Genomic DNA, 134,322 nt, shown 5'->3' on the forward strand with positions numbered 1-134,322 from the left:
TGGTCTGGCTCAGTTAGCCCAGGCAGCTGTGGGGAGCTGCAGACACTCTACCTGCCCAGTATATAACTGGGCATTATATTTCACACAGGGTGGCTACGTCTACACTGGCACCCTTTTCCGGAAATGCTTAAAACAGAACAGTTTTCCATTATAAGTATTTCCGGAAAAAGCGCGTCTACATTGGCAGGATGCTTTTCTGGAAAAGCACTTTTTCTGGAAAAGCGTCCATGCCAATGTAGACGCACTTTTCCGCAAAAAAGCCCCGATTGTCATTTTCGCAATCGGGGCTTTTTTGCGGAAAAGACTACTGGGCTGTCTACACTGGCCCTTTTCCGGAACAGTTTTTCTGGAAAAGGACTTTTGCCCAAATGGAAGCAGCATAGTTTTTCCGGAAAAACAATGACGATTTTACATTAGATCGTCATTGCTTTTCAGGAAAAGCAAGCGGCCAGTGTAGACAGCTTTCAAGTTATTCCGGAAAAGCGGCTGCTTTTCCAGAATAAGTGGCCAGTGTAGACACAGCCGGTATGTCTATACTGCAGGGATTTTTTTTGGAAAAAACAGTCATTTTTCCAAAAATACTTCACTTACATCCACACTGCAATCGTGTTCTTTCATAAAAAAAATCGAAAGAACAGAGGGGTTTTTCTGACATTGGTAAACCTCTTTCTATGAAGAAGAAGCCTTTTTCCAAAAGAACTATTTCAGAAAAAGGTGTGTGTAGACGGGGAAAAGGGAGTTCTTTTGAAAGAAGAGGAAAGAGAAAAAAGCACAGGTGCCATAGCGGCCACTCCATCCCTAGTAATCACAGCTTAAATGTGAGATAGCATCCATTCAGTGTGGACGTTATCTTTTGAAAAAGCTGATTGCTTTTTTGATGCACTTTTGCTGTGTAGACGCTCTCTTTCGGAAGAAGTTCTTTTGGAAGATCTCTTCCGGAAAAGCTTCTTCCAAAAGAAGCCTGCAGTCTAGATGTAGCTTCAATTACCCTGTACTCATGGCAGCAACTTATATTTGGCTTAGCATACTGTCCAGTCTTGATTTGAAGACCTTTTGGGTGTAGGAAGCCCAAGAGCAGCTCCTGACCTGTATTCCCACTTCAAGGTCCACCGCCCAGGGCAGATATACGGTCTGTGATTCGCCACAGCTGCCCAGATGGCTCTACCATAGCCTCACTATAAGAACATAAGAACAGCTATGCTGGGTCAGGCCAAAGGTCCATCTAGCCCAGTATTCTGTCTTCTGACAGTGGCCAATGCCAGCTGCTTCAGAGGGAATAAACGGAAGAGACATCCCTTGTCACCCATTCACAGCTTCTGACAAATGAAGGGTAGGGACATTATCACTGCCTAGTATGGCTAATAGCTATTCTATGGACCTATCCTCCGTGAGTTTTTCTACATGAGTGGACTATTGCTGTTTGACCCCAAGATCCCACCTCCAGGCCAGGCTAAGATGGGAGAAGAGCTGAGTGGGCTGGTTTGGGAGCTGCAGACCTTCCATCTGCCCTGGGTGGAAGGCTTGGGGACAGCAAAATGGGCCACGGGCTGCTCTTGGCTTCTCCCGCAGTGTAGGTGGAGAGGCCTGCGCTCTCTAGTCTGACCTAGCTTGACTCCACTGAAGGGTGAGGTCTCAGGGGAAGTGGAGTCACAGTCACGGTTAGGGACACTGTAATTCCTGGTCAAAGAATCAGTTTGATATTGGATGCTTGCTTGAAGCTTTTCCCCTTGGCTGTGTCTATACTGGTGCGATCTTGCGCCAGAGCTATGCAAATGAGGCTCAGCGTGGAATATCGCTGAGCCTCATTTGCATAACAATGAGCTGCCATTTTTGTGGAAGAGGCTCTTGCGCAAAGCCGTTATGCCTGAAAATAATCAGCATAATGGCTTTGCGCAAGGGGGTTTTTCTTGCGCAAGACAGGGCAGTGTAGACAGCCCCGTCTTGTGCAAGAGCCTCTTCCGCAAAATGGCGGCTCATTAATTACGCAAATGAGACTCGGCGATATTCCACACTGAGCCACATTTGCATAGCTCTGGTGCAAGATTGCGCCAGTATAGACACAGCCCTTAAGTTTCATTCTTGGATATATTCCTGATACCGAGTGACAACCTAGTACCAAAGTGATATTCCTTAAATAAATGTGCTGCTCTTGTCATTAAAAATGTAAACTTGCAAACACTGAAAAGTTGATCCTTACCAAATATTGATGTCTGGGTTATGCTCAGTGATATGGCTGATCTCATAGCTAATGAACAACTGGCATTCACTGAAAGGGAATGCCCAAAAATTCAGAGCAATTTGGGCTGACATTTTAGAGGTCTATGATTAAAATCCCAATAACCTATGTTGACTTAGCATACTGTCCGGACAAGCGCTTGGTATTGATCTGAAGATGTCAAGAGAAGGCACCACCTCCCTGGGAAGTTTGTTCCCATGTTTAAACACACATTGTTAAAAATATGTGCCTTATGTCTAACTTGGGCTTGCTTTAGCTTCCCGCTGTTGGTTCTTGATGTGCCTTTCTGTGTTAGATTAAAGAGGCTGATATTTTCTACCCATGAAAGTTCTTATACACGGTAATCAAGTCACCTTTCAGTCTTCTTTTTGATAAGCTAAACATATTTAGCTCTTGATATCTCTCACTATAAGGTGTTTCCCAATACTTAAGTCATTTTTATGGCTCGTCTGCATCCTCTTCAACTTTTCAAAATCCTTATTAAAATGAGGACAACAGCACTGGACACAGTATTCCAGTATTGATCTCATCAGTGGTGTATACACAGGCAAAATCTCCTCCATTCTCCTACTGCTCTGCTTACACACTGAGGGATTGTATTAACCCTTTTTCCACAGTATCACATGGGAGTGCGGGTTTGAGTTATTTGTCCACTATGACTCCTAAATCCTTTTCAGAGTTACTACTTTGCACTTCTTTCCACTCTCAGGCTATGTCTACACTATGGCTACGTCTACATTGGCACCCCTTTCCAGAAAAGGGATGCTAATGAGACGAGTCGGAATTGCAAATCCACGGGGGAATTTAAATATCCCCCGCGGCATTTGCATTTACATGGCTGCTGCTTTTTTCCGGCTTGGGGATAAGCCGGAGAAAAGCGCCAGTCTAGATGCGATTCTCCGGAAAATAAGCCCTTTTCCGGAGGATTTCCGGAGGATTTCTTATTCCTGCAGGGCTTATTTTCCGGAGAATCGCGTCTAAACTGGCGCTTTTCTCCGGCTTATCCCCAAGCCGGAAAAAAGGAGCAGCCATGTAAATGCAAATGCCGCAGGGGATATTTAAATCCCCCGCAGATTTGCAATTCCGAAGTGTCTAATCTGCATCCCTTTTCTGGAAAAGGGGTGCAGTGTAGACACAGCCTATGAGTTTTGCTGGAAGAGGCAATGCAAATGAAGCACGGATTAGCATTTTCTCATGCTTAATTTGCATAATCTCGTCCGGTCCGTTTTTGCGCAAGATCCTTATGCCTCCCCCGCCCCGGACATAAGGATCTTGCACAAAAAGGGGGTTTTGCACAAAATGGACCCATCCACACTGCTTGTTTTTGCGCAAAAAACCCTTGCACAAAAACGGACCGGAAGAGCTTGTGTAAATAAAGTGCGAGAAAATGCTAATCTGCACTTCACTTGCATTGCCTCTTCCAGCAAAACTTGTAGGCTGTGTCTACATTGGCATCCCTTTCTGGAAAAGGGATGCTAATGAGACACTTCGGAATTGCAAATCCGCGGGGGATTTAAATATCCCCTGCGGCATTTGCATTTACATGGCTGCCGCTTTTTTCTGGCGCGGGGTTTTTGCCGGAGAAAAGCGCCAGTCTAGACGCGATTTTCCGGAAAATAAGCCCTTTTCCGGAAGATCCCTTATTCATAGTAGGAATAGTGTCTCACTAGCATCCCTTTTCCGGAAAGGGATGCCAATGTAGACACAGCTGTAGTGTAGACATAGCCTCATTGTTTAGGATAAACCTCCAACTCTTGTTCCTATATGTATAACTTTGCAATTACTTGGCTGTAATAAAATGTATTTTGTTTGTATGGTCCCAGATTACCAAGTGATTTAGATTGCTTGGCTGGCTGCCCTGTACTCCTTATTTACCATTAAGACTACCTTTTTGTCTGTGATGGCTCCCAGCCCCCATGCTTAGCAAAATTGGTTTGTGAATATGTACATGCACAACTCAAAGATGCATTAAACAAAATATATCATTTGACCTATCAGTTTTAATATTATAATCTGATGGATCTGTATATCCTATTTTTGTGCATGCATCATTCTTATATGTGAAGCTAGAAATAGGAAGTGTGAATCTGTTTATAGTTTTAAATGTGCTAATAAGAGCCATTACTGGTGCCCCCGGAGCCTAATGTCTTGGTGATCAACTCAAGGGCCCATAAACTGCATTCTTGGTCTTGCAAAATAGACCTTGTAAACTGGTTGGTCTAAAAAGACATGTAACTATGCCACCCGGTACTGGAATCTATTTTGCACCTGATATTTTCCATAGGAAACAAAACAAAGGGAAGCGACCCAGCAGGACAGAGTGATTGAGAGCCCCAGAAAACAAGGTGGGCATCAGAGGCATGATCAGCACACTTCAGAACAATCCTAAAGGAACTTCTGTGATTGCATCATCACAGTATTACCAATAATTTTATATTTGCTTCCAGGTCATTAGTGAAAGTTTTGAATAGTGTAATAGGGCCAGTCTCTGTGGAATCCCACTAAGAAATACACTAGGGCTACGTCTACACTGGCCCCTTTTCCGAAAGGGGCATGCTAATTTTACAGGTCGTAATAGGGAAATCCGCGGGGGATTTAAATATCCCCCGCGGCATTTAAATAAAAATGTCCGCCGCTTTTTTCCGGCTTTTAGAAAAGCCGGAAAAGAGCGTCTACACTGGCCCCGATCCTCCGGAAAAAAGCCCTTTTCCGGAGGATCTCTTATTCCTACTTTGAAGTAAGAGAATAAGAGATCCTCCGGAAAAGGGCTTTTTTCCGGAGGATCGGGGCCAGTGTAGACGCTCTTTTCCGGCTTTTCTAAAAGCCGGAAAAAAGCGGTGGACATTTTTATTTAAATGCCGCGGGGGATATTTAAATCCCCCGCGGATTTCCCTATTACGACCTGTAAAATTAGCATGCCCCTTTCGGAAAAGGGGCCAGTGTAGACGTACCCTAGTTGCCAGTGATTCTCCATTGACTACTATGTTTCCAAAATCTGTTACTTGGCCAATTCTTAATCCATTTATTATGTGGTTTACTGATATTCTACTAAGTTAATTTTTAAATCAGAATATTTTGCGGGTATTAAGTCAAATGACTTATAAAAATCTAAGTGTATTATATCCATTCAATTGCTTTTACCAAGCAAACTCATCCAAGAATGAATTCAGGTTAGTTGATGAGACCTATTTTCCATAAAATTGTATTGACTTGCATTAATTATATTTCTGCCCTTTAATCCCTTAGGGTGCATCAACACTGCACTTTTACCTTGTAATAAGATATACAATTTGCGCCATACAAATTGCGTAGCTTATTTTGAGATAAATTTGGCGCTGTCTACACAGCATCAAATTTCAAAATAAAGCCGTATTCCGAAACGTCCCTTAACCCTTGTGGAACAAAGCTTACAGCAGAAGTGGGGAATCTCTTTTGGGTCAGGTACCACTGACTCACCGAAAAATTAGTCAGGGGCCAAAAACAAATGAGAAGTCAAGTGAGAAGTCCCTGACTGAGAAGGAAAAGAACACTCCTCACATGCCCTCGCACACCAGAGCCTAGGGGGGCCCAGGCTATTAGATTTTGTATACTCCAGCCCTGTGGGGCAGTGACAGGGGGGCTAGAGTGCCAGTGCAGACTCCCCAGTGTGGGGGAATCCCTGAGGTTTGGAGACTGAATCAAGCCCCCAAGCTTGAGGTTCTTCACTCCTGGTTTACAGGGATGCCATAATAGCGAGCCCGTTATATTTCAAAATAATGGGTGTGCTCAAAAGACACTAGCTATTCCTTTTGAGAATATCGATATACCTTTATTGATTTAATCTTATATCAGCTTTTCCATTATTTTGCCTAGGATTGATGTCAGTCAAGTAATCCCATTTGCTCTGTTTTGATTATTGGCACATTAGCACTCTTCTAGTCATAGGTATGGAAGTGCTACAACACCTGTAGATATAAGGCATCTCAGCTCCATGCCCTTAGTACCCAAAGTTGTTGCTGCTGTGCTCCTGCAGCCTGGGGGCTCTACTACTGGCCCCCTGCTTGGTTCCAATCAGCACTGCCACTGGCCCTCCACTTGACCCTGCTGCTGGACCCCAGACCTTCATGTCCCACTAGGCTGACAGACCCCCATGCACCACTCAGCCCTGGGGTCCTAGGTGGCTGCCGCTTCCATGTCTGGGGGCTCCACCTTTGGGTCCTGCATGCGGGGTCCTGGCTGTTGGCCTCAGCTCTCATGGGCTATATCTATACTAGCAGGTTCTTGCGCAATAACATCTTGCACAAGAACACATCCATACTGCCATGTGCTTTTGCACAAGAGCATCCATGACAGTGCAGACACTCTCTTGTGCAAGCAAGCTCGGATGGCCATTTTAGCCATAGGGGTTTCTTGTGCAAGAAATCCCTGCCACGTGTTCACACTGCCCTCTTGCACAAGAGAGCTTATACTTGTTAGAAAAGAGCATAGCTCTTGTGCAAGAAGCCCTCTCTTACCATGCTTTACTGTAAATCTTCTTGCGCAAGAGTGGGTGGGCAGTGTGGACGCTCTGTGAAAGAACAGCTGTTCTTGTGCAAGAACCCACCAGTGTAGACATAGCCATGGTAGGTGAGGGGCATAGACACCAGTAAGATGTGTGTGAAGCTCAGTACCCCACTCCAAAGACTGTTCCAGTGTCACTGCTTCCAGTCTTCTTGAATTTCACCAGTATTCCAAGATTTATTAAAAATTAACAACAGTGGGCTAGAGATCTCCTCAGACAGCTATTTTAGGACTATTATGTGAAAGGTATGTAAAATACTAGGCTAGGTATGTAAAATTTCAATTATTTGGCTAATCAAATAGTGGATACAATTTGCTGTTGCTACACTTCAAAGGAGAAAGCACTGCCATGGAGCATGGGGCCAGGGTCCTGTGCTCCCCCCAGTATTTGAAAGCGGCAGTGCTTCATGGAGCTTGGGATCAGCTTGGGACTGCCCTGCTGATCCTGGGCTCCACACGGTGCTGCCACTTTGAAATGCCATGTGCAGCCTGGATCAGCTGGGTACTCCCAGTTGGCCCCAGGCTGCACGCAGCATTTCAAAGTGGCAGTGCCACATGGAGCCTGGGATCTGGCTCCAGGTGGCGTTGCTGCTTTGAAGCACCCCTTTCTCTTCGCTCCTCTCCCCCCCCGCCTCTTTCTGATAGAAGCAGCAAGCAGGGGTGGGGATGAGGGGGGAAGTGACTAGTCATTCACATCCCTAATCTGGGCTTGCTGATTTTAAAAATGTGTATCCATGGTAGGTATTGTTTAACATCCTTCTTACCTTACTAAAGGATAGGAAAGTAATTCATTATCCTCATGAGATATAAATACATCATCCGATTTACTTTCAAATACACAACAGAAATATTTATTGAACAATTCTGCCTTTTCTGCATCATCAACATTTTTTTACTATCCACACCTAGTAATGGGCCTATGGCAGTGTAAAGGTTTCTTTTGTTCCTAATACAGTTAAACTCCTTATTGTCCTTATCCCTGCCAGCCATGGGTTTTTCCTAGATGTCTTCAGCTTCCCTTTTCAATTTTCTGCACTTTATGACTTCTTATTAATATTACAATCTGTTTCCTCTTTTTTCCATGTTACAAATTACTTTATTATTTCTAATTGTTACTTTCTCTTTGCTGCTGAGATACAATATGCTTTTAACCATCTTTATTGTGGAATTGTGACTCTTGGCCATTTAATAAACTCGTTTAAAAATTGTCTTTCAGACATTTCTACCTACATTTTTTCCTCCCTGTTATGTTCACTCATAATTTTCCTCAGCTTTGGAAATTAATTCTTTTGAAGCAGCAAGTACCTATATTACCAGTTGGAAATTACTCTGTTTGCCTAATTAAGTGTACTCAGATCATGATCACTGCTCCCTAAGCAATCACTTGCTGCCAGTCCTCAGATTAATTCCACATAGTGAGGTCCAAAATAGTTATCTTGTGGTGTATACCTTTCATTTTAGAACATTATCAATAATTTAAAAACTTTAATGACATTTTATTATTGGCTACACAGAAGTTAGCCACTCCCTCCTCCCAAGCAACAAGAATTGTGGGATTCACATTTGGAGATCTAAAGAGCTTCTGAAAAATCTCCACCAAAGTTTAATTCGTCCTGAATTTTAGTGAAAAAAAAATCAGCTGGCAAGGGATTTACCAGTCTGGATACCATTCCTGCTCCTTACTATTGAAGTTCTAATAAACTGTTCCCCAGACATAGCTTGTTTTTTTTTTTTTTTTTTTTTGGAAAGGAGGCAACTTTTATGGAATTAAAAGGATAAGTTTAGGTCTTAGAGCTGAGAATTCACATGTAAGGAAGAATGGGATCAGTGGCCTGAAAGGAACTAGAGTAATGAGGTCAAATACAATTCACTCAGTGAGGGCCTTAAAATAGTCTTAATGGCTGGACAGAGTATGCCATGGCTTTTTTTAGTCTGCTGTCCCCTGAACATATTGGAATTTATCTCATTCCACTACAGCTTCATGCAGTAGTAGTGGCTTCATCTTTCCAGAAAGTCACAAGAGGGAATCACTGCCCAATGCCACATTACCACCTAATCTTCACTCATTTAAAAGAAAAATCATTTTTTGTATCAATGCTTAAAGCATTTTAAAAAGTTGCTATTATGAGACAAGATTTTGCTTGGAGCATGTGTGCATATTAGACACCCCACACCTTCCTCCAATTTTTTTTTTTTTGTAATCTCCTTGATGCACACTGTCACAGTTAGGGATAATACCCTAATTGCCAGATTCCCAATTTTCCACCCGATCTTGTGCCGGTTATTTATATCCACAAAGTCTGATTCTTTTGTCACATATCATGCCATGATTTAAGTGGAGTAACTCCATCCCTCTCATAGTGCAGCTCGCTGCAGCAGCTGACCCTATAGAGGCCAACTTACCCAAGCCTCTTTATATTTTCCTTTCTTCCTACAAACGTAGTGGTTATTGCCTTCATTTCAAAGAGGGAGCACGGCTCCTTTTGTCAAATTATTTAGGTGGCTCGAGAACCACACACAACACAACCCACACAAAACAACCCTCCCTCCACCCCTTAGGGGGGAAGGGATTGTGCAGCAGCCCGTCCCTGAGGCCGTTCCAACTCTCCAGGAGGCAGCTCCTCTCCCCGGGGATTAATTTAAAGCCCATTTCCAGGGAGGAAATTGCAGTCTCACTCCGTTTGTTTTCGAACTTCAATGGTCCCCCCCACCCCCCAAATGTGCTCAGCCACGGAGCTGCAAGGCCAAGGCCGGGCATGGAAACGAGCGAGGGCGCGGGAGAGGGACCCCACCAAAGCCTGGCAATTCAGTCACGCGTCTGGCGGGGGACCCCCGCCCCGCAAAGCACTGGAGGCGGGACGCGAACGGCCCCGGGCGGTCGCACCACGCGGGTTGCCCCCAGGGGAGCCTGCCCCGCTGCTGCCTACGTGCCCCGCAGCTCCGCGGGGGCGGGCTGGGCGCCAGCCGAGCCGCAGTTCTTAATAAGGGGCCGCGCGGCGGCGGCGGCGGCTGAGGGGCGGCGGCAGCTGCTGCCGGAGGGGCAGGGCAGGGCTCCGGGCGCTGGGCGGAGACTGCGCGTCGCTCTCCTCGCTCCCCGCCACCTGCGGCCATTTGCCAAGGGCGGGCTCCGGCGAGACACACCTGAGCGGCCGCCGCCTGGACAGCGCCTGGGTCGCGCTCAGCACGGGCGGCTCCATGACCAGCAGCGCCGACCGCGGAGGCGAGATGGAGGGTAAAGGCGGCCCGGGCAGCGCCTTGGTTCTGTCTCTGCCCTTCTGCGGGAGCGGGGGGCGGCGGGTCCTGGCTGGTGGGCTCCGCTCGCTGCCCGCCCCTCGCCCCTCTTCCGCTCCGGTCCTCGGCTCTGCAGGGCCGGCTCTCCCGGGGTGGGAAACCTGGGGGAGGAGGGAGGGAGGGATATTTGCGGGGGGGGCTGGTGGTCTCGGGTTTGCTGCTTGCTCTGCGGACGGCTTCTTGGGGGGCTTGCCTCTGCTTTCAGCGGCCTTGGCCTGCCCTAAGTGCTGGGCTTGCTGACCCGTGGGGCTTGCTCTGGAGTGTCTGAATGAAACACTAGTGCAGAGGTGGCACTGGGCTCAGTTTGTAAGGAGAGAGGTGAGTGGGGGTGGGAGGTGAAGAAACTTTTTTTTTTTTAATCTTTCATAACTGATGCACAAGCGGAGAGGTGCCCCTGCTGGGGCTCTGAACTGCCCAGTCCAGAGGCTAGAGGCTCAGCTCTCCCAGAAATTAATCTCTTGGTGACCCAGGAAGAGAGGCTGAGGGAAAGGTTATTGAAAGGTTCTGCAGGGGTATGGGCCAGTGTTCCCTGTAAGGTGAGCACTTGGGCAGCCACCCAGGAGAGACTCAAATGCCCCAGGGCTGATTAGCAGAGCGCTCACAGCTGGCAGCATGTGCGTCTGGTGGTGGTGCCCACTCACATATGCTTTGGTGCACATAACAAAATGTATTCTGCACATGGATGGAAAAAATATTAGAAGACTGGACTCATGGCCCCTGTTGCCTCTGTCTCTGCACCATGAAACTTAACATGTAGGTCAACAACATCTAGTAACAACACATCCTACTCACTGTCCTGTGTCTGCCCAGCCCCTTCCAGAGTTTGCAGGCATCCCTCCCCTCCTCAACTATTCTCTCTGTCAGTTTAGCAAGTGTTTAAAACAAAACCAAGGAAAGGGGCAACGTAATTGGGATGCACAGTCCCCATGTGCCATTGAAGTGCTTGGGACTTGATCGTCTCAGCTAGCAAGACATTGGGGCACTATCGGTCACTTTTTTTTTCTGAGGGGGAAATATGACCCTCCTGTAATTGCCATTTCCTTGATAGGCATATTGGAGGCTGCAGAGTCCACATCCCCTCTCCCCCCCCCCCCCCGCCTTTCCTACTCCTCGCCCTCTCCCACCTGCTCTCCTCACTCATACATGGGGCTCTCCAGGCTGGATGGGGCTGCAACTGAGCCCCTGATCTAAAAGATGCTCCCCTGCCACACCTCAGCAGATGGTCTGCAAAGCAGGTAGTGGGAAACACTGGGACTCCAGCTGCAGGGAAGGAGAAGCAGCCCCATGTAGCAGGGGGAGTTCAGCCTGCAGCCAGCTGCTGTACTGCTTCCTTCCAGTGTGGTGAGTGCTGTGTCTCAGGGAGCTGCTGCCTCCTTGCTGCTGGGCATCCCAGTGAGAGGTGTCCTGTATCCCTAGCCTCTTGCATAACCTTTCATTAAGGATTCCACAGGTAATGTCATGTGATGAAACCTCCAGGAATTGGCAACCCTACTTAGTGCACCTGCTTCTGAGTGTAAGTGCACCTTTCCCTGCCTGCTTACACAAAGTTATCATCTGTGTTTGGAACTGGAGGGGGGGGGGCAGTATCTGGAGTGAAGGTGCCTTTCACCCACCCTTTGCAATCCCAAACTGGTAGAGTTCTGAGGAATTTCTTTGGGATAATGGTGCAGAAGATGGTTTGCTGGTCTCCTTGATGTATTCCTCCTAAAGCAGAAACTTTCATATCAATTTATGGAGCAATATTCCCAAAACCCTTCGAGATGCTGTAGTATTTCAGCCACATACTATAGAATAGTGTAATACTTTATTGTTAAAAGAAGTACTTTAAAGACCAATACTGACACCTTCCACCCACCCTTTGCTCTGGTGAGAACAAGAAATCTAATGATGCTCTTTGAAGCAAGCATCTTAGGGAAAAAAATGCATCTATTTTATAAATGCATTAATTACACCAGAAAGTTATTACAATAGCACACTGAGCATAAAAGGAAGAAAGCTGTTAAATGCACAGGTGAAGGACTAAAATGTTTAAAATATAAGCTTTTAGACATTAAGTATGTGAAAGACCTATTTTTCATATAACTATGATGCTGTTAATGAGATATGAAAGGAGAACTGTCAAGGTCATGTAGTTTGATGCATTTATATATTTAGGATATTTGTTATACTGTTAACGTGCAAAAATTAGCAATGTGCAACTTACTGGTTTCTTACCTGGAAAAAACTATTCATCATCATCCTCTCTTTTTTCCAGTGCTGAGATTGGGTAGGGTCCAGGTTATGAACAGACTCCATTACCATCTGTTTTGAACTGTTGTGGGGGCTGCCTGGATAGTTTTGAATACCATGTTCTACTGCTGTCTTCTTGAACACCTAGCAACATAGCCAAAAGATTGTAGTCGATGCCTTTTGATGACTGTAATCATGTACTGTACTTTCACTCTTCTATGGATGTAATTTCTTAGGCCATCTAGCTATATAGCATCTTTGATACAGTGCAGACACTTCATTTTAAATGTTTTCAGCTTTTGCTCCAGATGCTTTTGTCAATACCTGTTTCTCACAACCATAAAGTAATGTGGGTACAATGACCATTATGCGTAATCTGTTCTATATGTTGTGCACACTGATTTTAGTTTTGAAACTTTTTTATTCAGATGCTTGAATGAACTGCTCACCATAGCTGTCTGCTTGTTCATGTCTTCTTCATAGCAGTTGTCATGTGTTACGATGGGGGAACCCATGTAGCAGAAGCTATCTCCTTGTTTGAGTCTACAACATTAATTATTACTCTAGCCTGTTTCTTGATTTTTGACATCACTATTCATTTGGGGTTTTTTGTTCATTCATTTTTAATCCCTATTGGCCCCGATTCTATTCTGTTCTATTCAGAGAGCTATGTTTGCAAGAAATCAGATAATGTAGAATAAATTGGTTGTACACTGTGTACATTCTTTATTAAAACTGTAACAGAATAAAAAAAGGGGGGGGGCTATTGCTAGTCTGAATTTAAAAAAATATGCTTTGGGATGAGCATTCCATCTCCCTCCCATAAGATCAAGAAGAATATTCTAGATCACTGGTTTTCAATTTTTTCCATCTCATGACCCTGTTGTAACAGAAAAAAGATTTGGGAGCCCCCTTACTTCTAGTCATAAAGGAAGGGTGGCTGGAACCCTAGAGGCTTGGTTGTAGCCCCCAAATTGAGTTTTTGTCCTAGATTCCCGCTTCCCGGGAGCCCAACTTTTTTACATTGTTTTGGGTTTAAATCTTGAGTATTTTATTTGTGGGGGAAAAACTGTAAACCATCAATAAAATACACTTTTAAATGAAAACTCTGGATTCTTATTATTTAAGAATCTTTTTCTGTTTGTCATAAATGGAATAATCTTTATAAAGTAACATTATATTTCTGGTATATTGTAAAATATACTTAGGCGTACATTGTGTCTCAAGACATCTCTGTGTGAGAACCACATGAGACTGAGCATCCTTGAAAATTACTGATCTCAAATAGTTAATGTTCTTTTTCTGAGACAAAACTGAAAGTAAACTTATGGTGTCCACTCATGTGTGTCAGACTTGCTCAGCTAGAGGGTCTTGTGCTCCCTTCTGCTGTGACGTAATGTTTAAAGGTGATGGGTAACTGTTAATAGTGAGAGGAGGAGGAAACAATTTAAAGGTTCTAGTAGTATACAGTGGGGTTCAGGACAGGTCCTCAAGAGACAAAGGAGTTTTGATTTCTGAGAAACTTTTGAAGTTATGTTATATGATACTATATAATAGTAGATGAAGACTCCTGTAAAAGCAAGAAGTTTTTACATGTGAAGAAGCTCTGGATTGCACTGATGTGTTATCAGTCCTTTTGTTATGATGATTTATAACTCTTATGTCAGGGATCAGTTCTAATTTAACCTTATAAAATTATTTTCTCCTCTCCACTTGATTCAGTTATCTTTTCTGGGTTACAAGGAGACATTGGGTCTCTTGGGCATCACAAGCATCATTTGGATAGTCAGGTCAGGAGAATGGATCGTCTTCTGTTCTTGAGGTGGGTTCTCCCCTGACTCTCTGGTCTCCTGTAACACATGAGTTTTGGGAGCTGTTCTTGGGTTAATCAGTGGGACTGACAGCCTTGCTGGGCCCTTGGGCAAGGTGTGTGTTAGGGAGGTTAGATTAATTGGCTCATCGAATAGTCGATGCAATTTGCATCAACTATTCCATTAGTCAATAAGGGCTCCTCCTCCCCACAATCCGCTGCGGGGAGCATGGGGCCAGCGGCGGACTCAAGTAGTCTCCTGTTCCTCGTGGCATTTCAAAGCGGCAGTTCCGCATGGAGCCCAGGTCAGAGTCCTCAGCTGACCCCGGGCTCCAAGCAGTGTTGCCGCTTTGAAACGCTGCCTGCAGCCCACCCCCGTCCAACCCTCACAGCCACACAGAACAGTGCTCCGGCGTTCTTGCAGCAATTTTATAGGGGCTTGGAGTTCCGATGGCTACCGCAGTAGCCGTGGCTGGGAGTTACAGGGATGGGGCAATTGCCTCTTTAACTCCCCCTATCAGCAGGCCTGGGGTTAATGCATGGGTAGTTCTAGAGGGTGGGGAAAAGGCTCCATGTCCCCACTCACAATACTCCTAGTGAGGTATATGCAGAAATGAGTGGGAGGAGAGGTGGAGAGCAGTGATTATAGGGCTCCCACACGTACAGCAGTAGCATGGCTCTCATTCCACACTACTGTAGGGGTAAGAAAAGTGTAAAGAATTGCAGGGGTGACACTCGTTCATCCCTGGTACATAACTAGAGCTTTCGCAGCAGCTACTCCAGTCACAGCAACAGTGGAAGCATTCAGAAGGGGCCGAAAATGTTAACAAGAAGAGCCAGCATTGAGATTTTTTGGGACAGGTTGTGAAACAGGTTCAAACTACCTTCTGGCAGTTGGAGTCCATTTTTTTTCTCTGTAAATTAGACCCTATTATGAGTAGGCCCAACTTAATGATTGTAGGGAGGATCAGCAAGATGATTCCTTGGGATACAACCCTAATTGAGCTAACACACATGTAGGTAAAAACTGTGTGCACACATCAGCTATCTTTTTCCAGCCTACCTTGTGCAGGAAAAGCCCCAGAAATGTACATATTTTTTAAGAGCATGAAAGCTGAGATCCTCCTTGGTGGACTCTAAAGGCTGAGAATATTCATTGAGAAGATTCTCATATATATCCCCCTTGCCCCATCAAATAGAGCAGAAGAGAATTAAAAAAAGCACTGAATAGGGAGCACAGCTTATGTAACAAACTCCCTTTTCTTTCTGAACTTCTGGCTGAATAGTGCATGTTTGGGGAGCTACACCATCTCAGCTGCTGCTGGCAGAATGGAGATGGGAGCCAGAGAGCATCTATTTAATGCAGGATGAATCCACCTGACATTGTGTAATGTACAGCCTAGCAAATGCAGCAGAAGTTAAGCCTGTCTGGTAGTTTGACAGGAATAAGGATTGCAGGGTAAAACTCTTTGTATCTTAAAGTCTCATTTGACAAGAAAGACATGACCTCAAATGTTAATCTCAATTATAAGAAAGGAAACAGGTTTGCAAGAAATCAAGATGGCACAGAATAAAGCTGTTATACAGAAGAATGTTCATATTATATTAAAGTTATAAAGCTTTTTCTAGACATTTAGAGACTGTTGAATAAGATGTAACTTGACATTTGAGAAGCATGATAGATAATGTCTCTTATTTGATTAAGATATCTTGTCAATTATGTAGCTAGAAATTGTCCAATTATAATGCATTGGGAATCTTATTGCACATTAACTCTGTTCTTATTGCTTATTTGACAATTTATATTTCATATGCCTGAGTTTCTTCCTGCTTAATGTAAGCTGTCTTCTTATTTGACGAGCATTTAGACTTTCGTCAATAGTGACAGTATGTTTAAACATGAAGCATGGAAAAATTGAAATATATAGATTTTTATTTCTGCATTCCTTTTAAAGACTCAAACTTAGGACAGTACCTTTTCAACATTTATCTAAAATATACACACAACATTTTTTTGCTTACAACTTTGCAATAACAGAAAAAGTTAACTTTCTGGCAACTTTAAAAAAAAGTCATTTGTAGTCACATATCACAGAAGTTGTTGGAGGCAATTGCTTGTAAAGCATCAGAATTGGTGATATAAGAATTGCCTGGAGACAATCAAGTTGCACCAATATTTCTGTATTTTTTTTTTTTTACCTCTGCACCCAGATATCTCTTATTCGCAATAATGGGGTTTATGTGCATACAAGGAGGGATTTTTATGTCTATACACTAATGCAAGGAGAATGGGGAATAAACAGGAAGAATTGGAAGTATTAGTACATAAGCTAAATTATGACTTAATTAAATGGGATCCCACAGGCAGGTGACTATTCCAGCTGTGCAATGGGCTGCTCCAGCCAAGTCAGGCCCACTCTGGGCAGGGGCTGCTTGGCTGAGCCAGGCAGGCTGGGGCTGCTGTGGGCAGAGGTTGCTCTGCCTGGGCCCACTGTACCCCAGATGAGAAGCAAACTGCTCTAGCTGGGTGAGGCCCACCATGCTGTGGGCACAGAGCTGATCCAGTCTGGCTGGGCTGGAGTGCCTCTTGCCCACGTAGCCAGCAGGCTGCTTCAGCCCGGCCAGGCTGCCAGTTAACTAGTAAGCATCACCTGGTGAGGGTGATACTTACCAGTTAACCAGTGACATCCCTAATTGGTGTGTCAGAGATTTGGGACAAGTCTCATTACTGGAATATTGGTATAGAAAGGTGCAGCTTTTTCGGGAAGAACAGGCAAGATAAAAAGGTTGGAGCTGTTGGATTATGCATCAAGATCATACACGCTTGTTATCAGATCCAGTAGGAGGTGAGAAGCAGACCAGATAAAAGTCTCTGCATAAGGATAAAAGGAAGAGAAAAATAAGGATGACATCATGGACCACTACATTCTGAAGATGAGGCAGATAAGGCATTTCTGGAACAAATAGTACAAATATTCAAAGCACAGGTTCTGCTAAGAGTGGGCGACTTTAGCTACCCAGACAGATGCTGGAAAAGTAATATGGCATAACAACATTTCCAATAAGTTTGTGGAATATATTGGAGACAACTTTCTGTTTCAGAAGGTGGAAGTAACCAGAGTGACAGACATTTTAGACTTGATTCTGAACAGAATAGAGGAATTGGTAGTGAATGTGAAGGTGGAAGGCAGTTGAAGTGAACGTGATATAAAATTTTAGGTTTTGTGATTCTAAAGAATCAAAGGGGTCTAATTCTGCTTTGAATGCACATGCATCACTGAGTTAAGTGCATGGGTGAAGAGAGGAATACAGTTCAAACTGTATGAGATCGAAAAAAACAAGAAGTAAATAGATACTTAAAGACAGAGATGATTTTAGAATTCCAGCATTTAAAAATATGCTTTTAGGAAATCTTTTTTAGTAGGAATCCAGCTTAAATTTAAAGTAGGCACCTTTTAAGATAGATTGATGTTTTCCAGAAAAAATGTTTTAGATTATTATTATGAAAAAAATATAAAATGTGGGCAAGCAACAGTAAAATGATTTATGAAAAAAATCAAAGGAGCATTAAGTTTATTTTGAAAACTATCAAAATTACTAGGTTGGTAGTCCTTGCTGAGCAAAAATATACTTGTTCATTGTGGTAGCAATAACTCTACAGAGGGATTACCTGAGTGCTAGTCTGTTAATGACTCGGCTAGCTCAGAATATCTGTTTGCCCTAGGTTTGTGTGCTCTACCCTTTATCTTAGTAGCCCAATCTTATGCAAAACTGGGGTTCCTCATAGGCATGATCCCCTTTACTGTAAAATGGCAGGGTCTTCTTGAAGGCTGCTGCATGCTTACTAGGCATGACAGTATCAAGCAGGACATTTTAAAAATGAAATAAAAACAACCACCCAAAATAACCAAAAGCAAAGTAGCAGGGTTCTTGAGTAGATGTTAATATTTAAGATTGACATTTTGATGTCCCAGCCAAGTAACTGAAAGAATGATTCATGCTGTAATGTTTCCAATTAGGAAAAGAGGCTGAAGAAAATTGGAATTAATCTTAATATGAAGCTAAGACATGGCAGATGCAGAGTATGAAATAGAAATCCTAACTCCTTGACCTCCTTGGGATGTAGCCTGCTTGTATTTCTAACTTTTATGATCTGCAAATGGTTTAATGAGGGTATCGAACATGGAATGGTTCTTATTTAAATTAAAATTGTCACATTAATAACAAAGCATATATTTACATAAATTTACAACATATGAGTCAAAGAAAAGTATTGCATATGCTATTTTCAGGTCTGTAACGTGCAATTCCATGCATTTAGGTATTTTTTTTGTCATTTAAAAACATATTTAAACACCAATCTTTGCACATTCAGTTGAGGAAGCACTCATTTAGTCATGAATCAATACAAGTTAAAATGTAGAAGTATATAATTAAAAAAAGGAAACCAAATGTACCAAATTTCTTCTCTAATGGTTATTTTTTATGAATTCAGTTGCAGCCAAAATAGCCATCTTTTGTTTCTTAACTGTTCTATTTAATTCATACTGTACATTTTTACAACATTTCTGCTTCAACAAAGCACATATAAACAGGGGTGCTCTTTGTCCTTATGCTAACTACATTCAGTACATTATCTGCACAAAACTGCTGTTACTTATTTTTTTATGTCAGCTCTACCACAGATTTTCTCTCTGAGCTAGGGCAAATCACTTAATCTCTCCACTTAAATACCCCACCATCATAATAATATATTAGATCCTTTTTACCTTTACCTGTAATATCTACATGGATCGTAGGTCCCTTACTGCGTATATGGGTAGTACCCAATCCACCATGGCCTCAGATCTCAGTTGTGGCCACTACATGCAAATAATCATAGTGTAGCTGTTCCTATTTCTGGAAATGAGAAGAGATTCACAGAGAGGCAGTGTCACACAAGCAAATCAGTGGCAGTTGCAGGATTAGAATTCACAACTTCACTATTCCAGTCTCACTACAGACTTTTGTTAAATAAGGCTTTTGGCAGATCTAAGGGAATCCCTATTTCCATGCACCATTAATAACACTGTTGGTCTGACAAAGCAGGGCACAATCATGGGTTGGGAGTGGAAGCCCAGTTGGCTGGGTGCCCAGTTCAGAAGGCATCATCGTGCCAACAGCAGTGCAGAAGTAAGTTTGATAATGCCATAGCCATATTACACTTACTTTTGTACTGCTTTCTGCAGAGCTGGGCCCTTAGGGTGCGCTCACACAGCACCCTAAATTCGAAATAAGATATGCAATTTGCGCCACGCAAAATGCATATCTTATTTCGATTTTATTTCGAAATAGCTTATTTTGAAATTTGGCGTGTCTACACTGTGTCAGATTTCGAAATAACATGCTATTTCGGGCCATCCCTTATTCCTTGTGGACCAAGGTTTACCGGGATGGCGAAATAGCATGTCCATTATTTCGAAAAATGTTTTGAAATAACGGGCAGCTTGTGTAGATGCAGGGGAGCTCTTTCGGTATCCCGAAATAGCCTTGCAGTGTATCCTAAGTCAGCAGCAGTACAGAAGTAAGGGTAACACAGGTATAGTATTACTGCACTTCTACACTGCTGCTGGTAGGGGATACCTTCAGAGTTGGGCACCTGACCAGCATTACAAACACTGCTCTCCAGTTGCCCAGCTCTGATGGCATGCAGAAATAAGGGTGGCAATACTTTGACCCTCCTAAAATAGCCTCCTGATTTCCCTGCAAGTCACCTTTTGGTCTCCCCTGTGAAATCTGTGTAGTATAGGATGAAAACACAAAAAGCCAGATTTCGCAGACCGTGACATGTTTTGCATGGCTGTGAATTTGGTAGGGCTCTAACCATAAGGTTGACCTTTGCATTCTTAAAATTCTGAGACTGCTGTGTGCAGTCTCTGGATATAAGTTAGAGCATTCCAAAGAGAAGCATTCTGTCCATGCCCCCTTTCTTCAGGCCATTGCCAGTACATTAGCTGCGGGGATGAGATGTGATACTGGAGCCACAGTCCAAACTCTACAACACTTAAGGATTCTCTTTGCACTTGGGTGATCCACCCAGGCCACCAAGGCAGTTATATCACATCATTCTGGCCACATAACATTGCCATTTTAAGCATCATATGAAGAATTCTAACAAACCATCTGTTGTCTTTAGCTGTTCCTTAGTAGCAGGCCTGAGAAAAGGGTTTACTGCAAAACTATCAATATATTTTGTCATATAACCAGATCAGCTTTATTTTAATCATGTATGTTTACAAAGCAATTATTATTTAAAAAAAAATCTAAATCGTGACTGAATTCCCTGGCATATACAACACTGGTTGCAGCGCATAGCACAGCACAGATTAGGTTTTAATATAATGTGCGCAGCATGACGATAGCAAACCATTGTACCCTGTGGGTTGGACAGTTTAAAATTGAATTTCTCTATTTGTTTTTAATTCACTTGATACAAAAGATGCAGATATCTTTGGAGGGAGTAGCAACTAGAATTCAATACATGAAAGAATTTTTACAAATTTGAGTGGTTGCATTCATGGTTTAAAATTAAAATCTATGTAGGATGAATGCAGATGAAATTATTGAAACAAATTTGTTACAATCTGTGAGTTACTCTGTGAGTCAAATCCCACTCGCTTTACTCACTTTATCAACAGGACTATTTCCTAAGAAAACTGAGCAGGATTTAGTGCTTTGTATTCAGACACAAGCTGTGTCCCTTACAGTGCAACCTCTCACCCATCCCCCTCTGCTTCTGTGCCTCCTGTAAGTAGTAAATCTCCCCATGACATTTCATTCTACTCAGATGAATGCTGTTAGAATGTGCCAAGCACAAGTCTCCAGTTTCGCTTAGCAGAGTGTGAGCGTTGCAGCAAAGGTTTTTCTATTTTATGCAAACACAGAATCACATATTTAGCTGTCAGTATGGCTTGCACAGAAAAAGGTGGTAACAAAGTATTTTGTTTGCGTTTGTGTGTGGTGTTTCAACTTCAGGCACTCAAATGTTATGTTTTCTTTTGAAGAAAATAATATTGATCATAACAGTGGAATGCAGCTTTGAAAATATTAAGCTTTTGAGCTAGAATATTGTACTCTCAGAATGAAATGTCAGAATTGTGCTTGATCCTGCTGCCACTGAAGTCAATGACTAAACCCCTACTTGACTTGGATGAGAGCAGGATCAGGCCCTCCGTGTGTCACAGGCCATCTTGAGCAGCCAGTAATCCTTAATCTCAGATTTACAGCACTTCTATTCGCTAATGTTTTAGCGGTGCTTCTAGCCTTGAGCCACTTGCCTGAAATTACACTTGCTGTTGATGCACTTTCTGTATTTGCCTTCTCTCTCATGCTGCCTAGAATGCTCCTTCCATATTTTTAAATGCAAAACAATGAAGTTTGTCACTATCACAGCATTGTAGTTCATAGGTCTGTTAGGGATGTTAAAATGTGTTTATTTTTGTAAATTTGTAACTGCTGAAATTTTCAACGGTTACACGTTTATATATGGGGCAAGAGGGGGGGGGGAAAGGGGGAGCATCAGCTCCTGCCTCCTCCCTGGCCCCCCTGCCTCTGTGGGAGGCAGCAGCATGGTGGGGGGAAGAGCACGTAACTGTGTACATGGGTACATGTTCACATCCCTAATGCCTATTACACAAGACGCACACATTGGAAGATGCTATCTTCCCATTTGGGCTACTTGTGACACACACAGGGCTCTCTTAGACCCACTGTGTGTGTTTTTAAAACCTTCATTTGTTTAGAAGGAGTTTTGAAAGCCCATTAGAAATAGATAATAAAGTAATGCTATTTTGGCCATGATGATTGGAATAGCCCCTAAAAGGAAAAGTAGCATTAAAATCTTTGGGTCTTCATACAGATTAAAATGACATTGTTGGCTCTGAGGCTTGGAAAAAGGGCATTAAAAGCATACAATTTAAACCATCTATCATGTTACTTAAAAGTGAAAGCTAGAGGTTATTGCAAGTCCAGTATTGCCAAGAGTGAACATTAAAAAAACAACAACTTGGGTGCCCCAAAGTCATAAGTTTTTCTGATTAAAAATGGTGAGATTTAAAAAAACCCTCTATTTTGGGACTTTCTTTGCTTCTTTTCTTTTGAACTTTAAAGGTACATTCTGGTCATGTTTTTAAGCTTTGCTCTGCAACCATGAGGGATACAATTTACTGTAAAAAATATTAAAAATTCAAATTTCAGATTCTTACAAGTGCTAGCTGGTGCTTGAAGTAAAACATCAAATATCGCAAGACTTGCTATAAAATTATAAGAGTCACAACACTTTAGATCCATATCTTGGTCTGCAAAACTCAAACCCACCCATTGCAGAAAATGTGTATATATTTAGGGCCAACTTCTGATTTTGGATGCAAAAATTTGTGGTTCCTATTAATTTCCATTGATGCCGCATCCATATGGTATTTTCCATATATAGAATAGAAAGATAGAAAGTATGGCAAAAGACCACCGTGGCTTAACCAGGAGATCTTGCATGATCTAAAAATAAAAAAGGAGTCATATGAAAAGTGGAAACTAGGTCAAATGATAAAGGACGAATATAAGAAAACAGCACAGGTATGCGGGGTAAGATTAAAAAGGCAAAGACACAAAACGAGCTCAGTCTAGCTAGAGATGTAAAGGGTAACAAGAAGATATTCTATACATATATTAGAACCAAGAGGAAGACTAGGGACAGGGTAGGCCCATTGCTCAATGAGGAGGGAGAAGCGATAACAGGAAACTTGGAAATGGCAGAGGTACTTAATGATTTCTTTGTTTCAGTCGTCACTAAGAAGTTTGATGATGAAGGGATGACTAAGATAGTGAATGCTAGTGTATATGGGGTAGGTTTTAGAAGTTAAATAAAAAAAAAGTTAAAAATTACTTAGAAAAGTTACATATCTGCAAGTCACCAGAGCCTGATGAAATGCATCCTGGAATACTCAAGTAGCTGATAGAGGAGATATCTGAGCCGTTAGCTATCATCTTTGGAAAAATCATGGCAGAAGACTGGAAAAGGGCAAATATAGTGCCCATCTATAAAAAGGGAAATAAGAACAACCCAGGAAACTACAGACCAGTCAGTTTAACTTCTGTGCCAGGAAAGATAATGGAGCAATTAATTAACGAATCTGTCTGCAAATATCTGGAAGAAAGTAAAGTGATAGGTAACACCCAGCATGGATTTGTAAAGAACAAATCATGTCATACCAATATGATAACTTTCTTTGATAGGATAACAAGTTTTGTGGATTAGGAAGAAGCAGTTGACTGGTAAATCTAGACTTTAGTGAGGCATTTGATATGGCCTCTCATGACCTTCTTATCAATAAACTAGGCAAATACAATGTAGATGGGACTACTATAAGGTGGGCGAATAACTGGGTGGATAACCATTCTCAGAGAGTAGTTATTAACAGTTCATTGTTATGCTGGAAGGGCATAACAAGTGGGGTTCTGCAGGGGTCTGTTTTGGACCAGTTCTGTTCAATATCTTCATCAATGATTTAGATGGTGGCATAGAAAGTATGCTTATTAAGTTTGGAAATGATACCAAACTGGGCGGGGTTGTAAGTGCTTTGGAGGATAGGGTCATAATTCAAAATGATCGGAACAAACTGGAGATCTCTTCCATATGTGGAAGAGGGCTGTGTTCTGAAAAGTGAAGACACTATATTTTGCCTGTCTCTGACTACATTCTCCCCCATCCTTTCTTCCCTTTCACCCTCAACCTCATAGAATGTGCCCCCCCTACAGTCTTTATTCTGAATCTTCCCCCCAACTTCATATTGGATCCCCCTCATACCAGATTTCTGTCTACTCCAGTTGACCAAACCCTTTTTTTAAAAAGATTTCTCTATGACCTCTCCCTACTCTCAACTCAGGGCCTCCATTTCATTCCCATTTTCCTTGACTTCCCTGCTGCAATTTGATATAGCTGACCACTCCCTCTTGCTTGAGACATTGTCTTCTCTGGCCCTATTAAAGTACCAGATCACCTGCCACATCTCTGGCTGCACTTTTATGTCTAGGTTGGTAGTCTTCCCTCTGTCACTTTCCAGTGGGAAGTCCCACAGAGCTCTCATTTTCATTCTGTTTTCCCTGTTTCTGGGTAACCTTATCCACGGCTTTAACTACTACTTCCGCACCCTTGAGTAGCCACAGAATTGCCTCTCTTCTTCTGGTCTGTCTTTGTCTTCCAATCTCACATTTCATCCTATTTCTCTGATAACATCTCCTCTAGAATATCTCACCCTCCATTTTATACTCAGCTCAGCTAAAATTGGACACCTGGTCTTCTCTCATGAGATAAATAAGTGAAATAGGTAAGTGGATGCCTTAGTCAGCTAGTTTCCTAGTGATATAAAAGCAGTGTGGCTTCAGGAAAAAAAATCTTTGAGGGGATAATGAAATGGGCTTTGTGGTTTACCTCGGGAAGTGCATAGTCTGGTAGGGATGGTTCTGAGAGAAGTGGACAAGTAGTAGTATCATTGGAGAGCAGATGGGGTATGGAGGGATATGATGAGAGAAGGGCAGAAGATAGGGAGGAGTAGAGTTGGGTGGAGGTTTTGACAGCAGTTGCAAGAAGCCGAAGAGGGATCCAGCGGAAGGGATGAAGGAGAGGGTCAGAGGTGGTGTGGTCAGAACACTCAGACCAGATGTTGGGAGGGGGTTGGGAGATAAGAATGGTGAAATAATGCCGGGGATTGTTCCACGGGGAAATAAAAACGGCTGAATGGTGGAGGAAGGGTCAGAGAAGGAAGGAATCTAGTGTGTTTAGTATGGAGCTAACAACCCAGGAGCTTGTCACTGCCCATATCTTTTTTTTTTTTCTTTCTTTCTGGCTAGAGTGCTCTTCAGGGCAGGGCACTTAGGGTACGTCTAGACTACATGCCTCTGGCGACAGAGGCATGTAGATTAGGCTACCAGACATAGGAAAATGAAGCGGCGATTTAAATAATCACCGCTTCATTTAAATTTACATGGCTCAGCGTGATAGTCTAGACGCGCGGGTGGCGACATCAAAGGTATTTGTCGACCACCCAGGTATGCCTCCTGGGATGAGGTTTACCTGGGTGGTCGACAAATACCTTTGTCACCACCCGCGCGTCCAGACTATCGCGCTGAGCCGACAAACAGCTGACCAGCTGTTTGTCGGCTCAGCACGGCAGCCATGTAAATTTAAATGAAGCGACGATTATTTAAATCGCTGCTTCATTTTCCTATGTCTGGTAGCCTAATCTACATGCCTCTGGCGACAGAGGCATGTAGTCTAGACGTACCCTATGTCTTCCTCTATTTTTGGAAGGTGCCTATCATGTTTAGGATACTACTACTATATACATATGGGCTGTGTCTACATTGGCATCCCTTTCCGGAAAAGGGATGCTAATGAGACACTTCGGAATTGCAAATCCGCGGGGGATTTAAATATCCCCCGCGGCATTTGCATTTACATGGCTGCCGCTTTTTTCTGGCTCGGGGGTTTTTGCCGGAGAAAAGCGCCAGTCTAGATGTGATTCTCCGGAAAATAAGCCCTTTTCCGGAAGATCCCTTATTCTGGAAGATCCCTTGAAAGTAGGAATAAGGGATCCTCCGGAAAAGGGCTTATTTTCCGGAGAATCGCGTCTAGACTGGCGCTTTTCTCCGGCAAAAACCCCGAGCCGGAAAAAAGCGGCAGCCATGTAAATGCAAATGCCGCGGGGGATATTTAAATCCCCCACGGATTTGCAATTCCGAAGTGTCTCATTAGCATCCCTTTTCCGGAAAGGGATGCCAATGTAGACACAGCCATGTTGGAAAAAGATTTAGGTGTTGTGATTGATAATCAATTGAAGGTGAACTTCCAGCAGGACGCCGTGGCCAAAAGAGCCAATTGTTTCCTCACATGCAAAATGGGGGTATCTTGAGTAGGAAGATTATTTGCTTCTAGTGTGATCACTGTTGGAAAACTGTGACCAGCTCCGGTACCCACAATTCAAGAAGGATGTTGATTATTTGGAAAGAGTTCAGAGAAAAGCTGTGAAAACTATTAAAAGATTAGAAAACCTGCCTTACAGTGACACACACACAATCAGTTGGATCTATTTAGTTTTACAAAGAAAAGGCTAAGGGCTGACTTGATAAACTTATAAGTAGCTATGTGTGGAGCAGATAATGAATGAAGGATTCTTCAATTTAACAGAAAAAGGTGTAATATAACCCAATAGCTAGAAGTTGAAGCTTGTCAGTCAGACTAGAAATAAGGCATACATTTTTAATGATAAGAGTACTTAATCATCATTGGACCCAATTTACCAAAGGTTGTGGTGGCTTCTCCATTTCTAAAAGTTCTGCTCTAAAAATTGTTTTGGGCAAGTTCTGTGTGGTGGGTTTTACAGGAGATGAGCTTAGATGATCGCTGTAGTCCTTTCTGGCCTTACAATCTATGAAATTATTGGAAAATTAATGAAATTAAAGCATTTTGGTTTTTCAGGATGTTCCTTTCCTATTCTAGGGTCTAATTCTGCTTTCTTGATGTGTGCAAAAGTCCATGGCAACCATTTCTGTAAGGACTTTAGTAATTACAGTGGCTCAGATTTAGCTCAGTGACTCTCACAACCTTTCCAGATGACTGTAGTCCTTTCAGTAGTCTGATTTGTTTTACTCCACATTTTACCTCTTTTAAAAACTCATAAAATCAAACATAAAAATACAAAGGTTTCACATATAGGGATGTGAAAGTATAACTGTATACACAGTTAATTGATGAGCCTGGGCTCATTGGTTAATCTTCGTGATTACACGCAGACTCCCTGTACTTGTGGGGAGCTGGCTTAAAAGACGGTTCCCCCCTCTACTGCATGGCTGCGTCTTAACTGGCCAGTTTTTCCGGAAAATCAGCCGCTTTTCCGGAAAAACTTGCCAGCTGTCTACACTGGCCGCTTGAATTTCCACAAAAGCACTGACTTCCTACTGTAAGAAATCAGTGCTTTTTGCGGAAATTCTATGCTGCTCCCATTCAGGCAAAAGTACCTTTTGCGCAAAAGGGCCAGTGTAGACAGCTGAGATTTGTTTTGTGCAAAAAAGCCCCAATAGCGAAAATGGCGATCGGGGATTTTTTGCGCAAAAGCGCGTCTAGATTGGCCGCGGACGCTTTTCTGCAAAAAGTGCTTTTGCGGAAAAGCGTCCGTGCCAATCTATACACTCTGTTCCAAAAATGCTTTTAACGGAAAACTTTTCTGTTAAAAGCATTTCCGGAAAATCATGCCAGTCTAGACGTAGCCATCATGTGTAACTGCTGACATTTTCAGTGGTTACATGGTTACTTAAACACATTTTAACATCCCTAGTCACATCACGCTATTACTGAAAAAATGCTGACTTTCTCATTTTTACCATATAATTATAAAATAAATCAGTTGGAATATAAAATATTGCACTTCCATTTCAGTGTGTAGTGTATAGAACAGTATAAACAAATCATCTATTACATTTTATTTGTACTGTGTTCAGAGTGCTTTTTATGTAGCCTATTGCAAAACTAGGCAAATACCTGAATGAGTTGATCTTCCATCTGGAAGATCTTTGTGTACCCCTAGAGGTGCATTTACCCCTCATTGAGAACCACTGATTTAATTGGTCAAGCATCACTTTAACTGAGTGATATTTCTTTTTACAGTTGATAATAACAAACAGGAAGTATTCCAGAGGAAGAAGAATGCTGTCTTGGTGAATGGTGTCATTCTGAATGGCCCGATAACAGATTCCAAAGCAGGAGAGAAATTTGTTGAAGAGGCATGTAAGATAATAATGGAAGAGGTTGTACAGAAAGCTGCTGATGTAACAGAGAAGGTAAAGCCTTGGAATTGGTTTGAAAATATACTGGAATAAATATGAGTGATTAAAAACTTCAGCTTTCCAAGAAATCTGAGTTTTATTGAACATAAATGGCATTGAACTTGCTGTGAGTGTGTGAGTAGGCTTTGAAATAAAATATTGCAGTCTGGATTTAGAAATATGGCATCATGTAACTTTTTAATAGCGTGATGCACATTTGCAAGAAAATGTTCCCTATTTTACTTTTGAAATGCTAAAATGTTTTTGTCCTGGAACCAAATTTACCCTTGAGTTTGCTGAGCCTGTAGGAGCATCTGAGGAAGGGTGGCTATGTTACCACTGAAGGAGCGCAGCATTACAGACTGATCTGGGTTCCATAGTGCCCTTATTTGCTGAGGCTATTTGAGAGAGGTGCTAGACAGGTAGGCCTTGCCCATTTGTGGGCTGCGTGAGCCAGCTTTATATTCCTGGCACACTAGGACTTGACAGTGGGATTGCAGAAGTGCAGCAGAGGACAGAATTTGGCTTGTAGATTTATTACACCTAATAAAGATTATACAAACCAGGAGCAACTCATCTTGATTTCCAGATACCAGGTTGAGTTTGCATCTCTGACAGTTTTAAAAATAATGGTTTTGCTTTTAAGCAGAACAAGTTTGAGCAGGAAGTCCCTGAGACTCAATAAAGATAGGATCCCATGAGGCCATTGTTACAGTCAGTCTTCAGCATAGTGTACTTTTAAGTGCGGTTTTCTTTGGAGGTCATTACCGAATCCATTGTGGAGTGAGGTTTTATTGCCATAACATTTGTCTTCACCTCAGCCATCATGTATTCAATGCTTGCATTTTCCTTATCACTAGGTTTGTGAATGGCAGCCCCCTGAAAAACTGAAAAAACTTCTCGATCTGGAAATGAGGGATACCGGAGAGCCCCATCAGAAACTCTTGCAACTTTGCCAGGACATTATACGATACAGCGTCAAAACTAGTAGGAATTTGAGTTCTAATTGTGTTACCTTATTATCTCCCAAACTCTGAAGTCAGGGTATTTTCTCCTAAGTTCTGTTGCCCTTCAGGAAATAAGGTGATGTTTTGCTATGTCAACATTTTCTACCTGCCTGTAACCATATGAAAGCAGATGAATGCTTTCATTGGCTGTTCTGTAGCTGTTCGAGTAAATGCTGGCATAAGTAATTCTTCTCTCCTTCATATCTAGTCCTTATTGTAAAATGAGAGTATCATACCTGCCAAGCCACCTGGATCCTCACAGTGATCAGATGGATTTCTGAGGGGAACTAAAATCTGTATGATGACATTAAAAAATCCTGCGAGGGATTACCATTGATGTTAATGGGAGACTCTGCTATTCTAAAGTCTCTTGAAAGACACCTTTGGCCTCTAGACAGGTATGGAATATGATATAACAATTTACCAAATCAGGCAGGAGAAAGATCTTTATGAATCCCCAAGGCCTTTGCATAGGACTTCCTGCTGTCTGATTGGTGAGTAGTGATGTCATAGTCACTGCCATCTGATGCAAATAAGGCAAGGTAAAGTCAGCCTGTGGGTAAATAATTGCATTGCATTTTCTGTTACCATATAGCAAACAGTCTGTTTGCAAAAGAGAATCAAAATCTTAATGCATGCTTTAAATCACTTTTTTAAATGTAAGCAGGTTGACTGAGGTATATACTGGCTTTTTCACAAGTGGATACAAATTTAACCTGGAGTATAATTCTGATATGTGCTGAGTAACTCCTGGTATAATGTTGATCAGTCATAATTCCTGCTCAAGATAATGGGAGATAGTGCTCAGCATCTCAGAAAAGGCACCCAGTACCTTGCAAGATTGGCCCCGTGCAGGTAACCTTGATGAAAAGCATTTTATATAACCAAAAATCAACAGAAAGAAATGAGTAATGTCTGTTTAGGAAATAGGGTGGTGTATCAAAAGCATCATTAGAATTTCAGAAGCACAGCTATATATCCTATACTCAAAGTGTATTTCAGAAGGTGTGAAGGACATTTGATATAATTTACTGGGTATGCTTCCTGCTAAAGAGGCTGTTGCCACAGAATAAAACAAAAAATAATTAATAGGAGTGAGCATATGTTTTTGAAGAACACAGAAATTAGCAGTGCTTATCTGAAGAGTCTCATGCAATATTAATATGCAGATGTCATTACAATGTCATTGGAATATACTGTATTATCTTCATTTTGTAATTTTTCTTTACATTTTCATTTGTTGCACTATGCCACCTTAAAAAAGAAATTCAGTACAAAAGCCAGATGCACAAATAATATTAACCTAACTATAAAAGCTAGCAAAAGCTTCAGATTTGAGGCTGTCATGAATTCACTCTGTCATAATAACTATAGAGTTACAGTGTGGTGAACTATAATCCAGATGGTAGCCTGGACCCCGAATTGAGTTGCTTTTATTATCAGAATTTTTAGATTACTTTTACATAATTTCTCATTATTGTTATTTATTTAATATTTCAGCACCCCGATATGGTGCCACTTAAATTAAGGTAATAAGGTAAAAGATCGTTTATCTTTTATTCTCTATATCTCAGAAATTCTGGTAAAAGAAAGAAACACGATTTTAAAAAGAGATTTAGAAAAATGTTTCAAGAGAGGTTGGTTGGCTCATTAAAGCAATGAAATAGGGAAATTTAAAAAAATAAAAAAGTCCCCTCAGGTTGGCAGGGAGTGATATGAAAGAAGAACACAGATAGGGAAGATGGAAAATTATCTATAATATTATTCCATTTGTGTCCAAATCCTGCTGTTAGTCCAACTAACCCATATAGTTTCACTGCAGTGTGAGAAATGACCAAGAATTGAAAAAAATAGGCCAGTCATAGCTGAGATAGGCCAGTCATAGCTGAAGTAAAGTTAAGTGCAGGGTCAAAATGGAAAGTGAAATTTAGGAAGCCAAAGACAGAATGCAGAGTGAAGTTGCCCTCAAATCCTGCCTCACAAGATGAGGCTGTATATGTAAATTCTGAAATTGGTCAGAAAATGGTGGTACTTTTCAGCAGAAAATATGAATGAAAATGAGAAAAATTGTATTTGTTGATATTTTCATTGGATTTTTTTTTTGTGGATCAAAACTAAATTTGAACATTTCTTTGGTTTTCAACAAAAAGCTTTCACTTTTCCAGTACAAACATTAAAAATGTTTGAAGGAAAAAATAGTACTTTCTATGAAAGCTTTTGTTTAAACTAACCAAGTTTTCCTTCAAAAGTTTCAGCAGAAAGTTTTCCAAGCAACCTTAATACATTCACTTCCATGTAGAAGGCCAGCATGAGGCATAGATACTATTTAAGTCCCAGTTACTCCTTCTTTTAACACAGTTGTGAAATTTACCCTTTGTGAAAACTTGGCCAATCTGAGGAAAGAAGAGAGTCACTTGGATAATAAAGAAAAATGCTGCTGTTTGTCCATGTAGTATGTTTTAATCTATATACATACGTACAGTAGAGATGATGTTATGTTTATTTTCACTTGTTATGTATATTGGAATACTTATGTTTCATTTTTAAATCTGCAGATCATCCAAGATTTTTCAACCAATTGTACGCTGGTATTGATTATTACTCTTTAGTGGCTCGTTTCATTACAGAAGCATTAAACCCAAGTGTGTAAGTGTACCTCTTTTGCACTCAGTGAAATGACCCTGGACCCCTATTTCAACATTCCCAAAATTATGAATACCCACTTCAGGTTTCTGTTTACATTTAACACAGAGGACATCTAGCAGGAACTTGGGGGATAATAACAGAGTTTGTTTCTGCATCACATAAACATATACTTCGCTAAGATTATGGAGCCTGTTTCAGTATGAGAGTTTTAATTTGGGAGTAAAGATCCCCCACTGAAGGGTCTTTTCTTTGATATTCGCTTTATCTGGAAATTTGTTTTTTTAGGGACTTAGATATGCTATTTAGAAAAATTCAAGGTACCTTCACTGCTGGTGTTTGTGATTTATGCAATTATAATGGCAGTTTGAAAATTTGCTGTGTGTTCAAGGTGCAGCAAGGACAAATGTTAATATTGGTTATTGTTTTTGATGTGTTTGGCATGAAATGCTACAGTGGTCCACTTTTATTTCATCCCAACATTATTTGCCCTTAAATAAACTTTTTCCCATTTTGGGACTAGATCAATTTTAAAACACCAAACTTAGGACTGATGTTAGCTCAACTGTTGTAAGCATGCCCAGTGGCACAGCCACCGTTAGTATTTGCTCCACATAATATTAAGTATGGGCACCACAATGAATTTGCACAAATGTTGTAGATGTATATATGCAAGCAATAAGGAGAAGTTGGAACTGAAGTCTAGGGTCCAAGAACGATTGCTTCAGATGGGAGAATCTTCAGTATTATTTTTGCCAAACCATAGAAGCCACAAGAGGTCCTCCACAGTTCAGCACCCACAAAAATCTGTCTGGTTACATTCATAAGTGTTAAATTTTCCATAAACATTTTCAACCTGAGTAACTTTTGTTTTTGATGAAGAGAACAGTACAATAAAAAAGCACAAAAGTAAAGCTATCATGAGAGAGCACAGTGTATGCATCTCCTCTGAAATGGTCTGCATTGAACTGAACACAAATGGCTTCTCGATTGGGCAGGAAAATGTATTAGATGTAGGAAACAAAAACACAACTTACGTATAATGGGTACATTTTCCCAGTAGTGTACGGTTTAGGCGTTCGCTTAATACGAGTCACATAACTCAAATCCTTATGCATTACTTTGAAACTGTAAAGGTTGGTGTTATGATGCTGTTAGGAATAGAGTAAATGGCCATACTGGATTAGCCCATTGGTATATTGAAATTCAGCCCCAGATGCTTCAGAGGAAACTGCATAGTAGATTGAAGTGGGCTAAACTGCCATCGAGGGAAGACTTTCCTAACCCCTAATAGCTGGAAATTGGTTTAAATTCTGTAGAAGGATATTTTCTCTCTCCCCCTGACCCCAAAAAAACTTTTTTATCATTAATATTATAAACTTTGGATATTCTTGTTAACCATCTTAATCTCCAGTCTCTCTTTCAATCTTGCTAAATTCTTACTCTCTATGACATCCTGTTGTCATGAGTTCTGTAGTCTATCACCAATCATGATACTTTTATATTTATTTAGATATACATATGAGGTGTCCCCCGTGTTTTTGTTAGTGGAAGAAGCCGTCCTGAAGAGAATGATTGAGTTCATAGGTTGGAAAGAAGGTGATGGCATATTTAATCCAGGTAAGGATGAGGGCTGTCCAACTTTTGAATTTCAAGCTAACCTATAGAAACTGCAGAGAGATACAGATTTAGGAATTTTGTGATTGTTTAATTTGTATAGTGTACTCAAAAAAGCATACAAAATCAAATTATGCAAGGATTTTTGGCTTTAATAAAGTTGTTTTACCCAGGCTGCTATTTAAAATAATAATAAATATTTTATGAATCTGTGCAATCGCATTAAACAAGAACAACTGTATGGCTCAATTTAAAAACTTACGTGGAACGAATTCTAGAGCCCCTGAAACTGGAGCCCACCTAGTTCTCATTAATATCAATAGCAAGCTCTTCTTCAGTGACCTGAGTGGGCAGTAAGCTCAGGCTCCAGTTCTAGGACAGCATGAACAAGATTGGGCCATTTAAAGTGATCATAATTTCAGTGGCCTACAAGTGCTTTACCAAATATATTTTGCAGGAAATCTCCATGCAGTGCATTCACAGCTATTATGTAGTTTACATAGAGGTCTGCACTGAGATGTGGGGTGACGTTGTACAGCTTCAGAGAGCGATTGCACTTCTGGAGCATGTAGCAGGGGTGCATACACTGCATTGTCCTGCCATGTTCCCTGCCTAACTGCTAGCCAGCTCCAGTGATTAGTAAGAAGGGGAAAGTAGGGTTGCCAACCATGTTGGTTTCACCGGGAGTTTTCTGGATTTGGGTTAGATCTCCTGAAGGCTACTGAAGCCAGTCTAAGGGAATTTAGCTTGACAACAGTCCAGAGGTGAGCTGAGGCAGACTCTTTTCCTGCCTTGGTCCTACACTGCTCCTAAAAATGTCCAGCATGTTCCTGCAGTGGCTATGGGATGGGGGATGGGAGGGGAGGTTTTTGTGCACTTGCCCTTGCCCCAAGTGCTGACTCTACAGTGTCTTATTGGCTGGGAACTACAGCCAATGGCAGCTGTGAGGGCGGTGCCCACAAGCAGGGCCAGCGCACAGAGCTACTTGGTCCCTTTGCATAAGAGTTGCTTCCAGAGGAATGTGCTAGTCACTTTTGGGAGCTGCCCAAGGTAAGCACCTCCTGGCTGGATCTTGAACCCCAACCCTCTGTCCTAGCCCTAAGTCTGTACACAAACTTCTTCCCAGAGGCCCCACCTCTTCCCACATCCCAACCACCCACTCCAGTTCAGAGCTTGCACCCAAACTCCCCCCTGAGAGCCCACATCCCTCACTCCTCACACCCATACATTCTCCTAGATGCCACATCCGCACCTAATTCTGCTCCCCAACTCCCTGCCCCAGTCCAGAGCTTGTACCTGCACTCAAACTCCTTCCCAGAGCTGTGTGCCCCTCCCACACTCTAACACTCTTAGAGCCCTTATCTCTCTCCTGAACCCAAACCTCCTGCCCCAGTGTGGTAAAAGTGAGTGAGGGTTGGGGAAACTGAGCAACAGAGGGCTGGAGGGAGGGGGGTGGAGTGAGCATGGGGCAAGGCTTCAGAGAAGGGGTATGGCCGGGGCATGGCCTACGGCAGGGGTGGCCAACCTGCTGCTCGTGAGCCGCATGTGGCTCTTCAAAGAAAAAATGTGCGGCTCCCGCACTCGCGGCTCTTAAAGGGGCAGCATGTTTCTCTCTGAAAGAGACTGACCTGGAGTCACGGCGTCCCATGCAGACTTCAAAATGGCCACTTTTAAAGGGCAATGCCTGCTCTGCTCTTAAAAGGACAAACTGTGGGGTTTTTTTTTTTCTGAACAACTTTTTTCCTCGGCTCTTTGCGCTGTATCCACCACTATTTTGGCTCTTTGTCTCTAATGGGTTGGCCATCCCTGGCCTAGGGGCAGGGCAAGGGTTTTTGTATTTGTGTGGTTAGACAGTTGGCAATCAGCCTTTGATTTAGCTGCCAATCCCTAGTATAGGGCGTGTTGTTGTGCCTGTGCCTTGTGCAAGATGCCTGACCCATGCACCCACATAAGAGTCCGATGCAATGCACCCCTGTATTTTACATAGAATCATAGAATCATAGGACTGGAAGGGACCTCGAGAGGTCATCGAGTCCAGCCCCCTGCCCTCAAGGCAGGATCAAGATCCGTCTACACCATCCCTGACAGATGTCTATCTAACCTGTTCTTAAATATCTCCAGAGAGGGAGATTCCACCACCTCCCTTGGCAATTTATTCCAATATTTGACCACCCTGACAGTTAGGAATTTTTTCCTAATGTCCAATCTAAACCTCCCCTGCTGCACTTTAAGCCCATTACTCCTTGTCCTGTCCTCAGAAACCAAGAGGAACAAATTTTCTCCTTCCTCCTTGTGACACCCTTTTAGATATTTGAAAGCCGCTATCATGTCCCCCCTTAATCTTCTTTTTTCCAAACTAAACAAGCCCAGTTCATGAAGCCTGGCTTCATAGGTCATGTTCTCTAAACCTTTAATCATTCTTGTCGCTCTTCTCTGTACCCTTTCCAATTTCTCCACATCTTTCTTGAAATGTGGCGCCCAGAACTGGACACAGTACTCCAGCTGAGGCCTAACTAGTGCAGAGTAGAGCGGCAGAATGACTTCACGAGTTTTGCTTACAACACACCTGTTAATACAACCTAGAATCATATTTGCTTTTTTTGCAACAGCATCACACTGTTGACTCATATTCAACTTGTGGTCCACTATGACCCCTAGATCCCTTTCCGCCATGCTCCTTCCTAGACAGTCGCTTCCCATCTTGTATGTATGGAACTGATTGTTCCTTCCTAAGTGGAGCACTTTGCATTTCTCTCTATTAAACCTCATCCTGTTTACCTCCGACCATTTCTCTAACTTGCTAAGGTCATTCTGAATTATGTCCCTATCCTCCAAAGAAGTCGCAACCCCACCCAGTTTGGTATCATCTGCAAACTTAATAAGCGTACTCTCTATCCCAATATCTACATCATTGATGAAGATATTGAACAGTACGGGTCCCAAAACAGACCCTTGAGGAACTCCACTTGTTATCCCTTTCCAGCAGGATTTAGAACCGTTAACAACCACTCTCTGACTACGGTTATCCAGCCAATTATGCACCCACCTTATCGTGGCCCTATCTAAGTTACATCCTTATGTCAGTGTGTATTGTTACCCTCCCTCGCCCTCTGTCGCTTGCTCTAACTCACCCTCACTCACTTTCACCACTTGTGCTCAGCTATTATGTTTCCTGAAGGCCAGTCTTGGTTTCTTTTCTCTTCTGCCAACATCTTTGTAACTATCTGCATGGAAGCCAGTCAGTGGTGTGAAAGGTACACCTATGTGTGCACTTCTTACGTTTTGGATGTCAATATTTATCTTAGAACTGGGGTGAGCAAACTTCTTTTGGTGTGCTACTGTCTTGATATGAGTTGGTAAAGCATGAAATATTTCTGGATTAATTGTTTTAAAACCTACATTTTAATATATTTTAAACAAGTAGCATTATATTGTCAATCTATGTCAGCTACAGGTGTATGGGGAGAAAGGAATGCAACAGTGTATCCCCAAAGTCTTCCTGTACGGAATTATTAGTGACAAGAAAGCAAGCTATGAAATTGTCCAACCTGCTTCTTGAGTAAGAAAAGCAAATTTTAAAATTAGTGGAAGGGATGAGGAATAATTAATCTATCTCACTAATAAGTAAATTAACCATATGTAAATTAACCATAATTATAGACATTGGAAATATATGTCTTAGAGTCTGTGCATATGTTTGGAAAGACACTGGCATATTCTGTAGCGTGTTACAGCAAACTTACTCAAAACCTTATGAAAACACCAAAAGATTCTTTAGTAAATGAATTGCATCTTTCTTTTCCAGCTTTCATAAAACTGAATTTAATTGCATAAGCCAATCTTATAAAAATCCTCTCTATCTCCTTGAGATCTTTCATTTCCCTTCCAGATCTTCTCCCAAAGATCTTCTATTCCTTCCAGTTCCTCCTAATTGGCTCTTTCCTCCCTAAGTGGCTTGAGACCTGGTTGCCTGAGGGACCATCTCTCTCTCCATGGTGTACTGCCACAATTGAGATAATTGGAGGTGCTGGACTTGGAGCTCCCACAATGCATACAAGAAGGAATTGCTGGTAGGGCATCCTCTATGAGGACTTCTTGGTTTCAGTGATCATTCCCTTGTCATTTGGTCCACTACAGCCCAAATCTGTTAATCTTCCAAGCAGGCAGGAAAGCCTCCTTTTCTTCTCTCATCTTTCAAGTGGTTGACAAAGTGTATGCCAAGAGTTACTTGTTTTTTCCAAAGACTAAAATATAATAAATGAATGCGTGTGTTTTGTTTTTACAGGAGGCTCTGTTTCTAATATGTATGCTATGAACTTAGCTAGGTATAAGTATTGTCCTGAGATAAAGGAAAAGGGGCTTTCAGGATTGCCAAGACTGGTTCTTTTTGCATCAGAAGAGGTAAATAAATTGCACCCATTGTCATTATAGATTTAAAAATAATGAACATTTTTTTCTTCTGCATATACACTGTTTGATTGTGTGACTAATGCTGTTCCAAGCATAATCAAATGATTGTCAATATACGGTGTGAAACATGGGTGGGTGTAGATGGCTGGTCGTGAATTCCCCCAGCTCAGAAAAATGCTCCATGAGTGGAAAATAATGGGAATGGATTTGTTACTTCTTGCCAAACTCTGTTGGAAGAAGGAAAAGTTGTGTCAGGGTCAGGAAGGGGAAAGGTTGTGGTGAAACAGAGCTTGGCTATGCCTCATTTCCCACTTTAATAAGATGTAGCAGGAACATCCATCAGTAATGTTACTTAAAACTGCTTTCTTGAAGCTTGAGCTTACATTGGGACCAGGCAATCAACTGGCTCCCTGCAGCCCCCTTTCTCCACTGTCTCTGAACACAGCTTGCATGTGGTGGACCATCAAACCCAGCAAAAAGTATCCTGGCATAATCCTTTACCAAAGCTCTTTTAAAAAAAACCACACCTGCTAAAAGCCTCTAAAATCTAAAAGAATCTAAAAATGTCTTCCATTTTTAAAGCTTTCAAACACAGCATATGCAAAACTCAGGTGAGAGACTGGAGTAGGAGGGATGCCTACTGGCACTAATCCTCCTTCAGGACTTCAGCTTTTAATTAGAGCCTCTTTTCTCCCACCTACATCTCTGCCCCTGGCGCTTTGGCACATTCACAACCCTTTAAAGAAACTAGGTTGAGTATTGTTGTATTTGAGATTAGATTGGTGCAGGTGGTATAATAATAATAGTAATAATAATAATAATTTATTATTAATAATAACTTTTGTTACAGTAGTAGCTAGAAGCCCCAGTGGAGATCTATGCCCCATTTTGCTTGGAAACACACACAAATATAGTAATACTACATGCCCTTCCCTTAAGTGCTTACAACCGACAATCTTAGTGGACAAAGCAGTTTTTCAGATGAGAACTTGGACTCAGGAAGATGCAATGGCTTGCCCAAGATAAAATAAAAATTGTGTGGTAGTGCCAGGGACTGAACTCACCTGTCTGGAAACCCAGTTTAATGACCATCCTTCCTTTCTCTCTGGGGTCTGATGTACACAGTACTTCTGCCTGTGCCTCTAGCATTTGTTAAATTAACTAAAGATATTATAATTAACGTTGTACAGAAGTGCTAGAACTTCTACCAATTTAGGAAGAAAGAGACAGAACTTTTCATAAACAAGAAAATATTAATTTTTATTCTGTCTTTGAGTACAGGATATGGTTACAGTGTGTTAGAAATTATAACAAAAATATTAAATCTTCTATTCACTAGTCAAAATAATTCCTCATCCATTTTAAATGTACTGGTGTTCAGATTAGTCTTGTGCTTTGAAAGAGGGTTTTTTCTTCCCACCTGAATGATTGCAGATATTATATCTCCCTCAAAAGAAAACCACAAAGAGCTTGCTTAAAGTGGGAACTCTGAGCCCTGTGATACATGGATTGATACTGTGTAGACTGACTGTATTTTCTTTAAGTACCTGTACATCTTTTGCTAAAATGGTGCTGTGTAACGTACTATATTAGTGCAGTTGGCAAATAAGAGAGATCTCTGCAGCCAGTATATTTTGGAGATTTTTTCTTTTAATCCGATGATGTAAGCACTCAAAAGCTATGTTTCAGCACAACTCTTATCCTCTTTACAGCAATAGCTTCTGGCTGTACACTTAAAACTTCTTTTTCCTCCAACTGAAATCCATGGAATAACTCCCATTTCAGTGGGAGCTGACTGGACTCTTAAAATCCAGAAATGATGCATCTTCATGTTGTTTTCCTTGTGGGGGGCATTCAGTCAGTTCTCATTTTTTCTCTCTCGGTATCTCAAATGCTGAAGCTGTATTTACCTTCTTCCTTTTGTGTCCCCCCCCCCATATTTCATAAAAAGATGTATGATTCAGGGATCTCCTTTTGCCTAGTAATTTATAGATTTTGCAAGTCTAATTGCTTTCTGGATCAATTTGATTGTTTCCAGTGACTCAATGTTATGGGTTTCATTTGAACTTAAAATGGTAAAAGGCAAATTTAGTGGTAAAAGTGAGTGTTATAAGCTAGCTTTTTTATTACTGTTATTTCATTATTTATTTAAACATTCGGAAGTCATTTGAAATTCTATTGCTGAAGTCCAAATCTTTCATGAACAAAAAACTTTGCAGCTATATATCACCAGTTTGTGATGTAATTTGATGTTATACAAGATTAATTATCCACCAATGTGTGCTATTATTCTTGCAATAGTCTAAATGAATGAGTCCTAAAGGTTTTGTGAATGTGTCATGTTAGAAAATTAAACATTTTTAATATTGACTGATATTAGCTCTTAGTATTTTGTGTGCATTTAGTTGAAGGGGGTTGGGGGAATCTTCTTTGCTTAAAAAAAAGGAGAAACCCCTTTGAGATGATCCATCTCCTGAAAATAAGCGTGACAAGTTTGAATACCCTTAATATATTCATACCCACACATTAAAGTGCTGTACATTTTTCATAATTATGTTTTTCTGTAACTGCATTTGTGTGAACCCTTTGGAAGAAAATTGAACTAATTAACCACCTGGCTTCACCTCCTGTATAAGAAACAATTCTAGGCATCTTCAGGGTTGTTGGAATAGGTATTATTTTAACCCCTAAAAAACAGCATGAAGAATTTTCTTCTGATTTCCAATAAGAGCGATTCTAAAATACCGTTTCAGATTTAGGACAAGCCTTAAACCTGCAAGGTGCTAAGAGCTTGTGTGAATTGCTGAGAGTCCATCTATAACTATATCTAGTAGCTTCTATGAGAGATGAATGCATTCTGTATTTTACAAGTGCTCCTCAGTACCTTGCAGGATCAAATCCAAAGTGATTGTCTACACTTAAAAATTAATTTGGATTTAAGGCACGGTGTGAATTTGAAGAGCAATAACTAACTGTGACAGTGAACTAAGCTAAAGTAGAACAAGGCACTCTTATTTTGGAATAAGTGTCCCACACACTGACAGTAACTCCATGAGTAGTCAGGTCCTAGGTCACAAAGATGACACTTAGAAATACAGTAAAATATGAAACTTTGAATCTTTGCATTAAACCAGGCTGGGCAGAATGCAGCCTGAGGGCTGGATTCAGCCTGCCTAATGCTTTGATCCGGCCCCCAGACTGCATCTGGCCGCTTCCTATTTATATCCTGCTGCCCCAGCCACCAAATTTCCAGGCAGTGGCTCAGGCAGCAGAAGCCTATTTAAATTTTCCTGGCTCCCGACTGTGGCACTATCCTGGCAGGCTGGAGCTGCGAGCCTTTTAAATAGCAGCAGCAACCCCACACGGCTGCCAGGCAACATGGTAACTGCGGGGCTGGGAGCCATGAGCCCTTTGCTGGGTTTTTTAATTCAAAGTCTCCAGCCCAGACAACTCTGGGGGAAGGCTAGTTACCACCCCTGCCTCTTCCCTCCCAGGCCCCATCTTTCTGGGGGTGTGGAGCCAGCCCATGACCACATTGTGAAATTCATGAAGTGGTCCCCACTGAGAAAATTATCATCCACCCCTGCATTAAACAGAAGAAAAACTGCAGTGCAGAGATTGTTGAGTTGGTTCTTATTCACACTAAGGCCACTTTGCACCACTCTCATAGTATAAAAATCCAATTTAAGGGTCCCTCTCACTGCTAGACTGGTGTGAACTGCACTAGTGCATGTTTTAAGGCTTCTTTGTGTAAAAAGCATCCTTAGTGTAAATGAAAAGCAGGTTTTGTGTGTGCACGCTTATGGGAAGAGACAGTTATGGTATCTTTTTATCAGTATCTTAAATATGGACCACGTTACACTTTGCTTCATTATCAGCTGTATTATTGAGTGCATGTCACCTGACTCTAGTTGTCTTGTTTCTGCACAGCACTCACAATTTGCTGTTTCCATTAGGAAATAAAGCCGGTCCCTGACTTATGAACGGGTTACATACCAAACACCGGGTCGTAACTCGATTTGTTTGTAAGTCGGGAATACATGCTCTTAAATACGGCTGCGCTGTTCGTAAGTGAGGAGGGTGCGTTCGTAAGTCGGTAATGGGGTTATTGGGAGATTGGTCGTAAGTGCGAATGGTCATAAGTTGATGCATTTGTAACTCAGGGACCGGCTGTACAGTTAGTGATGTGGCCCTGGTTAAATATTGATGTCACTGTACACCATACCAAGTTTTTTTTTTAATTGCTTGTTTGTTTACTCCTTTCATGTCTTTTTCATTTAATTAGTGTCATTACTCCATGAATAAGGCAGCTTCTTTTCTGGGCATAGGAACGCAGAATATTTACTTCATCACCACAGATGAAAGGTATGGAAACAAGACCACTGCCATGGGCTGATCCTTTTAAAATGCAGTAGTGCTGTAAGTAAGTAACCTATTTGAACATAACTGAAAAAGTTTTAAATCTGTGTCCCTTAGAGGTAAGATGATACCTGAGGAACTGGAGAAACAAGTCCAGCGGGCCAGGAAAGAGGTGAGAGGGGGGGGGGAAGAGACCGAGAGAGCGAGCATGCAGGCTGCGCGTTTGTGCATTTGAATGAAAGAAAGGGGAATAAGAGTGAGCGAAAGTTACAATAGGGCAGTTCATGTGAAAATGTTCTTCTGACATGTGCAACTTGCTTGCCACAAAATGTTCAGTAAGCCAGGAATTCCGGGGGATATGCTGTACAAGGCCATAAATGTTTTCCAAGGCCTTTGCTAGTGTTGATCACAAGATCAAGTAATGCTGCCCTGAAGGATTCTACTACTTCTTTTCCACTATTTCTTTCAGCCTCCAGCCTTTGTAAATTGACCTGATGAATGTATTGCTTTAAGCTGTCTCTGCTTTCTTGATTAGAATGTAACAAGCTTAAAGATAGCTTTTGCTATCAGAAAAAGTTATCAAAAGAATCAGCAAATGTTAGAAAGGATCTGAAACAAAGGCCTCTTGTCATAGTGTATAGTAAATACCAAATTCCACCCTGCCTATTGCAGTGACAGGGATCAGAGACTCCATTCAGTGTGTGTTTCTCCAGGAATCCTGCCCTCCATGAAGATGAGCGGGATAGCTTTTGCAGGGGCAAGAGTTATGCATTGCATGATGTATTTTGCTGCTCTTTTGAGCATTAGCAAAGTGTGTGCCCACAATCTGCCAGTCAATGGGAGGCTGTACCGGTGGAGGCTCAGGTAAATGAAGTGGCTTCTCAGGGGCTAACCCTGGTTAACTGTGTCCAGCCTATGAGCCAGTTGCCCACTGCTGACCTAGGATGTTAATGTGCTGGAGCATACATAGTAGGGCTGACACTTAAGCCTGTTTTCCCATAATTTGCAATCAAGTCAGAAATGGACAGCAGAAAAGGTTTTCAATAAGGGTTGACTTACAGGTATATCCTTCACCAAAAATTGAGAATTGTTTTTCCACTATGTACCATATTGAGTTGACTGAATACTGATTTACTGTGGGTCTAATTGCATAGCAAAACAATTCCTCCCTGCCTCGCTCCATTCCCTCAGAAAGCTGATGCAAAAGACTTACACTTCCTTCGTTGTGAATAGGTAGGAGAAAGCACAAGTTGAAATAAAACTGGGTAACTAAAAAGCAATAAATTAGCTGGGCTAATGGGGAAAAATTCCTTGCTCAGGTAAGAAAAGGATTCTCAAATGGACGGTTGATAGATTTTTTGGATGATTTTAAAGAAAAGCACGTAAAACAAGAGTGGCGGGGGGGGGGGGGGGGGGGAAGAGAGGTAGATCCATTTGTTCTGCACTGATTTTTAGAAAAAATAAAATATTTTTCCTTATTAAAAATGTTCTGGTTACAGATTTACTTTCTTTGATCAATATTTATTACTGTTTCATTTGCCTTGAAATGGGAACAACACACACTTTGAAAGGTTCTCTGATTTCAGTTTTAGGTTCTGTAAGTACCTTTCTTGATGAAATTCTATTTTATAATTTTTCCACAGGACTGTGTCTCAGCCGATCATAGTAAATATTCTTATGACTCCCATATACATCAAGGAACTTTTTTTTCCTATTCCACAAGGGATAGAAGAGCATGAATACTTTATAAAACATAATATAGAGACAAAATGGGAGAGGTAATATCTTCTTTTGGACCAAATTCTGTTGGTGACAGTCAGGTTTCAAGCTTACATAGAGCCTAGACATGAAGAAGAACATTGTATAAATTTGAAAACTTGTTTCTCACTAGCAGTAGTTGGTTCAGTAAAAGATATGACCTTACACACCTTGTCTATCTAATATCCTGGGACCAACATGAGTAAGACGTAATAGGCAAGAACCGTAGGCTTCTTTACTAACAAGATTTCAATAGACCAGGTACTTAGAGCAAAAAGGAGAAAAGCTCAGAAAAGAGGATTTGCTTAAATATAGTGGCAAGCAGAATAAAAATATGCTTTCTTTACTTACTACTGTAAACAAGTTATGGTCATGATCAAGAATTCAGGGAGGGCCCAATCCTGTTGGCCTAATTCAGGCAAACCTCTAGTTGGCTTCAGTGTGAGTTTTGCCTTTGCCTATTCATTTACTGTGGGAGCAGACCAGCAAGGACACTTTAATGATTTTTTGTTAAATGTAATGAATAAATAAATAGAGTTGTTGCCATTGCAGAAGTATTGTTTCATTTAGTACTTTAGTTTTAGGCTCCTTTGTTGTGTTTCAGATTATATGACTTGTTTTAAACAAAGGAATGAACAAAAGTTCAGAGGGATGTTAGAGACTGGGACTTTTGTGAGCATATGGGCCCGAGTCTCATTTATATGAAGGCAACTTTACACTGTTCTGGAAGCAAGTAAAATTGATTCTTCCTGCAAGGCCCTTTCACATGGCTAAAGAAGCATAAAGTTGCCTTAGTGTACTCTGGATTTCATTTGAAATAAAACCTCACGTTGCCAGATTGTCAACAGTTATAAATTGAATGAATGGAGCTACGCTGATCCACATCAGCCAAGAATCTGGACCTAAAAATACATTGTGTTAAAGTTAGGCATATAGTTGATGAGAAATCCCAAATGTAACAGTTAAATATCAATTTTAATGCAAATACAGCAATGATCTTATATATGTTATCATCCTTTGGACATGGCCCTGACTGTTGCCCAGGACTAAACGCTCCCATCAACCCGAGAATTCTATTGCTCAGCACTGTTTAGGATGAATTTAGCTTTTCTAAATAACTGCAGACCTGGTTGCATGTGCAACTCACACTGACATCCATAAGAGCTACAAGCTTATATCAGAGGGCAGAATTCCAGCTACTGCTGTAATCACCCTACTAGTGTTAACTATACAGGAAAACTGGGCTGGCAAGGCCAAAAGGGATAGAGAGAATTGCCAGAGATCCCAAAGCTGCCAAAGGTTTCACTAGTCAATCTATCTAATCTGCCTGCGTGATGGCGGAAGATCTCACAATATGTTTAACTACTCTCTATAATCCTTACTATATTCAGAAGAGTAAGACACAATTGTGGGCCACTGACATTGGGGTTATATAGTGATAATTGTTTCAGGTATAAAATATGCTGGCATCTTCAAAGGCAGAAAGTGTTACCATGCTCAGTCTTCCTCATGTGCTAAGCAGGGTGAAGAATGCAAGCACGGCAGAGGTAATGCAGATGGGATCCTCTGAAAGATGAGGAGTCACTTCCTTACCTGATGGCTGAAGCAATATTAGGCAGCGATGCAGCAAACACAGGAGTGAGAGTGTGAAGGATTGTGAAATGACAATTAGAGTAAAAGAGAGAGATGTCAACTGTCCAACATGCTTTCATCTTTATAGGGCTCAGAGCTGTCAAAACATAGTCTGCATCTAGTGGAGTCCAGCCCATGATATATCATCCAAGAATGCCGGGTTTTTTTTGAAAATCAGCACTTTTAAATACAGTCTCTCATAAGTTAGCCTTTTACTGCTGAGATACTAAAATGTAGATATTGTTATACCTGCCCTACTTGTCTAGCCCATCTTATGTTTTAGCTCAGCACGCATATTAGAGGATGTGAACAGTGCAAATGACATTGCTTTGTTTTGGCTCATTTCACAGGGGGCAGCACCGTTCCTTGTCTGTGCCACAGCTGGTACAACTGTGCTGGGAGCATTTGATCCTCTGGATAAAGTAGCTGATATCTGTGAAAAATATGGCCTTTGGCTGCATGTGGATGTAAGTTACTTTATATACAGTGAAGTTTGTTAGTATTGCTTCAGCATTGTTCATGCTTTCTTCAGCTGCTGTGATATTTCCATGTACTCAGAAACCAGACAGGAGCTTAATCCCATTTGCCATTCTTTATATGAGTAGCAGAAATGCAGCCAGTTCCTCTGCTAAGTTCTGCTTGCTGAAAACCAGCTAAAAACCTGGTCAAAGTCTTTTTTCAGATTGCCAGATTGTACTTTAAGAATGCTTCTAAACAACTTCCCACTCCTTCCTCCCACCCAAAAGACAAAACACAACCCCATGCAGTTTTGAAGAGGAGAATTGTGTAGAAATATTATTTCAAATTCTTTTGACTTCTTAATATGGACTTGACATAACCATAATTACTGTTAGTTGGGTCAAAGCCTGCTCACAGTTAGACTAGCAAGACTTGTTCATGAGCATTTAGTGGTTTAAATCACTGTTCCTTCTAATCTTTTCCATTCATCTGGATTTTTTCCAGCCAGATGCAAAATAGTTGTTTTTAATGTGTGAATATGCACTACCAGTATAAACAACAACCTAGCTATGGTCACTCTGCTAATCAGCTGAGCAGCATTTGAATCTCTTCTGAGTGGCTGCACAAGCTCACAGCTTACAGGGAACACTGGTCTAAATGAGAGCAGAATCTACCTTCATAGCAATAAATTGCTTTCTCACATTTGTGGATTTGGCTTTCTTGTTGACCCACTCATGTTTTCCAGGACTGCTCAAAATAAAAAGTTCTCTAACCCTTTTTTGTAATGTGGATAAGGTTTTAATTTTATACAAATAAAAGGCAGGAAAGTTGAATTTATTATCCCTGTCTTGAGTAACCATGGTACTTGTATGAACATGAAGATATGTTTTTTTTATTTTAAATTTTAAAATTGTTTAAAATTAAATCTTGTAGGCCAAATTCTGCTGGTTAATTAAGCTAGTATAAATACAGCATAATTTGAAGACTTTTGGTGTTACTCAAGATTTATCTTGTTGTAGTCAGAGGAAAATCTGGATCTGGGTTTATAGGAGAGATTTCATTTTGTTTGTTTTTTTTCATGTTGAACATTTTAACTTTTTTGCAATGGAAATGCCCTGAGTTTTAAATAGAAACTTTTTTTATTTACCCTCATCATGCTTCCATTTGGATCTGTGAGTTTTGTCATTGATTTGATGGATAGATCCTCTCATTTTCATATAAGAGCTGGACAAATGGCATGGTTAGGTCATTGCTTACCGGCAAGGGTGCCATTTCAGGAGGGTAGAGTGGGCAGCAGCCGTGCACTCCGGGATGTGGCTTGCTTTTTATCCCATTCCCTGGACTATCAAGGAGTGAGGGGGAAAGTATTTGAATTCCATGCGTGCTTCTCGCATTTAGCTAGTGAGTTCCCTTCACCAGCCAGGTGTGAGAGGCATGCACAGAATGCAAGTACCATTCCCTCACTCCCTGATTGGGGAATGGGATGAAAAGCAAGCCACATCCTGGAGCGTGTGGCTGCTGTCCCCTACCCTCCTGAAATGGTGCCGTTGCTTATCAAGTCTAATTTTTTTTATCTGATAATAGTCCTAGGCCTGTGGTTAAATTGCAGTCTGGGAAATACTTGCTAATGGCCTGCAGAGAGCTAGTTTTCCTTTTTTTCCAGCTGCTAAATATTGTTGGGAAGCTAAAAATAATTTAATATTAGAAAAATTACTTTTCCATGCATGCAATTTCTGTTTTTGCTATAAGGATATTACTTGATTTCTAGAAGCAGGGGTGGTGTCCTACACAAAAGGATATGTGTCAGTGCAACATCTTGTCTATTAAGATGTGGTCCATATTACGAGAGAATTTGAAAATTCTTATTGTAGGCTAGTAGTTGGGCTTTGGTATATTTAAGCTTTTGTCAGTGGGTATTTGTGTATGCATGTAGAGGGTCCGTAACCTTATATTTTATTATTTTGTATAGCTATGTATATCCATTCAAGCTCAGTAATGTGGAGTGAGTGTTCTTGTAAATGGAGAAAAGATCTCAAGGGTTAATCATAATATAATCAATGATGAATATAAGAAAGAGAAAACAGGTAAACACAGGAACTGTGGTCCAGAAATAATCTTCAGAAGTTATGGTGATCAGAGGCCATTCCAAAAAGAAACAGCAACTACACTGAAAATAGTGTTTGAAAGCTAAAAGCCCACTTCTGTGCTGATACAGTGGTTATCAAGAGAACACCTAATTTGGGCCTGTATCATTTTGGAAAAAGAAAAAGAACAATTAAAATCAAATGATTTTGGGTAGGTGTAAGTGCTGTACATAGTAGGGCCATATTTTGATGTCAGTTACACTGGTCAGAGTCTGCTGGCTTCAGCCCCAGAGTTATTAATCAAGCTTTCTAAAACTGAAATCCGCAGAATTATTCCAGATTTACACTGGTGTAACTCATTTTCAAATGTTGCCCCATGTCAAACAGTACTAAGGCAGTTTTCAAATATCTAACTGCTATTAAGCAGCTTCAGGAGGTAGCCAAGTTAGTCTGTACAGGAAAAAACAACAAATGGTCTGGTAGCACTTTATAGACTAACAAAACATGTAGATGGTATCATGAGCTTTTCTGGGCACAGCCCACTTCTTTAAATGACTGGAGTTTGGAGTTTAGGATGTGCAGACCCAAAATAAATAGGAGAGAAGGTCGGGGGAAACAGGGAGCAGAGGGTATGGAAAATCAAAGGGAAAAACAGGAAGGTAGAGCTGGGAATCAATAAGCACCTGAAGATTGGGTAGTTAAAACGAAGCAGATAAGAATCAAAGTCAATAGATAGTACCCTTCCTAACACAGGAATCTACACAAAGAGCTGGTTGCACCTTCATTGAATGTTAGGTTGATAGTGTCCCAACCATCCCTTATCACAATTGAGTCCATTAGCATGAGAATTGAATTTGCGGATGAATTGTAATTCCAATGCCTCTCTGTGTATTTGGCAAACCATGAACCGCAATCAAATGGCCCGCTGGCCTCATGTGCCCACAGGCCGCATGTTGAGTAGCTCTGATTTAGATCGTGCTTGGTCCAGCCGTGAGGTCAGGGCACTGGACTCGATGACCTCTCGAGGTCCCTTCCAGTTCTGGTAGTCTAAGATTCTAAGGAGATGCCTTTTTTTATATTACTTTGCCAAATATATGTGAAAAATCACAACACTTTGCATTATAAATTTGTGTTCATAGATGCAGAATTTTGTGGGGTTGTTTGTATGTGGATTTTTTTATTTCAAGGGGTAGCTTGTGGATTATGAAGTGCAGAGTCTAATGTGGTGATCTTTTTGTCTTTATTGTCTAAAGAAAAAACAAAAGCTCAGTTTGTTATTGCATACATAGTTAAAGTTATATTGTCTTAGAACCTGTCTGACTTCTATTGAAATTAATGGGAGCATTTCTGTTGACTTTAATGGGTGATGGATCAGTGAGTGGGCATTGAGCATAAATGAAGTCTATTTGCAGCTTTTCCATAGAATTGCTGTGTGATCTTGAGCCTTGGAAAACTTGGGTTTAATTCCCTGTTTTACTGAAGAATTACTGCATGGTTTGGGGCAATTCACTTTTTCCCTTGGAGCCTCAGTTCCCCATCTGTAAAATGGGAATAATAGTACTCCCTTACTTCACAGGGGTTTTCTGGAGACAAATACATAATACTGTATGGACTCACACATAGGCACTTATATGGCCTACTTTACTGCAGTAAGACATTATTTTAACCTTTCATTCCCTCGTGTGCCTTTACTACTCCTATCTCTCAGTTATGGCAAATACTATTCCTAGCCTTTTGCTTCTGAAACCGATACTGATACAGATAAATTATAGACCAACTGATACTGCTACCACAGTGCAGCTGCTCTGCTGAATACTGCATTTCCCATACTTGCATCCTGAGAACTCGGATCTGGTATTTCTACTTTATCACCCTTACGTTAATGGACAGTGGATGATCAGTGTGATGGGTTCCCTTGGGGTGCCACCTGGAACTGGGGTACCACTGAGGCCCCCAACCTACTAGCCTGGGATCCCTTTACACTGTATTGCCGTGACCAGCCTGCTAAGCCTTCTCCCACCTTGCACTTTACCAGTAAACATAAAGGTAGGGACATACCCAGCTGCAGCTATAGACATGCTGTGAAGCTAACACTGCATGGAAGGCACAGCTAGGGCACATCACAGTTCAAGGCATGCACTCCCTTCTGGAGGGTAAACTCAGAATTATATCATCTTGCACCGTGCAGAGAAATGTACAGCGTAAGTTCATGAAATTTGCCCCTTCCTTCAATTGGAGAAGAGGCAGAAAGCTGTTTTATGTCTAAGTTATGACTCAGACACTGGTTTTAGAAAAAACAAAAAACACATGTATTAACTGCAAAAGATAGATTTTAAGTGGTTATAAGGGCTAGCCAACAGATCAAAGCAATTTACCTAACAAATGAACAGAAACACAATGTAAACTTAATATACTGAAGAGATCGAATATGAGTAGCAAATTCTCCTCATAAATAATGATTTAAGCTGGCTTCAGGCTCTTACTGGGCAAGCTTCACTTGCTTGCAGCTTAAAACTCCCAGTTATTCCTTTCATGGGCTAGAAACCTCTGGGTCAAGCACATCCCCTTAGTAGAGTCCTTCTTCCTCAGGTGTTTCTCAGGCCCTCCTTTGAGCAGAGAGTTAGCCATGACAGTGTCACTCTCCTGCCTTAAATAACTTTCATATGGAGGAAACCCTTTCTGTCCAGGGAAGAACACTGGTATTCAAAGATGGAGTCCAGTATCAGGTGATCTGGTCACATGACACTAGTGTCACAGCTGCTGTGTACATTTTGACACAAACATTCTGCATATGCTTTTAAAACCATTTGGATCCCAATCCTGCAATGGGTTCTGCATGAATGGGTCCCTGTACCAGTGAAGTTTCCTGCTCAAGTCCCTGGTTTGCTCAAACATTGGGACTACCAGCCTGGAGCAATTTGCAGGATTAAGGCCTTCAGCATTTGAACCCTTTTCTTTTTTGCTAGTAATAATTTCTTATGAAAGTCTTTGAGCACATTATGTGATATGTGTTCCAAAATCTCCCTTTCCGTGCATAGCTGAATAGAAAGTAGGAATGTTAATGGTTAAGTGGTGGGGGCTAGAGCAGTTCCCCACCCAGATCGGGCAGGATTCTACTCCAGCTCTGCGGAGCCCACTGTTGGTGGGGAGCACTCCAGCCTGGTCATGGGGGGCCCCCACGTTGGCCCCGTTTAATCAGTTAACTGGTTAAGCTTAATGTCTAACTCGTTAATTAATTAAATGGGATTTTACATCCCTAACAGAAACTCTTCATTAATGTTTGAGACTTATGGATTCAATGCAGCTATTAGGTAGCGCGTGTGTGTGTGTGTGTGTGTGTGTGTGTGTGTGTGTGCGCGCGCGCCTAATCCTTCTCACATGGAATCCATGTTAAAAATTCCATTGATTTCAGAAATGCAACATCTGACCTTCGGTGCTGCTGTCACATACTCATAGACATTATAATCCATAGTAAAAGTCAATGGTCCAAATTTTGGGCCTGACTCTGCAACTTACATAGAGTAGCCTTTACTTGAGAGAGTATTGTCATTGAGGTCAATGGGCTACTCAGGTGAGAGCTACAGAGTGAGAGAGATGACCAGAATTCAGCCCTCTTCTACACCAGTGCAGCCAATCAGATTTCACCATAGTTGCATTGATGTTATTGCCAATGTTCCCTCTAATCTTTTCCATCCATGTGCAAAATAAATTATGTGCACCAGGGCAGGTGTGAATGTGCACCACAAGTAGAAACAAAACCTAGCTGAGGGCACTCTGCTAATTAGCTGGGCAGCACTGGGCAGAATCTCTCCTGAGTGGCTGCACAAGCATACCGCTTACAGGGAACTCTGGTCACTGAGTACAGAATTTGGCACTGTGAGCACGGATCACACGCTTATAAAACAAAGTATTGCTTTTGAATACGATGGATTATTGAGGCTTTAGAAAATAATGCTGTGGGAGTACTTATAGAACCTTTGAATATAGAAATAACATTGTCTTGGTTATATAAATATCTCAACAGGCATCTTGGGGTGGTTCAGCTTTGATGTCAAGGAAGCATCGCAAGCTTCTACAAGGCATTCACAGGTAAGTAGTTTAATGGCTCATGGGAGCAGCTAGGAAGGGTGTTAATTGGGAAAGGGCACTTTATAAGAATCTCTTTAAAGTTCATATGCTCAAAGTATTGTTTTTAATTGAAGATACCACAGAATTTATAGTAGGGGAATTCAGAAATTATACAAGCATTTGTACTGTCTACTACTGTGATTATAGGGTAATCGTTTGTTTTGTCTCTTTGCTTAATTCTCCAGGGCTGATTCTGTTGCCTGGAATCCCCATAAAATGCTGATGGCAGGAATCCAGTGCTGTGCTCTTCTGGTGAAAGACAATTCTGTAAGTCCTCCTGTTATTGCTAGCAGTTTAAAGTTGTGGTATATCATTGGCGTGTTATGGAAGTGGAGATCATTAGAAAGCAATTGCAAGTTATTTTTACTACACACTTCAGTGCAATGTAGAGAGCTGTAAAAATGTATACAATATCACAAAGACATTGATAAAGGACAAATACATGATATGGGACCAAATTCACCCATAATCCTAATCTTAGCATTATAGCAGGATTTGAGTTTTGCATGCTGTGTTCCTGTAGCTTATTTGATTTAGATCATTAATTAGGCTGCCTAGTCACACAGACACGTGATGAAGTGGTGTCCAGCACTTGGAGACTGATCTTGTGCCCATCCAAGTCCATGGCAACATTTTCATCCATTTAGGTGGGAGCAGTATTGAGTCTTTAGGTAGCATTCATTAAACAAGGGGCTTCAAATCTGGCCCACCAAATCCTCTGGGCTGCCAGTATCCTACGGCCCAGCAGGACCCTTGAGGAGGTTCCCTGCCTGCTGTGGCCTGCATGCTGCTCAAAGCAGCCAGCTGCTGGTGCCAAAATGTGTGTCTGCACAGTGCATGCTCCATAGGGGGTGGGGGAATGTTTGTGAGCTGCCCCCACCTCCCGCGCAGTCCTCACAGCTCCCATTGGCTGGTTTCCAGCCAACAGGAGCTATTTGGTCTGCGCTTGCAGGTGTGAGCAGCTCAAAGAGCCCCCTCCCTTGGCATGCTGTGCAGACTCGCACAGATTGGCCCCAGCAGCTGGCCGCTTTGAGCAGTGTGCGAGGTGCAGAAGGCAGGGAGCCTCCCCAAGGGTCCTGCTGGGCTGTTGGCCAAGAGCCACCTAGGTTAGTGCTTCCCAGTGAGAGCCTGGTCGCAACCCAAACCTTCTGCACTCCTTGAACTGGTCACAGCTACCTCTGCTCCCCAATTACTTGCCCCAGGTCACAACCCCACTTTCACCCAAATTCCTTCCTAGACCCCACGTCCCTCTTGCATCCCTCCAGTCCTCTAGCTGAGCTCCTTTCTGCACCCAACTTCCATTCCAGACTCTGCATCCCATCCATAGAAAAGTGTGGCCCTTGACTATTTACCAAATCTTGGAGTGCTCTCCCCCCCCAAAAATGATTGTCCACTCGTGCATTAAACAGTTAGGGTTAAATGTTTCATTACTTTGAACTAAATGTTAGCTTGACTTTTACAACCACTGTTCCTTTGCCTCTCCCCAGTGTTCACTGCACTGTGCCGGCATGTTTCTTTCATCCCTCCCATACCTTCCATAGGATTTTTTTTTTTCTCTGCCTGCCTGTCCCACAAATGTGCGATAGTGCATAAATATCAGCTGGCAGATGACTTAGTTTATACTGTACTCTTACAAATTGACCTGAGGTGCTGAATTCAGCAGAGTTACTTTAGCACATTGCACCAGTACATCAGCAGGATATCTAGATGGAAAAGAGATGGCACGCTGCTGGTATTTTTTGAGGAGGGATGGGTGGGCCATCCCTCTCTTGTTTCTGCTTGCATATACCGATGGAGTGAAGTATGTTCCATTTTTTCCACCCATGACTTCATCAATCTCTTTTCACGAGTAACCTTCCTGGGAATTCGCATTTACTCCAAGTAGATAGGGCTACTTTTCAAACACCTACTGGGTATGCAGTCTGAAGTATTCAATTATGAGGCTGTTCGGTTCTGGTTATAGCAATATCTCAAGTGACCTTCCATGGCTTGCAATAAGATTACACAGCATGTTAGGCCTTTTTGTGATAGACATAATTATTCCCCTTAGGAAAGAATAGCATGAGGGGAACTAATATCCTCTGATACTCTCTGTCAGAGAGCAGGATGTGGGTGATTGTGCCTGGTGGCTAGAGCAGGAGTGAGCCCTGCTGGTTACAGCAGGAGTCAGAAGTCAGTAATTGGAGCCATGGGCCAATTACCTGGAGACAGGTTACATGGAGTGAGGCAAAGCAGCAGCAGGAGCAATCCCAGTCATGCTTTAACAGCCACCAAACTGCTGCTGCTGCTGTATTTCAGAGGTGATCTGCGGACTCTTATTGCCAATCAGACAGCCTACCCCTAGCCTTAGATTGCCTGGAGACTGGCTCTGCTGCAGGTCCTGATTCCAAACGCCCTCTGCAATGCAGCTATGTTATATTTTCATAGTTCTGTGTCAAACCCTGTTCCACTCTCCCAACTGAAACACTGTGCAGAGTTGTGATGCATAGTTCATAAGAGCCAAAGCAAACAACATACCTTTTAAAAAAAAAAATATCACCACTTCTTTTTCAAACTGTAGCACTGCACATTTGCTAGCAGACATAAATTTCCGCTTATGAGAGCTAGCTTTTTTTCTCTCTTCAAAACTGACTTCATGTGATACAATGCTTGTATAGGTAGACTACTGTAGCTGATGTGGAGAGACTCGAAAATGCTCAATGTCTGATCTTTTGTTTGATTTGAGAGTCCACCTTCTTGCCTTTGTCACCATGACTTCCAGTCTCCTAAAAGGACAAAGAGGATGCTTTCTTAAATCTTACAAATCTAGGGCCCAATTATGGTTTTCCAGATACTGCTCCAATTGTGGGTATGGAGTAGAAGCATTACGGTTCTGAGGAGTGCATGGAGGAGAACAGCCAAGGTACCACTCTTTCCAAGGTCTTAGCATAAGTTTCCTCCCTACAAGGCCAGTTTTGCTAGCTGGAGTGGAAGTGAGACAGAGTGGTGGTTTGCTGGCCATTCTAGGAAGCTAGTGGGGTTGAGCTTGTCTAGTCCTTACATAAGCCTCTTTGAGTGCTTTCCCTTTGTGCCCCTCAATCAAGTCCATAGTCCAATGTTTTTGAAGGGGAATTGAAGAAACAAAGAGAAGGAGAAAGTCATAGTGACTTGAAGTGAGGAATGTTGTTCCCTTTTATTATTTTCTGATTCTCCTAACTGAGTTTATTCTATCTATGTCAGTAGATAACTCATATAACTTTTATATCTCCTGGATTTTGTCTTGACATATTTTCCTCTATTTTATTACCAGTTCAAGAGAGTTATCTGTTATGTATTGTAATTCAGATTGAAACATGTACATTCTATTACAGAAATAGAGACTTAATAAGTGTTGTCAGACACTTTGTACCATTTCACAATCACACTTACAACCTATGTACAGAAATGGAATGAAATACACAATGTACTTTGTCAGTCCAAACTGAAATTTAAAAATGGATTGTGTTCTCTGTGGCTGTGTCTACATTGGCCCCTATTCCATAATAGGGATGCAAATGTAGCACTTTGGAATAGGCAAATCCGCGGGGGATTTAAATATCCCCCGCGGCATTTGCATTAACATGGCTGCCGCTTTTTTCCGGCTTGTAGATAAGCCGGAGAAAAGCGCCAGTCTGGACACGATCCTCCGGAAAATAAGCTCTTTTCCGGAGGATCTCTTATTCCTATTTCCCACCTTGTGACCTATATTTTTCCAACTCCCCTCTCTTCAATTCTGCCTCTGTTTCCTTTTCCCCTTTGTAACCTTGTGCCTTTTGTCATGTTTTGTACCTCATGATCCTACAACAGCCTTCTTTCTCTAAAGTACTAGTGGCTTAATTCTTCTTCACTTCCCTCCGCAGAATTCATTTATTGTTACTTCCTTTTCCCCACTCATCTCCATTTGGACAGTCTCTACTGAATTATTCTTTAGTCAGAGCATGTAAATCTTTGCATAAAATGATTTCATTTCAAAACGGGAATTATGATACAATAAAATAATTTCCTCACTGATACTTTTAAATGTAAAGAGTGACAGAACTCTTTTTAGGAGCCTGAATATGATGCTGTATTGATATGCTGCTGGGTGCATTTTTATTCTACCAAATGAATAATATATGCTAAAAGATTAGAGGTTGTCCAGGGTTTGGGGGGAAAATCTGAAATTTGGAGTAAAATCCATCCCATCCCATAGCCCCAAATAATTGGGATGATATATAAAGGACTCTGCTGGAGAAGGCTCGATTGTATTCAGCTACTCCTTTATCTACAGGAAGGCCACAGGATTGCAAACAGGTCATGGAACTGGGTACTGGGGGTGCTGCCACATGCTCTAGCTTAAAATGATTCTGTCATATTCAGGGTTTATAGTTAGACTGAGTAGATTTCTGTACCCTCACTGTACAAATTGTTGTAGCACCCCTGGATTCAAAGCACCTCTTCTGTGACGGTTCTTCCAACCTATGGACTGCATCTGTGGCAGTTGTATTCGGGCAACTAGTTCAATGTAAAGACAAATCTAGTGGCTCCTCTTCTGGCTTGCTCCCATGGCCTCTTTGGGGCTGGTACAGAAAATGTTTCCACTGCCTACAACTCTTCATTGGCAACATGGGGTGAAATCCTGTCTTCATAGGTCCAGGGTTTCATCCAGGGGTCTTGAGTAATAAGGAGGGCCTTATGTGGATCCTCCATACTTGGGTTCATTCCATGTTTTTTTTTTTTTTTTTTTTTTTTTCAATAAGTGTTCGGCATGAAGAAGATAGTAGAAGTTAATTTCCTATTTACAATGTTGCTTATGAAACTCAAAGCCTTTTTTACATTCACAGCAACAGTCGAAGCTTTTATTTTATTTTAAAATAGGACCTACTTAAGAAATGCTATTCTGCAAAGGCTTCCTACCTTTTCCAGCAAGACAAGTTCTATGATGTCAGCTATGACACTGGAGACAAGTCTATCCAGTGTAGCAGACGACCAGATGCATTTAAATTCTGGATGACATGGAAGGCATTGGGAACTGCAGGACTCGAGGAAAGAGTAAACAGAGCACTTGCCTTAGCCAGGTACCTGAACTCAAATTTGAATGTTTTTTATTTGTTTGTTTTGCTTGACTGTCGCTTCCAGACCAATGTCGCAATGCAATGCCTAACCTGAAATCAGTTGAACCTTTGCATCTTTAAAATGATCTAATAATAATTGATATTTGATGCATAAAATGAAGTTCAAGGTTCAAATTAAAGGGAAATCATCAATCTGTATGAGGCCTACATTTGATTTCCTGGAAACTGATGTGGTCCAGTGAAGAAACTCTTTTTATTTCAGATATCTAATTTAGAATCAAAGCTACTGTTTTTCATTAATACCAAAACAGCATGGGCCAGAGTCTGCACTGCTTCTAGCTGGAAGTGAATTTATTATTCTCTTCCTGCCCCTTTTCATGCCCCATGCCATGCACCGTGTATCCTGGGAAAATTCCTGGGATCACAGTGACCCTTTTATTGCTCTTTTATGCCACTACATTGGTGGTAGCACCTGTAGGAGTGTGGATTCCATCTTCCCTCTCCCCAAACAAGAAACTCTCCCTGGTGCATCAAGGTTTTTTTGTGTAAGGTGCCATCATTTTTAATGTGTGTTTGTATCTGTGGCTTTTCTCATTGCAGTGGCCAAAAAATCCCACATGTGGCCACATATCTTGGTATCATTGACCATCTTGCAAGGCTCACGGGAAAAACAAGTCTATTTGCAGATTATTTCCAGAGTATTGGGCCATTAAGTTCCTTGAATGCTACTAATGACCCTTACTTAGCATGACTTACATTTGTGATGTGGGTTTATATTTCATATTTCTAAATTGAAATACAGGAATGATACATGCATACAAATATATTCATGGGATAATCACGTTCAGTAGATTTCAAGCTTTCCAATGATATCTTACTTGAAATATTTTCCATAACACATATTCTGGTTATTTTCATAAGCATATTTCTATATTGGAATGACCTGTGACCCGTCCTCCAGGTGCACTTCCAAGATGGTGTTCTCAGAGGCCCTGGGAGGATAATTATTTATATGGGTTATTTTGCATGGCAGAGTAATACCCTAGTGTTTACAGTGGTGCAAGTTAAAGGGACAGCTCTTTGAAAGCTTCCTTCCATTCCATTCTAGGTGTGTGTACTTGCCACATGCACCGGTACTGGATGTTTTTCCCCTTAATGCGACGAGGAGTCCTGTGGCACCTTATAGACTAACTGAAGTGTAGGAGCATAAGCTTTTGTGGGCAAAGACCCACTTCGTCAGATGCATCTGACGAAGTGGGTCTTTGCCCACGAAAGCTTATGCTCCTACACTTCAGTTAGTCTATAAGGTGTCACAGGACTCCTCGTCGCTTTTGCAGATTCAGACTAACACGGCTACCCCTCTGATACTTTTCCCTTTAATGGTCTCCAATGGTCTCCATAGGACATTAGCTCTGGCGCCCTCTGGAGTGGCACGCATATGCTGTAGTATAAAGGGTGCTGCTGGTTCCTCCAAACCTCAGTTCCTTCTTACCACAAGTGATGGTCCTGGAATTGCTCGGGGCCTTAGAAGGTGTTGAAAGAGCTGGTCCCCTATGGATACTACTAAGGGAAAAACTCTGACATAGATGCCCGATGGACATGAGCAACACATCTAGAAGTTACAAAAAAGAGAGAACTGTCTTTTCCTCTTCAGTGCTTTCACATAAAAAGTTCAAACATTAACTGCCTAAAAATATATGCATTACATAGTAAAAAGGTGGCACTAGTGAGAATTCATTGAAGACTAAATCTGTCGTCATAATTCTGCTTCTTAAATGTCCCTAGTGTCTTCTGAGTAAATTGCAGTCTTGCATGTATTTCAAGGTCCTCTGTTTATTAATGTACACACAGTGTGTCAGTTCCTTCTGCTATCTGTAGAAAGATTCAGCCACATCAAGGTCACTAGTGCAGATCATCTGACTGAGAATGTACACGTTAATGGTGGGATCAATACCCGCTTTGATAGTTAGATTTTAGCTGGTGGTGGATTTAACTGACAGTGTGGGCATTTTTTGTTTTATTTGTAATGAAATTGCATTAATCAGAAAACTAGTAGTGATATTCTGTACAGTAGCTGCTTTGCTCTCTTGACTTTGCATGGGCACAGACACTTGGTAGCTGAGACATCATTTTCCCTAGGCACGAAGCCAGACTTCTTAACTACAGGAACAGCTATGCAGGCTTTTTCTTGTTTTGTTACAGGAGGGTTTGCTTTGATGCTGTGGAGATGATATTTTAGTGTTCCTGATAACATGGATTAATTCTAGAGCTAGTTCATCGACCTTATATTTGAAGGCAAGGATTTTCCACTGCCAGGAAGAGTTGCAAAGATATATATTAATCTCATTATAATACTGAATTTCTTTTGCATCAAATGCTGCTCATTGGTCATGTCATTGATTTCTTCTTTTTTTAGACGTGAATCATGTTTTCATAGCATTGGATTAGATTAGTGTTTACTTGAAATGACTTATTTTTTAAATAACTGTGATGGAGTGCTCAACTGATCAGTTTGGAGATTATTTTGTTCTCATTTAATACTGGTATCAAAGAATTATATTCCCTTATTTCCTATTGCTTTATGACGTGAGCTGCATTTTAGAGTAATATGCCATAAGACTGTGATCATATCTGCACGTTGTGTTAGACCAGCTGTGGCCAACCCACGGCTCAGAAGCCGCGTGCAGCTCTTGTCCCCCAAAAGTGCGGCTCGCGAAGCCACTCCTGCACCTTCCCTCCCGCCCCCCCGGTACCCTCGTGCTTACTGGTTTGGAGATGCAGGGTTTAAAAAAATGGTGTCCAAGATGGCGGCCGTCTTAAAGGGGCAGCCTCCTTTTTAAAAACAAAAAACATTTTTGTTATTGTTTTTGCTTGACAATTCTGGTGCATCTCTTTGCATTTTTTCCGCTGCTGTTTTGGCTTTTTTTGTTAAATGGGTTGGCCACGCCTGTGTTAGACCATCATTTCTACAGTTTGTCATCTCTGATTTCTTTTCTCAAGGCATCCTTCTTCCTGACACCCAGTTTTATTCCCTACTAGCTATCCCTCATTTGCTGCAATGCTTGTAATTTCAAATACTTCTTGTTCGTTCTGCTTTGTTATGATGTTGTTGAACTACGACTCCACCCCATCTGTGATTAGTCAGGGGCTAATAATACAGTTGCACTGTGAGCTGTGTAAAAATGTAGTGAGAAAATTACACCACTGGTGCTGAATGGACCGGACATTAGAAATCAAGAATGAGGGATTTTCAAATGGCTGCCTTTTTTTGGCCATGGACAGTGGTCAGAGAAACATCAATTGCAGTCAGTCACACACCATTTTTAATCTTGTTTCAGTGGTGGTTTAAAAAAAAGAAAAAGAAAGCTCTAGCCAGGGAGAGAGAGCTGTTTTGCAGTGCTATCATGCTAACACTATTTTAACATTGCTACCATCTTTCCAAAACAAGGCAATCTCATTTTAGGTAATCAAAAAAAGGGACGTATTGTATTTTTGCGTGAAGTTTTGTTTTAAATGAATGAGGGAACTCACTTGTTTCCTAGCCATACCACAATAAAATCAATCTAATCATTGGCACAATAATTATAAAACACCCTTTTTATTCTGTGCTTAGCTTTGTTGACCTGAGTTTTTTTGTGGTTGCTCTTGGTGGCCAGGTTGCATGCTATAATGCTAATGGTAACTGCTGATCTAAATGGATGTTGCAAAAGGGATTCAGTGCTGGCTTTGTTTTGGTAAAATGGGTGGAAGCATCTCAGAAGCATGTAGTTAGAGGCAGAATTCAGATCTGGCATCAGCTCTTTACCATGGCAATCAGGCTTATATGCATATACACTAAGGGTAATGAGTCACATGTAGAAGTCTTGTTAACCATAAACAACACGGCAACTCCCCATGCTCTGCTTTGAAAAAATGCCTGCTCTCTAAGGCATTATTTATTGAGCCCCTGGATAAACAATTTCTACAGGATCTCAGCTAACGTGTCAGGCTGTGACAAGGAAGCTGTGTTAGTGATGCCCATATAGGGACTTTTCCCTGGCATATATACAGGGTCCAAAGCTGGTGTTTTGACAGATTTCTTCCTCCTTCTATTTGTGTTCGTTGTATGTGGCAATAACCAGTTAAAGCAATTGCAAGCAGAAAAAGGCCTACGTATCACAACAAACTGACAGATTTATTGAAATATTCCTAGATCCTGGCCAAAATCCTGACAAAAGGACTTTTATGGGGTCTGATGGTGCTGACTGCACACACAGACTCATGCTGGCATTACTAATTTGCAGTTGCTGACAGAACAAACAGGAGGTAAATAAATTTAGTAAATGCAGTAGGTAGCTAGACGTATGGAATATTGCTGAGTGTGGAGTGGGGTGCAGTGATTAACAACAACACAGTTCCACAGGAACAATGTTCTCCTAAACTCCTGTACAGTAACCTAGCAGATAGGAGTATGCAACTACTCCATTCACAGCAAGGGCCACATGCAACCCCTTATATAATGCCGACTACACTAAAGAGCTTACAGCCGGTGTAATCTCTCTCGTGTAACCTCTCTAAGTTGATGGGCGAGCTCTTTCATGTCAGTTTCATTAATCTACCCCCAACAGGTCACAGCATCTATGCTGGCAGGTGCGCTTCTCCCACCAACATGGGGCTGTCAGTGCTGGTGCTTAGGTCAGTGTGGCTTATGTTGTGTGGTTGGTGGCTTATTCACACCTCTGATTGACATAGGTTAAGCCAACATAAATGGCAGTATAGATATAGCCTCAGAAGCAATTAAATAGGCCTGACAAGGATTTGGCTGCAACCTTTGCAGCTGGGGCCATGCCTGCAAATTGTCAGATGTAATTACGTTGTGTGAATATGGCAACATACAGTTACCATAGTACCCAGTTTATCTGAGACTCCATTATCCAACTCCCCTTGTTTAACCAAACCCCTGAGCGCGCACACAGTCATGGGAAATCGACATTGCTTCCATCGTAGTGTTGCCATGCCACTTTTTCAATCTTGTAAAATGATTGACACTACTAAATGAAAACATTCAGTACTGTCCTCGGATGCTAAATTAGAGATTATTAATAAAATAAAAAAGAAGGGTCACTAGCAGAAATAGCCCAATTTATAACATTGGGAAAAGAACAGGATTGGACATCAAACATGGTGCGGAGCAAATATTTCAATATAGAGTAGTATGAATAATTCAGTCACTCTGCGTACTAAAAGACCATGAAGCAACTGAAGGGGTCTAGATGAAGCCTTTTATCTGTGGTTTATACAGGCAAGAGAGGAAGGAATTCCTATTACTATGCAAGAATTCTTTTACTATGCAAGAAGGGTAAAGGCTTTAATCAAGTTTTATGAGGGGACACATGTTTCTCTGCTAAACAGCGACAGCTCAGTCACAACATCTAAAAAGTGTCACATCTGACAACTAACAATCACTGGGGAAAAGCCGTCTGCTGATTCAGGAATTATTTCTGAGTAACAGTAAGAAATAGCAAGTGTCTTAGCTGAGCACAACTGGTCACTAGGGCAAGTTCACAACAATGACAGGAGTTGTTGCCAGAACGGAAAGATTTGCAGCTGTCTACATTAAGAGCCAAGAACGCTCGACAGTCGTGGCCTATGCTAATTCTAGTGGCACATATGCGTTCCTGTTAACAGTCTTTGGTAAAGCAGTGAATCCACATACACTTAAAAATGCAAATATAAATACTTTGCTCTTCATCTCCATATCACAAGAAAAAGCATAGATGAACAGTGTTTTATTTTGTGATTGGTTTTTAAAACTTTTGTACCAAACATGTGAGCTCATCTGAACAAAAACATCTCACCAAAAGCTGTCTTAGAGCTAAACAAGGCACCTGCACACCCTGATGAGAGAAGACTTAAGATCACCCAATATTCAGTAGAGTGTGTGTGTTTCTCCCTCATTTGTGCAGTCTTGTGTACAGCCTTGTGTTGGAAAGTCTAAAAGAACACTATAAACAGGATCTTTTTCCATGACAATTGATGTTTGGTGAAGCAGTTGAGAATGAAGGCAATATGTTGCAGTGCTGGAAAAAATCAATATCAAAGAAGCTATATTCAGGGTTTCAGAAGCATGGGAAGGACATCCACAGGTCAGCCTTACAAAAATCATGAAAATCTGTGGCCTGAATTATTATTGGTCCTTTATTATTGGTCCTTAAAATAGTTAACTTGCAGCTGCCACAACAGCATTGGCATCTGAAAAAGAGAGTGTATTTTTTAATCTCCACAGTCTTCCTGGCTATACAGAAGTTAACAAAGATATTGCAAATTGCCTTGAAAGTGATGCTAATGATCCTGGCTGGCTGTTACTGGATAGTGCTAAAATCATACAGACGGTAGTACATGCTGACAATGACGACAAAGCTGAAGAGTCTACTGAGGAAGAATTGATGGAAACATTTCTCACTGCGATGCTGCAATAGCAGAAGACTTTTCTCTTCAGTTCTTGGAGCAACAGTCTGACACCAACCTTACTGATGTGCTGTTTATGAAGCAGCTCCATGATGGCACAATGAAGAAAACTGCTCGTCTAAAACAATAGATTGTCAGATTTTTTTTCTGGTCATTATAAATGTCAGTGCTGCTGTATCTATCACTGTGCTATGTACTGTACTTTCTGCATATTACTTGTTACCACCACCATTAGTATTGTTATTACAACTTTAAATGATCAATTTCTGCATTTTAAAAAAACAGTATTCTTTACTAGAAAGAATGATTTTTGTATGCTGTAAATAAGAAAGGGGATTATATTTTAATGCTTTGTAATGATGACAATTTTCTGCATTTTTTTTTAAATGTACTGCTTGTGATGTTATATGTACATAAGCTAAGTAGAGATGATACCTTGTGTAACATTGATCTATAAAATCTGCTTAATGTTTATTAACCTATTGGTCACAGGATGAGTTTAGGAGGTCACAAATAGAGGGCTGGTATTATAGCATGGCAGGGAGGGCTATTGCCTGGGGCTCATGCCACAAGGTAACCTAGGTTACATGCTTCAGCTCCAGGCAGCGGTTTGTCAGCTGTGGACAGTGGGGCTCGGGCTGATAGTTGTAATTTAAGATCTGATCCCCACCTGTAATATTCCAATAGCTTAAATTTTCTAGCAGTGATGTCTCAGGCAAGGCCTGACTCAAGTCACCTAGAGGAAAAATGGTTTTAAATGTTCCCTAAACCTGTTAGGTTTGTTCCTCCTAACTTGAGAAACTGCTCCTATTCTTTCCCCTAGAAAATCAAGTACTGAGTGACTTGATCCCACAAACTCCTCCTTATTACAGTTATGCTGATTCTGTAAAGGCCCAGAAACAATACCATATGACTAAGGTGACTACTTGCACAGCAGTAAGAATGAATAAAAAATCTAGGCAGTGAGCAACTTCGAAAGAGCTCATATGCAAAAAGATTTCACCCTGAATAGTTTGAACAATTATGAATAACAAATGAATCTTTGTGAATGATTTACAAACAGAATAAAGGCAGTAGGAAAACTTTGATAGAACCATATTGTATTGGAAAACACAGTTCCATTGAAATTCAAATATGTCACACATTTAGGCTGATTTTATCACAATTTTGTTTCAGTAGAAAAATGTGGGGAAAAAAGTTCAGGCAACAGTAAGAGAGGTCCCACTTCAACATTTTTGGAACCAAATATTTATATTTTTTGCATTGAAATGACTTTTAGTTTAATTTTTTCAACATTTTTGTATTGTAATACAAAATAGCCAGTGTTGCAAAGTTTTGATTTTATCTAAATGAAGTGTTTGGATTGACCCAAAGCAACTTTTTGCTAAGTAACCCTGTGCTAAGCCTCAGAAACGAGTCCCCCTGTGCCCAAACTCCTTCCAAGAGCTTGCAACCTGAATGCCCTCTTATACCCCAAATCCCCCACCCTGTGCTAAGCCCAGAGCCCCACCGATACTGCAAACCTCTTGGCCCAAGCCCAGAGCCTGCACCCCTACCCCACCCTGGTGCAAGCGAGTGAGGATGATGGAGGTAAAGGGGGATGGAGTGAGCAGAGTGAGGCCTTGGAGAAGGATGGCACGGGGCAGGGCCTCAGAGAAGGGGCAGGAAGGAAGTGGGGCAAGGGTATTTGGGTTTGAGGTAAATCTTACATTGCACTTAAACTGAAAAAGTGATCTTGTGGTTAAAAAGGTTGGAGACCACTGGTATAACCACATTGTTCAGCAGAGGTGTGCAAAATCGATATCCATGAGAGATGCTGTTATACTGACCTAATGCCTAGTATAGACACCACTGTGTTGACAAGAGGGCTACACACAGCTACTGCTTCTCTGAGTGGTGGAGTAACTACACTGTTGATGTAGGTAGCATCTCCACTAAGCACTATAATGGCACAGCTGCCTTGCTGCAGCATTTTAAGTGTAAACAAACCCTCAGTGTTGAAAGAGGGAGCTGTATTAATGGATTAGTGCAGCTCACAATTCTAATAGCGAGAGGCCCAATTTCTTCTGCTGCTGAAAGCAGACAGCTTTTGGTGTACATCATCAATTCACTACTTGGCTTGTCTTCACTTATTTTCTGAAGCTGGTTATCCCATTAATTGTTGTATTTTTACAGCAGGTAGAAACTATTTTAAGCTCTGCTATTCTTAAAACTACCTAAACATGTTCAAGTCAATTTTTTGTTACCTGCATATCCTTTGTTACATCTTGTAAACGTTGTATGTTTAATTGCAGATATCTGGTGGGTGAAATTAAGAAAAGAGAGGGATTCCAGCTTCTGTTGGAGGTAGGTGTCTATAGAACTGAGTTTGTGCTTTTGTCAAATGCCAGTCTATATTTTGAGTGCATATTTAAATAAACTTGGTAAATTGCTGATGTACGGAAGTGTTAAACCACATAAAACTGTCCATATTTCACACAATCTGTCTGTCCATTTCACTTGCTTTCTGGGGTTGTGTAGTCATTGGGGCCTATGACTTGAGTAATCCCCTTGTATAGCAATGGATAGGGTTGCAAAAGGACAACCTATAGTAAAAAGCTGTGGCTAAGAACTAGAACTGGTTGGAGATTTTCAGTTAAAACTTCTGTCCTAAAGGTGGACTCTACTTCATTAGAATGAATGAACTGCCCCACCTTACTCCCTCCACCCCACCATTTTCAACTCCACTCCCAAATCATCAGTGCAGAACAACTGCCACTTTTCCAACCAGCTCTACTGATAACTCCCTTCTTCCCCCACACCTCCAAACTACTCCACAGCAATGTACATTGATGAAGATCCTGTTTCCAGAGAATATTCTGAGCAGGAGGGGTCTCAGCTCCTGCCCTTGCTCAGCTCTTTGACCAATAAAATCAGCAGCTGGGGACATCTTGGAGGGGAGTCTATTTAGAGGAACCTCCAGAAAATAGTAATAGAGATGTTGCCGTGTTAGTCTGGTCTTGCTGAAACAAAAGACAGGACTATGCAGCACTTTAAAGACTAACATGATGGTTTATTATGTGATGAGCTTTCGTAGGCCAGACCCACTTCCTCAGATCAAATTGTGGAAGAAAATTGGCATGACCATATATACCAAAGGGATACATTCAAAAAAAAGTGAACACCATATAAAATTGACAAATCAGATTTTAGAATGGAGGGAGCTGAGGGAGAGAGGTTAGTGTCTTAGGAGTGATAATTGGGGAAGCTATCTGTGTAATGGGTAAGGTAGTTAGCATCTTTAAGGCCCATTTGTAAAGTGTCAAATTTAAGCATGAATGACAGTTCTGAGGTTTCCCTTTATAGTCTGGTGTTAAAGTCTCTTTGAAGTAATATACATATAGTGAGGTCATTGAGACAATGCCCAGTCATCTGATTGAAATGACAAGAAACTGTTTTTTCTTTGTGAAACTGTCTGATGTCTGATTTGTGGGCATTAATTCTTTGGCGAAGTGTCTGAGAAGTTTGTCTAATATACATAGCAGACGGACATTGTTGGCACTTGATGGCATAAATTATATTGCTGGACAAACAGGAATACGTGTTCTTGATCTTGTAACTGATGTGTTTAGGTCCAGTGATGGTGTCAGCAGACAAACTTCTCAGACACTTCACCATGGTCTCATGGTTATGCCAATTTTCTTCCACAGTTTGATCTGAGGAAGTGGGTCTGGCCGACGAAAGCTCATCACCTAATAAACTATCTTGTTAGTCTTTAAAGTGCTGCATAGTCCTGTCTTTTGTTCCTTCAGAGAATGTGTGTGTGTGTAAGTGAAGAACAGCAAGGAGAAAAGGAGCAAAGTAGACAGGGAGATGGCGAATAATAGAGTGGCAGAAGCACAGGGGGGAGAAAAAAGGCAGGAAGCAGGAGGGGAAGCAGACACGTGATGAGTGATGGCATGTAAAGAGAATTAAAAGACCAGAAGTGAATTGTTTAAAATTTAAATGTTGTTTATACTCATGTTTCTTTGTGCTGATATTCCCCCCCCCCCCCCCCCCATTAACTATCATGATTGGAATGGAAGAAACTCAAATCATATTTTTCCCCAGTAAACTTCTAATTTGGAAAGAGAACAGGGGAAGATTATCCTGGGTAAGAAGGGGTGCTGGGAAGATTTTATGGCTTGTCTCAAGCCTGTTTGAGTGGTAAGGTTCTCTGGAATCTGAGTGGGACTTGCATGGGTAGGACTTGCAGGCTACATCTACACGACAGGGTTTTTGTGCAAAAACAGCTGTTCTTGCGCAAAAACCTGTGGAGCATCCACGCCTCAAGTGCTTTTTTGCTCAAGTAAATTTACAATAAATCAAAAGAACAGAAGGGTTTTTGAGGTGTAGGTATTCCTCTTTCTACGAGGAATACCTCCTTTTTGCGCAAGAGTTCTTGTGCAAAAAGGTGTGTATGGACGCACAACAGGGGACTTTTGTGCAAAAAGACCCTATCGAGAAAAGCACAGGTGATGTGGTGGCTAATCTGTTAATAGCGATCAGAGCTTTCTTTCAGGAGAGTGTCCATGCAGTCTGGATGCGCTCTCACACAAAAGCACATTGCTTTTTCGATGCGCTTTTGTAGTGTGGACGTGCTCTTGTGCAAGAAGTTTTTGCGGAAGATCTCCCACAAAAAGCTTCTTGAACAAGAAGCCTGCAGTGTAGACATAGCTGCGGAAACTAGCCCAGGAGGAGCTATGAGAAGGAGGAATGGACGGGGAGAGGCCTATGGGCATGTAGAACAGTAAGACCCTTATAGAGGGATAAGCTGCCCATTTGGGAAAAGGCTTCTAATGACCCTGAAGTCAATCCTGCAACAAGGGTGAAGGTTTGGGTTTATGCAGGTCAGATGACAGACTTTGGGTCCTGGGCAAGGTAGAGGGCTTGGGGTGACTCTAGGCCCCTGGAAAGGGCAGAGCCTTGGGCAGAAGGGGCAGAATTGGGGGTAGCCTCCCCAGTCAGCCCTTCAACACTGCTTTGGGCTCCAGCGGTAACTTAAAGGACATGAGGCTTTGACCGCTGCCATTGCTGCTGTAGCAGTGGCTGGTAGCCTGGTGCACTTTTAAATCTCTGGGCCCCAGGGCAGCAGTCCCCTATTGTCCCCTCCCCCATTGGCGGGTCTGGGCTTGTGCAAGGAAGCCCATGAAGGAAATTACCTGGGGAAAAGAGTGTAAGGGCAGGATTGGGCAACTGCTTATTGTTTAGAGGCCTCAGGCTGGGACTTCTAAAGAAGGTGGGAGAAAAGTTTCCCTTCCACTGGGATAAGTGCTCTGGTGTCTGAGGGAGATTCTGGAATCTGCATGAAAAATGGCTTAGTGGAGCCAGTATTTCTTGGACTTCTGTTGAATCTGGAAAAGGTAGTTTTGTCTTCGCAGAGACAAAGGGTTAACTTATCTAATGAATGAAGGGAAACTGAGGCATGGCTGCATCTGATGAAAGAAAAATAAGCCATGTGGCTGCATGCATGTACCCTTTGCCCTGAAACAGAATTGTGATTGACACCCCATTTTAGTCAATTAGAGCTTCACCTCGCAAGGAAACTCTCCAGGGCTTGACCCCATTCTTGTTAGAGAAATATGGGACTTCTAGAGCTGAACTTCATTTAATTCTTTGGCAGCAGATGGCAAATCTGCTGATCTCGTCCTGCTGATAATGATATTCTCCTTGCTGTTCACAGACTGTGTTAAATGCAGTTGAAAGTGAAGCAGCAAATATAAATAGTTCCCAGTGCCCTTTCATGAAAGAATTTGGCACAGTGTAGGTAATCTCCATACACTTGGGAGGAGGTCTAGAACTATTAGCAGTGTTTGCATTAAGGCAGAATGATGGTGTGAGTTAGCTGTCTTCTTCCCTAGTCAACATTTGTCCCTACTTTTTCAGCCAGCATCAATGGGAGCTGTGGGTATTGTAGGATATAGTAAGGGTGAGGTATGTTATAATCCTATCCATCCTTTGTCCCACTCTTGTAGAGCATTAACTTGCAAAGATGTGGCAAGTCACCATTAAGGAGGTGAAGTTTTTCAGGGAGCACTGAGATGTATTAACTGTTTCTTTAGGTGCTATGCATCCTTCATTTGTCCCGAAAGTGACTGGGTTGACTCTATAGTGGCCCATTAGAAACATTTGTGAACCCTATATGCAGAAACCGCATAAATATGAAATGTTCTAATTCTAACCGACTCTGAATGGTCATTCTTGTCATTGGGAGACTCACAGCGAGCTCTAAATTGAGCATAAAATCTAAGAGAGATTTTCTGGAGCAGAGTGAAGAAGTGGAGTCTTTGTTCCCAAGTCATGTTCAGGAATTTGGAGAGAATATCTCCTGGACAGGACATGTGCATCACCCCAAGGAGTTTGGGACTCTTTTTAAAATGGAGGGACTGGAATTCAGGCATCAGGTCCATCATTATATAGTATGAGTACCAAATGTTGAAAAAAAAATTGCCATAGAAAGAGTTTTTGTTGAATAATAGGGTCTTCTGAAACCAAATGCTTGTGATTTTTGTGGTGTTGTTGATGAAATAGCATTTTTTTTTAATTTTAAATGAAAAAAATTAAGAAAAAAAATCAATATTTAAAATTTTAATTTTGAAATTGTGCCAAAATGCGCCTCTGCTTCCCTTCCCCCTTCCTTTTTCCCACTGGAAAACGAAGATAGGTTATGTGTGAATATGTGTATAAAAACTTAGACTACCTTTCCTTTCCACTGTGGAGTGGAGGAGAAGAGCAATGATGAGCATAGGGCTTGGAGAGGAGTAAACAGAATGAAAAAGTCAGTGTTTTGAGGGGTTTTTTAAACATGGCTTCAAAACAAAAACCCCTTCAACACATTTTTTTTGACAAAACATTTCTAAAGCTTTCACTGAAAATTGTCACAAAACTTGTTGATTCGCTATGATAATGTAACATAAATGTGAGAGAAATAACCAGTTCTTTTCTATTCTTACTCAGCCAGAGTATGCAAACATTTGCTTTTGGTACATTCCACCAAGCTTAAGAAAAACAGAGGAAGGACCTGAGTTCTGGGAGAAGCTCCATCAGGTGAGTAGTACATGTATGGCTTGCTAGTTTATTATGAATATCCCTTCTTCCAGGGTATAAAGAGAAATAGGGTCAGGATGTGCCCACCATTAACCCATCAATACAATGTAATTTTAATCCTTAGCTTGATGTTAGTAGGATTTCTAAGTTTATTATACTCTCTCTTTAGACGAGGCTAATTAAGTTTCTTTCTTCTTAAGGTAACAGAAGCAGACATTATGCAGATATTCAGGTTGCTATCAAAACTGTTGCCAGACAGAGGAACTGAGAGAAGAGGAACAGTATTGTCTGTGTCTTTTGTCTAGACGGTGCATTCATTACCTATTTCAGACACCGACTGTCCTTGGGACTTGTCTGGTGTTATCAGTGGATCATGTAAGGGAAGGTGTGCTTACGAATACATTTCTGATGCTAGGCAACCTATAAAAGGAAGTAGGAATAGAATGGGAAAAAAGTAATGGTGAGCCTTTTGGTAAATTTTGTCACTCTTGTGGAAAATTACTAACATTTTGAAAGAACTAAATACTTTGATGGGAATAAATTAACTACAGAGTAGCCCACAGTTAAGATAAATTATGCCTTGTCAATAGTGGCACATTTTATCACCAAAAACTGCCTTTTGGCAACAAAACAGTGAGAGTGTTTATACTACAATGCAACTTTTGTCAGGAAAAACTACCCAGTTTTGGCAACAAAAAACTTCCAGCCCTGAGAGAGACTCTTGTCTTTTCTCCTCCCTTTATTGTTGACAAAGAGCCAGTGTAGATTCTGCTGTTTGTTTTGTCGAGAGAACTGGCTTCCGCCAGTATCCCACAATGCCTTCCCTGATAGCTATGCTCAGTGTTTTGTGATTTCTGCTGCCCTGCAGGCATGCACCCCTCCTCTTTTAGAGCTCCCGGAAGTATTTGTCAGCTGAGTGAGCTGCTCTTTTTGAGGACCAAAGAGCAAATCATTGGAATGCCTCCATTCTGTCTTGCACTAGGAGCACAGCAGCAGGCAGACTGCTCCTGCAGGAGGAGGGCTAGAGTGACTGCTATGCTGCTTTGACATTCCTCAGCATGGAGAGCTCACAGAGCTACGAGGGAATCCCAAGAAGCACAAGGATCAACTCTGCCTTCCCACAACAGTGCACTGTGGAATGCTTACCCACAGTGCTTTTTTTGTAAGAAAAAAGGTGCCAGTACTCCAGGCTCAAAGTTGTTGAGCAAAGAAAAAAAAAAAAGGCTGTGCCACGGGCTAAAATGCAATCGCAGCCCCTTTAAGAGCCATATGTCCCGGGCAAGCTTCTTTCTGGAGCCAAGCCACCCCAAGAATAGGTTCTGGTACGCCAGAGGGGAGTCCCATTCAGTTCCATGAAGATGGGAAAATAGGTGCTGGTACACTGTCCCAGGGCATACCATCACAAAAAAAGCACTGCTTACCCATATTGGTTTGCTCTATCTGCCAACAGGGGAGCTAGCAATGTGGCTATGAAATGTTGACAATGGGAGGCAGAAAAACAATTTGATCAGTTTTCATTTTTGCATTTTGACAGCACTTTTGTTGCCAAACCTTCCCAGTGTAGACATAGCTCTAGAAAAGTAATGGAAATTGAAATTTGTGTATTATTGACTAAAAAACTCTGCAACAAAGTGAGCCATGCCTATTGTATGATCACCTCATAGTGTGTGGCTTGTTCTGCTCTTCTTTTTTACACGTTAATGAGGCAGTAGAAATTGAAGGTGGGGTGAGGATTTGTAAATCCTAGACACACAGCTAGGAAGTCTTTTTGCAGAGCCCAGCTGTTCTCCCAGTAGTGCTCATGGCATAAAAAGATCCCTTTTGAATTAAACCAGGGTACATCTGTCTTTTGGGATGAGATCTTCTCTTTCCCAAGTGTTGTATTGTAAAAAAATTATTTATTACCTAATATTTATACAAGTCCCATAGGGAAAAATGGGCGAGTTACGCAGCTGGTGTACACCAGCAGAGCTCCATTGCTGCAGCAGAGCTATGCTGTTTTACATCGGCTGAGAATCTGGCCCTTGGTCCCTGACAAAGAAGCTTATAACGAACATTAGGGAGTCTATGGCCTCAGGCAAGGTGGGGAGAAAAGAGAGATTTCCATATTCTACACTGCAAGATGCTGCACATATTGGGTCAAATCATGATGACCCGTTATCGCAAGATGCTTCCTTTCTCCTCCATACAAAACTGTCAGTGACCTCTCACTGTAATAGTGCCTGTGCACCTCATGGAGCGAGAGGCTGAAAACAGGGCAGGGAAGAGTCTAGAAGATCCCCCCCACACCTATTTCTTTGTGCTTGTGTAGCAGGGCTGGGGCACCAAGGAAGTGGAAGGGACAGAGTGAGCATCTTATGGCACCTGGACAAGACCAAGTGGAGTAAATGCCTTCTTGAGTGTCTCCAGCATCAAACACCACATGGCATTGCTGTGATACAAATACCACAACATATCCCATTCTGCTAGCTTTGTTCAGTTAGCTTTTATAAGGTTGGCATGGGACTGTGGATCTTGGCAGAAGGTGTGTTGTAAGAAAGGATTTTAAAAGGGAAAGGGAGTTTATGTTCAAACCAGAGAAGAGTGGTTTCTTTCACCTTTCCAAAAATCCTGGAGTAGTTCTGCAGTTATTTCACTTCTCCATCCCCAACACTGGGAAGCCAGACATACAAAACAAAGTCCAGTATGACTCATGCTGAGAGAGAGACAGACAGGCACAGGAAATCTTTCAGACTATAGCTGAAAGATTTAAACATCTGGCGATTAGTGTCTTTAACATCAGTATAATTTGTTTACACAATTCAACATTGCTGATTTAAATAATGTACAGTAATTAATCTCAAAATCAGTAATAATTGAATTAGTAAAAAGGTGGAAGAAAAGAGGGTATGGAGCGCAGTCATACCTACATAACTGAAGATTTAAGAGACTTGTTGCACCATGTCATCTTTATTCAGTGTGAGGATGCATACGATTTTCTTCTTAACTGCTGGCACTTCCTGAATAGCCTCATTATTTCACTAAAATGAGCATTAAAAAATTAATTTACAGTATGTCTTTTCATACCATTCCTAAACTCAGTAATTATTCCATTTAGACAAAGACCAGTCATCTACTTTTTGATGATCTGCAAGACTGTGAATAATTAAGTGAGGATGTATTTTAGAAATTCCTTGCACAGTTCATTGATTTATTACAGTGCATATTCAGTGAGCTCAGAATAATACACTATTTTCTATGCCTCTCCTGGTTGATTCCCTATTCTACTGGCCCATTGGAATCTGTTCTCAGAAGATAATATGGGCCATAATTTTATGTATTCCCGTATGATATTTTATTCCAGTGCAGAGGACCAATGGAACATACTAGATGACACAAAAGCCCATAAAGCTGGGTTTAAGTGATATAATTGATTTTGTTGTGTGTCCTTTACATTGGGGTGAGTTTCATCTTTACCGTGTTTCTATATAATATGTTAGTCAGAGCATCACATTCCTGTGACATTAGTATGGCTTCTATATAGAATTATTTTAGTTCTCATACTGGCTTTTCAATCTGAGAGCTTGTTTGGATTTTGCCTTTTTGTGTTTGGATGCTATCCTTTATTGGATTTCTGGTCAAATTTGATTATAGTTGAACAATCAGAAGGCAAAGCATTCTATGAGGGTAAGAAACTTTTTCCTGCACTCCTCCTATGCAACTGTGCTATAAAACCTTAACCTTACTGTATCATTTCCCCCTTTATCTAGACTAACTCCTTCCCCACTCCTACCTGCCTTTAGAGAAAAACAGGTTACAGTGGACAGGTAGTTTTGTAAAAGAGATTGTCACATATGAAGTGTCCTCGTACATATATAGAATGAGAAGCTGTCCATCAATGCATAAAAGTCAGAGGGTTGAAATAAGGTTGCCTTAGCAGCTTCCTACTCTTACAGTATGTAACCTGCACACCTACTGGTTGTGGTTTGCTATCCCATATAGTGGCACTTAGACGACTTAGAGAGAGAATGAGTGTACTCCATAGCCTTAGCTGAGTGCCAACTGGCTTTATAGCTTAAGCTCTAGAGGCTCATGCACTAAGCTCTAGAGGTCCTAGGTTTGGTTCTGCCCATTGGAACTAAAGTACTAATCAAATACAAATCAGGGACCCAGTTCTGCACACCTAAAATACCCATTGACTGCAATAGGAGCTTTGAGTGTGCAAGAAATGCAAGACTAGCATAATCTGGATGACTAGTATTTGCCACATCATTAGTTATCTGAGGACAGTAGCAATAGCACAGTTAGCAAAGGGCCCATTGGTATCACTTTTAGTTTCCCTCTTCCTCATTAAGAAATTTGACTTTAAAAATGTGTACTTTGGGAGAGTATGTGTTCCTGTCTTGAATCTGTAAACCCTTGTTTACACAAGCAATTTGTAATCTCAGTAGTCTTGTGTGTTGTTGAATCAGAGTCCGTGTAAGCCAAAGAGTCCCCATATAGGGTGGACTGTATGTGAATATGCTGCTCCCATTAAATAAGTGGAGAGTTTTACAATGAAATTCATGGGAGTTGCCTTGGCTCAGTAGTCATAGTTGTGATGCACTGGAAGTTGCTCTGTAGCAATCTATAAATACGGTTTGTCGAGGTGCTTTCTGTACAATTATATTATTTTAATGCATCTGTAGAATGCCAGCAAAAACAGGTAGAAAGAGAAAGAATGGCTCAGGATTAGCCACCTCTCCATTTGAGAATTGTTAAGGGATAATGAATGCCAGGACTCATAGTCTACGTCTAGACTGCAAACCTCTTTTGAAAGAGGCTTTTTTGAAAGCTATTTTTGAAAAAACCTTTTTCGAAAAAGAGCGTCTAAACTATAACCAGTACGTTTGAAAAAGCAAGCTGCTTTTTCGAAAGAGAGCACCCAGGCAGTCTGGATGTTCTCTTTTGAAAAAGCACAGTTTGCATTACATAGCGCCTTTTTTCGAAAGAGCACTTTAGAAAAAAGGCGTTCTTCTTCGTAAAACAAGGTTTTCTGCAGTTGAAAAAACTGCCGCGTTCTTTCAATTTACGTTCGAAAGAATGCGGCAGCAGTCTAGATGCAGGGGAAGGGTTTTTTTTTTTTTTTTAAAGGCCACTTTTCAAAAAAACCCTGTAGTCTAGACACACCCATAATTTTAAATACTTCGCCTTCTCTCTAATCTACAAAACTGGTTTGAAGCAGGACAGGAAAAGGCATGTGAATTGAGGAGCTCAAAATACAGGTGGGTTTAAAGAGAAATACTCTCTCAAGCAAGTGGAGTAGTTTTTCAGGAGAACAAGACTGACCCATGGTATCCCACTGGGGTATCTGAAGGAGTTAGACCTGCAGAGATCCACATAATGAGATGGAAGCCTTTAGGCAAGACGTGCCCTTGACTCTTCATTGTTTTAAAATCATTTCTCTGAATCTATTCTTCCTACTGTTAAAATAAACAGTGCTTTGGTTTAAGTAGGCTGTTTGCTCAGTATAGTCACCACTGGCACAGTCTCTGAAAAGAGACCTAGACAGGTCTACACTCAGTCAAACCTGTTGGGAAAGCCCCAAGGTGCTATAGATAATGTACTACTATTAAGGAATAACCCAATAGCACGTAAAAGAAAATTATGGTAGTGTTGTAGTATCTCACTAATAAAGGATGTGCACACTTTCCTAATTAACACATTTCTGAAAATAGTTTTATAGTAAACTTCCGATAATCCGGCACCTTTAGGACCCAGGGGGTGCTGGATTATCAGATATGCTGGACTATTGGAAGGGGGGGCTATGAAGGGTCTGGGGTGGGATGGGGAAGATGCCACTCCAGACCCCTCATAGCCCCCACTTCCGATAGTCCGGCTCTGCCCCAGGCGTCCCCGATTCAGCCGCTGCTGGTCAGTTTCAGCAGTGGCTGAATCGGGGACTCCTGCAGCAGAGCAGCTGGGGTGCTGCCAGGTTGGTCTCGTAGTGCAGCGCCGAGGGGTGGTGCTACCGGACCAACCCGGCAGCACCCCAGCTGCTCTGCCGCAGGAGTCCCTGATTTGGCCGCAGCTGAAACTGACCAGCGGCTTACTCCAGGAAGCCCGGGGCAGAGGTGCTCTGCCCCGGGCTTCCTGGAATCAGCCGCTGGTCAGTTTCAGCAGCTGCTGACTTGGAGACACCTGGGGCAGAGCAGCTGGGGTGCTGCCGGGTTGGTCCTGCAGCCCCGAGGAGCAGCGCTACGGGACCAACCCAACAGCACCCCAACTGCTCTGCCCTCGGCTTCCCTGATTCAGCTGCTGGTCAGTTTCAGCAGCAGCTGAATCGGGGAAGCCGGGTGCAGAGCAGCTCCAATTGTCCGGCTGCCCGGAGCACTTCCGGGTTCCCGATGATGCCAGACCATCAGGAGTGCCAGAGCATTGGATGCTGGACCAATGGAGTTTTACTGCATTATGTAACTCGGCTACAAAAGCTTTTTCTTGGCTGTGAATTAAAAGAAATAAGAAAGATTTAGCAAGGATTATTTTAAATATTAAAGAAATCTGGTTGAGTGGTAAGATGTAAAAATTACATGTTAGTTTTGCTTCACTCATTCAAAATTGAGTTTTGTGTTCAATACAATTTTGCATATGCCTGGTGAATTTAAAATTATGGCTCTTGGACATTTTTTCATGAATTAGTACAGCCCTCCCCTCCTCCAGTACCAGGCTTTTAAGGTCTGACACTCTAGAATGAGCCACTGACACACAGAAAAATCAGTTGGGGGCCACACACAAGTGAGAAGCAAAACAGCAAACAAAGACACAAGCCCCAAAGTGAGAAGCATACATACCACCCCCCACAATACATTTTTAGTGTCATGCTCTTTTTATTTAGTGTGATGACTGATGCTTTTGTTCCTTGGTGAGCCTCATTATGTGTGCTAGAACGGTCGCTGCTACAGTTCCAGGTTCACATGTGTTAATCTGGCATGCAGATGATTCTTTGGAGAGAATGCTTTGAAGAGAACTGGTCACAGCAATATGAATTGGCAAATACTGATGTGAATTTCAACGCATGTTTCCTCGAGTTTGGAAATGTATTGGCACTTGAAAGTTGGGAAATGCACTATATTGCCCTTTTCCAGTTGCATTTGCCACTGCTTTAATTTAGCTTTGAATGAATTGACATGAGTTTAGTTTGGAAAGGAGAAGACTGAGGGGGGACATGATAGTAGTTTTCAGGTATATGAAAAGGTTTCACAGGGAGGGGAGGAGAGGAGAAAAATTGTTCTCCTTGGTTTCTGAGGATAGGACAAGAAGCAGTGGGCTTAAACTGCAGCAAGGGAGGTTTACGTTGGACATTAGGAAAAGCTTCCTGTCAGGGTGGTTAAACACTGGAATAAATTGCCTAGGGAGGTTGTGGAATCTCCATCACTGGAGATATTTAAGACCAGGTTAGACAGACACCTGTCAGGGATGATCTTGACATTGCTTGTTCCTGCCATGAGGGCAGGGGACTGGACTTGATGACCTCTTGAGGTCCCTTCCAGTTCTAGTATTTTATGATTCTGTGACATTTGCAAGCAGGGAAGTAAGAAGCTGCTTAGGTCCTTGCAATTTGACATTGAGCTCTGACAACTATTGAGCAAAGTCACACAGCCACTTTGGGTCACTCAACTTTAGCCACAGGTTTTCCCTTCATCTCCATAAAAAGTTGCAGTTCATTCCTCAGTTCATAGAACTGCATCAGCTTACTCCCCTGGCTCAGCCATCACACTTCACAATAATAAACTAAATCACCATATTGTCCTTCAAGGTCTTTCAATAGCTTTTTACACTGGTGGCTGTTTAATCCTTTTCTTTCAATAAAGTTAATGCTTGATACTACTATCATCATTATGTTGTTCAGATGCATGGACTGTGTGCACAGATTCCCTTGATGAATGATGCAATGACAAACAATCAAATTACTTGAATCAAGACCAAGGTGATCAATTTCTTTCTTGACTAAGGCAGCTAATCCCTTCTGAGATCCAGCCATAGCTGGAGCACTGTCAGTAGTAATATTGCTCAATTTTTCAAATGATAACTGGAGCCTATTCACTCTTGATGTAACCTTCTCAAAAATGTCCTCACCTCTGGTGGTGTCATGCGTTGATACTAAAGAAAATAAGTCCTCTCAAATCTCAAAATCTAGTGTGATTCCATGCAGGAAAATGGCCACCTCCTGTGTCTGTCGTCTTACCAACCAGAGAGTAGAACTCAAAATCAGCTGCATAATCTTTCAGAGACATTTCAATACCCTGAGCTATATCCTTAATTCGGTCTGACGCTGTCCTGCGAGATAAACTTACAATCAAATAATCTAAGTTACTCTGGTGCCAATGAAGCTGCAGTTGCAGTGGTGCATAAATTCATCTAAATGAGGCCAAATTCTTTTTGTGATACGTTCACTCAACACTTGCTTGCATAATACTTCCATGTTTTTGTGAAAATTGTTTGCTGCGTATTCAAATTATTCTTACGTTTTAAAATGTTGTCATCTTGCAGTTGTCCTTGATATTCTTATTTGATATGCTTTGTGCTGTAGTGTCTTTCTGGGTTAGATTTTTTTCTCAAGACAAATCCGGCAAAAGGGCTTGCATTTCACCACCACAAAAAAGAAGTCATTTGTCCATTTTTCGTTTAAAAATACAATGCTCTGTGTCTATTTTGCATGCAGAAGTCATTTTTAATTTGAGAAGGGTTGGAATCTTTATCTTTAAGCAACCACCTGCACCATCAACACATCTGTATTGAAGAAAGTTAATGTGTACTAAAAATGCTATTACAAAAAGTGGAGGGGGGGAGAGGAGGGAAGGGGAAGACCTGTTGTGGCTGCCCCAGCCAGGGCAGAGGCTCGTAGGTTTACATGGCCCACTTCCCAGCCACTGCCCCGCTGCCCATTCCTCCTAACTCCAACCAGTCCACTCTCACCATACCTCCTTACGTGCGTGCAGGAGGCAGGGGCAACGGCAACCATCTAGGGCTTGGTGCTGCAGGAAGTGGCTGGAGCCTTGCCCTGCTGCTGCCCAGCGTGGCTGCCCACTTCTGCTGCCCCATGCAGGGAAGGAGCTTGAGAGCTCGCCCCATTGCCCCCTAGCTATCCATCCTCCCCATTCCAGCCACCTCAGGTAGGGAAGCAGTTCAGGGGCTTTTCCCATTGCCACCTGTTCCACCCCAGTCCGGCCACCCCCATCTCCCTGTGTGCATCCTTACCTGCGGGCAGGAGGAGGGGGTGGCAATACTTTCTCCCTGGGGTTGGGCACTGCAGGAAGCGCCTCGGGGGCTTGCCAGGATACTGCCTGTGTATGGCTGAGCTGTGGCCAGCCTGGCAGGGAAGTGGTTTGGGGAGGCTTGCCCCGCTGCTGCATGGCTGCCCAGCATGTTCCTGGCTGAGAGTGGTACACACAGGGAAAGGGTTTGGGGGCTTGCCCAGCTGTCATCTGGCCTCCTCGCCTGTGTGCCCCTCCTCCCATGCGCATGCAGGATGAGGGGCCAGAAGTAGTGTCTGGATGGGCACTGCAAGAAGTGATGCTGTGTGGCCACTGGATCCCCTGCAGGCTGGTTTGAATTGTGCCATGGGCTGGCTCCAGCCTGCGGGCTGTGGGTGTTCCCCATCTCAGCTTTAGAATTATAGGGACAGGAACCAATGCTTTATATGTTGAAAACTTCAGTCCCACTTCAGAAAAAGTATAATGCATTAGGCTTCTTCATCAGTGTCACCAAAGCCACCTGCCTATTTACAATATTTGCCAAGCTTTAGGCCCTCCCAGCAGGACCTGAGGGACACTGAGGTCTCCTCGCTCTGCAGCTCCTGTATGAGTAGGCTCAGCTAGTCCTGTTCCTCCTCCTCCTCTCTCTCCCTTGCGCTTCCTTTCTTCCTGTACCTATTTATCAGCCCTGGGCTAATTTGAACTTACTGGCCTCTGGGAAGCCTTTTGCAGCTCCCGATAATGCTTCCTGGGGCTGTAAGCCTGAGGTAGCGCATCCACATTAACAGATCCTACCTCATACTAATTTGGATGCTTCTCCATAGTGAGCATGTGCTATTTCAGATTTGTTAAATTGGGAGTTTTTAAGTCGAATTTAGTAATTTCAAAATAGTTTCCTAGTGTAGACATGACCTAAGTGACCAGGGTGCAGACTCACTTCCTCATTCCCTGTACTCTGTCCCAATGCTCCAGTTGTGGCAAAGTCCATAATGGTATAAAATGGTGATGGAAAAGGTCCAGAAAGGCAGAAGAAAGCAGAGAGGATAGAGACAAACAGGAAATGAAAACTCGAAAGATGGGGAGAGAGGCAGAAACAATGTGGTACTTTGGTGGTGGTAGGACGTATGTTTGCATGTGTGGAGGGTGGGGGATGAACAGGAGGCACTGTTTCCACTTCTTGGCTTGGGCCCTGTAAATCTTCTATGTAGCCTCAGTAAAACCTTGGAAAGCCCAATTCAGTCACACTGTCAGATGTTGAAAGAACACCTGCACCACATGTGAAATATTGTTTGCAGATGATGACTTAAAAAAAAGTATTTCAATAAAATAAACCCTTTGGATTTCAAAATATCACACTGTGAACTGCTTTTATGCGATATTTCCCAATACAAAAAAGTTAGTGCCATATTTTTTCAAACTGAAGGACCATCAACTCCAAGTATACTGGGACTTGGTAGGGCTGGATTCTTCATTTTACCCTCATTTTGTGCAATTCTAGCTCGTGTGGTCTTGTGGCCACTTCAGGTTGAGTACTGGCAGTCTCCTATAGCTGTATTTCATATATAGTGCTAAAGCAGCACAGCTGCATCCATGCAATTGGGCCACTATAACAGTTGTGTGAAGGTGCTACAATGTTGATGTGAGAGCTTCTCCTGTAAGTGTAGTTAATTCACCTCCCATGGACATAGTGCTATCTACATGGGGCATTAAGTCAGTATGACTACATTTCTCAGGGGGTATGGATTTTTCACACCTTTGAGCAATATGATTATACCAGTGTAGCTCTGCAGTGAGACCTCCCTAAATAAAAGCATAAAATAGTCTATTTTCCATCAATTTGAAATGGATGCAACATTTTACCAGGTGCAAACAATAGAATTTTGCGCTCACTTTGCACCAGTGTAAGTTGCTCTACAAGTAAGTCAGAAGAAAATCTGTCCCCTCATCTCTCCCAAAGAAGTGAATTCTCAGACAGTCTTTGTCTCTTTGAATAGGAAATGAGGCCATGGTAGAATTAGTTTACCCTAAGCAGATGTCTAGTGACATCCTTTTCTGAGATATGATATCCTCCTTCATGGTGTTTGTTTATGAAAGATTAGAAAGGTAGATTGTCTAAGCATTTCTAATAAGGACATAACAGAGATTCTGATTCATAGACTCGGTTACTCCATTGCATTCAGTGGTTACAGTGGTGTAAAACTGGAGTGCCTCAGGGATAATCAAGCTCTGAGGATCAAGAGTTACTTGCAGAATGGCGAGAGAGAGGCACTAGCAGAATCTGCTGAGAAGAGGAACAAAGAAGAGATTGGCATGTCCTGGATTAGCCAGCTCCACTGACCCTATAACACCAGCTAGACAGAAAAGAAACACAGTATTGTTTTTAAAGATGCTAGTACTGACACAATTCTAAGAGCATAGGAAACTAGTGTAAATTTAGGCTGAATCTGTCTCATTAGCTAATCTTCAGTATACCCTTGAGCGTTAGGTAATTAATGAGGTAGCATTTTATTGCTGGGGAAACAGGCAAAAAAAATAAGTAGTTTGCTGCATAGATGGAGCCAAGGTTAGAACACATGAGTTCCTGACTACTAACTCTGCCTGTATGCTTTCACTGATTCACATTTATCTGTTTCAAAATAGCTTAATAATAGCAACTGTTGGAAATATTTTGCCATATTCAGCAGCATTGCAGAATCTTTTCGCTATTGCTGTAGAGGTAAATTGGAACAGAAATTACATGTTTTTCCACAGAGATTCCAGGAGACATTCAGGAACTGCTCATCACACTTTCAAAATATGATTTTTATCAAATATATCTAGAATAAACATTACTATGCTTGTCACGAAGGCAGTAGAACCAGGTTAGGAGTAATGTTGACATCTCCTGCATTTGCCAGTTTCTCTCTGATAAGCGTAATCAATGTCATACTACTTAATTTACTGTCAGCTACTTAACCCTTCCCCCCTCCCCAAAGTAGGGCTCCCAGGCAGCAGAGGATTTTCTGTCTGCAGTATGATTTTGCAGAAAGTAATTTTTTTTGCCATTCCAGGACTATTTACAGTCAAATATCTTCCATTCTGAGGCTTACATGTTAGCCAGTGCATGGTGATTCATTCTGCATAATTTGTCAGATTCAGCTAGTGCGCCTAGATCCCTAACTCCACCCAGCCCCTTTGAACAACCAATTTAATTTTTGTTCTGCCTAAATCTGACTACTTACTTTGCCATATCTTTATTCCCTTTAGAAATATCACATGGTATTTAATACGATCTTTCATATCTGCTGTAGTGGGCTTTTTCCTCGACTAGGACATTTGACCTCTCTTTACCACCTAGCAGCCATACTCTAACGCCAAGAACCAAAACTAAACCAAAGCATTACAGCCCACAGAAGACTAGGCTATTATTGTCACAGGCAGAAAACAGGAGAGAATGAGGTGCACCAATGGCCAAGGTCCCCGCCAAAGTTGCCACCCCTCCTCCTAGTGCAGTTACTACAGAACTAACCAGGGGGAAAATTCTTTCCTAGCCCCACATGGTAATTCGTTAGATCCTGAGCATGTGCATGAGAACCAGCCAGCTATGCACTTGAGAGAGAGAGAGAATGAATGCTCAGTATCACCTCACAGCTCAGGCCCTCCCCATCCATTGTCCCATGTCCAGCCATGTTTATCTATGATGGTTCAGAGGAAGGAGAATAGATCTCCTGCTCCAGTATATTGGTGAGGGATAAATCCTTTCAGGCCTTGAAGTATGAGCTTTAAGGAACATAAGACAGAAACCAGAAATGAGCCCCAGGGGTGCTGAGCCCAGCCCCTGATTATCACAATTAACCCATCATATAATTTGTTCAGCTCTCTTAAAACTAATTACGTTTTTTTGCCCCCATAACTTCTGTTCTAGAACACCTCCCCTCCTGTGATGGTTAGAAACTTTATAATTTCCACCCTGAATTTGTTCATGGCCAATTAAAACCCATTTGTTGTTGTTGTGCCAATGTTGTCCTTTAGCTTAAGTAGCTCTTCACCCTCCCTAGTGTTTTGTCGTCTCTGATTTATTTCTAAAGAGTAATCATATCCATTCTCAGCCTTCTTTGTTAGGCTAGAGGAGATACGGTATTTTTGTCTCCTTTGATACAAGAGGTTCTTTATTCCCCTGATAATCCTAGTAGCTTTTCTCTGCAGCTATTCTAGTTTTGAATTGTTTTTTCTTGAACATGGATGACTAAAATTGTACTCGGTATTCATGAGGTCTTATCAGTACCTTGCACAAAGCCATCATTATTTCTCTGGGTGCTGGGGTTCTGCAGAACAGGCACAGAGGAAACTGAACATGTCCTTTGCTCACCACTTCTGCATGAACTCCTTGACATGGACTCCATGACATGGACTCCTTTGCTCACCACTTCTGCATGGACTCCATGACAGAAGGAGCCTTGGGGGATATCTGGGGCATGAAACTGGGTCTTTAGTTGCTTGTTTTTAGCAGTCATAGTCCTGGGACTGAACAGGCAACATAGCCCCTTTCTCAGTTCAGGAAAAGAAAGAGCAATTACAGAGGGGGTTGCAGAGATGCCCAGCTCTCTGCTTGTGGCTTAGCTACCTGGTCAGCTCAGCTGATTGTACCCTTCCTGTCCAAGGTAACAGGTGCCAGCTATTTGCTGAAAGCATTCGACTGGTTTCAGTATAATATTAATGAACAATGACAACATGTGCAGTGTGTGAAATGCTAGTGATGAAAGAAGTAATTACACATTGATGATCTGGACAATTTATCTTCCTCTAGGTAGAAGTTATGAGGTTCTCTCACTAGTAAACATGGTGTCTCCCGTGTCATTTATTTGCCAGAATACAAGACTGGACTCCTTTTTGGAGATTCTCCTTAAATATTCAGAGAACAGAGACTGTTTAACTATTGAATAATAGTTCCTTTGGTCTTAGCGAGGATCTGCCTCCCTTTTACCAGGGATTAAAATGACCCTGGAAATTGAACCTGTTGCTCATGTACAGTATTGCAGCCCATTGGCATTAGGTCATGAGACTCAGCTCTGATATGGGGAATTTTTGAAAGTGATGGCAAAAATATACCCAAGTTACTCATATTATATGGGAGAGTTGAACTAGGTATTACACAAAGGCAGCACATATAAATGTATGTCTAGATTGCTTCTCTAAGCCGCTTCGTTCACTGGAGAGCATACTGAGAGACCATGAAGGAGTAGGGGGTTCTGGAAGCATTGATGAGCGCCTCTCAAGTCTGGTGCAAAGCAAATACCAGAACAGTAGCTCAACCTCCACCTTTACTGTTGGTGGCTGCATAAATGGGATGATGTCTAGTGTGGGCAGTAGTTATAGGCTTCTACAGAGCTTGTGCTTTCCCTCTGACAATGGGGGGATGTGGTGCACGGGCGTGTGTGTGTGTGGGGAGGAGAAGGCAGCAAGTTTTTGTCCCTTCTTTTGCAGTGTGGCAGATGGGAGAGTCTCTCCTGTAATCTTACAATCCACGTGAAAACAGACTACTGTTAGTTTCACCACCTTCCACTGGAAGGTTAGAAGACATCAAAAGATGGAGAATCTCCCACTTCCATTGGTAGTTTGTTCCAATAGTTAATCAGAGTCACAGCTGAAAAATTGTATCTAATTGGAAATTGTGTGGCTTCATTTTGCAGCTGGCAGGTCTTGTTATGCCTGTCTCTGCTAGATTAAAGAGCCCCTTAGTACCCAGTATTTTCTCCCCACAAAGGTACTTATGCACTCTAATAAAGTCACCACTCAGACCTCTGTTTTGTAAGCCAAACTTATAGAGCTCTTTAAGTCTCACCATAAGGCATTGTCATCCACCCTTGAATCAGTTTGTGGCTCTTAATTGCACCATCTCCAGTTTTTGAACATCTTTTAAAAAACTATGGACACCTGAACTGGACATCGTATTCTAGCATGCTCTTTTCCCTATTTCTTCTCACTCCTCCCCTGTTTATAGATCCAAGGATCGCACTGTCCCTTTTTGCCACAGCATCACATAGGAATCTCATCTTGAGCTTTGTCTGTTCGAACCCCTAGATTCAGTTCTGGGGCACCAAACCCTCATTCTGTAGGTGTGGCCTACATACCTTTTTCTTAGATGTAACCTTTGCATCTGGCTGTATTAAAAAGCATTTTGCTTCAAGGAGCAGAGCTTGCCAAGAGATCTACATCATGCTGACTGACTGTCCTGTTCTAATGATTGTTTGCCACTTTACCAGTCTTTTATCAGATTTTATCAGAATAGATTTTATATTTATTGCCAATTACTTTGTGAGAATGTTGAATGTCAGGCCAGATATAGAACAGGATGGAATCACACTAGACATACCCTTGTTCAGTTATGACTCCCCACTGACCGCCGCTTTTTGAAATCTTTATTTAGCCAAGTCTTAATCCATTTAATGCATAATGCTAATTTTAATCCTATTGTTGAAATCAGAATATTTTGTGATGATAAGTCAAAAGCCTTAAAAGACTGCGGGGTAGATTTTCAAAAGTACTGAGGTGTCTAATTCTAAGAGTTAGATGCCTAAACCCTGTTTATAGGTACAGCTGAGATTCATAAAACTCCTGCTTGACTGCTACTTAAGCCTGCAGCTGCTTAAACTAACTCAGTGAACATCTAGACTGTGGCACTATTTTGGGATACCAGAGGTATCCCAAAATAGCTATTCCATGTCTTTTGAACCAACCAGTTATTTTGAAATAGATTTTGAAATAATGGGCTCGCTATTCTACAACATCCCTATAACCCTCATTCCATGAGGATTAAGGGACGTTGTAGAATAGTGGTTTATTTTGAAAATTGGTGCTGTGTATTTCAAAATTTGGTGTGAAATAAGCTGTTTTGAAATTAGATTGAAATAAGATGTGCAATTTGCCTATTTCAGTTGTGTAACTTATTTCAGCCTACGAGTGCAGTGTAGCTGCACCCTCAGTGTCTACATTTTTGCCGTAAAAGTTTGCTCGGTGTCTAGATTTTTGCCTCTGCCTGAGGAGAAGAGATTTGAATTGGCATCTGCCACCTCTTCAATGAGTGCCCTAACCAATGGACTGCAGAGTCATTCTAACTCTTTTGCTGGTCCAATTCATATTTCATTATTCACTTATTTTCACCAAAGTGGAACAACTTTAGGGGTGAGATTGAGGAAGACTTGCATCAGAGTATCCCATAGCCTGGTGGCTGAGCCTTGTTCAAATCCCTTCTCATTAGGCAAAGGAGACACTTGAACCAATGATTTTTCACATCCCCAAAAGTCAAAAGGGAGGTCTCATCTTTTGGCTCTCCCTCCCAGATGTTTTGTGTGGCATCAGATGGCTTCTGAGTCTGGGTCAGGCTCCATGTGTGAGATAGGCAGAGGAACACCCATATTTCCCAGTAAATGAATCACTAGCAGAGATAGGCACCTATCTCTCTGAGAGGGGTGGAGCTTTGCACATCCTTCTGGTCTGCATCTCCCATTGGCTAATTTAGTTGGTTTCATGCCTAGCATGCTGCTTTGTGGCTTATCGTTGTGGTCTATTCCTCCCCCCTCCCCCCCTTCATTGTTTAGAGCCAAGGTGCTTTATTCAGGATTTGTGAATCACAGTGTTGTTCCTGTGATTTTTTTTTTTTTTTTTTTTTTTTTTTGTCTAGGTGCCTAAAAGCTGGGTGCTACCACACTTAGGATGTGTCTAGATGTACACCGGTTAGGCTTCCACTACACAAGCATGTAAAATAGGTCCCCAAGTCAGTATGTCCACCACCCAGCCTTGCTTCAGGTTGGGGCGAGAGCGTTCAAGTGCCCAGCCTTCCTTGGGATGGGCACGGGGTAAATAGTTTAGGGGCCCGGCCTTGCATCAGGTCCGGGCCTGAGGTAAAGAGTTCAACAGTTCCAGCTATAATGGCCTGGCTCTGGAGCAGGGCAGGCAACCACCATAGTCAGTTCCAAAGTCCCTGGCCTTAGGTCCGGGCAGGCCAGCAAATAACACCCAGTAATAAACAGTAGTTCCTTAGCCTTGGCCTGGTTCCAGGCGGGGCAGCAAACAGACACAATTAGAGAGCCCTGGCCCAAGGCAGGGCAGAGCAGCGTCCCAACAATTCCCAGTTCAAGAGGCCCTGGCCTATCTCAGGTGGGGGTAATATGTCCTTGATTAGGAAAGCCCTGGCCCTGGTTCAGGCTGGGGCCACAAACCCTGCTTATTAGTCCCAGGGCCCAAGCCTTGCCCAGGCTATGCAACAAGCAGACAGTTAGCAGTTTACAGGGAGGCCAAGCCCTGGTTCAGGCCATGGCCACAAACACACACAGGTTTGGCAGTTCAGAGGCCCAGCCCTGATTCCAGGTGGGGCCGCAAACAAACAGTCTACCAGTTTAGCAAGCCCTGGCTCTCAGTCAGGGTGGGCTACAGTACCAAGGAATATAAGTTCAGAGGCCCAGGCCTGGTGCCAGGCTTTAAGCAGTTTATCAGTTCGAAGGATTGACCAGGCCCTGGTTCAGGGTGTGGCCACAAACAGACCAGATTTGGGGGCTCCTTGTACAGGAGGGAGGCAGGCAGGTCACCGGCAGTGGTGCTGAGGGGGAGACTGTCACCCGGTGGGTGGGTGGGTGGGGGGCGCAACCCACCCACTCCACTGTCCCCCAGCCCGGGGCCCTGGAGGCAACAGAGCAGCTACTGATGGCTCAGCGGGGGCTCCAGCTTGCAACGTGCTGGCCCAGGGCTTTTACTAGCCCTTGCTATCCCCTGGGTGACTTCCTTTCTCCCCCGCAGCCGGTACCTGAGTCTCGAGCAGGTTGCACGGGGAGTCGAGGGCAGTGTCGTCCCCGCAGGTTCTCGGTGGTCCAATCCAGGCCTCAGCGGCCCGCAGGTCCTCAGCCGCCAGCTGGTCCTCAGTGTCCCAGGGTACAGGCCAGTGTCGGGGTTCGAGCAGGTCCTCCCGTTCAGGCCGGTCCTCTGGGTCAGTCAGGTACTCCAGGTCCCCAGGTACCGGCATTCCTCGGGGTTCAGGCAGGACCCCTGGCTCTGGCAGCCCCTCTGGGTCAGTCACCCCTGGAGGCCCAGGCCATGTCCCAGTCTCCCCAACAGGGAGCACTGGGCAGGCCTCTGGTTCCTCTCGTCAGAGGGTAGCTCTGCTAGCAGGCCCAGCCAGGCCTCTGCCGCCCAGGCAGGAAGGTCTTCACTGGCCTCTGGGGTGGAGGCTGTGGAAGGCCCAAGCCAGGTCTCAGCCTCTTTGGCAGGGTGCTCTGGGCAGGCCCCTGTCTCCCACAGAGGCTGGGACCGGGCTGAGCTCTCTGGCAGGGTTCTTATAGTCCTAGCTATGCCCCCTGGCTTCCATTCAGGTGAGTGGGAGGGGCTAGGCTGAGCCCAAAATGGCTCCCGGAGGGGTTCCTCTGCCTCCGGCTCAGTGGGAGGCCACTTCGCCCCAGTAAACTAAACTACAGGGTTTTTTCGAAAAAAGTAGCCTTTTTTGAAAAAATTTCACCTGGATCTAGACTACAGCCATGTTCTTTCGAAAGTAAATCGGAAGAACGTGGCAGTTTTTTCAATCGCGGTAAACCTCATTTTACAAGGAAAAACACCTTTTTTGAAAAGTACTCTTTTGAAGAAAGGCACGATTGCATGCAAACTGTGCTTTTTTTGAAAGAGAGCGTCTAGACGCTCTCTTTCAAAAAAGCGGCTCACTTTTTCGAAAAATCTGCATGTAGTCTTTCGAAGATTCTTTCGAAAGAGGCTTGTAGTCTAGACGTAGCCTGAGTGTCGCCATACGTAAGGCTCAGATTTTTAAAGGTATTTAGACATTGTTGCACTTTATCAACTGCCTTTTCCATCCCATGGGAGAATGAACTCAAGTTGATTTGACACGACTTTTTTTACATAAAACCATACTGACTGGCATTAATTAAATAGTTGTCCTTTAATTCTTAACTGAATTCCATATCAGACTTTCCATTATTTTGCCAGAGACTGATGTTAGGCAAACTGGCTTACAGTTGCTTTGGTTATCCCACTTGCCCTTTTTCTATAGTGACACAACATTAATGCTCTTCAGTCGTTTGGAAATTCCTTAATATTCCAAGATCTATTAAACATTAACATCAGTTAATGTTTAACAGTAGGCCAAATCTCTTTGGTCTGCTCTTTTCAGACTCTTGGGCGTGAGTTGTCTTGGCCTGACAATTTTAAAATGTTTATCTGTAGCAGATGTTCTTTAATATCCTCGGGTATGTCTACACTAGCTCGTTAGTTCGAGCTAGGTAGGCAAATGAGGGCAACTGGAGTTGCAAATGAAGCCCGGGATTTAAATATCCCGGGCTTCTTTTGCATGTTCCCATGTGCCGCCATTTTTAAATCCCCCTTAGTCCGAACTCCGTGCCCACAGCTACACGCGACACGGAGTAGGTAGTTAGAATTAGAGATCCTAATTCGAACTACTGTTACTCCTTGTGGAACTCCGGTTGCCCTCATTTGCCTACCTAGCTCGAACTAACGAACTAGTATAGACATACCCCTCCTTAGTTACTAATTGAATGGAAAATATTTCATCATCCTCTGACTGCCAGTCAAGTAATTAATTAATCTTTATCACAATGAGGTCCAAAATGTGTTAAATACCCCGACTCAGGCAGTGGTAGGACAAGGATCTATACAAAACTTGGCTTCTGTTTCTGGGATGGGTGCATGTTGGAGAGTGTGTGGGGATGCTAAATAGTGAGTGATATATTGGAAGGTTCTGGAGGAATCTGGGGGACAATGAGCTATGGTAATGGGTGGCGGGTTTGTCAATAGAATTAGTGTTTCTAGGTAGCAAAGGAAAGCAGCAGCAATTACAAGGTTTTCCTGCAATCTGGCTGGAGGTATGGCATCTCAGCCAGTTGGCTGTGGAAATTCATGGCCTCTGTCAACTCTGTAAGCTAGAGCCTCTGTTTTGTGACTCTGGTTCTTTTTATAAACAAAACTGTGATGGGTTGGGGCTCCCTCGGGATTCTCACATGATATACAGAGACCCTATTGAGTCTGCTTTCCTTGACAGCCAAGGCACCTTGTAACCCTGTCTTGCTGAGCCCAGCTCTCCAGCCTGCTTCAGCACAGACACAAGGACAGAGCCACACCCCCAAGGCTTATCTTTATCTTGCATAAAGATCTGTATGATATAAGCTTATGAAATTCACTCTCTTGTTCAATGTAAAGAGAGAGATGCATAGACTTCTTGTTTTCCCTCTGGAAATAACAATTATTTACACTAGGTTTATTAATAAAGAAAAGTGATGTTATTGGATACTGGAAAATTTATCCAGCATTCCTTAGGTCCTTAACTCAAATAAGTTTTGTTTTTCTCTGTGGTGTTATTTTGCTCTAATTTACCTCTACATGCCTTCTAACATCCCAGGAAGCAATGGATGTGTTGATAATGCTGCTAGGCAAATATTGACTTCCTGTGGTCTGGCATATTCTCTGGTTTTGCACTATTTAGGTCCTGAGGGTGCCAGACTAGAGAGGTTCAAACTGTAGTAAGAAGATAAAAGGTAGGATTTAATTGCTCATAAGTGAAATCACACAGAACAACACTGGTTACTAAACAAAATAAAACAGAAGATACAATTTAATCCTAATACACTAAAATAAACTAGTTACAGGTAATATCTTACCCTAAAAATTGATCTAATAATTTTCACAGACCAGACATCTTTCCAGCCTGGGTTCAGTTCTTTCCCCTAGTTCGGTCTTAGTTGTTTCCAGCAGTCATCTTGGGTAGGGTAGCCAAGGGGAATTGATGATGATTACCTCAGTCCCCATCCTTACATAGATTTTGCAAAATGTACGAATACTTTGTGTTTAGACTAAACTTTTCCTTTGCTCTTATGGAAAAATATAGCATCTAAGATGGATCCCAGCATCAGGTGACAGGGCCACATCTCTTGGTAGGACCCACCATAGTTCTTCTTCCCAGGCTTACAGGAAAAACAAGTCTATTCACAGATCATTGTTCTGAGTATTGGGCCATTAAGTTCCTTAAGTACTGCTAATGGCTTTCACTTAGCATGACTACCTCAGTAACACGGGTTTATATTTTTAACTTCAAATATAGGATTGATAAATGCATACACATGGGATAATCATATTCAGTAGATTACAACTTTTCCAATGATATCTCACATGAAGTATTTAACAAAGTATATTCCATTTGTGATAGTCCTATTCATAAACATATTCCCATAAAGAATATGGAATCCCTGTCACAAACACTAACCTTGAAATTTTTAAATGAATCCTTATGGAAAATTCCATATCCCTTGCTTGAGTTCCCAGGAAAGCATTGTTTCAGTTGAGATTCATTTGCACACCAGTTAAGAGCTGAGTAAAGGATTTAAACAGCTTCAGTGCTGGAGCATACAATGTGTCTTGAAATCTGTGCTGACTCCTAACAGCTAGACTGTTTTGAGAATGCAGCCATCCTGATATATAAACAGTACTACTGTAACTTTACATAGAGCCACACATGCATTTTGGGTTGAATCCTGTAAAATTATACTGAACAAAATATCTGAAGCCATAGCTGGTAGTGAACTAGTAAGACCACTGGGGGGCACTAGAACAACAGGAATAGGCTTGAGCTACTAATTAGTATACACACTTAATGTCTGCTGGTTGCAATCATGCAAAATCTTCTACTAAACAGGAAAAAAATCTCTTTGGTTTTTACATGAACATAATTTTCACAGATGCATCCAGAGGATGCTGTTTTTTCTGAGGAGACAAGATATTGTTATGGAAGGTCCTATGGTAAGTGTGAATTGTCTGTGACCTTCAAAGAAGCAATTGCTGCTGTCCTTTTTCATAAAACTTTGTATAAAATTACATATTGCTTAAAAGATTTAGAAATGAAAGCATATATTTACTTTGAATATACTTATCACTAAGAGGTTGGTTTTCAATTAAAAGTGAAAGTATGTTTATAAAGATATACAATCCTGTATTCACTTGTCATGTGCATCTTCTGAGAGATGTGAATTTGTTAATATTTGAGAAGCTAGAGTACACATTTAACTGTAGACTTTTGAATGGTCAGTCATCCAAGGAAAAAATTATCCTATCCTTTTAAAGATTTTAAAGGATAGATAGAAAAGTCCCTTATATGGTTTTCAGGCTGGGTACATGTTCAGAGCCCTGAATATCCATGAATATCTGCTTTATATCTGAAGATATATGCAACAGTGGGTGTGGTTATGGTTGCATTGTTCGATATTTTTGAGAATCACAGGTTGGATGCAGATCCAAATTTTTGTATTTGTGCAGGGTTTTAACAGTGATAGGGTACTGGTATGAATCCAGGTGTGGATATGGATACGTACAGAATGTGGAGTACAGATCATAGGTTAGATACAAATTCGCTATTACAGATGTAAATCCAAATTGGTGTGATGCACAGAACAGAAACACATTTTTGATAGTAAAAACACCCCAAAGTATGCAATTTGTATGTGAAAAATACATTAAATAATACTTATTGCCAATAGAATTTGAGCAAATATCATATAATAAGCATTGAATGTAGCAAAGAGATAGCCAGAAACGGCATAATTCCTGCTATTTCAAGCTCATTCAGCCTTTGGTTGGTGGTTGATTTAAAATGAGATAAAGAACATTCAATGGTACTGCTGCTTAATTCCAAATAAGAAATTCACTTCCTTTGTTCATGCAATTCCTTTATTCACTCACTAGATGGAGATCAGAAGCAATCCAAATTGTGTTTGTCTCTTCTGCTTCCATAAGTCACCATCAGCATAGCAGAGAATGAAAATACACAATATTAACTATTTTCCCTCCCAATCTTTTAAACTGTATTCTGTCCCAGAATGCTTGATGTTTTTTCCAGAATCCTCTTAGAATAAACTGGATGCAAAGATTTTGAAAGGTGCTGTGGAATTATGGCATCACTACTCTAGCGTTACTGCAATTATTAAGTTATTTGATAAAACCCAGAAAATGCATCTGCCACTGTCATTAACAGATCTCCACGAGATGTTTCATGACTTAAACTAGCATCAGATTAGCATCTTCTTCAGCATCAAGAAATTCAAATATACCAGTTCCCATTTAATTGCAAAAGCCTGAAATCCAAGTCTCTTACCATAGAAATCTACTACCATGTGATAAAATGTGTAGTGCTAGGAAGAGGAAATATGAAGTTCTGTTCAGAAAGTTTGGGGATGGATTTTAATGAGACTCAAAATGAACTGATGAGAAACATTTTCTACTGCCAAATCTGAAATTATAAACATTATCCCTATAATCACTCTCATCCCTGTATCTTGAGAACATTACCAGTTTCTAAGGAAAAGAATGTAAGATGAATTTTATATGCTATAACTGGAAAATGTATTTTTTTATCACTGAGAATACAGGTATGTCCACATTGCATTCCTCCTTCAAGAGAGGAATGCAAATGCAGACAAACGAAATTGCAAATGAAGCGCGGATTTGAATTTCCCGCAGTTCATTTGCATAATTGTGTCCGGCTGCTATTTCGAAATACCCTATTTCGAGATAAAAAATGCCGTGTGGATGCAGTTATTTTGAAAGAAACCCCTTCTTTCGAAATAACCCTTACTCCTTAAAAAATGAAGTTTAACGGTTATTTTGAAAGAAAGGGTTTGTTTCCTCTTCTTCCATAAGTCACTGGGGATTCCCCTTGGAGTGGCAAAGAGTCAGTATTAACAGCTCTACCTAACTCTGTTCTGGAGATGTGAATGGGTGTGGCAATGGCTGGAATTTGCAGCTCTCCTATAAATCTCTGATTTGTGTAATGATCCTGGAGAGGGTGTTACAGTGTGTGCCATTGAACTGTAACTTCAGCATAGCTATTTCATGTCCATTTTCATGGCAGTTCTTGAGGCAGGTGTGTTGGATCATTTTATGCAACTTTGAGCAGTTCTCATGGTGCTTTTAATTAGGTTGTGTGCTGTGTCAGGGATCAGGAGAGCACAAAGCCATGCCAAAAAGAATTCAGTTACAGCTTTGGATCTAATTTAGAAACTTACTGAATGAATGACATTTGTATCTTTAAAAAAAAACAGATAAAAATTCCTGGTAATTGTGGCAAGGTCAGCAATTAAGACGAGGTTTGTACAGGGAAATCGGAGACATAGGTGAATTGGCCTGGGTATGGGATGGAGGTAACTGATAAGTATCCACTCTCAGACCACTGTAGAAGTTAAAAATAAATAAAAGGAAATTGGGATATGACTACAGAATATTTTACAGTGGAGATCAATGTACAAGGAAATACAGGGCCAAGCAAAATTCTAGGCTGCTGGGAATGTGATATAATTAATACACTAGTTTTTTTTAATTCAGTCTCATTTATAATTAACATAATAGCTCAGTGTGTGTGGAATGTTAACAGGAAAGCCTTGTTTTGTAGCAACTCTACATGCAGAGTGCCTCATAGTACTATGGGTATGAGGAGTTTATGCCATACAGAGTATATACATTCAAATAGTTGGTGTGCACATGCACATTAGGTACTTGCAGGTGGCCAGCTTGATGGGTGTACACATGAGTCATTTGTATGCCCCAGATTTTGCAAATCTGACTTTGGAAATGGAAAGGGAAGTGGGCCTGGGTTGCTACACGTTCCCCTGAGCCTCAGGGGTGCAATAAAATATACAAAAATAAAATGATAGAAGCAAAAATTAGTATTTTTGTCTCCTAGCATTTTGATTAATTATCAGACCCCTATGCAATAGTAATGAATATTGGCACAGAACTCAGGAGTACACTGAATGTAATTAGTTTTAACAGGATGGATTTTATAATACATGGATTAACATCTCTTAGAGCCAGATATCAAGATTAAATGTTATTTGAACATTGACCTTTTGTTGTCAGGTAAATATATCTTGAGTTTGCCCTTAAATATTAGCACTTATTTATTCCCTGTCACCAGCATCAGAGAACATGGAGTTCAATGGCCCTTCTGCTTTCATGTAGTAGCACTATTCTACTCCAGTTACAAGAAGGATTGGGGTCTAATCCTGCATCCTTGCCTCAGGCAAAACTCACGTTAGGTTTTCTCCCATAAAGGATTGCAGAGATATTAAAAAATCACTGTCATTGATGCTGGAGAAAATGGCACCACATTAGTGGTTTGCATCTGCCTAATTGTTTCATACATTTGTGGCATATACCTCTGCATTAAGATGTACCTTGTGTGCATGCTGATTATTGTACTTGTAATGTTTTCCAAAAACATCCAGCTTTCTGTTGTTGACTGAGGTGTAAAGTCTTCTAGAACTTTGAATTTTAGGACATCTAAAAATAGATCCCTGTTGAAATATAAGTAATTTCTCATTGGGGTTGAAATGGAATGAGTTTCTCTACCATGAACGTATAGTAGATATTTCCAATCACTCTATAAAGAGATTTGAGTAGTCAAAAATATCCAGAAGCCCTATAGAATTTAATATGATTATAACCAATAGGGATTCTTCTAAACTGTATAAGAACCACTAGAGAATTATATCCTTTCAGCAGAATATTTAAGCCATTCTACAAAGTGTAATAAAGAATTATGTGGGATTTTCAAATGTGTTGTATTGGTCTAACTCTGTTCCCGTAAGTCAGAGATGAAACTACCATTGTTTGAATGGGAGCAGAGTTAGATCAATGTTGATTAACTGTAAAAATTGTTCTTTAAGTCACTGATAAATAGATTAGTTCAAAACCACAACAGAAAGATTATTGTTCTCTATTAAATAGTACAGACCTATTTGAAAAAGGAAAGGAGGTTTAGCAGACTATCAAAGGCAACTTCTCTAAACGAGGTCATAACTACTTTAAAAGATCATCAGACTGTTTAGTCAGTCCTTCTCACAAGAATTAATATAGGTAGGTTTTTTTGGAATTTAAAAGCTGGCTAATAAGGTAGGTTATTCAGCCAGAATAATACAATGTGTTTCTATTAAGTCTTACTTTTATCACTGTATTAAGTAAAAATACAACTCCAGTGCAGAAACTCCCCAAAAGCAAGAGTTAGAAACTACTTTACCTTTTTTTTCTTTGATATCTCCACTGCTGACAAGTAAATCACAAAGGCCCTGATCTAGCAAAGCGCTTCAACATATGCATTAAGGCCCAAAGCCAGACAGAATTGCTTGTAGGAGAATTTAGAAATTGCTACACTGGTGATTTAACTACCAAAGATATTGGTGATAGAACTAAGAATTTTTTTGCATGAAATTGGCAACTTTTAAGGTTAATGGCAATGTCCAATTTGCTAAAGGATTCAGCTCCTGAGTAAATCTGCAAAGGGAAGATTCCTTGTGTTGCAAGCTGGCCCTGTGGCATGGCCAATGGGAAAAAGACAACATTCAGTCCAGTATTTTCTGCCTCACTGAATGTGGACTGAAAACATGGGGTGGAGCAATTGTGGAAGGGTGAGATGACATCTCTACATCTCCCAAGCAGTATGATGATCAGAAACAGCAGCAAAATTTGAGCATAAGTTATACCAATCTGCAGATGGAAAACTGTCAAGAATATGATTCCCAAGGCTTTTCCTGTGAGTTCTCACCTGCTCCTACCCCCTAAGACCAGCACAGATTGCTCCACTCTGGGTTTTTCCTTCCTAACTATAGAATCTTCCATCTCCTCCTCTCTTCTCACCAGCCTGAAGTCCAACTTGGTTCCTGAAACCCTGAAACTCAGCACTCCAGCATTGCTTATACACCTGATGTGCAACTCCACAGTGCTATTCATCTATTCTATCACCTGCAAACACCTCTGTTTCCAGTCTGCCTCTCCCCTACTAGAAATCTGACTGTGTTCCTCTTTTCTACTATGTCTCCACGACGTAATAGATCAATCCACTTGGGGTTGATTTAACAAGTCTAGTGAATACCAACTAAATTGATCACAGCTCATTCTCCCCTTAACTCTGGTATTTCACCAGAATGAGATGAGTAAGGGGAATAGACAGGAGAGCGTCTTCTGTCAACTCAGTGTGGTATGGCCACTACTAACATAACTCAAACTGTGTAGCTTAGATCGACCTGTCCCTATAGTGTAACCCTGCCCTAAGAGACCTCCCATTTTCTCTTTTCCTCCCCCATCGTATGCCTATAAATCTGACCTGCCCCTGATAGAGCATCTTTCCACTACAGCCACCTGGCATTACCCAGCCTACAGTGAGTCCCTTTCCAATGTCTGGACCCTTCCCACAGTGCTGTGGGATGTGAGAAGAGCAATGCTGATGACCCAAAGGGACATTTTGCTCTTTGTAGAGCTACGATAATTTTAGCGACACTTCTACATAGGCAAAAGTTGAGAGGGTAGAATACTTTATAAATTATGTCTTGTGGCCGACGCTACTTTATCTCCCATGGACCTAGCTGGAGGAGCACTTAGCCCTAGAAAAGTGGTGTGAAACTCACAGCTTGTGGGCCTTCTATGGACTGGAGCATATTCTTTCCAACCCAGGAGTCCCAGCAGCCTGGGGGAGAGCCTGTATCCATACCTGTCCCCCAAGGTCTGCCCCTTCCTGCTACCTCCTTGACCTTTCCCCCACTTGAAGGGGTCAGGATGCAATGAGGGAGAGGGCGGGTGGTGATGGGAAGGGACATGGACTTGCCCCTCCTCTACGTCTAAGGTATCGGGATTCCCGGATGGGATTGCAAATGTGCTCTGGCCTGTATATGTCCCCGGGGCCATAAGATGCTTGCAATCCTGTCTCCACAGTGAAGTGATACATAGTGAATGTTAAGTGTGCATTTAAAAAAAATCACTAATACTTATTTGCTTATATCGAGTACTAGAAATATGAAAGCTTAAAGCTTTTGCTTGTTTACTTAAAATATCCCTATAACAATGCTCCACAAAACTGCTACTACTATTTATAGTAAAGCAATAAAGATTTTATATGACTAGTTATAATATATTTAATGAGACTAACATAATTGCATTTCATAAAATTGTTTGAGAGCAATAACAATTATTAAGAAACCCATCTGGTGGCCATTCTCTGCCTTTGCTGCGAGAAATGAGCAAGATGCCCTTTGGGTCAGTCCTGCAAAACCTTCTGTGAGTATCCACCTTCTGTGAGTATCCTCAACTCCCACAAATAGTTCCATTGGCACCAAGAAGTAAAGATCAGCAAGGGGGTTGCAAGTATGTCAAGATAATTAAAGTCAAGGGGCCAAATTTATTGTTCATGTAACTCAAGTGAAGGTGGTGATATTCAGGGCTTGGCAATCTATTGTATCTACTTGCCCGTGGCGAGTAGATTGCAGCCCGGTGCCCTGTTTACCGGCAGCGCGCGCATGCACAATGCGGCTCTTGCGCGTGTGCAGTGTGGGGCTGGCAAGTGGCTTTTGCTGCGGTTCATCAAGCCCTGGTAATATTACACTAGAGCTACATGTGGCCCTGTGTAGTTCCCATAGGTTGCTTGTCACAGGAAATCCTGCAACGTGATCTGGAACTGTTAGCTTTATGATGTTTCTGTTTATTTACCCCGGTGGTCCCCAACCAGTAGATCAGGATCTACCGGTAGATCTTGGAGTCTCTGACAGGTGATTCTGACTAGTTTGGCCAAGAGGCTATCAAATGCAGCACTTCAGCTGCCCCTCCCCCTACTGCTGTGCACCTCCTGCCCTTTGCCTTGGAGCTGCCCCTCTCCCTCTGCCCCCGCCCCCCGGGAGCCTTCTGCTTTTGTGCAGAACAGGGAAGGGAGAGGAGGGTGCTGATGTCAGTATCCCCCCCTCCCACCCTGTATCCTATCTCCACAGAAAGGATAGTAGTGGGGCACAACAGGGTTTGGGATGGAAGGAGTTTGCTGGCTGCTTTTGAGAGGGGTGCAGGGCCAGGGCAGGGGTGAGCTTGCCCTAGCCCCACTGCACCACCGCCCAGGAGCCACCTGAGGTAAACAGCATTCAGCTGGAGCCAGCTGCGAACCCCTGCCCCAATCATGAATCCCCTCCTGCACCCCAAACCCCTGCCCCAGCCTTGAGCCCCTTGGATCCAAACTCCATTACAGAGCCTGCACCCTCTCCTGCACCCCAACTGTCTGCCCCAGGCTCAGCTCAGAGCCCCGCTACCATTCCACATCCCTTAGCCCAAGACCAGAGCCAGTTTCCCAACTCTCTGCCCCTGCCTGGTGAGAGGGAGGGAAGATGGGGGAAGGAGGGAGGACAGAGTGAGCCTCAGAGAAGGGGTATGTAGGAGGTGGGGCAAGGGTATTTGGATCTGAGGTAGATCTTGGATTGCACTTAAATTCAGAAATTGATCTTTTGCTTAAAAAGGTTAGAGACCGTGGTTTACCCATTTCTGGACATCTGCACAATGTAGTATAGGTTATTAATGATAAATACACAGTTTTTGGGGTGAACAGTGTTGTACTTAAAGAATTGCATGGGATATTTTTCAGGGGGATAACGCAGAACGCCGCATTTATTGGTTATATATTAACCAGTATTAATCAATACGGTATCATACGCATATTATATACTATACTGATGCACACACACTCTCTCTCTCTCCATCTTGCAAAAGCAACAAGGAGTCCTGTAGCACTTTATAGACTAACAGATGTATCGGAGCATAAAGTCCTCTGATACTCTCTCCATCTTGTTATTGTTTAGTTACCAACTTGTTGCTCCCCTTAACTCACTGGCCAGGTGAATTAGATGGGGGAGGGGAAGGAGCCGGACTTCTGTTGGTCCAGACCGATGCTCTGATAATGACAAGACGAGACCCCAGGGTCCCATGCAAGTCACCCCACATTTATAGGAGCTTCTCTTTCATGCGAATCTATGCACTTTAGCTTTGTCAGTTCTTAATTAGATCTGTGGCGTCCTCTTCTAGATGTTATCCCCATTTTCATCTTCAAAGAGAGTGTCAATGAGGGTGTTTGCTTTTAACTCCCAATTTGCTTCAAAAGCTGGTGCTTGCTCTTTGACTCCGGAGGCTGTCCATTTGTCTGATTCTTTCACAATGAGCCCTTGGAGTCCTTGGGTTTGGCTCCTATTCTTCCCCTTTTCAACTGTTGCAACTATTAATCCTCCGAGGTGCCTGCCTTCCATGCCTCATTCATTCTACATCTCATTCATCAAGAACGGAACCACTTTCAAATCAAAGGGGAAAGATCTATTCTACTTTTAATACAAAGGCATTTTCTTTACCTTGATTATTCCTAAGACTACAATGTTATAAAAAGATTAATACAAAGTTTCTACAATATAAAAAGACTTAATAAAAGTTTCTGTATTATGAAAAGACTTGAGATATTATAAAATGACTAATACAAAAAATTATCTACAACAGCATACAGTGTTTATTAGAACCATTTTTAAGCTGAAACTTTTGAGCGTATTAGGTTTATCTTTCTGATGGTACATTTCAGTTACATGGACTGTGGTGTAGATTGTAGCACTTAGCTACTGTTCATAGTAAAAATCAATTTCACAGATTGGTCCTGGAAAAACAGAAAGGTTTCTAGCATTTTCCCCATTCCACTCTTCTCCCACTCCCCAGTGCAAGTTTCTAGACCCCATTATGGAATGCTACTCCCCCCCCTTGCTTGGCCAATCAGATCTGCTTCCTGCTCATTCTCCATGCATACTCACTCCTTTTTAGGTAAGTTGCTTGCAGGGAACATCTTTTTGAGTTCCTGAAGGGCAAGGGTTGCAGTTTTGGCCAAGGCCTTACATGGGCTATATAGGAAGTATTATGGGATGTTCCTTCCTCCCTCTCTCCTTACCCACAGCTCAGCTGTCTAAGAACTGTGCATCTTTTGCTTATTCCGATTGTGAAAGGCTGCAGGTGTAAATTATTTTAGCGACTCCTCTTAATGTCCCTCCCCTCTCTCACATGCATCTTCTCGCTTACACCATGAAATCTCATGCATCTGTGGGGTTGTTTCAAACCCCTGATCGCACATCGTTTTAAAGATAGTGGTGGGCAATCAGACAGTGGCGGTTTGCCAGGGTTAGCCCATGGCAGGTTGCAATCATTATATTTACCTGGGCCTGCGTAGGTATGGGTGATTGCAACTCCTATTGGCCACAGATCACTGTTCCCAGCCAGTGGGAACTGCAGTTCTCTCTACTTGTGGAGGCATAGGTAAATACAATGGCCTGCCAGGGGCTAGACCTGCTGAACTGGGTCCAACTCACAGGCTGGTATTTGCCCACCACTGTTGTAAAACACAGAGACTTGTAACATTTCTAATTTCAGTCAGGAAGAGCTAACACACCACTGACAGCTAAGTCTATGCACGAGCTTAGGAGAAGATGGAAAGGTGTGACCTTAGCATGTTCTTGATCCTGCAGTGAGATGCATGTGAGCAGACCCTTCTGCTTTCTCTGGAGCCCTTTTGACTTCAGTGGAGTTCCCTCAAGAATGAAGGGTCTGGTAGTGCCCCTTACACAGCGGGGTCAGGGCTTGAAACATGAGTGTGAGGAAGGTAAGAGCATTACAGGTGAGGGATAAGGATGGGGACCGTTATTGGTTTTGGTTTTTGAGGGTGAGTAATGTGTTCTCTTTTAAATAGAGTGGTCAGATCAGACCGTCTTGTCTATGGTAACTGCACATTTTTTCTCTGCAGAGGAATTGCCAGCCACCTCCATGAAGGTCATTACTCTCCTTTACAAGACAGAAAGGATACAAAGAAACTGGCTTTGTTTTAATGTTCGTTTTACCTTTAGTTCCAGTTTAAAAATATGAACAAAGGCTCATTACTGCTCTCTAATCTTTAGTGTGATGCAAATACAGACTGTTACTACACTTGTACCTTATGCTAGAAGCTGGCTGGTGCAAGTGGAATAAGAGTTCTCAACAGTAGGAAACCATTCCAAGTTTTTGAAGAGAGATTTATTTTTTGATAGGAAAAGTGTGTTGAGTTTTTGAACTTGTCACCAAATAATGTGAGATTCTTACTATAATATACACCCACCACACACACTGCATGGTGATTTCCTTTTCCCAGTGGAGAAGGAAACAGAAGTTCATCTGTTTGTATGCAAAGTTAAAAAAAATGTGGTTTTGTTGTTGTTGGTATCTATTTCTTTCAAGATGTTGTTGTTTCATTCCTACATGAAAGACCCTTCCTTTGCCAGTATTGATAGACAGGGAAATCTAATCACTAAATACTAGTTTAACACAATGCTCTATAGCAGAACTGCATGTATACTATAAAAAGTGTTTAAAATGATTATTTATAAAAGCCATAGCACAGAACTGTCTTGCTACTGTTTAAACAAATCAGGATGTTTTTGTCCCTGAACTATACATTAGTGGCATTGCTAACCTCAGGGGTTTTACTCAGTGCTGGACTTTCCACATGGCTTGTTAATGAGATGATGATGATAAAGCAAAACAAACAGAGGACCAGGAATGTGTAAGAAAACAATATGGGTTTGACACAAATTACCTTACAATGGAGAAAAATGTACTTAAGTGACGACAAAAGTGGATGTGGGAGTGTCCCTCTGGGAAACTATATATTGCTCACCAATGTGCGTTTTTAACTGTAATGAAAACCAGGCTCGCATCTGTAAGTGCTGAGTCAGTTATGCTGTCTCTCCTGCCTCATCCTTTTTAAAAATGAGTGCCATAAATTTAAATAGATTTATCTGAAAAAAACCCGAGCGCCATAAATTTAAATACATTCAACTGAAAGTGTAAATTGAAACTAATCCCTTCACAGTAAATGATAGCTTGCATCTTTGTAATGGGATTAGTTGGGGGCCCTGTGTAAATATTGTGATTTAATCAAGGATAAGTCAAATGCAATATTGGGTAAGGTCACACACAAAATGCAAAGGTGATGCATTAGACTTCATTTATTCATTGCATAAATGAATGGCTAAAGCCATTGTTTGATGAAAGTTAAAGCTTAGCTAAGCTGCCATATCTTATTGGTCAAGAAATTTGAATAATTAATTCATATTCCTGGTGTCAGAAGTAATGAGTGGGAGGAACACACACAAATCGCTTTATGGTAGCTGTAGCACCACAGCCCCCCAGATCAAAGTGCACAGAGAACATCACTGGCAGACGAAAATGACGGAGGCATCTGCTTCTCATTTTAATTCTGTGGAAGCACTGAAGAATGTGGAAGTAGTTTGCTGTTTCTTTGACAAATGTATTTATTTCTTTATTTGTTGTGTGGTATGACACCAGGGAAATGCTGGCACAGTGATGTTTTGTAATAATTTATTAGTGGGTTAGGGCTGTGGGCCCAGAACAAATTCTAGACAAAAGAAAAACATGTTTGGTTTCTTACAGAGTGCTTTGGCTACAGAAACAAAGCTCTGATTGGAAATGCAAACATTCAGTATTTAGATTGTCCCAGTTGGGGTGACAGCTGACAAATGGCCTGAGTTTGTTTTTAATTATCACAGAAAAGAAAAGCTTTCACGTAAAGTCTGGAACCAATTTTGCCTCCCAAAGACAACAGGTTATTAAACAATGAAGAAATATGCTTTCTTCGTTTTTAAAATATATTGAGAGTCATTGCTTCCAAATATTTATGGTGAGTAGTTAGTATAGTGATTATAAACAACCAAAGTTGTCTGCTGACTTGGATATGGTGGTCAGTATATCCAAAGTTGTCAACAGTTAATACTCAGTGGTGTCTTTGAGTCCATAGTCATCGTCTGAACTTAGAACAGGAAGAAACTGGCAGATGTGATGTGGCAACTGTTTGCAGATCTCTTGGTAAAATACATTGTTTATGTTCTAGTAGTATCCGATTTGGGGGCCACACTGTAGGAGGTGCTGGGTGAACATGTCATAGGAGAGAGTCCCTGCTGAGAAATCATAGACATGACAGTACAATGCTGAGGGTGAGGGCAGAAAAATATAGTTGTTCCCATCTTACTGATGAGGAACTGAGCTACAGGAAGAAAAAAACAACAAATCGTTTGGTAGCACTTTATAGACTAACAAAAAATGTAGATGGTATCATGAGCTTTCGTGGGCAAAGCCCGGTACATCTAGAAAGCAAAAGTATTCCTTGTGACAGTGTGTCTCAGAGCCCAGGTGAACAGACTTGGGTTTGTGCTAAAAATAGCTTTGTAGACATTGCAATTGGAGCAGGATCCCAGGGTCTGAAAGGCCAAAGCATCTTCATGGCTGCTTTTAGCCCTGCAGCACAAGACCTCTCTCCACCCCCAGAACAGGGGATTCAGTTGACTCAGGCTCTGAGACTTGCTGCCATGTTTGTTTGTCTGCCTAAACCAGGGGTTGGCAACCTTTCACAAGTGGCGTGCCAAGATTTAACTTATTCACTTCTATTTACGGGGGCTGCATGCCACCGATAATTTTTAAAGTCAATAACAGTCCTTACATTTTAGCAGCTTCATTTAATAAATAAATTAAGATGCAGCTCTTACTGTTCAATGTGATCCTTGGCCTGCCTTTCCCTTGCTGAATTCTCCAGTCTCGGGCTTGTAGTTGGATACTTTAAGCAGCACTCAAGCCTCTGTTTCAGTGTTGCTCTGCCAGTGATGATGGCAGAGGAACGGCAGCCTGACCCCCTGCCACAGCAGCAGCTACCCCCACAGCAGCTCCCCGGCACTCCCATGCCACCCCGCAGCTCCAGGTCCAGCCCTAGCAACTGCCCTGCAGCCTGCCCTAGGAGCAGCTACCACACGGCCCTAACCCAGCTCTCAGGGCTGAAGCTGGGGCCATGGCCGTGTGGTGACTTCCCAGCTGTCTTGGGTGGAGGCTCTGGCTGCCAGAGGAGCTGCTGCTGTGGCCATGCATTTCTGGGCTGGCCCTGGAGGCTGGAAGAGCTGCTTCGCAGCCACACAGTCCCAGGCTGGCCCTGGAGGCTGGATGAGCACCTGAGGGGCTGTTGCTTCAGCCCCAGCATTGCCTTCCTCCCGCTGCTGCTGGGCAGGGTGCAGCCTACCCTGGTGCTGGAGTAGGGGGAAGGGCTGCAGCAGCACTGTGGGTTCCCTGCTGCGTGGGGGAGGGGGGACAAGCCGAGCTCCCTGCGTGACACTCAAAAAAGTCCTGTGTGCCACTTACAGCACACGTGCCGTAGGTTGCCAACCCCTGGCCTTGACCTACTAAGAATGATATGGCGAATCTGTGGGATGATTTTAATCACAAGATCATCCTCCCTATCTTGGACTTTGTTAAATATCTGTATGTGATTGAGCCCAATTGAAGTCAATAGCACTTATGCAAGTGCTTAAAGGTAAGCGGGTGCTTACATGCTTTTATGAACTGAGGCCTTGTTAACTTGCAGAAGGTGACTGCTGCATGTCTATTATGTAGCTGAATTAGCAATGCATTCAGTTATAAATATCTGTGCATTTGGTCCAGCCAATTTGAGCAGCAAGCAGTTTTTCATCACGAGAATGGTCAGCTACTCAAGGCAAAAACACAAATTTACACTGTGGTTTTGTGGTAAAACGAGATGGTTTCATGTATGAACTTGTTTTCATAGTTTGCAAAATAATTAAGGCAAGAATGGGAAATGGTTTACATTTCTGAGAAACCAAGGAAATGTGATCTTTCTCCATCTCCATTATCAGGGACATGTTTACTATCAAATCCTCTGGCAGTATCTCAAATTGGTAAAAGATTTATCAGAGATGTATCTGAACAGTTTAAATCCTTAATAGTTGATCTGCGGATCCCTAGAAAGTGTATGGATTTCACTACAAGTGTTTTTTCCCCTAGTTAAAACTAAAATCTTTTTGCAAGCTGCCATCTAAATCATGGATCTAGGGAAAATTCAGATAGCCACATCCTGCTCCCATTGACATAAATAGGGAATTCTGCCACTGATTTCAGTGGGAGCAGAATATGGTCCAGTGCATGTAAGTAACTATTGAAATAAAACAGGAATAACTTTGGAGTATGACACATGCAGCAGATTCACATGGCTGTGTGGTAGACGGTGTGTAGAATGTCCTTCCATCTTGAATGGTCCCATACACGTTGTTTTCCTTTCCCAAGAGTCAGCGTGGGATGACTTAGGCTTCTTAAATCCCTCCAAATTGCATCTTCCAGCTTCATTCTGCTCCCTTTTTATCCCCAGTGGAAAGGATTCTTGGTAGAATTGTTACAACAACCCTGTCATGTTCTGCTAATAGAACGTCCAGAACAAGTGCTGGCAGAGAAGCAGCTGTGCTTTATCAGTTGAAGGTGTTTAGCTTTCTAGTGTACTGTGATGGGATATGTCCCCGTCCCATTAACAGCAAGCCTAATGAGCATCCCTGAACTCAGGCAGTGCCAGTTAGGTGCATCTACAGAGCATCCATTGACTGGAAAAGGGACACTTAAAAAGGAGAAGCTGGCCATGGAGCAAGGTGGGAAAACTGCCCAATTAGAGAAGTTACTAGAGAAGCTTGATTATAACCAGGGAACCCAAGTGCAAGACAATGATTAGCCTTCCCTTCCGTCTCCACCACCGTTGGTTTAGGCCAGTGGTCTCCAACCTTTTTAACCACAAGATGATTTTTTCAAGTGCAATGTAAGATCTACCTCAAACCCAAATACCTTTGCCCCTCTTTCTTCATGTCCCTTCTTTGAGGCCCCACCCCTACTCCACCGCTTCTCCAAGGCCTCACCCTGCTCACTCCATCCCTATTCCTCCCCCATCCTCACTCACTTTTACCAGGCTGGGGTAGGGGGTTGGGATGCAGGCTCTGGTCTTGGGCCAAAGGTTTTGGATTGTGGGAGGAGCTCCGGGCTTAGCCCAGGGTGGAGGATTGTGCGCCAGCTGGGGTTTCAGGTTGCAAGCTCTGGGAAGGAGTTTGGATGCAGGGGGATTCACATCTGGGGCAGGAGGTTGGGTGTAGAAAGAAGTTCAGGGCTAAGACAGGGGTTCAGGATGCAGGATCTGTCTGGGCACCATTTAACTGAGACAGCTTCTGGGTGGTAGAGCAGTGTGGTTAAGGCAGGCTTATTCCTGCCCTGGCACTGCACCACTCCTGAAAGCAGCTGGCATGTACAGCAGTGGCTTCATGGTGCCATGTGCAGCCCCTCATCTACAGGCACTGAGCCCACAGTTTCTATTGGCCACGGTTCCCAATTACTGATCAATGGGAGCTGCAGGAGTGGTGTCTGCAGGCAAGGACAGCATGTGCAGACCCCCTCCTCTGCCTTCCTCAGAGGCTGCAGGGACATGCCAGCCACTTCCAGGAGCAGCAGTTACCACAGGGATAATAACTCCAATCATGACAGGTTAGGCATTTTAGAACTCACTGTTCAAAGACTTAAATTTAAGCATAAGAGAGAAATGAAAATGATGAAATGCACAGACCAGTCAAAAAACAAAAATAACCCACTTTGCAAGCAGTAAAAGAAGCAAAACCAACAGCCGCCCCACATAGGCGTTGGGTCGGGAGATGAGAGTGAAGGACAGTGTGTGTTTGTGAGAATGACAGAGACACACAGTGTGTGAGATTTACAGAGATTTGCATTGCCAAGCTCCCTCCATCCCCTTCTCTCTGTGTAGAGATAGGGTATCGAAGTGGGGCAGGGGGAACACCCTGACACAAGTGCTCCCCCTCTTCTTCCTCCCACACCCTGCACAGGAAGCAGGAGGCTGCCGGACGTCTGCTCCAAGTCAGAGGACAGGAGCAGCATGACAGTGGGTGGCGGGTTAACTGAAATGCCAGCACTTGATAGTTTCCCGGCCAAACCAGTCAGGATCAACTGTCAGAGGCTCCAAGATCTACTGGTAGATCCTGATCTACTGGTTAGAGACCACAGGTGTAGGCAGACACTATAGCCCTTTGCTCATTCTGAGTAGTACCTTAAGCCATGAGGTGTCTCATTGGCATTTGTGGGCCATGATGCAGGGTTCTCCTCAGCATTTGCAAGGGGATCACAATCTGGCCCTAACACTTCTGACACTGTATTGAATTTTCAAACTCTCACTATCAGATTTGTTGTGGTTATTGTCCTCTGTCCCCCAAATCTTTCTTAATGCTTCTAATCTTTCTCTTTCATTTGTATTATTAGACACAAGGCCAACTTCAGGGAACATATTGCATTCTGCACTGATAGCCATTGCAGTCATGTGCTTCATTCATACTTGTGAACTTTAATTAAAATTCTTACTATTGATATTTTTTCTTTTAAAAGCTAAATAAAAAAGAAGACTTAGTAAAAAGACAACGGGGAATAGGAAGTGGCAAACTACACTAGAGTGACGAATATTCCTTCTTTGAATACAAAATTGATTTTAAACTAAGAATATTTTGAGGATCCCTAGATAAACTAGTGTGGAGCTTCTAGAATAGTATCTTGTAAAATACATTGACTAGCCATGAGATGTTTACATCAAAACAAATTGCCTGAGAGTTACCTAGTGAAATGTGTATGCATATGTACCAGGGAGAAATAATGCTATTAAATAAAGGTTGGCACCTTCATTTTTCTTTTTGTGGATCCAATTTTTAGAGCTGAAATAAATTACTGCAGGGAACTGAAGCTGGATCAAAGCTCTATTAGTTCAGCCTAAATCCAAAAATCTTACCAAAAGGGGTGAGGGAAGGAACTATTCTGAAGTGACTGAATGTAGAAAATGCTCAAAAAAATGTAACTCTCCCCTAAAATATGAATCAGGTCAACACTTTTAGTCATATTCATAAACGCCTTAGTCATGCTTATAGCTGAGTGCTCTGGTCTCAGTCCAGCACAGAATTTAAGCACATGCTTCGCTGTAGGCATGTGAATAGTTCATTGGACACAGTGGCACTATTCACATGCCCAAAGATAAGACGTGGTTAAATACTTTGCAGGTTCAGAACCAGAGTGCTCGGCATCTTGCAGGATACGGGCATACGGACCCTATTCAGCAAGTCTTTTTCATGATTACTGTGCACTGGGGTTACTTGCAGGGTAACATGCTACCCACATGAATAAGTATGTCAGTACTAGGCACTAAGAAAACAATAAAGACTAAGGGCAAAGTCCTGGCCACATATAAGTCAATAGGAATTTTGCCATTGACTTCAGTGGGACCAGATTTCAACCTGGATGCTATGCTTAGCTGCCTCCTGTTCAGCTGTGCAGAACGCACACAGAGCGCAGTGCATACTCTTCAGCTGCTCTTCCTCTTAGCGAGTAGTTGGGGAGGGGGCAGAATCAGTTTCACTATCACAGGCAGAGATCCGGGAGATCAACTGTGACCTTTTGAGGGCAGCAGTAACTTAATTTCTCCTTGTACCTCATACTCTTTCAGCATACAGTATGAAGGGGCTGCTGCAGTTCATGCACCAGTTCCTGCTCAAGCTGAGCCTAAAGCAGTGGTGGGCAAATTCCGGCTCATGGGCCAGTTCCAATCTGCCAGGCTTAGCCCCTGGCCGGCCCCCACCACCACTATATTTACTTGTGCCTCCGCAGGTACAGGAGATCATAGCTCCCATTGGCTGGGAACGGTGGTCCACAGCCAATGAGAGCTGCGATCGCCTGTACCTGCAGGTAAATATAGCGGCAACAGCTCACCAGGGGCTAACCCTGGGGACATGCCGCAGTTTTATTGCCCACGCATGGCCTAAAAGTACAGACTAGCCTTAGAGATGGAAACTCAAGGCAGGTGCTGATGGATTAATAACCAGCTTGGAGAAATAATTGGACTGATTGTAAAGGCCCCAGGAAAATGTCCTGAGGCTCAGTTATTGTTATGATACAAGATGAAACAGGCATGGACTGAAACCATTCACACTCAGTTAAATCCAGAGTTACTCCACAGACATGAAGGTCTGGTGGTAGTTGAGATCAGTATCTGGCACTTGCAGTTTTGATTTTTTTTTTTTTTTTTTTTTTTTTGTTTTGTTACTGGTCCAGTTCTAAGAGGTATACATTGCTGAGGGGACATTTCTGAAGTGGCTGCTCTGCACATTAGCTAAGAGTTATTTGTCAGCATTTATTTCTATTTATAATGAAATACAGTTATAAAAAGCAGCAGCCAGGGAGGGACAGGTTCTAGGTTTGATTTTGATTTTGATGTATTACTCATTGCAATATTTCATACTGCTGATTGATAATGTAGCGCATAAATAAGGCATTTGGTTGTGGGAACCATCATTCACCTACTTAGGGTGCACATTAGAAGTCAAAGATTAATTAGTTAGTATTTTCATAGATGTTTGAAAATGTAAATTGTTTTTTAAATTAATAGAGGCTATGTCCATGAATGGCTATTAGCCTGTATGGGTAGGGGTAGAGTCCCTAGCCTCTGTTTGCCAGAAGCTGGGGATGGGCAACGGGATGGATCACTCCGTGATTACCTATTCCATTTGTTCCTTCAACACACCTAGCACTGGCCAGGGTGGAAAGACAGGATGCTGGGCTAGATGGACGTTTGGCCTGACCCAGTATGGCTGTTCTTACGTAGAAAGATATATATGCAAAGGCCCAGTCCTGATTTCCCTTACTCATGGAAAGAATTCTTCTGTGGGTTGAACCATTGAAATCAGTGGGCCAGTTCACATAAGTAAAGGATAGCAAGATCTTGTCCAAACTCAGCGGTTCTCAGTCTGTTTCTAGCTAGACAACATTTTCCACACTGGGGGCCCTCCTTCCCATTTAGCGATATGCAAGACAAAGTGGTCACGACTTCCAAGCTGGGAACCCCTATCCTGGTGCTACATATGATTACAACTTTAAACACCTTTTCTCTTCCCTTACTGTAGGTTGCTCCTGTAATTAAAGAGAGAATGATGAAGAAGGGCAGCATGATGTTAGGGTACCAACCCCACCGTGGCAAAGTCAACTTCTTTCGCCAGGTAGTGATCAGTCCCCAGGTGAGCCGTGAAGACATGGACTTCCTGCTGGATGAGATCGACTCGCTTGGCAGAGACTTGTAGCTGTAGTTTAACAGCACCAGGCACTGCTTATATGCATGATGTTTACAGATCAAGAATGCTTGTAGCACACTGGTATTATATTTTATAACAGGTAGTTGAAAGTTCAACAAGTAGCGGTACTTAGGATTTTGCTGGTAGAGTTCCTCTGGACTTGAGCATCTGAGCATACAGTGGTCATAACTGAGCCACTGCTTACAGCAGCTGAATAAGGGGCACCATCATTCCCATTCTGAGAAGAGTAACCTTCTGGTGATGCTTCTGATAATGACCTTCTGTAGGCTAATCGGGCAAGTATCTGGTACGTACCGGTGGAGAGAGTGGGCCAGATTGGCCACTGACATAAGCAGGTATGACATCATTAACTTCAGTGCAGTCATGCCTGCTTATGTCAGCCATGAATTTAGCTCAGTGAGTATTAAAATCAAAGCACATCTCTAATCCGTTAATATATTAGCCTGGCATGCGTTTAAGGGTAAAGGCCCATCAGGTGATTTGAACTAGTTATGCCTGATGTTAGGGGTCCTGTAGTTCTCTCAGTGAAAACTCCTAAACCAGTAAATTGCCCAGCACAAAATGGGCCCAATCAGCATTTGCCCACCCATAAACTTACCATGATTTTAGCAGAGCTGAGAATGTTGGAATGGAGATACCATTTAAAAACTTTTTGTCAACAGGAAATATGTACAATATCTGAACTACTGTTCATATTTCCTTTCTTTTTGAAGGATAAACATTTCTTTAGCAACTTTAGATGTGCATAAAAATGTTAACCAAAGCATTAGAAAAGTATATTTATCTCAAAGGGGTGTATTTTTATGCAGGATAGCTACTTATTAAGAATTGACATAAGAAAGCATTGTATTTATTATGGTCTCTTAAGACTTTCCGACAGATTTAAAAAACGCTAGCGCCTGTGTGATTAATGTGTAATTCTTTTTTGGCATTAAACTTAAGCTGCTGAGTAAGTTAAAATTTGTTTGTGATTTTAGCATATGAACATTGTTAAAAAAATAAGTGAAACACCAAAATTAACGTCTACTCTTTATAGTTATTCATAATTACAGTATATTTGGACAAATACTTTTGAGTGAGCTAGTTTAATTTTTCTATCTATAAAATGATTATTTCAGTCATAAAAATAGATAGAAATCATAAATGCATCGTGGTATGGGATGCTAGCAGTAAACTTAAGGCAGTGGCTACATTTTTCACTTATAATTTGTGACACCTGTGATGTGTTTTCTTTGTTTCATGATCTGTCTTTGAGGAAGCACTGACCAATATGAATTTTTGTGTTCTCACGTCTGTATTGATGAAAGCAGTCTTTAAATGCAGTTCTTGACGTTTTCATTTAATATATTGTGGTAGGATCCAGTATTGTAGAACATTCCCATTTTCAGTCTCCAGGACACCACTGTGGAAAGTTTAAGTAAGTCAGTATAAGTCACACTATCAGAGCAGTAGATGAGAATAAGAGCTTGACAGACCTCTGTAGAGTATACTGAGACTGGATAGTTTTGAGCCTTAGTACACTATTGATATTACTGGGGCATTCTTATAAAAATCATTTGCATAACATAATCCTTTATTTTTGCCCTTTAATGCTTACTGATTCACATAAGCAAACACTATCTATGGCTTCTGGGTTTACCAGCCATCGTAACAACATAATTTAAAACCCTGACCCAGCCAAGGACTCCAGTACCTGCTTGAAGTTGAGCACTTGGTAGTTCAGGGCCCCATTCCTCTGATAGACAGCCAGGCACTCTTAACTGGTATGTAAAGAACCTATAGAGCACTGAGTTATCAGAATTGCTTTGCGACTGCTTCTTGAGATAGATACCCTAGAGTAACCATACACTCTTTTGTTTTTTGTTTTTGTCTGAGTAAGAAAAGTGTCAGAACTTTCTAATTCTGGCCCAGGTTCTGAGCTGAGAATCTCAATGAGTTGAATAAAGCTATCCCACCGTACACCAGCTGAGGATTTGGTCCTCTGTATTTACTACTAGTAAATCGCGTCCCCATGCTATTTTGTTCCTCTTAACATATTGCTGCTTTCCTTTATTTCTAGTGATTTGAGACAGTCACAGTACACTTGTGTTTGTCTGTCTGAAATACCACTGTTCTAATTCTGTCATAGTAGTAGCTGTATATTTAAACAAAAGCCAAAATCAACTTTTTTTGAATATTTGCACAAAATATTTCTTAGACTTACACTTGCACTGTATTTGGTTTCTTGAAAGATGAAGGTTAACCTTACAGTATGATGGAATTAACTTATTTGAATTCTGTATTTTCTCTGTTGTCGGTTCCCTGTAACACCCAAGGTATGTAATAAGAAGGTCTTGCTTCGGATTGTAATGGCATTTTCTTATAGTAGCTTATTTAGATTTAATAAATGCAAAATGTCTATTTTTAGTCGATAAATTGAATAAAAAGTAAAGTTAATTGACACTCTTAAAAAGCCAGGCAGTGTTTTTAATTTGCAAATCTAAAAACCACAAATAAAAATGTTGCCTTTAAAGAAGGGGAAAGGGTGAGTGCTCCAGATGGAAGAAACAGCATGGGTTTGAGCATGTCAGGTGCGTTCTACCTGGGCTGCAGGCTAGGGGTTATTAATATGCTGTGACAGAAGAACACTGCCCATACTATTTTTGATAAATACCTGGCATAAGCAAGTCTGGTAATTACTCCTCTTCTCAATTAAGCTGTCGAATGCAGAAGTTAAACTGTCTTTGTAGCAAATGGAAGTTTCAATTTTCTGAAATATCCCAGGTGAAAATGAATGGCTCGCTTAGTTCCTTTTCTGGTCAGGGAATTACCATCAGAACACTGAGGCAGATTCTTCCAGGGCTGAGATATAACTCAAGGCAGAATATGACTCACTGTCTTTGATTTCCTTTCTCATAATTACTGGGGTCTCACTATCCAAATGGCTTTAGATATGTGCATTTATGATTCACATACTTGGATTTGTTATTGCAGTGTTATCTGTGGTAAAGGACGTTCCTAGAATGTGAGGTTACAGTGAGCCCAATTGTGCCCTCATCTAAGTGTAAGCATATTGCAGTAATTTAGGGTATGTCTACACTAGCTCCCTAGTTTGAACTAGGGTGGCTAATGTAGGGCTTCGAACTTGCAAATGAAGCCCGGGATTTAAATATCCTGGGCTCCATTTGCTTGTTCCCGGGTGGGCGCCATTTTTAAATCCCCTTAGTTTGAACTGACTGCCCGCGGCTACACACGGCAGTCAGAAGTTAATCTGAACTAAGTCCTTAGTTCGGATTAACTGTTACACCTCATTGCAGGAAGAGTAACAGTTAATCCGAACTGAGGACTTAGTTTGGATTAACTTCTGACTGCTGCGTGTAGCCACGGGCAGTCAGTTCGAACTAAGGGGATTTAAAAATGACACCCGCCCAGGAACATGCAAATGAAGCCCAGGATATTAAATCCCGGACTTCATTTGCAAGTTCGAATGCCTACATTAGCCACCCTAGTTCGAACTAGGGGGCTAGTGTAGACATACCCTTAGAGCATAATTACTTTTTTAGCATTTGGGAATTTTGCCTTTGTCTCCATCTGTAAATGATGGACACTATTCAATGCACACTATTTAGTTACTGTGCAGAAACTTAGAGCATAATTACTTCTTGAGAAATAATCTTGGACTGTAAAGATCCTGCCCAACCCCTGATTCATATGACATTGCTGGCTTAGTTTTTAAATTAAGGGCTAGGGGAAAACTGACAGGTGCAGAAAATTACGTGGATTAGACAGACATTTGTTAGGGGAGAGTCTATTAATAGAGATTCACCAAGTTCTGGTAAGAAGGAGAGGATGGAAGATGATAAAATATGGGTAAGATCAGATGAGAAGCAATCAAATGAAAATGCCATTCAAACACATCAGGAAATGGCAGACAGCTAAATAGTGACAAACATTTAAAGTGCTTATACACAAACATTAGAAGTCTAAAAAATAAGATGGGTGAACTAGAGTGCCTTGTATTTAAGGAAGATATTGATATAATAGGCATCAGAGAAAGTTGATGGAATGAGGACAGTCAATGGGACACATATATACAAAGTCTATCGGAAGGACAGAATGGGTCATGCTGATGGGGGAGTGGCACTATACGTGAAAGAAAATGTAGAATCAAATGAAGTAAAAGTCTTAAATGAACCAAAATGTTCCATAGACTCTCTATGGATAGTAATTCCATGCTCCCATAATAAGAATATAGCAGTAGGGATATATTACCGATTACCTGACCAGGATAGTGATAGTGACTATGAAATGTTAAAGGATATTAGAGAGGCTACCAAAAAAAAAACCACCTCAATTGTGGGGGGATTTCAACTATCCCTATATTGACTGGGTACACATCATCTCGAGACAGGATGCAGATAAAGTTTCTCAACAGCTTAAATGACTGCTTCTTGGAGCAGCTGGTTCTGGAAAACACAAGAGGAGAGGCAATTATTGATTTAGTCCTAAATGGAGCACAGGATCTGGTCCAAGAGGTAAATATAACTGGACCATTTGGAAATAGTGATCATAATGTAATAAAATATAATATCCCTGTGATGGGAAACACACGTCAGCAGCCTAATAGTGTGGCATTTAATTTCAAAAAGGGGAACTACACAAAAATGAGGAAGTTAGTTAAACAGAAATTAAAAGGTACAGTGACAAAAGTAAAATCCCTGCAATTTGCATTGAGACTTTTCAAAGACAACATAATAGAAGCCCAACTTTTTAATGTATACCCCAAATTAAAAAAACACAGTAAGAGAATCAAAAAAGTTCAACTGTGGCTTAACCAGGTAAAAGAAGCAGTGAAAGATTAAAAAGTAATAGTTTAAAAAGTGGAAGTTAAATCCCAGTGAGGAAAATAGAAAGGAACATAAACTCTGTCAAATTAAGTGTAAAAATAGTATAAGGGAAGCCAAAAAGGAGTTTGAAGATCAGCTAGACAAAACCTTAAAAAGTAATAGCAAAATGTTTTTTAGGTATATCAGAAGCAGGAAGCCTGCTAAACAACCAGTGGGGTCCCTGGATGATTGAGACGTCAGAAGAGCATTAAAAAATGATAAGGTCATTACGGAGAAACTAAATGGATTTTTTGTTTGGTCTTCACAGCTGAGGATGTTAGGGAGATTCCCAAACCTTAGGTGGCAAATCAGAGGAACTGTCCCAGATTAAGGTGTCATTAGAGGAGGTTTTGGAACAAATTGATAAACTTAACAGTAACAGGTCACTGGGACCAGATGGCATTCACCCAAGACTTCTTAAATAACTTTAATGTGAAATTGTGGCACTATTAACTAGTTTGTAGCCTATCCTTTAAATCAGCTTCTGTACTTAATGACTGGAAAACAGCTAATGTGATGCCACTATTTAAAAAGGGCTCTAGAGGTGATCCTGGCAATTACAGACCGGTAAGCCTAATGTCCATACCAGGCAAATTAGTTGAAACTATAGTAAAGAATAGAATTGTTAGACACATAGACGAACATAATTTGTTGGGGAAAGTCAACATGGTTTCTGTAAAGGGAAATCATGCCTTACTAATCTACTGGAGTCAAAAAGCATGTGGCCAAGGGGGATACAGTGGATATAGAGTACTTAGATTTCCAGAAAGCTTTTGACAAGGTATGGCTAAGTAAAGTTAAGTAAAGTTAGTTGTCATGGGATAAGAGGGAAGGTCCTCTCATAGATCGATAACAGGTTAAAGGACAGGAAACAAAGGGTAGGAATAAATAGTTTTCAGATTGGAGAGAGGTAACTAGTGGTGTCCCCCAAGGGTCCATCCTGGGACCAATCCTATTTAACCTATTTATAAATAATCTAGAGAAAGGGGTAAACAGTGAGGTGTCAAAATTTGCAGATGATACTAACCTGCTCAAGATAGTTAAGAACAAAGCAGATGATGAAGAGCTTCAGAAAGATCTCACAAACCTAAGTGATTAGGCAACAAAATGGCAAATGAATTTTAATGTTGATAAATACAAAGTAATGCACATTGGAAAAATAATCCCAACTACACATGCAAAATGATGGAAACTAATTTAGCTATTACAACTCAAGAGAGAGATCTTGGAGTCCTTGTGGATAAGTTCTCTGAAAACATCCACTCAATGTGTAGCAGCACTCAAAAAGGCAAACAGAATGTTAGGAATCATTAAAAAAGGGATAGAGAATAAGACAGGAAGTATTTTATTGCCTCTATATAAATCTATGCTATGCCCTCATCCCAAATACTATGTACAGGCATGGTTGCTTCATCTCAAAAAAGATATATTGGAAAAGGTTCAGAAAAAGGCAACACAAATGAGTAGGGGTTTGGAACGGGTGCCATACGAAGATAGATTAAAAAGACTGGGACTTCTCATCTTAGAAAAAAGGAGACTAAGAGGGGATATGATAGAGGACTATAAAATCATGACCAGTCTAGAGAAAGTGAATAAAGAAAAGTTATTTACTTGTTCCCATAACAGAAGAACTAGGGGTCACCAAATGAAATTAATAGGTGGCAGGTTTAAAACATACAAAAGGAAGTTTTTCTTCACGCAGCACACAGTCAGCCTGTGGAATACCTTGCCAGAGGAGGTTGTGAAAACCAGGACCAGGAAAGAACTAGATAAATTCATGGAGGTTAGGTCCATCAATACTTATTAGCCAAAATGGGTAGGAATGGTGTCCCTAGTCTTTGTCAGGGGTTGAAATAGATGACAGGAGAGGGATCACTTGATGATTACCTGTTTCTATTCACTCCCACTGTGGCATCTGGCACTGACCACTGTCGGCAGACAGGATACTGGCTAGATGGTCCTTTGGTCTGACCCAGTATGGCCGTTCTTATGATCAGGCTGTTTCTGTTTGTCAGGGACCTAGGGGAAAGTGCAGTTTTCTGCATTCTTCACTCTGGCTGTAGAGCTCAGGAGGCAGAGAAACCTGGACAGTTAGGGTATGTCTAGACTACATGGCTCTGTCGTCAGAGCCATGTAGATTAGTATACTAGACATACCCAAATGAAGCGGTGATTTACATAATTGCCACTTCATTTAAATTAAAATGGCTGCCATGCTGAGCCGATCAGGTGTTTGCCGGCTCAGCGCGCTAGTCTGGACACTCCGTGGTCGACATCAAAGGCATGTCGACCGCCCCCTTATGCCTCGTGGGATGAGGTTTACCGGGGCAGTCGACATGCCTTTGATGTTGACCACGGAGCATCCAGACCAGCGCACTGAGCCGACAAATAGCTGAGCGGCTCAGCACGGCAGCCATTTTAATTTAAATGAAGCGGCTATTATTTAAATCGCCGCTTCATTTGGGTATGTCTAGTAAAATAATGTACTATTATGGCTCTGTCATCAGAGCCATGTAGTCTAGACACACCCTTAGAGTTAGGAGCTGTGTGTGGGAGCTGAAACTTCCCTTTGTATGGGAACGTTGCTGGTAGTTCCCCTTTGTCAGGGAGCGAGGGGAAAGTGCACAATTGGCTGCATTCCTCATTCTGGCTGCAAGTTCCGGGGGCAGATGAACTAGGGGACCTGCCCTTACCGAGGGATATGCACCCCTCCTCCAGCTGTGCCTGCTGGAGCAGCAGCAGCAATGGAGAGGCATTTCTCACTTGGCCCCAAGCTGCTGTGGTGAGAGAGAGCTGCATACTGAACCCCTCATTGCTCAAGGATGAAGCTGAGGATGTTTCGAATGCAGCGTGAACATTTTCATTTTATTTTCCAAAAACCAAAAATTAGCTGAGTTAACAACCCGAGCAACACTGGGTAAATCTTCTAGTGCTAAGTATTATCATCACATGCTGAAATAATGCAACTGTATAAACTGTATATACAGTATTTATGTCACAATTGCCCATACTAATTACAGGCTGGATGAAATCAAAACTGCTCTGTTGGGCAAATGCACTGTGCAACTCATCAGAAATTGGGGTAGAGGGGTTTTCTTTCTTTAAATTGAATCTAGCCCTACACAATTATATGTTTTTGCTTTGGATATTCAATTAGGTGTTATTATGCTAATTCTGTAATTACACAATCATCAACCTGAAATTACACTGAAAAGCAAACCAAAACAAGAAAATTTGCACAGTGAGAGGTACAATTAAAAAGAAATGTGAAAGGTTTTGTGACAAACCCATGAAAGGAAATAATTTCAGGGTGGTGGTTAAACCTTCATTTGATGTAATGTTCATTAATTATCTGTTCTTTGGTACATGACTATTATAAAGCACCATTTGAACAGTGGAATTCTGAACTGGGAAATACAGCTGCCCATAAAACTCACCTATGTAAATATTGATGCACCCTGACAAGAAATATAATGGTCTGATTACTATGTATGAACTCTTTGAACGGAATAATTTCCCTTTGTGTTATGGCCACATTTTACACACATCTCAAAAGAAAGCTCACTTTAAAACACTCAAAGAAAACATGACACGGTAACTAGGAACTGATCATAAAATATTATTGAAACTGTGGTCTTGGAAGAAATCTAATGCCAATAAAGATGTAAACGTCCTTAAAGGAAGCTTTGTCATTAGAAATGGTTGAACATTTTCATATTTTTTCCATCAAAAACTGGCTTTTTTTTTAATTTGGAAACACTCTCCATGACCTTTCCCCCCATTATTTTTAACAGTGGTTTTCTCTATGCTTTGATCCTGCCAGAGCTCTTTGTAGGACTCCTCTATCCACACAGACCCCCAGTGGGTGAAAACATAAACATTCCAGAACAGGATTGGATGATTGCTGAGAAGCAGCCAGCAGCAAAGAGAGGTATTTTCCTCAAGTCTGCAGAAGAACTGAGTCAGTTTAGTTTGCCTCATCAGCTGTTTAGCAATGTGATTCATCCGAGGGTGATATCATGCTAGGAGTCTACTACAGGCCACCTAGCCAGGTGGAAGAGGTGGATGAGGCCTTTTTTAAACAATTAACAAAACTATCCAAAGCCCAAGATTTGGTGGTGATGGGGGACTTCAACTATCCAGACATATGTTGGGAAACTAACACAGCGAGGCACAGGCTATCCAATAAGTTTCTGGACTGCATTGGAGACAACTTTCTGTTTCAGAAGGTTGAAAAAGCTACCAGAGGAGAAGCTGTTCTGGATTTGGTTTTAACAAATAGGGAGGAACTAGTTGAGAACTTGAAAGTGGAAGACAGTATAGGGGACAGTGATCACGAAATAATAGAGTTCATGATCTTAAGGAAAGGTAGAAGGGAGACCAGCACAATTGAGGTTATGGATTTCAGGAAGGCAGATTTTGATAAGCTCAGAGAACTTGTAGGTAAGGTCCCATGGGAAGCAAGACTGAAGGGAAAAACAACTGAGGAGAGTTGGAAGTATTTCAAAGGGACGTTGTTAAGGGCCCAAAAGCAAACAATTCCGCTGTGTAGGAAAGATAGAAAATATGGCAAAAGACCAGCTTGGCTTAACAAGGAGATCTTGCATGATCTCAAAATAAAAAAGGAGTCTCATAAAAAATGGAAACTAGGACAACTAACAAAGGATGAATATAAGCAAGCAACACGGGAATGCAGGGGCAAGATTAGAAAGGCAAAGGCACAAAATGAGATCAAACTAGCTACAGGCATAAAGGGAAACAAGAAGACCTTTTATAAATACATTAAAAGCAAGAGGAAGACCAAGGACAGGGTAGGCCCACTGCTTAGCGAGGAGGGAGAAGCAGTAACAGGGAACTTGGAAATGGCGGAGATGCTCAATGACTTCTTTGTTTCGGTCTTCACCGAGAAGTCTGGAGGTGTGCCTAACGTAGTGAATACAAGCAGAGAGAGGGTAAGTTTAGAAGATAGGATACACAAAGAACAAGTTAAAAATCACTTAGGAAAGTTAGATGTCAGCAAGTCACCAGGTCCTCATGAAATGCATCCCAGGATACTCAAGGAGCTGATAGAGGAGGTATCTGAGCCTTTAGCTATGATCTTTGAAAAATCATGGCAGACAGGGGAGATTCCAGAAGACTGGAAAAGGGCAAATATTGTGCCCATCTATAAAAAGGGGAATAAGAACAACCCAGGAAATTATAGACCGGTCAGTTTAACGTCTGTCCCAGGGAAGATAATGGAGCAGGTAATTAAGGAAATCGTATGCAAACACTTGGAAAGTAATAAAGTGATAGGGAATAGCCAGCATGGGTTTGTGAAGAACAAGTCATGCCAAACTAATCTGATAGCTTTCTTTGATAAGATAACGAGCCTTGTGGATAAGGGAGAAGCGGTGGATGTCATATACCTAGACTTTAGTAAGGCATTTGATACGGTCTCGCATGATATTCTTATTGATAAACTAGGCAAATATAACTTAGATAGGGCCACGATAAGGTGGGTGCATAATTGGCTGGATAACCGTAGTCAGAGAGTTGTTGTTAACGGTTCTAAATCCTGCTGGAAAGGGATAACAAGTGGAGTTCCTCAAGGGTCTGTTTTGGGACCCGTACTGTTCAATATCTTCATCAATGATGTAGATATTGGGATAGAGAGTACTCTTATTAAGTTTGCAGATGATACCAAACTGGGTGGGGTTGCGACTTCTTTGGAGGATAGGGACATAATTCAAAATGACCTTAGTAAGTTAGAGAAATGGTCAGAGGTAAACAGGATGAGGTTTAATAAAGAGAAATGCAAAGTGCTCCACTTAGGAAGGAACAATCAGTTCCATACATACAAGATGGGAAGCGACTGTCTAGGAAGGAGCATGGCGGAAAGGGATCTAGGGGTCATAGTGGACCACAAGTTGAATATGAGTCAACAGTGTGATGCTGTTGCAAAAAAAGCAAATATGATTCTAGGTTGTATCAACAGGTGTGTTGTAAGCAAAACTCGTGAAGTCATTCTGCCGCTCTATTCTGCACTAGTTAGGCCTCAGCTGGAGTACTGTGTCCAGTTCTGGGCGCCACATTTCAAGAAAGATGTGGACAAATTGGAAAGGGTACAGAGAAGAGCGACAAGAATGATTAAAGGTCTAGAGACCATGACCTATGAAGCCAGGCTTCATGAACTGGGCTTGTTTAGTTTGGAAAAAAGAAGATTAAGGGGGGACATGATAGCGGTTTTCAAATATCTAAAAGGGTGTCACAAGGAGGAAGGAGAAAATTTGTTCCTCTTGGTTTCTGAGGACAGGACAAGGAGTAATGGGCTTAAAGTGCAGCAGGGGAGGTTTAGATTGGACATTAGGAAAAAATTCCTAACTGTCAGGGTGGTCAAATATTGGAATAAATTGCCAAGGGAGGTGGTGGAATCTCCCTCTCTGGAGATATTTAAGAACAGGTTAGATAGACATCTGTCAGGGATGGTGTAGACGGAGCTTGATCCTGCCTTGAGGGCGGGGGGCTGGACTCGATGACCTCTCGAGGTCCCTTCCAGTCCTATTATTCTATGATTCTATGATTCTATCCAAGGAGACACTTGTTTCCAAGGTGCTCCCCTCGGCCACTGGTCAGGTAGCCAGATACCCCGCAAGCAGCAAAAGCTGTTTGGGAATTTGTATCCAATAAATGCCTTTTGTATCCCCAAGTTAAACTCAGACTACTCCAACAGGTTCATAACTGGCCTAATACAATGTATTTACTGCTCTATACTATTTAATGTAGCTACTATTAAAAGTCCCACTGAAGTCAGCTGGTCCACACCTAGGGGCAAAGCTCTGCAAACATCAGGCCCTAATTTTCTGTAATATCACAGGCGAAAGGGGCAAATGACGAGGGATCTTACCTGGAAGGTCAGGGATCTCAAAGTAATAAGTGTCATGAGGACTCAGTAGCTCTAGTAAAGTCACACTCAGTGTCTTGGTTAATTCACTCTCTGCCTCTGGGTGACTTGGGAAGAGATAGTGTCTTAGGAAGAATTTGAAAGAAAAAAGGGCGCTGATTTCCCAAGCAGCAGTAAACAAAACCAAACCAGCATCTGTCTTCTGCGACTACCTGCTCTCTGACTCTTGCCCCTGCAGGATTGCCCTTGGTAGGAACGCTCCTTCTCAGCATGCCTTTCTGAGATTGACCCTTTAAATCTGGCAGGCAGCAAGAGCTGGAGCCTTAAAGTGTCCATTTTAGGACTGGCTGCTGCATTTTCCTCTTTTCCAGTCAGGAAGGGTTCTAAAGTCATACTTTGTTTTTGCTCTCCTATCCCTAAGGACATAATTATTTTATCAGAAAGGCACAGAGGTGGGACTTGGAGGAAGAAAGAAAAAAGAGCTCAAGGTTGGTACAGAGCTAGAGCAGTTTGCCGTAGGCCTGGTCTACACTGGGAGTTTAGGTTGTACTTAACTGCATTGTCCGATTTCTAAACAATTAAGTCCATACTCCCAAGCCTGTTCTGTTGACTCTAAAGGCTGCTAAAGTTGATTTCGGCAATCAGATTTTCACAAAGATTAATGCTAAACTCAACCTTGCATACTCCACTTTACGGTAGCAGAGATGCAGTACTGTCATAGTTGTTGGCGTCTGGGAGTTGTCCCACAATGTCCTGTGGTGAGCACTCTGGCCAGGACTTTCAACTCTACTGCTCTCCACATGATCAGGAAAAGCCCGAGGAAAATTTGAATTTCATTTCTTATGTGGCCATTGTAGCAAGCAGGCAGCACACCTGAGCAGCACATCTGACCATGAGTCCCCAGGGTCAGAGATGAGTACCAGGATGAAATGTGTGGGAGATCCTGGACCTCGTTGCTGTGTGGGGAGAGGAATCTGTTCTCGCAGAACTACAAACGAGCAAAAGAAAAGCTGATATCTATGCACAAATTGCAAAGGGCAGGGTGAAGAAAGGATACACTAGGGATGCCCAGTGGTGCCACATGCACATAAAGGAACTGAGGCGGTTGTACCAGAAGACAAAGGAAGCAAATGGACAATCTGGATCGTTGCTGCAAACATGCCACTTTGATGTAGTGCCAGCCCGAGCCCTTTTGGTGCCCTGGGCCCAGGCGCACAGCGCTGCCCCCAGGCGCATGGCACATGCGCGGGCCGGCCATGGCCGCTGGCGCGCAGCCCGGGGCCCCCCCCCCGAGGTGCATGGTGCATGTGCTGCCCAGCCCAACCCGGCCAGTGCTGCTGGTGCATGTGCTGGGCCATGCAGGGCCCCGTGGCCGTGGGGGGAAGGGTGCTGCTGGCCAGCGCCACGGGGATGGGGGGCCGGCGCTGTGGGAGCTGGGCAAGCGACGCCTGATGGAAGCTATAAGGGATGCCATGCATCCCTTACAGCTGCCATCAGGCGCCCCCCATCGATTGGCACCCAAGGAAGCTGCCCGCCTTGCCCATGCCTCAGTCTGGCCCTGCTTTGATGAGCAGCAGCATGCGATCCCAGGGGACCAGCTTCCCTGGATTCCATGGATTTCTCTCAAGATACCCCTTGGGCAGCAGTGTGGAAGATTGTGTGGATGATGATGAGGAGGAGAGTGATCAGCAGGCAAGAGAGGTAACTAGTGTCACCCAACAGCCAGGGCATTTTTATAACTTTGGAGACAACCTACTCCTCCTAGGACATCTCACAGCTGGACCCTGCTGTCAGGGTGGGCACTTCTGGTGAATTCACATTTTTCATCATGCTACAAGTGGATTGAGGCAATTGGGTGTAATCTGTGGTGGCCACTCTGCCTGCACAGTGCGGGGCTCCCCAAAACAGCTTATTGTGTCCAGAGATGGAGTGGGAATCCTCCCTGCTCATCTCCATAAAGCACTCATAGAGGATCTCTTTCATCCTTCTCACAAGGTTTGGGGTGACGCCTGCCTTATTATATTCTCCACAGTTGGACACCGTTCCATGCCAAGGCTGCAGTAAGTGGTCTGGCATCATTGCATACAAAACACTGCAGCCTGAAGTTCAGGTTTCTGACCACAATCAGTCGGCATTGGCTCCCTATCTTTGGGAGAAGACTGATATCTCACATAGCAACCAGGATGAAACAGGGGAAGCTATTAGCTGATGCCTCTGCAATAAACCTCTGTTTGCTCGATGAAGCATGGCTTGAGGGCCTGCCCTGCTCTTCCGTCAGCCCCACACCTTTCTCTCCTCCCATCCATATGCTCCAGAAGGAAGGAAAAGTTGCACTCTTCTGGAAAATGGGGAGTGCCAAATACATGGGCCCCTACCTTGCTGCCATGCCTGGGCACCCTCTTCCCTGCAGGAGTCATCTCCAGCCTGTCCTTTACCATGCCTGCCACCAAACTGAGTCCAGTGTCTCCCCTAAGAATTCTGTGATGTGCCTGCAGCATAGTGGGCACTTAAAAGCATAACTGTGGCCTTGTACATAACACGTCCCTATTGTCGCTAGACAGACCTTCCTTTTATGCAAACAGAATGGCTGTGTTTACACTGGCATGAATTTCCGGAAATGCTTAAAACGGAATACTATTCCGTTTTCAGTTTTTCCGGAAAAGGAGCATCTACATTGAAAAGCCCTTTTCCCGGAAAAGCATCTGTGGCCACTGTAGACGCGCTTTTCCGGAAAAGACTACTGGGCTGTCTACACTGGCCCTTTTCCGGAACAGTGTTCCGGAATAAGGACTTATGCCCGAGCAGGAGCAGAATAGTTTTTCCGGAATAGAGGTTGATTTTGTACAGTAGAGCGTCGTTGCTTTTCCGGAAATTCAAGGGCCAGTGTAGACAGCTCGCAGCTTATTCCGGAAAAGCAGCTGATTTTCCGGAATAAGTGGCCCAGTGTAGACACAGCCAAAGGTTTTACGCTCAATAATGTAGCTCTTTTAAAGTCTGCCCGTCCCTTTTTTATTACAGTGGGAACGGCAGCAAGCATGATGCACACTTCCCCAGCTCTGCCAGCTCGTTGGCTGGCAGAAAGCTGCAACCAAAAATGGATGAGGGATGTTCAAGGAGAAAACATAATCTGCCCGCTTGGACAGAGAGCACTTAAGCAAGAGGAGGAATAAATTGCTGCTGGAGATGCGAGCAGAGCAGGAAGACAGAAGGTTCAGGGAGCTGGACGTGAAGAACCAGAAGAGAATCTTGAAGACCATGGCAGATGTGGTGAATGGCTAGCTGGCCTTCCAGGATAGCTACATGCACCAGCACCTCCTGCAGCCCATGTGGAGCCACATTTCTCCCTCGCCCAGCGTCCTCGTCTGGGGGGGGGGGGGGGGGTCTAGAACGTAGGGAGTGGAAGGAATCAAGGGCAGCCTCACACACAGCCCCCCAGGGATGCATCCTGATGCAAAAGGCTGCCCTTTTCACAATTGTGATCACCCTTTCCCCTAAGATCCTACCATGAACTACTTTTTTATCCCTTCTGTGTGCCCTAAAAACCCCCCAGCATGATTGCTGAACAATAATCTCTTTGTTACTTGTCCTGGAAGGGAGCCCGGGGGAGGGAGGGGGGCGGGCGGGGTTTAAACAGGCAAATAAACTGAATGAAGAGGACCCTCATTAAGAGCAACATGCATGACTCTCAAATCTGGCCATTCATAATCCTGCCTTTCAAAGCCTGGCTGATTTTCAGTGCCCCTTGCTGTGCTCCCTTTATTCCCCTGGTGTCTGACTGCTCAGAATCACTGGCTAGACACTGTGCCTCAACCCCTCCCTCCACATCCTGCCATATAACTTTCCCCCTTACTCTCTCAAGTATTATGGAGCACACAGCAGGTTGTCACCATAATGGGAATGTTGCTTTCTCTGAGGTCTACCCTAATCAGTAGTCTGTTGAACCTTCCCTTTAAATGCCCAAAGGCACAGTCTACCACCATTCTGCATTACTCAGCTTGTAGTTGAACTGCTCCTTACTGGGGGTCGAGGCTGCCCATGTACGGCTTCATGCGCCACTGGAGCCAGGGGTAGGGTGGGTCGCCAAGCATCACTATTGGCATTTCAACATTTCTGATGGTAATTTTCTGATCTGGGAAGAAAGTTTCAGCGTGCAGCTTTCTGAAGAGGCAGGCGTGCCTAAAGATGCACTTTTCCCCACCATCCCATGTAGATGTCGGTGAAATGGCCCTTGTGACCCACTGGTGCCTACAGCATCATTGCGAACTTGCAGTTTATATACTCTTTGGCAAGGTGGACAGATGCCAAGATAGGGATGTGTGTTCAGTTTATCGCCGTACCACATTTAGGAAACGTGATCATGGCAAAGCCCTCCGCTATATCCTGCATGTTTCCCAGGGTCACTACCCTCTGTAGTAGAAGGGTATTGATTGCCTTGGTTTTTTGCATTACAGCAGCCTCGGCTGTAGATTTTTCCACTCTGAATTGATTCCCACCTGACTGGTAGCTATCTGGCATTGCAAGCTTCCACAGGGCAATTGCTACCTGTTCTTCACTGTCTCAGCAAGTTTTCTCTAGTACTCGGGGGGGGAAGGGGGAGAAACAATTGTCAAACTTCCATGAAAGTGGTCTTATGCATGCAAAAGTTTCGCAGCAACTGCTGATCGTCCTATAGCCGCATGACTATGTGGTCCCAGCAGTCTGTGCTTGTCTCATGGCATTAGAATTAACATTCCTCTGTGGTAAGAGGCTCGCATGCTGGCGGTATTGCCAGTTGGGCAACTCAAGTGCTTCGCAAAAGAGAATGTTCATGGCCTCCTGAGGGTCTTCCTCATTCCACTAGACCCTGGATAGTCTCTGGATATACTCCTGCATAAGACTCACCATGGTTAATATGATAGCCATAATGCGTTGATGCTCAACAGGATTCATGATAGGTTCCATTCTTACGCTGCTATGGTGTCTGTGCAGATAACCAGGGGAAAAATGGGTACAATGCTATTGTTTCCCTTTGCTTTCAAGTGGGGGGAGAGGAAGGAGATGAATACATTATAGGAAGCAGATGACAGGTACTCAGAATCACCTGCTGCACAGTTTTGGTCCCAGCATGCACTGGGAGCATAACCCAGACTACAAAGGTGCACAGGCATTGTGGGCTAGCTACCCACAGTGCAGCACTCTCAAAGTTGACGGTAGCCACCCTACTGAGGCAACGCTACTTCGAACTGTCACCTAATGTGGAATGTACATGCGCACCCACTCGTATAAGAAAAGACAATTACCTCTTCCATAACTGCTACTCTTCGAGATGTAGTGCTCATATCTATTCCACGTGGGACCCTGAGTTTCCAGCAAGAAGTGTGCGTGTGTGTATAATGTGGGGTGGTGTGCACAGTGCTCATTATACAGTGCCATGAAGGTGCCATTCCAGGGCTTGCTAGCGGCACTCCCCTATGTACTGCTAGCGGGAAGACGGCCAGCACCGATGCATGTGGTGAGCATGCACACCTGCTGTGGAATGAACAAGCAACACATCTTGAAGAACACCAGTTACCAATAGGTAACTTTTTTTGGGGGGGGGAGGAGGAGCTGAACCATGAGTAATGTTATTGACTGTGTCCTTACATTTAATAGAGTCCTTATGCAATAGTTGAAACTAAAATTTTGGTATGAAATATAGTAGTTTTTTACAGGAGGTTTTTGCTTTTTATTTATTTTACTAGCAGATTTACCAGGCGTTGCCCGGGTCCTTCAGAGCAGGAAGCTGGCAGTATGGAGGGTGCAGGCATTAGAACAGGGCCTTGGAGACATGGGGGGGCAAGGGAGGAGGCTGGGGGCATGCTGGAGTCAGGGTGGGGAGGTTGAGGAGGGACTCAAGGCAAGGGGCTGGGGAGGTGTGTGACAGCTGGGGTGTTGTGAGGAGGGACTCTGAACAGGGGGGAGGCTTCTCTTCCATGCCCCTGCCTAGCCTGCTCGCTTACTCCCCCCGCCCCCCTGCCAGCAGGGGCCTTTTCTTCCCCCCCCCCCCAGCACTGTGGCTAAGGGCTGGAGGGGGGAAAGGATTTGGGGTAGGTGGCTACTTACCCAGTCGGGTGGCTGGCAAGATGGTGAACCCCCAGCCCTGTTGGCCACTCTCGTTGTGGTGTGGCTGCCCCCAATGATCAGTCTGCAGCATAGTTCTCCCCTGAGCCTATTGCCCCTAGTATCTACTCCCAGTATCATGCCCCTTCAGTTCTGTGCCCCTCCCTTTCCATGTTATGGAAAACAGACCCATTCCTGGCACGTTCTGTTTTCCTGGCACAACCAAATCCTGACCTTGCTTTAAGTAAGGCAAAGAGGAAGCTGACTAGCAAATTTGGTGGTCCTAGCTCTTACCATTTAGGAGGAGGTCTTGAACAAACAGAATCAAGGCCAGGAAGACAGATGCACATTTCTAAATACATAGATAGATTTGGGGGAGGGGATGGGTTTGACAAGATTTTTAGTTTCTGTTGGTGTAAGAGCTGTGCTAATCGTCACTTGTGTATTTTGTGTTATATTATTTGTTCGTATGAGCGAAATTAATCATATTGGCCACAGGAAAAGTGGGCAATTAATTTTACAGTTGAATGCTTGAAATAGTTTGAGGGAAGGTGGCCGTGCCCATCTTTGTTTAAATGCCTTTCCTTTATGTGCGCCCTAATATTTGCTTATCACATTCATAATTGGAAGGAAATAATTTTATAATGGGAATGACTTCTGTAGAAAGCATAGCTACCTACTTTCCTGACTGAGCCGCTAAACTTGGTGAAAAATCGGCAAACATTTTGGATTCCATTTGAGTATATATTATAGTATGAATTAGATTTTTAAATAACCGAGTGACTTGTCATTCAGACAATCAGGATGAAATGGCATCATTTGGGAGTTGCATATAGCTTTGATCAGCTAGTTTTTCTGGGCTTTGTTTGCTTAACTTTTTTTTTAATTCAGATACAGGCTCATGTATCCTAATGATCAGTTCTGGGGCCATTAGCCACTACTGCATTAAATATCAGTGACAGAGACAGCAAACAAAATACTTGTGGCATTTTTTCACTGGGAAAATATCTAGCTAATCAAAGGCTGGATTCAGAGCTGCTCTAACCCCCAGTAACATTGGGATGGTGTATAGCAAGAACGCAGTTGACCCACTGGCTGTATCTAGATTATAGCCCTCTTTCGACAGAGGGATGTAACTTTGGCCAATGAAGCCGGGATTTGAATTTCGCACGCTTCATTTGCATAATCACTTTATGGCACTCTTTCGAAAAAGCGCCATTTCAAAAGTAAAACCGCGGTCTAGATGTGGTTCTTTCGAAAAGGGAAGGCCTAGACCACAGTTTTACTATATGGCTGTTGACATCTTAGAGCAGCGCAGCTGTTTTCAGCCTACATCCAGCTTCCTGCAAGTTCAAGGGGAGCTGGGCAGGGGGCACATGCCAAGTGCAGTTGCTGCTGTCTGGGTACTCTGCCTCCCGGTGAGGGCTGCACCCAGAAACACTGGCAGGAAGGAAACACCCATAGCTAACCTTCCCATTAGGCATTACTACCCTAGGCTTTCCCATTGTACAAGTTTGCTTTCTGCAAGCAGTGCCAAAGAGCCTAGTTTAACATTGTGAGTTTTTTTTAAAAAGAGATTAAGTAAAATGGCTGAAGAGCTGGTTGTGTTGCTACCACTGTAGCTGAACAATTAATTTGTAACACATTATTAGCTACATGTGGCCTGTTTTTCTGCCCATGAACAGCTTAAGCTTTTCTCAAATATATGTCTGATGCAGGAATGTGCTGCTTCAGCCCTTACAATGAGCCTTATTGCCTCAATCACTTATGCTGAAGGTGAGCCAGGTGATCAGTTCTGTTAAGCACCATGGGATGGTTCTAGTGCTCGCGGTTAAGGATTAGTGTTCATATAAATGTTTGTGGAAGAGGGTCAAGACCAAGACCAAGACCAAGACCAAGCCCAAGTGCAAGCACGACCAGTTTAGCACAGTACTTGTGCTCTAGTGACACCTACTGGGGGAAGCATCTCATTCTGCCATATGATATGTTTTATCAAAACGGAAAGTTCAGAAAGAGGCATGTGGCCAGGCCCTGCTTTGCCTAGTCAGTCCCCTGATGCTGGAACAAATCCTTGGCTCCAGAAGCAGCTAGGTCCAGCATAGAACAGCAGCATGCAAGCTGCTCAAAGGCCATAGGCGGCCTAAGAAAATGGTAAGAAACCCCCATGTGCTAGGTACTATACAAACTAGTAACCAAGATGCGTGTGCGCAGCATCTTGTAAAATGTAGCATACACTGCTGTATGCCTCAACAGCAAACCAAGGGAATGTGCTTTGGCCTCGACAGGTGAATTCTGCTTGCTTTGTACATTGGCCATTACGTGTCATTACCATTAAGGTTATTAGCTGAGGTAGGTTAGTGTCAGGCTTTAAGATAAGAAACATGATGGTGTTTTTGTGCGTTAATTTGTGCTGCTTTTAGCTGAGGGGGAGAGGGGAGAAAGGGAGAGGAGAAAGAGGCTGGACTTGATGGCTGTCTGAGAGCTCTTCCAACACTTCCATTCTATGATAATTGGCAAATAAGTAAAACATAGTGCGTATGTTCTTTAAGGCTGAACGTTCCCTGGGGTTTCCCTTGCAAAGGTACCAAATGGTTTCACACCACTGGTTAGCTTAGCTGGAAGCCTGTGGCATAACAAGCTGGTACACAGATTTTATTGCTTTGCTGCTTTGATAATGGCGAGTGGGTAGTGGAGGGGGGTTGCTCACAGTACGTTTTTGTGCCAGGAGTGGTAAGTGTCGCGTTAGAGCCAACTCCCCCAACAGCATATTAGCCACTCTCTAGCCCCAGCAAGGCCACTAAACTAGGCACTAAAGCAGCCTCCCCCACCCAGGCCCCTGACGCCCAGGCTGTGTACAGAGCAGGGCCACGTAAGCTGGTTGTGTAACCTACACACTAGGGCTACAGCTATGGCGGCAAGATTTTGCACAAATACTTTTAACACGAGAGTTTTTGCGTTAAAGTATTTTCGCAAAAGACCATCTACACTGCCATGTGCTTTTGCACAAAAGCATCCGTGCCAGTGTAGATGCTCTCTTGTGCAAGAAAGCTCCGATGGCCATTTTCGCCATTGGGCTTTTTTGCACAAGAAATTCATGGTGCCTGTCTACACTGGCCTCTTGCGCAAGAACAGTTGTGCAAGAGGGCTTATTCCTGAGCGGGAGCATCATAGTTCTTGTGCAAGAAGCACTGATTTCACACATTAGAACATCAGTTTACTTGCGCAAAAACTCCCCGCCAGTGTAGACAGGCAGCATGTTTTTGCGCAAAAGCGGCCTCTTTGGCGCAAAATCTTGCCAATGTAGACACATCCCTTGGGTTGGGTCCACCTGCCAGTGATTACACTAGCACTGGGAGGGGGGATTCTTCTTGTAGCTGCTGAGAGACCCCCTTTAGGGCCTGTATATACCATCGAGGAAGCCACCTAGGGGCTGGAATCTAGCCCCCATGCAGGGCTGTCCTCATTCCCCCCACCCTTATTTATGGGGGGGAAAACCTGATTTTTTTTAGATATGATTTTATAATCTTCAGCAACACACTAAGGGAAGGAGGGGCAGTGGGTGAAGGGGTGGCTTCGAGAGGCTAATGCCCCCAGCCCTGCCCCTTCTGCCTGAGGCCTCACCCATTTGTGCCAACCGCAGCATAGCACTGCACTGTGGCTGCTGCCCCCCCCCAACAATTCTGTCTACTGGCCCTTGCCCCAGGCTAACATGCCCCCTACCCAGCACCTGGCAGCGTGCCCACACGTCATAGCAACCCCAGAGCACAGGAGGGTGCTCTGCTCTCATGTCCCCAGTCACAGCACAGCTGAAGCCAGGGGCAGCAACATTCTGCCCCCAGAACACCTACTGCTTCAGCACAGCATTCTGGGGCAGCATGTGGGCGGGGCCACACCTGGCAGTTTGGGAAGGCACGGTCTTCCCCAACCTGCTATGCCCACCATCCATCAATGAAATATTTTTAAACAACAGACCTACAAATTCAGAAACTGACCGTAAATACCTGGGCTTAGCTCAACATCAAACTTGAGAAAAGGAGATTAAATACCATTTGAATGGCTCAAACAGGCATTTGCTAAGAGGTCTGACAAGCTTTTTCACTTTAACTAGAACATCTCCAGAGGAAGCAGAGCCACAAAACAGAGACAGGAAGACACTGGTGGGTGGACATTAAGACCCCAATGGTTATGTAACCCAAATGCCTAGTGTGGTTCACTGTCCCATCTAGAGGCACTTTGAGAGATAAGAACAAGGGAGCTCTCAGTTTAGGCTGTAAAGCTAACTGGCTTTATAGCTCAAGATGTAAAGGTTCCTACGCTAAACGCCCAGGCTGCATCTACACTGGCATGATTTTGCGCAAATACTTTTAACATAAAAGTTTTTCTGTTAAAAGTATTTGCGCAAGAGTGTCTGCACTGGCATGTGCTTTTGCGCAAAAGCAAGCATCCATGCCAGTGTAGACACTCTCTTGCTCAATAAAGCTCCGATGGCCATTTTAGCCATCGGGCTTTCTTGCGCAAGAAATTAATGTTGCCTGTCTACACTGGCCTCTTGCGCAAGAATACTTGCACAAGAGGGCTTATCCCTGAGCAGGAGCGTCAGAGTATTTGCGCAAGAAGCACTGATTTTGTACATTACAACATCAGTGTTCTTGTGCAAATACTCCCGGCCAATGTAAACAGGTGGCAAGATTTTGCGCAAGAGAGGTTGCTTTCATGCAAAATCTTGCCAATGTAGACACAGCCCCACAGTCCCAGGTTCAAATGTGACCGGTGGTGGTTACAGTTACACATTTGTGGG

General features: G+C 42.4%; 1 protein-coding gene across 5 annotated transcripts; it reads left to right on the forward strand.

The window, feature by feature from the left end:
• The first annotated feature begins 9,791 nt into the window (after positions 1-9,791).
• Positions 9,792-114,151, forward strand: GADL1 (GAD like acidic amino acid decarboxylase 1). 5 transcript variants are annotated; one of them, XM_025190298.3, is made up of 15 exons: positions 9,792-10,007; positions 27,802-27,974; positions 28,820-28,946; positions 31,522-31,612; positions 33,123-33,229; positions 37,512-37,627; positions 41,922-42,001; positions 42,113-42,167; positions 45,736-45,852; positions 51,953-52,017; positions 52,242-52,323; positions 56,932-57,131; positions 65,870-65,921; positions 70,551-70,640; positions 70,841-71,098. In XM_025190298.3, the coding sequence occupies exons 1-15, from the start codon at positions 9,971-9,973 to the stop codon at positions 70,943-70,945; spliced, it is 1,497 nt and encodes a 498-aa protein (XP_025046083.3). In that variant the 5' UTR covers positions 9,792-9,970; the 3' UTR covers positions 70,946-71,098. The 5 variants fall into 5 exon arrangements, with proteins under 5 accessions (XP_025046083.3, XP_006134363.3, XP_006134364.3 ...); XM_006134301.5 differs by lacking the exon at positions 70,841-71,098 and adding an exon at positions 111,514-114,151 and having other exon boundaries at positions 9,804-10,007; XM_006134302.5 differs by lacking the exons at positions 9,792-10,007; positions 27,802-27,974; positions 70,841-71,098 and adding exons at positions 29,175-29,364; positions 111,514-114,151.
• The last annotated feature ends 20,171 nt before the right edge of the window (positions 114,152-134,322 follow it).

This window comes from Pelodiscus sinensis, chromosome 2, assembly GCF_052426305.1.
Source record: "Pelodiscus sinensis isolate ZL-2025 chromosome 2, ASM5242630v1, whole genome shotgun sequence".
NCBI lineage: Eukaryota > Metazoa > Chordata > Testudines > Trionychidae > Pelodiscus > Pelodiscus sinensis.

Coding starts and splice junctions, on each gene's coding strand:
- GADL1 (XM_006134301.5), top strand. CDS start 9,971: ATGACCAGCAGCGCCGACCGCGGAGGCGAGATGGAGG. Junction 27,975..28,819: donor CTGCTGATGTAACAGAGAAG/GTAAAGCCTTGG, acceptor CCTTATCACTAG/GTTTGTGAATGGCAGCCCCC. Junction 37,628..41,921: donor TTCTTTTTGCATCAGAAGAG/GTAAATAAATTG, acceptor TCATTTAATTAG/TGTCATTACTCCATGAATAA.